The 126,578-nt window shown below is 51.8% G+C and overlaps 2 protein-coding genes across 3 annotated transcripts; one reads left to right on the top strand and one right to left on the bottom strand.

The window, feature by feature from the left end:
- Positions 1–5,175: 5,175 nt before the first annotated feature.
- SH3TC2 (SH3 domain and tetratricopeptide repeats 2) lies at positions 5,176–23,883 on the top strand. 2 transcript variants are annotated; one of them, XM_071443604.1, is made up of 18 exons: positions 5,176–5,249; positions 6,008–6,127; positions 7,712–7,816; positions 8,578–8,705; positions 9,108–9,213; positions 9,505–9,648; positions 9,749–9,950; positions 10,432–10,505; positions 11,238–11,433; positions 12,395–12,531; positions 13,331–13,372; positions 13,613–15,313; positions 15,711–15,891; positions 17,284–17,434; positions 17,896–18,018; positions 18,455–18,605; positions 19,779–19,975; positions 20,551–23,883. In XM_071443604.1, the coding sequence occupies exons 1-18, from the start codon at positions 5,195–5,197 to the stop codon at positions 20,740–20,742; spliced, it is 4,005 nt and encodes a 1,334-aa protein (XP_071299705.1). In that variant the 5' UTR covers positions 5,176–5,194; the 3' UTR covers positions 20,743–23,883. The 2 variants fall into 2 exon arrangements, with proteins under 2 accessions (XP_071299705.1, XP_071299704.1); XM_071443603.1 differs by lacking the exon at positions 5,176–5,249 and having other exon boundaries at positions 5,864–6,127.
- A 16,408-nt stretch (positions 23,884–40,291) lies between these two features.
- Positions 40,292–65,911, bottom strand: ADRB2 (adrenoceptor beta 2). The gene is made up of 2 exons (XM_071443602.1): positions 64,445–65,911; positions 40,292–42,893 (listed from the first exon to the last, which is right to left on the bottom strand). Exons 1-2 carry the CDS (start codon positions 65,616–65,618, stop codon positions 42,859–42,861), a joined length of 1,209 nt encoding a protein of 402 aa, XP_071299703.1. The 5' UTR covers positions 65,619–65,911; the 3' UTR covers positions 40,292–42,858.
- Positions 65,912–126,578: the final 60,667 nt, after the last annotated feature.

Raw genomic sequence — 126,578 nt, 5'->3', positions numbered from 1 at the left:
GTGTCCTCAGCCACGCATGAACCCCCATTCCCCAGTGCCCCAGCTGCCCAAAAATCTGTGAAAATGCTGTCCCCAGGCCAGCCAGCCTTGGGGATGGAGGGACACGAGGCAGGTTCTCCAGGTGAGCAGCCCGAGGGGTCCTGGATTCCTGGAGAACCCGGAGGGGGCAGGTGCTTATCGCTGCTCTGTGCCATTAGCACAGGGTGACAGCAAAAGCAAAGCTCTGGAATGAGGAAATGTCCCTGAGGAATTGTCCCCTGTGCTCCTGCCAGTGTCCCAGCCCTCCCCCAGTGGGATTTCAGAGGGAGGGAAGGAAAGCTCTGCTCCATCTCACACCAAAGTGGGTGCCAGAGGATCAAACCATGAACCAAGAGTTCCTTTGGCCTCAAACAAAACCTTTCATCTTTTTCTGTTTGCTTTTTCCTCCAGCGAAGCCGGCTCTGGGCTGACTTCCTTTGCTTTCAGCTTCAGTGTGGAATAACAAGCTGAAAAGCCACGAGGCTTCGTTTTTGAACCTGCCAAGGAATGGCCGACTTCAGAAGGAGCAGAAACGTCGGGAATGCTCGATGTTAACTGTTTCATGGCTTCCACATCGGGAATGCTCGATGTTAACTGTTTCATGATTTCCACATCGGGAATGCTCGGTGTTAACTGTTTCATGGCTTCCACATCGGGAATGTTCGGTGTTAACTGTTCCGGGAAAGCTCGGTGTTAACTGTTTCATCCCTTCGACATCGGGAAATCTCGGTGTTAACTATTTCATGATTTCCACACCGGGAATGCTCGGTGTTAACTGTTTCATCCCTTCGACATCGGGAAATCTCGGTGTTAACTGTTTCGTGATTTCCACATCGGGAATGCTCGGTGTTATCTGTTTCGGGAATGCTCGGTGTTATCTGTTTCATGATTTCCACACCGGGAAATCTCGGTGTTAACTGTTTCGTGATTTCCACATCGGGAAATCTCCGTGTTATCTGTTTCGGGAATGCTCGGTGTTATCTGTTTCATGATTTCCACATCGGGAATGCTCGGTGTTCACTGTTTCATCGTTACCACATCGGGAAAGCTCGTTAACTGTTAACTGTTTACTGTTTTCATCGCTTCCAAGAGGAAAAACCTCCCCGCGATTCCCCTGCCGCGGACTTTAGCACCAATACTGCTGGGTCCACAGATCTCTTGTTCTGTGCGCCCGTATTTGCATTTTGCCAGGGGGGTCGGAGCTGGGATTCCCTCGGGAATGCCTCTCCCGGGATTCTGCTGCCGCACAGCCCCAAGGACGGCGGGCAGGACACAGGTGAGGCCGGGAGAGGCTGCTCGTGCCAGGGAGAGGAGATCCCTGCGCTTGGCACGGGCACACGGTGCCCATGGAGCCTCCCTGGAATTGTTTCCTGCCCAGCCGGGCGAAGGAGGCGCCTGGGAATAGCGGGAGCCGCAGTTTCTAACCCAGCCCTGGGTAACTCATTGACCTCTGCTGGGAAGCGGAGGTTCCCAGGATGATAAGGAGCTCTTGGAAGGAATTCCTCCCCTCGTGTGAGGGAGTGGCAGCGCCGGGCGCGCTCGCAAACACGTCCGGCAGCACAGCCGCGTTCCCCGGGCTCGGAGAGGCTGGAATTGGATGCGGGAGCTCTCGAGAGGCTGGAATTGGATGCGGGAGCTCTCCGGGAGGGAAGCGGAGCTGGGAGCAGGTCAGTGGAGCCACTGTGTGTCCCCGGGGCTGTCCCCTGCCCTTCGGCCCAGATGGGCAAAGTCAGCTGGGAGCTGGTGCAGGTGGCTGGAGAGATCCAGAGCCTCTGGAATTCCCGGCTGGAGAGATTCAGCACCTCTGGGATTCCCAGCTGGATCCAGAGCCTCTGGAATTCCCGGCTGGAGAGATCCAGAGCCTCTGGAATTCCCGGCTGGATCCAGAGCCTCTGGAATTCCAGGCTGGAGAGATCCAGAGCCTATAGAATTCCTGGCTGGATCCAGAGCCTCTGGAATCCCAGGCTGGAGAGATTCAGCACATCTGGAATCCCAGGCTGGAGAGATCCAGAGCCTCTGGAATTCCAGGCTGGATCCAGCCCCTCTGGAATTCCCGGCTGGAGAGATCCAGAGCCTCTGGAATTCCCGGCTGGATCCAGAGCCTCTGGAATTCCTGGCTGGAGCAATCCAGGGCCTCAGGAATTCCAGGCTTGATCCAGCCCCTCTGGGATTCTCGGCTGTAGAGATTCGGCACCACTGGAATTCTAGGCTGGAGAGATCCAGAGTTTCTGGAATTCCAGGCTGGAGCGATCCAGGGCCTCAGGAATCCCAGGCTGGAGCGTGGAGTGCGGGGCTTTGGCGCTGCCTGGGTCAGGGGCTCAGGGATGGGCACGGAGGGAGGGACAGGAGGGTTCGGGTGCTTTGGGAACTGACGGGAGGAATGGGTCTGAGAAAGGGGGTTTGGTGCCAGGGCTGGTGTCAGCCCTGCAGAGCTCTGGGGTTTGGGGCAGCTCTGTCCCCGAGCCGAGGGTGCCTGCACAGCCACTCTCACTCCATTCCATGCCCAGGGCAGGGAAAAGTGGCTGGCACTGGGGTTGCAGAGGGAGAAGAGACCCTGGAGAGCGGGCACAGGCAGAGAACCCCCTCTGGAACAGGCTGAGATCCCAGGAAATATTCCAAACTTATCCCTGGCTTTTCCAGGGAGGCCAGGCTGCAGCAGCAGCAGCAATGGGGGCTCTCCAGGGGAGATCCAGGGTTTGTTGGGAAGCAGAAGGGTAGGAGTGGAGTGAGAGGTTTTCAGCTTGCTGGCCAAAAGGCAAATTCCAGCTCAGGTCAAACAGGAGGTGACACCTTTGCTTGTACAGGGATGGGTTTGGTTGCTAAGTTGTCGAGGTAGACTTAAAAACAAAAAGACATTTCACAATCACAAAGGAAGACATTTGTGTTTAAAATATTAAAATATTAATATTAAAATATTAACCCTCCCATTTTGTTGCTTAAAAAAAAATCCCCTGTGTAGAAGAAATTGATGCTAATTGGTGAGCAGGAACTGCTAAAAGCAAGAATCTTCTGAGGAAAGCAAAAAGCTTTGTTTAAAAACACTGCCCTGCCTGAGCTCTGAGCACTTGGACAGCACGGGCCCAAAGCAGTAACACCTCTTGTGTAAAGGTGTGCCTGAATCCAGCACAGAATTCCAGCTGTGTGCCCTGAGCACAGGCAGGCTGCATTCCCCCTCTGGTTCCTGCACCTGGCTCAGCTGGGGCAGGATTTTAGCTTTGGAGCTGCCCAGGGTTGGTGGGCAGGGCCCAGGCTCTGCCTTTGCCCCAGGGGAGCAGGGATGGCCTGGCCCAGCACGGCCCTTCCTGCAGCCCCACAGCTCTGGGTGCAAAGCCCTGGGGCTCAGCAGGAGGATGAGGGGATGCTCCTCCTCCAGACAAGGCTGGCATTTGGGGATCTGGATGAGGAATCCCCACTCCTGCAGCCTGCTCTGACAGGGTACCCGAGCACCTCTGAGTGCAGCCCTCCCTGCAGAGCTTTGGTTTCCCTTCCCTTTGGTGTGGAAGTTGCCAGCTCCATGCCAGCTGGGTTCCATCCTGCCATTCCCACAGCCAGGTGCTCCTCAGGCCGTGCTTTAGGGGCACTGCAGTTGTGCCAGGTGTGGGAGTCTGTCTGCAGAGAAATTCCCTCTCTGGGTCATGGAATCAGGCAGATCACCAGGTCTGGGTTAAAAGAGACTTTAAAATTTATCTCTGCTCATGGACAGGAACACCTTCCACTGCACCAGTGCGCTCACAGCCTCATCCAGCCTGGCCTAATTCCCTCCTATAATAATTAATGTAATAATTTATCCCTGGATTAATTTTTCCCTCCTCTGGAGAAGTCCAAGGCACTGCCATGGCTTGGGATGCAGCCTGGGAGAGCCAGCAATGCTCCTGGAGCACCCCCAGCACACAAATCCCTGCAGTGGTGGCTCTGCCTGGTTGCTGCAGTAAAAACCCATCCCTAAAACCCCTCCCAACCTGCAAGTTCTCTCCCTAAACCCTTTTGGGTTTTATTTTGCAGGGGCTGTGTTGCTGCTGCCCAAAGATGCTCTGCAGACCCCCAACAGCTCAGTGAGCCCTCCCAGCCAGCCCAAATCCCGACCCTGAGGGCTGGGGAAGCTCTGAGGATGTGAGTGAGGAGGGAATGAGGCTCACCCTCATCCTGGGATGCCCAAGGGATCCTGCAGGGCAGCCAGCCCCTTCCTGCTGCTGCTGCTGGAGCTGGGGTTTGCACAGCACTGTCCCCGGGGTGCCCACAGTGCCTGGGCTGCAGAACTCACCTGGCTGTGGGTGGCAGAGATGCCCGTGGTGCTGCCAGCTGCCCCCAGGGTGACTCAGGAGAAGCATCAGGCAGGAAGGAGGAGCAGGATCACAGCCAGACCCACATGGAGGACGCTGGATGGGCCCCAGCTGGACGTCCCCAAAGGTGAGGGAGCAGCTCTGCCTCTGGAAATGGGGGAGATCAGCTGGGAGCTGGGGCAGGCTCGGCAGAGTGAGAGGAGGAATGGCAGGAATGTGCCACGTGGGATGGGCACTGCCCTCCTGGAGCAGAGTGCAGGGAAGGAGGCTCAGAGGGCCCTTGTGGCTCTGCACAGCTCCTGGCAGGAGGGGACAGCCGGGGGCTGCTCCAGGCAGCAGGGACAGGAGGAGGGGAAATGGTCCCGAATTGCACCAGGGGTGGACATCAGGGAGAATTCATCCACAGAAAGGCTTGGCAAGCACTGGCACAGCCCATCCAGGACATGCTGGAGTCCCCATTTGAAGGACATAGATGTGGCACTTAGGGACATAGTTTAGTGGTGCCCTTGGCACTCTTAGCTGTGTGGCCAGACCTAAAGGCCTTTCCAAAGCTAACTGATGCCATAAAGGCCTCTCCAAAGCCACTGCTGCCCTAAAGGCCTCTCCAAAGCTAACTGATGCCCTTAAAGGCCCTCCCAAAGCTACTGCTGCCCTAAAGGCCTTCCCAAAGCCACTGCTACCCTAAAGGCCTTCCCAAAGCTGGCTGCTGCAGTGCCTCCCTCCTGTGCCCTCCCCTGAGCCCGTGCCCGCCGCCCCCGCGGTGGCAGTGCCCTCTCAAAGGGGACATTGTGCATTGTGGCCGTGCCCAGCCGTGGTGCCGGGCGGGCAGCGAGCAGCCCTGCCCCTGCAGCCCTGTGCCAGCCCTGTGCCAGCCCTGTGCTGCTGTCACTGCACACATGGGCTGCTGCCTGGGGACCCCCTGGCACCAGGAGCTGGCGCTGGGATGCACAGGTAAGGTGCCCGTGGGGCTGCAGGGCTCCTGCCATGGGCTGGGAGCCTTGGGGACACCCTGGCACTGGGCACTGGCCCCTCTGGCCGCCTGCCTTTCCTCTGGGATGGCTCCTGGTGCTTTCTCCTCTTGGATTGGGGCATGTAGGGAGTGAGGCAGGATGTTTTGGCCAGGGAGGGGACAGGGTGACTCTGGGGCTGGTTTATTCCCATGCTGTTGGTGTTTCCCCTCCCTGCCCAGAGCCCTCCAAGCACAGCCCGTGGGTGCTGGCATCCCCCAGGGCACCATTCCTGTCCCAGGGTGTCCCAGTGAGCTGGAGGAGGGACATGGCTCAGGGCCAGCCAGGGCCAGAAGGTGCCCTGAGCACCCAGCCCTGGAGCCAGGAGTGCAGCCCTGAGTGCTGGGACCTGGCTGGGGCTGGAGCTGTTTGCTGCCCACTGGTGCAAAATATTTTGGCACTGAGGAGGTCAGTGAGTCACTGGCACGGCTGGGAACAACTCCCCAGCTGCAGTTTCAATTGGTCTCTTGAAAAAAAAAGCTCCCAGTTCCCTTTCTGAGCCGGGCTCAAATGAAAATAAACACTGAACCCGTGAGAGCAACCAGAGTGAGCCCTGGGGACTCATGGACGGGCTCTGTCCTGCTGCTGGCAGAGGTGGCACGAGCAGTGTCCCACCTGCCACCTCCTGTGGCACATCCCAGGGACACCTCTGGGGCTGGGGGAATCCTGTCAGGGATGCAGACACCTCTGCCCCCCCTCCAGGTGAAGAGTGTGAGTCCTGCTGGCCCCGGCCTCCCGAGCTCCTGCCCCACGGGGACCGCCTGCACCGCCGGGGACAATGGGACACGGCACCAGGGACACAGCCCCAGGACATGGCAACAGGTACCCAAACACAGGGCATGGCACCAGGGATCCAGCCACAGGGAATGGCATCAGGAACCTAACCACAGGGCATGGCATCAGGGACACAGCCCCAGGACATGGCAACAGGTACCCAAACACAGGGCATGGCATCAGGGACACAGCCCCAGGGAATGGCATCAGGAACCTAACCACAGGGAATGGCACCAGGGACACAGCCCCAGGACATGGCATCAGGGAGACATCCCCAGGGCATGGCATCAGGGACACATCCCCATCCCCAGGGAATGGCATCAGGGACACATCCCCATCCCCATCCCCAGGACATGGCATCAGGGACCCATCCCCATCCCCAGGGAATGGCACTAGGGACCCATCTCCATCCTGAAGGAATGGCATCAGGGACCCATCTTCAGGGAATGCCATCCCCATCCCCAGGACATGGCATCAGGGAGACATCCCCAGGGCATGGCATCAGGGACCCATCCCCATCCCCAGGGCATGGCATCAGGGATCCATCCCCATCCCCATCCCAAGGGAATGGCACCATGTACCCACCCCCAGGCCCTGCCAGGCTCTGTGGGCACAGAGAGGGGAGGAGGGCAGCCAGGAGTGGAGCAATGGCAGGAGCCAGCTCAGATTTAGTTCTGCCTCTTCCTGCCTTCACTTCCCCTTCTCCATTTCTTCATGTGGAGCTGCCACATTAAATGTTAAGACTTTGTTCAATGTAGACTCTTTTCTTTCAAAGCAAAACTTATTCATGGCCTGTCCAACCTTGGGCTGTTCTTTTCTACTTGCTAGCTCTACATGAGAATTCTATTTCTTTAAATAAGAATTCTATTTCTGCATGCAAATATCAATTTATTTGAGTGGCTGGCAAAGCTGGCTCAGTGAAAGTTCTGGTCAAAGAAGTGACTTAATAAAGCTGCTGCACATTCCAGCTGCACATCTCCAGGTACATGTTTATCTTAAAAATCCTGTCTGATTGCTGACAAAAAATTGGGGTTTAATCTGGTTATCCCTCTATTGCCAATGCAGCTGTGGAAGAGCAGGGCTGGAGTTGTGTGTGCCTCAGCTTTCATTAACATAATTAGCAGCTCAAGTTGCAGGCTCTGAATCCTTTATGGCAATAGCTGATGATGTGTGGAGCAGGGAGAAAGCTGCTTGGATTTTGGATACCCTGCAGAGCAGGCAGGGGAGAAAATCTCATTTTGATTTTCAAATTTTTGAACAAAGAGTTTTGCAAGGCCTTGGCTCTCCTGTGCTGGGCAGTTGAGGTTTCCTCCAAAACAACATCTCTGTTGGGGATTCACCTTTTTAACAGATCTGCTCATCTGAGGGCCTGGCCAGGAGAAAGGAGGGAAATCCCCTCATCCAGAGCCACTGCAGCACTGGAAAAAAAGCCCAACATCAAGGGAATGATGGAGTCAGACCCCATCACTCCCATGGATCTCTCCAACCTTGAGCATGACTTGAGGGTGGTCCCAGAGTCACACAGTCCCCACAGATGTGCAGGGCTGTGCTCTAGGAGCTCTCAGCTGAGGCAGGACATGCCAGAGCTCTGCCCAGCATTTCCCAGCAGCTCTGCTGTTCCCTCCTCTCCAGGTAAGGCTGGGCTGGCAGAGAGGAGCAGCCCCGCTGCCGAGGCAGGACACGGCTCCCCAGAGCCCCCGCTGGTGCTGCTGCCTCTCAGGGACACCTTTCCCCCAGGTAAGGAGCTCCTGGGGCACCTCACAGATTTCCTGGCTCCTGCAGTGCCTGGGGTCTCACCTTGGTGCCTGAGGGATGAGGATGGGCTGGGCTTGTGCTGTGTGATGTGAAAACCCAGGGCACCACAAGGGAATACTGCTCTGGCTGCTCTGGGGTGCCCTGACTTTGACCCTCATTCATGGAGAAAGTTTCCCAGACTTCAAGACAGACTGGAATCCACAAAAGTGTGAAATAGGTTATAGAGAGCAGTGTAGGTGTATCACTGGGTGAGAAATTGAGGTTTTGGGATTTTTAGTGTGTTGTGGATGGAAGAAAGATGGAGGCCACAGGGTGTTGTCCTGGGTTTCTTCTTCATGCTTCTTCTTCCTTCTTCTCCATGGGTTTGGGTGGCATTTTGTAATTGGGCAGAAAAGTCTGCACTGGGGGCTCTGTGGGATCAGTCATTGGGTTAAAAGGGAAAATAATCCGGGTGTCAGTTCTTAATTGGATAGTTTAGTTTTAAAAGACCTTGTAACGAGAGATTGTTGGCCATTTTGTACCTTCTAATGAAAAGTTGCAGAACTCACAGCAGTGAGACTGTTTTACAGATAAGAAACAATAAATACCTGAGTCCCAACATAAACTACTGTCTGAAGTGCCTTCAACCAGCCCCAGAGCAAGCCACAGCTGGAGGCTCTGGTGGCCCTGGCAGGGTGTCAGGGGTGGCTCTGGGTGGCACAGAGCTCCTCCTCCCCTTCCCTTCTCTTCTTTTCCCTTCCAAGAGCTCTCTCTCTCCTTCTCCGTGGAGAGCCGCTCCTGCGGGCGCCGCAATGCCCAGCTCCAGGAGGCTGCCAGGAGGAGGCTGTGGGCTCTGGAGAGTGATGACAGAAGTGTCTGTGCCCTGTTCAAGGTACAAACCCCGTGCCAGCATGCTGGCATGCTCCTGGAATGGTGGGAGGTGTGCTGGGCTGCCAAACCCAGCTGAGGAGTTCCTCCAAGGCCACTGCAGGGGACTCTGGAGGGGACTGGGATGATGGGGAAGATGAACTTGATGGCAAGGGAGGGGCAAAGCTGAGCCTTGTGTTGTTTTGGGGGATCTGAGCCTAAATATCCAGGAATTCCTAGGGCTGGGATCACCAAATCCATGTCCCTGCTGGAGTGGACAGCTCTGGACAGGCACAGAGTTCTCAGGCTGGGTTTTATACAAACAAATCCCAGCTACAGAGAAGATGCCTGGACTGAACTCTCCTTGCCTGCTGGATTTCACAGCTCCAGGAGTGTCCCTTGATGCTGCTCTGTCTCCCCTGTGCAGGAGCTCTCAGCCAGGCTGGTCTGCACCCAGGCACACGAGGATCGCTTCCTCCTCACCTTCAAAACCCCAGAGGAAGTCTGGAAGTTTTCCACCTATCTGACTTTAGGTAATGTTTCCAAGGTCTAAACAGACAGTGTGAGGAGGGTTTTTGGAGAAGGCATTGTCTGACACTACAGAACTGTAATGTTCAGGGTGGACAGTGGGAAATGAATTAGAAAACTTTGCAATCTGTTGTTTATGAAATCTCTGTTTGGATCAGGGAGAATCAGGAGGATTCCCTTTGGGAAATTTTGGAGACAAAATTAGAAACTTTTGCCTGACATTTGGAAATCCCCAAGACCCTTCCTGCTGCCCAGAGAAGGAGGTGCTGATCCTGGTGCCCCTCTTGGCTTCTCAGGGTACGTGGGGACCTGCCTGGAGCAGCTGCTCCTTGCCCAGGAGTTCTGGCTGGACTGTGCCCTGGTGGAGGACACAGAGCTCAGGGTCACCGTGGATGAGGAGCACCTGGCCACCATCTACATGGACCTGCTCCTCCAGGAAGGTGTGATGGGAATGCACGTGGGGGAATTCCTGAAAATGCCCAGCAGGGCTGGGCTGGAGCCCCTGGTGCACTGATGCCACCTCTGACTCTCTCTCTGCAGGGAACTTTTTCTGCAAGGCAGTGCCTGGGGTCTGCAAGCTGGAGCAGGAGGGAGAGGAGGGTCTGCAGCTCTGCAGGAATGAGCTGGTCCATGTGAAGAGTGCTGGACAGGATTCCAGATGGGAAGGAATATCCCTGAAGACGGGGCAGCGAGGTGTGGTGCCTGTGACTGCTCTGGAGCCAATAGCTCACCCCTTTTACCAGTAAGTGCTGAATGAAAGGGCTCAAACCAGGATTCTTTCCTGATCCTGGTGCATGACTGGCACCAAGGCTGGCTGGGAAACTCCTCTTGCCTCTGGCAAAGGGCAAGAGCCTCACAATTCTGTGAGGATATTTCCAGGAGGATCCACATCAGGCATAAAGACTGGAATTAATGCATTCTCTGTGAATGGGACCCAGCAAGGACATGCTCCTACTTCAGATGTGGTTTTTGTAAGGTATTGATTGAGGTCATACATGAGGTTATCTCTGATTAACAGGTGAAGAAGTGGCAGAAAAAATTCAGGCAATGCCAGCCAAAGTGAGGCTTCCCACTGGTCACCTGGCTGAGCCTTTCACTTGGAGAAACCTTCCTTAAAGATGGCAAATTTATCCTGCTCCTCCCCTGTGGTGTGACACCATCCCTGGGCTGGCCTGAGCTCAGCAGTGCTCACCAGGACCACTGAGGTCCCCTTTGCCTTGCAGGTGGTTCCTGAGGAATTATGCTGTGAGCTTTGGCCTCTCCCAGGAGATCAGTGGGACGAACTCTCGGGCCATTGGTGAGTGGCACCTGTGCACTGTCCCAGGCTGGGCACAAAACCTGGGTTTGGCCACGAATGGCCACAAACCCATCTGTTCTTCTGGGACTGACCCCACCACAGGGGCTCTGAGGGAATGCTGCATCTCTGGGCCCTCTGGAATGCAGCTCAGCACTTGCCAACCCCGTTCTGAGGAGCACAGAGAGCAGAGAGCTGCTGGTGACACCCTCCTGCCACCGGCTTTTCCCTGTCCCACTGCAATTTTATGTTTCTTTTCATTCTTTCAGGGGTGAGGTTTCAAATCAAGAGGTTCCCACCTTGTGCTCACATGAAACCTGTGCCCTCCACCCAGCCCTTAACCCCAGTCCAGTCCAGTTCAGAGCAAGCTGGACACAGGAGGTCCCTGCAGCTCTGACTTTGTCATGTAGGGATGGGCATTTGCACTATCCAGGATTTCACTCCTGGCAGAATTGAGACAGGGCAGTGTCTCTGAAAATCCATATTTCCAGTCACCTTCCAGGCTGCAGCTCACAGAGGTGTGGAGTTTATCCATCCTTCTTTTATTTTGCATTGTAACCCACTTCTCAAGGAGAAAAGGCAGAGAGCTGGGTCCAAGATCACAATAAATCTTAGGGGAGAGAGGGGCAGCCCTCTCCAGCTGGAATCATGGCCACTCTCTGCCCAGACCTTTTCCAGTGAGGAGGTTTTAGCAGGGATCCCACTGAGATTCCCTTTTTTGCCTTGGTTTCCCAGTCAGAGGCAGGTGCATCGCCACCAAGGACCACAGAGGAGCAGCGTGGGATGAGCTGAGCTTCTCCAAAGGAGATCCCATAGAAATCATTGGATTCTTCATCCCTGGGCTGCCCTGGTTTGTGGGCAAATCCCTCAGCACCAGGAGCATCGGCTTTGTTCTCACCCGACACGTAAACCCCGAGGCTTGCGAACCTCTGTGAGTTTATTTAAATTAAATTCTGGAGAAAAGGGAAGGGAGGCTCCAAATCCTACCTCAAGGCTGTGTGAGAGCCTAGGGCAGGTGATTTCCCTTGCAGGACCTTCACAGAAGGTGGGTTTGAGGTGTGAGCAGAAGCTTTGTCCAGGCTCTACTGCAGCCCAAACACAAAAATTGCATTTCACCTGCCTCAGGTGATTCTTGGAGAGGAACAGATCCAACCCTGGGCTAATTTCTGCAAGGTGGCTTCCCAGTTTGTCCTAGAAATGTTCAGTTTGTAGCTCTGAGGGGCTGGGAGCCTGGCAAGGGTGGGGAGAGCATTCCCTGCCCAGGAAACAAATCCTGCTCTCCTTCCTCCTGCCCTGGGTGTGGAGGCAGAAGGGCCACTGGCACAGAGCAGAATTCCACACCCTCCCAAGGACCCAGGGAGAGCTGTCCAGGGAGGGAGGGAGGGAGGGTGGTAAATCCCACCCTGACTCAGCAGCTGTCTCTGTTGGTGGCTTCCATGTGATGTCCATCCCAAAAGGCTTCTCCAAGGGTGAGGGTGGGAGGACAAGGTTTTAACCGAGGTCTGCTGGGCTTTCCCCTCTCAGAGTCACTCCAGGTGAGTTGTAGCACTTTTCTCTGACACTCCAGAAGGGACAGAGCAGATCAGGTGGTGTCCTGTGGCTTCTGGATTCCAAACCAGACCAATAAGTCCTTTTCTCTGGTGCCTTTCTGTTCCTTCATGGAGAACCTGGATGGGGAAGGTGTCCAGAATCCTGTGTTCATCTGCAACACAAATTCTGTGGTGGGAGGAAGAGAAGGCATGGGAAAACTTCCCATCCCATCCCATCCCATCCCATCCCATCCCATCCCATCCCATCCCACCCCATCCCATCCCATCCCACCCCACCCCACAGGCCAGCTGCAGTGTCAGGGGCTGGGCACATGCTGATTCTTTTCTCCTGCCCCACCCCAGGGGTAAGAGCTTTGTGTTTCTGAGTGAAGAGGAGAAGTCCCCAGTGCTGCACATCCCATGCAATGGTGACGAGGAGCACTTTGCCACCCTCCTGGGGGACCTGGCACACACTGACATCACCTCTGTGTACAGGCTGGGTGAGTGTCCCCTCCCCTCATATCCCAGTCCCTGCATCCCCAGGGAGAGCTGGGCAGGGCCTGGGGAGCCCCAAGACCATGGGGATGCAGCAGAGGCAACTTCTGGGGTGGAGGCAGCACAAACCTGTGTGAGGTGGTGTTCACAGGGGTCCCAGGAGCAGGGAAGAGATGAGGATCTGACTCCATGTTTCAGAAGGCTGATTTATTATTTTATTATATATATATTACATTAAAACTAGACTAAAAGAATAGAAGAAAGGATTTCATCAGAAGGCTTGAAGGAAAGGAAAAAGAATGGAATGAGAATAAAATCTTGTGAGTGACCAGAGAGTCTGAGAATGCTGGGCTGTGATTGGCCATTAATTAGAAACAACCACAAGAGACCAATCCCAGATGCACCTGCTGCATTCCACAGCAGCAGATAACCATTGTTTGCATTTCGTTTCTGAGGCCTCTTGGCTTCTCAGGAGCAAAATCCTAAAGAAAGGATTTTTCATAAAATGTGCCTGTGACACCTGTGCTCAGCCTGGTGATGGAGGCTGGAGGTGTCCTCAGGAGGTGACCCTGCCATGCTGGAGTCTGTAGGGCCCTTCTCTGCTGCCAGGGCAGCTCCTGAGCTGGGATTCACCCTGGCAGGTGCTGCTCTCCACTGAGCTTGGCCTGCAGGACCAGGGTCGGGGTTTCTGGGGGTTCTCACTTTCTCTGTTCTGGCTGGGTGGCTTTGGGACTTCAGCTGATTTCTTCACATTGACACTGACCAAGGATTTGGGGTTTATTTTCTGTTTGTCTCTTTGTACAGCTGGGTTTGAACCCACAGCTGCATTCCCACAAGTGCCACCAGGTGAGTAGGAGGAGGCTTTGGTGATGGCTTCTGAGGGTGAATTTGGACAGGAGGAAACATCAGAGAATGGTTTGAGTTGGGAAAAACCTTAAAGGTCATCCTGCCATGGTTAGGGACACCTTCCACTATCCCAGGTTTCTCCAAGCCCTGTCCAACCGGCCCTTGGACAATTCCAGGGGTGGGGCAGCCACAGGGAAGAATTTCTTCCTGATCCCACTGTGGTTTCCCTGTCCCTTCCAGAGGCTGCTCTCCATGGCAGTAAAGAAATCCTCCAGTCCTGGGAGGAGATCAATGACTGGGCTACCAGCAGCACCTCAGAGCTGTCCAGCCCAGGCAGTGAAACAGCCCCTGCCACACTGGAAGATGTTCTCCTGGAGAAGCTGGATGACTTGGATTATCCCAAATTCTTCATTGACCTCAACGCCAGCCACATGGAGGATGCTGATGTCTTTGACCCCATATTGACCTTCCTCAACCAAGACAGTTTCGTGCCCAGTTTTCAAAGCTTTTATGATCTCAGCTTTTCCTTTCTCCACTCCACTTTTTATGGTTTCTCTGATGAGGATGAACTGGTCCTGTACCTCGAGACTTCCCGGAACTGGGCCAAGAGGACTCGTTCACTTTGGGCTCACGTCAGGCTCTGTTTCCTCTTGGGTAAGCTCTGCATCAAAAAGCTCAAGCTCTCCCAGGCCCGGGTGTACTTTGAGGAAGCCATGAGTGTCCTGGACAGGGGCTTTGGGGACCTGCCCCTGCTGGCAGCGCTGCACGGGAGCCTCGCCTCCATCTACCTGAAGCAGAACATGAAGCACAAGTTTTCCTCCCTGCTGGGGAAGACGGTGACCCTGCTCGTGTGCCTGCCTGGCCGCTCCTTCAGCTCGGAGAACGAGCTGGAGCTCCTCACCTACATCCTGAGGGAATCCATCGCTGTGGGCAACGCCCCGCTGGAGGCTCGGATCTGCTTCCTCATTGTCAAGCTCTTCCTGCAGCTGGGCAGGACCGAGGAGGTGCTGCCCTTTTTGGAGCATCTCCAGTGCCTCAGCAGCACCTGGCTCAGCCCAGGCAGCCGTGCTGGGCCCCTGGATGCCACTGCCACCCTGGGCTACCTCTACGACAAGAAGTGCCTGCCGAACATCGCGCTGGCCTCCGTCAGGTCCTTCGCTCCCAGCAGCGCCAAGGGCACGCCGACCCCCATCTGGAGAGCCGGCTTCATCCTCCAAAACGCTTCCAAGCTCCTGGGGAGGCAGCAGCTGGACAGGAGCAGCATCCCAGCAGTGGCTTGTATGTACCTCAGGCAGGCTCTGCAGTTCTGCTGCGAGAGCAGGGCCGTGCCCATGCAGAGGACGCTCTGCGCCATCCTGTCCAGGACGTACCTCCAGCACGGCCTGCTGGATGGAGCCATTCCTTACGCAGCCAGGGCTGCAGCTCTGGCCAGATTGCTGGGGGAGGAGGAGGCCTTTGAGTCCTCGCTGTGCCTGGCCTGGCTGTACGTGCTGCAGCGGCGGCCGGGCCCGGCGGGGCAGCTCCTGCGGCGGCTGCGGCGCTGCCTGCGGGGCGCGGCCTGCGAGACCCCGCACGGCGCCGTGCACAACCTGCTGGCCATGGCCCTCACCGCCCAGGGCCGCCTCCAGGAGGCTGCAGAGAACTTCCTGAGGGCCCTGCACAAGGCCAAGGAGGCGGGCAGCTGCAGGAACCAGGCCGTGGCCCTGGCTAACCTGGGCCAGCTGAGCCTGTCGTGTGGGGCGGCCCAGCTGGCCGAGCTGTACCTGCTGTGGGCAGTGCGGCTCTACAGCGAGCTCCAGGGCCACCGAGAGATGGACACGGAGCTGGCACAGGTGCTGCTGTGGCTGGCACAGGCCATGGTGGACAGGCAGAGGCTGGAAGATGCCAAACTGTGCTATGAGCTGGCGCTGGGGTTTGCCCTGAAGTGGCAGAACCTGAGGAGTGAGTATAGAGGGAAGCCAGGCAGCGTTTGACCCCATCAGGTCCCCATTGCTGCTGTCCCCTGAGCTGTCCTTGTCCTTTTCCCTGTGCCACACAGGTCAGCTGTCCCCTGAGCTGTCCTTCTCCCTTTCCCTGTGCCACACAGCTCAGCTGTCCCCTGAGCTGTCCTTCTCCCTTTCCCTGTGCCACACAGCTCAGCTGTCCCCTGAGCTGTCCTTCTCCCTTTCCCTGTGCCACACAGGTCAGCTGTCCCCTGAGCTGTCCCCTGAGCTGTCCTTCTCCTTTTCCCTGTGCCACACAGGTCAGCTGTCCCCATTGCTGTCCTTCTCCCTTTCCCTGTGCCACACAGGTCAGCTGTCCCCTGAGCTGTCCTTCTCCCTTTCCCTGTGCCACACAGGTCAGCTGCACGTCACGGAGCGTCTGTGCCATTTCTACAGCAGAGTGTGCCCCGAGCTGCAGGCCTGCATCACCTACCACGAGCACCGGGCATCCCTGGCACGGCAGCTGCAGGACAGGGAGCTGGAGGCCAGTGCCAGGCAGGCCCTCAGCCAGCTCTACCAGGCTCTGGGCACACCTGAGTGAGTGCCTGGGCTGTGGGATGCTGCCAGAGTGTGCTGGCTTTCCTGGGGTGTCCCTCGAGCAGGGTGGTGGTGGCTCCATCTGCCCCACAGCTCTGGTTCTGGGATTTATGAGCTGTCACTGTGCTCTGAGAGGGAGCAGCTCAATGTCAACCAGAGCTGGGCAAACGTTGTCCCAGACAGAGCTGGAGTGTGGCCAAACACAGTTTTCCAGGACACATCCAGGCTTCAGCAGAGTGACAGGGAATTCGTTGCTTCCTTTGGAAGCTTATCCCAGTGATTAATCACCACTCCCCAGCAAGAACGGGCTCCTTATCTGCTCTTTGAGTAAGTCTGGATTCAGCCTCCAGCTGCCAAGGCTGCCCTTCCCACATCTGCTGGGATATTGTCCCCAGCGAGGGACTAAAGACCCACAGGAGGTGCTTAAAACCAGTATCAGCTCACCTTTAATCCCTGCCTAACACTGTGTGGGACTGGGAGAGGGACAGGAGAGGAGAGGAGAGGAGAGGAGAGGAGAGGAGAGGAGAGGAGAGGAGAGGAGAGGAGAGGAGAGGAGAGGAGACTGGGACAGGCCACAGACCTTGAAGGCAATCAGATCAAAGAGTGCAGAGCCAGTTCCCAGTCCCAGAAGGACAAATGGGCAGGGCTGTCCCCAGCTGGGATGTTCACCTCCCAGCCAGGTCAGGGTGAGTGCAGGGGGAAGGCATGCAGGGAGCAGATGCCTGTCATGTGAACGGTGCTATTTAGGATCACAAAGCACCCCATTGCCTGGGCTCCCAGGACAGCTGGGGCCTGCCTGCCAGCAGGAGAGACACCAAGCAAACAAAGTGCCCTGGACACTGCTGGCTCTCCCTTCCCCACAGCTGAGTCCATGCCCAGCCCTCTGGCTCATCCCACTGCCTGGCCCTGTGTCCTCCAGTGACCAGGGGCTGGAAAAGGGGCTTGGACATGTAGCCAGAGATCTCACAAGGGACAAACACCAGGCAGAGGTGTGGGTTTGGGTGCCAGGTGCTGTCTGGGACATGTAGGTACAAGCATTCCCTGCCTGTGCTCCCATGTGGAGCTGGGAGTGACTTTGGGACTTGGTTTAGGGAGGCAGATTGGGTTTGGAGGTGACCTGGATGAAGCTCTCTTCATCACCCAGGGGTGAGGAGCAGCGTGAGTGGGACCACTGGTGTCCTGAATTGTCCTAAGGTGGCCAAATGCCCATTAAACCTGAGCACCAAAGCGTGGAGACATCCATGATCCTTTTGTCAGAGGTGACCATGTCCTTCTGCCCCCAGCCTTTGGTAACTCCAGGAGGAGAGGGCAGGGGGTCAGTGCCATGGGGAGGTGGCCTGGGGACAGCTCTGTGACCCCTCTGAGGTGGCTTTTTGCCTGTTGCCATCACAGGGCTTTGAGACAATCCCTGGACTGCACCAAGCAAAGCCTGAGGATCTTCATCGACCTCCAGGAGGCTGTGAAGGCAGCAGAGGCCTGGCTGCAGGCAGGAAAACTCTATTATCTCCTGCAGGAGGATGAGCTGGTGGAAATGTACTTCCAGGTACGGGGGAGGTGGCTGGAGCTGTGCCTTGCATTCTCATCACAGCCTTTTGGGGCTGGGAAACGTGGAAGGGAAAGTTGTGAGCACTGTAAACCTGCTGCTGGAAGGAGGAGCTCTTGCCTTGCCCTCAGGCACTGAATTTCCTCTCTTTCTTTCCATCCACCGAGTTTAGAGGATTTGGGGGTGAAAAGAAGTGAGTTCATTGAGTCAGAAAGTGATGTGGCAGTGCCAAAAGGAGCTGGAGGTGCCAAGTGAGCAGTTCCCATTGAAATATCCATAAATAAGGGACAAGTGCCAGGGAAGTCCTTGGAGTTGAAGACTTCTGGCACCTCTCCATCTCCAGCATTATTTTATCAGCTGAGCTGCAAAGTGGAAGAGCAGCTCCTAAAATTTGAGGTTTATTACATCACACCAATGTCTCTGCCTTTCCAAATGTCACTCCAGCCCCTTTTTCCTTCCAGGCAGCCATCCAGACTGCTCTGAAAGGGGACAACTTCTCCTTGGCCATGGAGCTTTATGAGAAAGCAGGTGACACCTTCTTCAATGGCAGCCGGAACAGGGCCCGGGCTGTGGAGTTTTACAGGGTATGGAGCCCCCTGAGCATTCTATCCCTGTGTCCCCACTGTGGTGGCTGGGAGGGCTCTGCCTCAAGGATGGAGGGTGCAGAGGGATGGGGTCATCCCAAGGGTGCCAGAGTGGGAGGCTTGGAGCACAGATTTGCAAAAAAACCCCCCAAAATGATTTGGGATTGGGAATGGGCTCCTTCCATTACAAATCCTGGTGGTGTTAGGTGTGGGCTGGTCACTCCTGGGTACACCCAGTCAGAATTCCCAGCACCCAAGGAAGGGCAGGGATCAGACTTTGAGAGCCACTGGGATTTAAAACTCATTTTCAAGGAACTAAAACCTAAACCTGCAGTGCCCATCCCCTGCTTTGGTCCCTGGCCTGCTGCTCTGTCACCCCTCTCAGGCAGTGCTGACCCTCCAGGAACATCCTGAGCTCACCATTCTGTCTCCTTAGGGAGGAGCTGTGCCCTTGGCCAGGAAACTCAAGGCCACCCAGACAGAGCTGAGGCTGTTCAACAAACTGGCAGAGCTGCAGATCAGCCTGCAGGGCTACGAGAAGGCTCTGGAGTTTGCCACGCTGGCAGCCAGGCTCAGCCTCAGGGTTGGTGAGTGATTTACACCCAAAAGTAACTGGCAGTTACTGGGAGTTACTGGGCAGTGGGTGATTTATTGGGAGAGCCACTGAATCTTGTGGATGAGAACAAGATCCATGTGAAAAGGGGATTTCCTGCTTTCCTAACACTGCTGGACCTGCTCTTACCCAAAGTCATGACAGCTTTTTGAGGCCACTTCCTCTTTTTTCAGCTGTGTGATAGCAGAGGGTTTGTGTTACCCCAGAGCACAGGAAGTCTGGTGAAAGCACAGGACTCAGCAGTTCCTCCCTGCCCTGCTTCTGCTGAAAACCTCACCCCTTCCCATTACAGAAATAGTTTGGATGGGCAAAATGCCAGCTTAAATGTCTGGGATGGGACCAGTCTTGTACCAGCCCCTTCCAGCACCCAAGAAAATCCCCTGGCTGGATGATACTCCTGGGCCAAGCTGTCCAGCTGTGGCATCAACCACCCTGCCCATGGCTCTGTTTTCTCTCAGAGGTATCCATGCCCCCAGGATACCTGCTGAGAAAATGCATCCAGAGTGGCTCAGCAGGGCTGGGGGTGGATTGAGCTGGATCAGCAACTTTTCCTGGAGATCCATGGCAGGAGCTGGTTAATTCCACACACCTTTTTCCAAATCCATGGTTAATCCATGGTTAATTCCATCCCTCTCTTTCCCAGGGGATCAGCTGCAGGAGCTGGTTGATCTCACCTCTCTCTTTTCCAGGAGATCCATGGCAGGAGCAGGTTGATTCCACCCACCTCTCTTCCAGGAGATCCATGGAAGGGTCTGGTTAATTCCACATACCTTCTTCCAGATCCATGGCAGGAGCTGGTTGATCCCACTTCTCTTTCCCAGGGGATCAGATCCCATCCTTCTCTTTCCCAGGGGATCAGCTGCAGGAGCTGGCTGATCCCATCTCTCTCTTTCCCAGGGGATCAGCTGCAGGAGCTGGCTGATCCCATCTCTCTCTTTCCCAGGGGATCAGCTGCAGGAGCTGGTTGATCCCATCTCTCTTTCAGCTGCAGGAGCTGGTTGATCCCATCCCTCTCTTTCCCAGGGGATCAGCTGCAGGAGCTGGTTGATCCCATCTCTCTTTCCCAGGGGATCAGCTGCAGGAGCTGGCTGATCCCATCTCTCTTTCAGCTGCAGGAGCTGGTTGATCCCATCTCTCTCTTTCCCAGGGGATCAGCTGCAGGAGCTGGTTGCCTTCCACCGCCTGGCCACAGCCTATGACTTGCTGCACATGCACGAGATGGCCGAGGATTGCTACCTGAAGACCCTGGCCATGCGTCCCCCCGTGCTGCAGAGCTCAGCAGAGGCCCTGTACTACTGCAAGGTCTACTGGCACCTGGGCAACCTGGCCCTGCACAAGCTGAAGGTAAGAGAGGAGCCCTCCCGTGGTGCTGTGCCTTGGATGGAGAGCTGAGGGTGGAGGTCACATCTGCTTTTGAAGAGGAGAAGAGAATTTGGAAAGAAGTGCTGGCACTGAGCACCATTCCAGTGAAATCAGGTGTCCCTGGGTCCTGCTGGACCCCCAGGCTCTGCTCCAGCTCCCTCCTGCCCTGTGAGCTCCAGGGAAGTGTTGTTATGGGGCACGACACAGCACAAAGTACCACGACCCCATCAGAAGGGTGCAAGAGAGATTTATTACAGCAACGTGTTGCTTTTATACTTTTTCAAGATATTTACATTCATCCAACAGACACATTCACTGCCCATTGGTTATAGGAACGAAACAAAGTTCTCAGTGGGTGACCAAGGAGCCACATCATTCTGTGAGCCAGCTAGAGTCTGTATCTCTTAACTTTCTCTCCTTCATCACATCTCCATGGTGACAACCTTGGTGTCTTCCTCAGGAGAGATATGGGGCTTTCCTTGGCTCACAAGAACAGAACAGAATGTCTTTCCTACAGTGAAGCCCCTTCCTAACTCCTGTTCTGTGTTTTCTCTCAGGATGAACAGGATGCAGCCTCCTACTTCCTGCTGGCCCTGGCTGCAGCCATGGAGCTGGGAGATGAGGAGCTGCAGGCCCTGCTCCGTGCCAAGCTGGGTGCCATCCCCGGAGCCCCAGGGGGACCTGAGGGCACCCCAGGCTGTGCCACTGACCGGCCCCGGTGGCTGAGCCAAGGTGGCCATGTGGTGTGACCCGTGTGCCAGCCTGGGGACACCAGTGGAGCCATCCAACAGCACCCTGCAAGGTCTGTCTGCCCACCAGGACCGGCCCAGCAGGCTCCTGCACCACGTCCTGAGGGGCTGGAAGGGTTTGGGCTCCTCCTGCCAAGCACTTGGGGCCCTGCCCTTGTTTTCCAGGAGCAGGGCTGTGCCCAGAGCAGAGGTGGCACAGCCAGGGCAGCAGTGCTGGAGCTGGGGGTGCAGCAGGGCTGAGCTCCTGGGGGGTTCAGGGGTGCCCTGCCCAGGATGAGGATTGGGGGGTGCTGCCATGTGCCCGTCCCCACAGCTGCCCCACACCTTGGAGCAGCTCAGCCTGACCCAAATGTGTTTGGAATAGCAACTCCTTTATTTACACCTGGTTTTTATCCTCATCTTCTCCACGAGGTTTGTGGTGACATCTCTACCAAGCCCCTCTCCTGTAAAAAGCACCACCAAAGCTTTTGGCAGTGAGGGACAGAATTAGGGAAGAGAGGAGGAATAAAGGGGCTGGTCCAGCCTCATCTGGGGGCAGAAAAAAACTGCTCAGGGGGAGGCAGAGCCCACCCTGACCCCAGCCAACCTCCGGGTCTGGAGCAGGAGCACAGGAACGGGGAGATGCTGGAGTCCCCATCCCTGGAGGTGCCAGAATGTGGATGTGGCATTTGGGGACACGGGGTAGTGCTGGGGAACGGTCGGGCTCGATGACCTTGGAGGGATTTCCCGACCTTGGAGGGATTTCCCCACGCGAGCTGTTCTCCGGGCACGGGAGGATGCAGAGCTCTGCTGCTCAGCCCGGCTCAGCCAGCAGAGAGCAATCAATGCCCATTTTTGCAGCGGGAGCGGCTCCCTCGCAAAGCCCGAGCCCGGCTCTGGAGCACAGGGAGCAAGGAGAGCTTTTCCCAGCTGATCTCTTTGCTTTGGCAACCAGCGGCCATCTGGGCTTCACAGCCAGACCCCGCTCCCAGTTCCTCCAGCTCCCTGCCCGTGCTGCCCCGCTCAGATTGTTAAATGCAGAATATTTGTTTCCTCCCTCCCTGCTCTCTACAAACACCGAGTTCAGCTTCCTCCTGCAGTCCCTCCGAGGCGTTTGTCACCGGGGCAATGGTTGTTTTCCTCCTGTTTACCGAGCATCGCTGCAGTGCTGCCGGGCAGCCTCACACCCAGCCCGGAGCAGGGGAATCTCCATCCTGGGTGAGATCCAGCCGGCTCAAGGCTCCCAAAAACCTCCCTGCCCACCCCACCTGATGGGCTGCCTGACTTCAGTGCAGCTGCTTGGTGCTCACCATGCCAGGGCAGGATGTTTTCTGCAGTTTTTCAGTCAGTTCTCCTTTTTCTTTTGGTCTAGATGGTCTGTAAGGACCATTCCAACTCCTCAGCATCCTCTGGATCTTTTCACACACAGGGAAAAGCAGGGTGTCACACTTTTGTGCCAGGAGGAAGATGGACAGTTGGAAATCAGAGTGTGAAGAGGAGCTGGGATGGCTCTGGAAGCCCTAAGGGCTTTGTATAAAGGGACAGTTGGAAATCAGAGTGTGGAGAGGAGCTGGGATGGCTCTGGAAGCCCTAAGGGCTTTGTTTAAAGGGACAGTTGGAAATCAGAGTGTGGAGAGGAGCTGGGATGGCTCTGGAAGCCCTAAGGGCTTTGTTTAAACACTCAAGCTCAGTGTCTGAGCTGGCCTGACTCAGCTGAGCTCCAGGAATCAAACAGAGACTCTGGAGCTGCTTTGGAACCAAATGTGTCCTTCTTAAATCACAACAAAACAAAATTGTGGTGCCTGTGGGGAGAAAAAGTCTTCCTCCTTGGGAGCATCCTGTAAAATTCATTTTCCCTGTCCCTCACCTGCCTGCCTGCTCCCACCTGCAGTGATGAGCAGGATGAGAGCTCAGGGGGACCAGGGCTCATTAAAATTCACAATACAGTGAAATTAAAAGCTGTTGTTCATGTGCACCAAGTCCTGGGTCCGTGCCCAAGGAAAGATGAGGATATTCCATCCCTCCAGCCACCAGTTTCGTGGGCAGAGAATTTGGGGACTTTGTGCCAGAGCAGGTCACCGGGTGGTGGCTCAGCTCCTGCAGCTCCTGTCCTCCTCCAGCCTGGGGCATTCTGTGGGACACTGCAGGAGGGATGCAGAGCCCGGCCAGGGCTGTGCTGCTGCTCCAGTAGAAGGCTCTGGCAAGAGAAGGAATGTGGGAACACAGGAATTACCCTGCAGAAAGCACCGACCACCAGCGCCCTGCCCCGACACCGCAGAAATAGGGGAAAGGGAAGGGATGGATCAAATCTCCTCTGACACCAGCGGGGCCGTGGCTCGTGACTCCTGCCCCAGCCACATGTGACTGCCTGTTCCATGCCCAGGCCAGGAGTTTTCCTTCCTCCCTGCAGCCAGACAGGCTGGAAATAGGCCTGGAGGGAGCCACGTGCAGCAGCACGAGCTGCACAGAGCAGCACCTTCCCTCCCAGTGCTTCCAGAGGGTGCTGGGAGCTGCAGGGACACCCCTGCTTTGGATTTGGTGCCCCAATCCTTCCCCAGTTTGGCCTTGCAGCACTCCCAGTCCTGGCACTGTGATCCCCTGTTTGTTTGATGCCTCAGGGGGCCATTTAAGGCCTGGAGTAACCAGGGGCTGGATTTCTCTCCCATATGTTCATTCTTGGACAGTGGAAATACCACGACAGGAATAATTCTTGCATCATCTGAGCTCTGCTGTGAGCCTCCCGTGGAATGGGGAGAAAGGAAATGCTGATAAATGGAAATGCAGATATGGACAGAGGGCTGGATTTATTTGGATTTTCGTGGAAATGACTCGTTTCTGCAGAAATACAGCACCCAACAATAACAGCTGCTATCAGCAGACATTTTTTCATCATTCCTTCGTGGCACACTGGTGCAAACTGGGCTGGATGAGAGACCTGGAGTGGAGGAGCAGCGAGGCTGAGGCAGAGATAAACCCTGAGCTCAGCTTATCTCAGAGGTGGCTGCTCCTCTCTGGGCAGCATCTCCTGCTGTTGCCTGGCTCAGTAATGAGGAGTTGGTAAACACCAGCTGTTCTGCTAAGCAGAGCTGGGGGGAGTGTGTAAACTGGGTAATTTAGATTAAAAATCATTTATTTGCACAGCAACCTGCTTGTTCAGTGATAATTGGGCTCATAAATATGTATGGGGGAGGAGGAGCAGGGGCTGAGGCTGAGCCAGAGCCAGGAGTCACCAACTGTGGCTGCAGGGGCTTGAATAAACTCTCCATCTGTGCACTGGGGGGTGTTGGGATGGAAACACCTGGAACAGGCCTGGAATTCCTGCAGTGCTGCTGGGCCTGCCCTGAGAGCTCACCCTGTCCTGGGGGAGGGCAGAAGGGGCAGAGCAGCAGCAGGGAAGTGCCTCTGGATGGGGAATAGAGAGGCCAGATGTAAAAATAATGCCCAGCAGGGGTTTGAAACTCCTTGTGCTGAGGTGGCATCAGGCAGGGGGCACTCCTGGAGCTGCCACCTCTGCTGGCACTGCCCACAGCCACCTCAGTGTCCCTGGCACTCCCCACCTGGGATGGGCATCCCCAGGGAGAAATCCCTGTGGGCATGGAGAGGGCAGGGAGAGCAAAGTGGTAAAATGGGGCAGAAAACACAACCCAAGCATCCAACTGGTGAAACCCCAGTGCCAGGGACACGTGGATGTGGCTCTGGTGGGTGCCAGGGGAGGGGGACAGCTCCCTGCTCCTGCCTTGTCCTGGCTTAGGAGGTGCCAGGGGGAAATGGGGGTCCCTGGGAAGCTGCTCAGAGCCCCTGTGGGCTGTGCCAAGAGTGACAGCTCCTCACAGAGCGAAACAGGCAGAAAAGAGGCAGGAAAAAGGCAGGAAGCAGGTGGGAAACTGGCAGGAAATAGGCAGGAAAACTGGGAGGAAAGAGGCAGAAAAAATGGCAAGAAAAAGGCAGGAAAACTGGCAGGAAAGAGGGAGGAAAGAGGCAGGAAAACTGTGAGAAAACTGTCAGGAAAAGTGGGAGGAAACAAGTGGGAAACAAGTAGGAAATAGGCAGGAAACAGCTAGGAAAACTGGGAGGAAAGAGGCAGAAAAGAGGCAGGAAAACTGGCAGGAAAGAGAGAGGAAATAGGCAGGAAGACTGGCAGGAAAGAGGAGGGAAAAAGGCAGGGAAGAGGCAGGAAAACTGGGAAGAAACTGGCAGGAAAACTGGCAGGAAATAGGCAGGAAAGCTGGGAGGAAAGAGGTAGAAAAGAGGCAGGAAAGCTGTCCAGAAACTGGCAGGAAAGCTGGGAGAAAAACTGGCAGGAAATAGGCAAGAAAAGGGCAGGAAATAGGCAGGAAAAAGGCAGGAAAGAGGCAGGAAAGCTGGGAGGAAAGCTGGGAGGAAAGAGGCAGGAAAACTGTCAAGAAACTGGGAGGAAAACTGGGAGGAAAACTGGGAGGAAAACTGGCCTAGGAGTCTGTTCTCCCCACAGCACTGGGGCCAAGTGTAGGAAGCAGCACAAGTGCCAGCAATTCCTGTCACACTGCAGGAGAGGGAGGGAAATGATAAAGTCTCCACATTTGGCCGTGGAGACTCTTGGAATGCAGTCCAGGAACGAGGATGAATTCACAGAAATGAGCTCCTGAGCAGCAGATGGGTTTTGAGGAAGGAAGAATAAATCCTTACATAACCAAACTCCCCCTGTGCTCTGGTTTATGGGCTGCTTGTTTTCTTTTGCTGTTTTGTTTGGGTTTTTTCCTTTCTTTTGCACCTGCTCTGACCGTGGCACTGGTGCCACACAAGAGCATAAACCCACATTGGTTATAAATTCTATATCTGCAGGATTTATGGGCTGGTTGTGGGGTTTAATCCTCCCTGGAACACCCTCAGCTCCTTGCAGCTGATTGTTTAATGGCAGCACGATTTTTTCTTCCCCTGTCTGAGATTTAAGCCAGGCTTGATCCCAAAGTATTCCTACAATATAAATCAGGTTAAAAAAACCCTTCCTCCAGTGCTTTGGGAAGGATTTCATGAATTCCTACATGACTCCAGAGCATCAGGAGTCTCTCCCAGATTTCCCTGACCCATCCAGCTGGGTTTTGCCATTTTTATCTCATGGTGTGGCAGAAGGATGAGCTGTGAGCTCTGTGCTGGCTGTGCTGGGGCAGAGCACTGAGGGACAGGGATTGGCACCCAAGGGAAGCCAAACCTGGCACCTTCAGAGCCATCTCTGTGCCCTGTACAACAGCTATTTTGGGAGTTATTTGGTACCCCAGAAGATTTGGGGGGTGCCTTTTCTCAGTCCTTTCTTCCTGCATCACCTGGACTCCTCCTTACAGATCCTCTGCTGGCCTTGACAGATTTTCTCCTGAAATCTTCTTGCTGCTGTTTTGATAAACTCCCAGCCATGAGCTGCCTTGTTCTCAAATCCTTTCCAAACCTGCCCTAAAAACTGACACAAACTACTTTTGTGGTGCCTCCCTCTTCTCCCTCTGGATTCACCTCCAGCTGGAAATCTCTTGATCTTCTTGTATTTCCACCTGGAAGGATACAACAGCCTAAGGAGCACTGAGGAAATTCTCTGTTGGGCACTCTGCAAACCCTAATGGAGCTCTGGTGATTTATTTTTTGGCAGGCTGTGGAATTCAGCAGGTGATGCCACAGCAGCTGAAAATTCCACCCAGTTCTTGCCCTGCTCACTCTTTATTTGGGGTGGCCGAGGTGCTGCCAACACCCTCTGACCCAAACCCATGTGAATGCAGGGGTGCAGGGCGTGGGTGCGAGAGAAACTCGGGGCTAATGAACAACAGCTCGTTAACATTTCCTGCTCTCCGGGCTGAAGGTCTGAACCCGAGCATCCTCCCAGGCACCGCAGCTCGGAGCATTCCCAGCCCGTCCCTGCCAAACCGCAGCTGCCGTTCCTGTGGGATTGAGGGAAACGAGCCCCGTCCTTTTCCGTGCCCTCAAACAAGGGCGAGAGGCTTGGCTGAGAGAAAAAAATAAACGCGAACCACGGTGGGGACGTGGATGCCACGGGAGTGCCTGTCCTCCCCTCCCCAGCAAGAGGAATGGTGGGTTTGTCTTTCCAAACAAGCTGTGGGTCTGCCGGTGGATAAAACCAGCACTGGGAGATAAAAGAAACAGTGGGAAGGATTCCACTGATTGATGAATGGAAAAAGAGATTTGCTTTTACAAATAAGCGTTAGGTTTGCTGATAAACGAAATTAGACATTGAGAGATGAAAGGAACAATGAAGAAGAAAAACCCCTAAACTCTGTAAGAATTAAAAATGAAAAGGGAGGGTTGTACATTAGTCAGGATTTGAGGAGGAGATCTCCACCACCGGGCAGCGAAGAAGGGGTTGATGGACAGAATTTGGGAGGGGTTAAAGGGTTAAAAGGGAAAAACCTCCATTGTGAGGAGTTAAAGGGTTAAAAGGGAAAAACCTCCATTGTGAGGAGTTAAAGGGTTAAAAGGGAAAAACCTCCATTGTGAGGGGTTAAAGGGTTAAAAGGGAAAAACCTCCATTGTGAGGGGTTAAAGGGTTAAAAAGGGAAAAACCTCCATTGTGAGGGGGCTCAGCACATGGTGTGTGGGGGGAATCTTTTGCTCCCAGCGCTGTAACCTTTTTTTCTTTATACAGTCTTCTGCTGTATTTTCGATAAGGTTTAATAAACCTTCCTAAACTCTGAAAAGTGAGGAGCATTTGTCACCCTGGGCATCCCGGGAGGGGCAGCCCAGGCTGCTCAGCTCGCTGGAGCCGGTCCCTGCTGCCAGCGCCTCCAACGGAGCCTGCCCGAGAGAAACGCAGCCAGGGTGGGCAGGGGTTACCATGGCAAGGAGCTGCTCCCGGTCCCTGCATCCCTTCCAGCCCGAGCTGGAGCCTGCAGAAATCACTGAGCTGCTGCACACCCAGGCACACACCAGCTGAACCTGTTAATTCAGCTTCAGTTACACAGCAATCTCATGTTTATTAAAAAAAAAAAAAAATCTGATATTCAATGACTGCCCAGGAGACAGGGATTGATTTCCTGCTCGTTAGACAATTTTATTATTATTATTATTATTATTATTATTATTATTATTATTATTATTATTATTATTATTATTATTATTATTATTATTATTCTGCATCGTTGGGTTGAGTTTCACCTACAAAAAGTGATGAAACCCAAAGGGACGAACATGAGATGCCTGTAACTTAATTTATGTGGAAGAGCTTTATTAGCTCCAAGCCTGGAACATTCCAGGAGAGTTTTAGCCACATCCCCCTCAAAACGGTTTCAAAAGGCCTCGTCTCAGTGCCCTGAGGAGGGACACGCTCCCAGAAAAGCAGCATCTCCTCCCACCCCTCCTTCCAGCAGTGCCTACTTGGGAATGCAGGAGAACCCAGGTGGTTCAAGAATTTTGAGGCTCTTTGGGCGATTCTCACTTCCCAGGTGCTCCCATCCCAGTGTCTGTCACCACATCCCCTCCCAAACGCTGTCAGGGAAACGCCACACTCGGTGTCCCTGTCCCTCCCTGCGGTGTCACAGCCTCATCACGTCTCATTAGTTAATGAGAGCACAGAGGAAGAAGCCGGAGCAGCCCCGGAGAAGGTGAGAAAATGTTCAGGAGCTGAGGCAGCAGCGCCAGAGGTGCTGCCCTGGGTGGCAGCCGCGCCTGGGGCAGCTCGTCCCTGTCACCGGGGATCAGCAGGGAGGGACCAGAGGTGGCTGCTGGTGACATTCCGGGACAGCTCCGGTGCGAAAAGCAACGGGAAAAACCACTCAGCGCAATGGGAAAGTGCGGCGGTGTGAATGAAACCAAAATAACAGAGACAGTATCTCAGGGGAACGAGAGAAAAGAGAAAATGCACATTTTTGCTTCCAGCAGGCCTAAGGAAGGGAACATCCCCAGAGCCCCTGTGCCCTCTGCATTCCCGGGTGATTCCCGACTTTTCCAACCCTGGGGATGCTGCCTGAAGTGCTGGGTGCCCAGGGCAGCATTCCCAGGTTATTCCTGGTTTTTCCAGCCCTGGGATTCCTGCAGGCTGGGTGCTGGGTGCCCAGGGCAGCATCCCCAGGTGATTCCTGGCTTTTCCAGCCCTGGGGATGCTGCCCGAGGTGCTGGGTGCCCAGGGCAGCATTCCCAGGTGATTCCTGGCTTTTCCAGCCCTGGGGATGCTGCCCTGGTCTGTGATTCCTTCAGGTGGATGCCCAGGGCAGCATTCCCAGGTGATTCCTGGCTTTTCCAGCCCTGGGATTCCTGCAGGCTGGGTGCTGGGTGCCCAGGGCAGCATTCCCAGGTGATTCCTGGCTTTTCCAGCCCTGGGATTCCTGCAGGCTGGGTGCTGGGTGCCCAGGGCAGCATCCCCAGGTGATTCCCAGTTTTTCCAGCCCTGGGGATGCTGCCCTGGTCTGTGATTCCTGCAGGTGGATGCCCAGGGCAGCATTCCCAGGTGATTCCCGGTTTTCCCAGCCCTGGGGATGCTGCTAGCCCGAGGTGCTGTGATTCCTGCTGCCTGCTCTGCCCTCTTTTTGCCCAGGGCTCGAATCCTTCCTTTTATTTATTTGCCAAACCCAGCATTTCCCAATCTCTGCACACAACACAACCAGAGAGCAAAGCCCCAGCTCTGGGCCCCCCCAGCACTGGAGGGGAACACGAGGAAATCTGAATTTCCTCTGCCCAAAGCAGCTGGAAAAGTGGAAGATTTGAATTTCCAGCAGTGCTCTCCTCCTGCAGCCCCACCAGGGGCAGGGAAGAAAGGCAGAAGAGACTCGTCCATGGCAAATTCCCAGGATTTGCTTTTCCAGGTTGATTTTTAAAACCCCTCTGCTGGTTATTTACTGCTGAGCTCTACATTTAGGGAGTATATTGTACCTGACTCATTTTATGGCCTGCCTTGCCTTTTATCTTGCCTGGCTATTAATTTAACCCAGCAAATCTCTGTGTTTGTCAGCTCTGATTCCTGGGGTACCACAGGACTTTGTTTGGGAATTGATTTGTGCTTCCTGATGCTTCAATAAAGCCATTTGGAATAAACACAGCTCTTCATTTCCCTGGCAGTACGTGGGGAACAGGCACAAAAATAGACATTTATTTCACAAGTGGAGCAAGGGGAGGGCAACAGGGACGGGGTTGCCTCTAAATAAGGTGAAGATTGCAGGGCAAACGAACCTGGATTTATCCAGCAGGACCTGCTGGGTACAATATTCTGATTTTTTGCTGTCTGCTGTGCCCAGGGAAGGAGTTCTGGTTCTCACTTGTCCTGGTATTTCCCACACCAGGGAAGGGCAGAGGGAGGCTCGATCAGGAATCCAGGGAAAACCAGACAGAACTGGGAATGGGGTTGGTCCCTCACCTTTGGAGAGATCCCAGACTCCCTGCTGCTTCTCCCCACTGCACGAATCCCAGTTTTCCATGTCCTTTCTCTCCATTCCTTTCTCCCACCTGATTTCTCACCAGTCAGGAGCCCTCAGTGTGGCAGGAGAGGACAGGAGGGGTTAATTTGAATTCCTTTTTTTAATTTTTTTTTTTTGCCAGCAATTTTCCCTCTGTGTTATCCTGCAGGATGCCAAGGCTGCAGCTTGGAGAGCTCCTCATTCCCACCCTGCCCACGTTTTCAGGGGGCTGGGGGAGGTTTGGCCAGGCTGGAAGGGACCTGAACCATCCTAAACTTCCACCAAAATGAGAGGGGAAATTTTATCATGAAGCCAAAGAGAAGCTGAGCAGAGAAAGGAACTGAAGTGGCTGCTTTACCAAAATGCTTCATTTTTCTCTGAAATTAATTAGCTGAACCCTGACAAAACCTGTTATTAAAAGAGCACCCTTGTCTTTTTAATCATCTGAGCTGTTTATAAAGTGCAGCCAGAGGCTGGAAATCAAACCCTCTCCTCCAGCTCTTTTGTTCATCTCTATCTGGGGGGGAAAATTCATTAAAATATTACTGGCAGCCCTGAGCCAACGGCAACAGGCATCTCAAAAAGTCCTGTAATGAACAACTCTGTCAAATGGCCAAATAAAAGGGAAAATAGGACAGCAAACAACAACTTGGGCAGTTGGCTGCCAGCGGGGGCTGCAATTAGGAGCTGTGTGATTCACACCCCACACTCGCCCACCACTGCTCTTTAGAGGATGATTCAAGGATTGCATCACTCCAATTCCCTGGGACCTTCCTTTTGGCACTGGAAAAAAGGCAAGGAGGCAGCTGGGCTGCTCTAAAGCTGCAAGTGCGACTGAAAATGGAGAAGTGAAGTTGAGCTGCTCCTTGCACGGTCCCAGGACAGCTCAGAGTTCTGGATGGGGTGGGCAGGGGCCCAGGGGAGGGGGCTGAGGGATGGGGGGAGCATCCCCTGGTCCTGGGTGAGGAGGCACCAGGGTCAGGGGGATGGAGCAGCTCTGCTGGGAGGAGAGGCTGGGATTGTTCAGCTGGGCAGGAGAAGCTTTGGGGTGACACAGTCGTGGCCTCGCAGGGCCTGAAGGGGCTCCAGGACATATGGAGAGAGAGGATTTACAGGGCATGGAGGGACAGGACACAGGGAATGGCTCCCAGTGCCAGAGGGCAGGGTTAGGTGGGACATTGGGAGGAATTCCTCCCTGTGAGGGTGGGGAGGGGCTGGGATGGAATTCCCAGAGAAGCTGTGGCTGCTCCATCCCTTGCAGTGTCCAAGGATGGGGCTTGGAGCCACCTGGGACAGTGGGAGGTGTCCCTGCCATGGCAGGGGTGGCACTGAGTGATCTCTAAGGTCCCTCCCAGCCCGTCCCAGCCAGGGACCCTCTGGTGCTGTGGTCTCTGTTATCAGCAGCCCTGAACCTGGGGGTTGTGCCCTGTGCCACCTCAGGGCCCCACACCTACCCAGAAGTGCCTCCTTCACATTTCCAGGGCATTTCTCCAAAGCTGCCACACTGTGGGGACCCTTTTCTGGTGGACCAGGTCCTGTGTCACCCTGCACGTGGTGCCATGGCAGGAGTGGGCACTGCACCAATATTCACCTCTCTGCAAGCACAGGCTGCTGCTGGGACTCACTCCAGATGATTCCCATCGATCCAGCCCCGTAAATGACTCAAGCCAATGTTCTCCAAACCTGTGCTTAACAGGAAAACTTGATTGGATTTGCTGCTGGAGATTGGCTTGGTTTCAGTTACATTCCTGGGGTTATTTTCCTTTTCTTCTGTGGAACAGGTGTGGTTACACAAGTGAGGAATTTCCCCTGTGGGCTTTGCATGGAGCCCTGCAGCTCTGAAGGACTCACACCCTGTGTGACCACGCAGCTGGGGCACCACTGCCACCTCCAGGTCCCCACAGCCACCACGGGCAGAGCAGCTCCTGCAGCTCCTGCAACTCCTGCACTCCATGCACCCCCTGCATCTCCTGCAGCTCCTGCACCCCTGTAGCTCCTGCAGCTCCTGCACCCCTGCAGCTCCTGCAGCTCCTGCACTCCATGCACCCCCTGCAGTTCCTGCAGCTCCTGCAGCTCCTGCAGCTCCTGCAGCTCCTGCACTCCATGCACCCCCTGCAGCTCCTGCAGCTCCTGCTCCCCTGCAGTTCCTGCAGTCTGGGCTGGCCCTGCCCAGGAAGGCCAGGCTGGAGCAGAGGGGACAGGACAAGTCCAGTGAAAGCAGAGGATCCCATCCATCCATCATCCATCCATCATCCACCCATCATCCATCATCCATCATCCATCCATCATCCATCCATCCATCATCCATCCATCCATCATCCATCCATCATCCATCCATCCATCCATCCATCATCCATCCATCATCCATCCATCATCCATCCATCCATCCATCCATCCATCCATCCATCATCCATCCATCATCCATCCATCCATCCATCCATCCATCCATCCATCCATCATCCATCCATCCATCCATCCATCCATCATCCATCCATCCATCCATCCATCATCCATCCATCCATCCATCCATCATCCATCCATCCATCATCCATCCCTCATCCATCCATCCATCCATCCATCCATCCATCCATCCATCCATCCATCCATCATCCATCCATCATCCATCATCCATCCATCCATCCATCCATCCATCCATCCATCCACCATCCATCCATCCATCCATCCACTGCCCATCACCCTGCACCTCACATTTACTGTTAAATAAAGATCTCTACTACTGCCTCTGGGTTTGTTTGCACCTTAATTAGGGCAGAGAAACCTCTCTAATCATTTTAATGACCACATTTTGGCAGTGGGGAGCCAGAGCCTGCCCCAGCCCTGAGCTCTGTGCCTGGGCTCCCAGCTGGGAGCTGTGGGCATGGAGATGTTCCTGCTCTCCAGTCCCTGTGCCTGAGACAAGCTGCACAAATCAAACTGCCCTGCAGGTCCAGGGTTGCATCTGGTTGGGCTGAAAGAGGTGAAATCCATTTTGGGATCTCTCTCAGTGGTGTCACTCTGCTGCCAGGATTTTAAGGGCACCTGTCAGGGATATTTTGGGAAGCAGAGGCTCCTGCCTGCTGCCCCTGTGCACAGAATTCCAGTCAAACGAGGTCTGCAGGAGCAGAGCTCAGGGGAAGCTGTGGTTTAGTGGGAAGCCAGGATGAGAAAGGGGTTTCTGAGCCCCCTGCCATACACAGGGCCAGCCTGGGCTCTGGGTTGGGCTTTGGCCTCTTCTGTGCAATTTCCACCGCTGTGGGGTCACCTGCAGCTTTTCCCAGCCCCAGGGACAGGGAGGGCTTTTCCCAGGGATCTGCCAGGCTGGGAAGGGAAAGGAGCTCAACATCTGCCCCTCACACAGTGAACAGCTCCTGGGTGCTGTGGGGTTTGAGTGCTGGGCAAGGCAGAACGTCCCCACACAAGCTCTCACCTGAGCATTCGAGTTTCAGGGGTGGCTTTGGTGTGGAACCCACGGAGAGGCTGAAACCCCTGCACGGCCTGGGGTGTCCAGCCTGGCTCTGCCCCCTGCCCCAGGACAGGGCTGCCCACCCACAGGAGCTTTTTTTGGAACAAACTCCTATTTTACCACCTTAATTAGGCCACAATTCCCCTGATTTTTGATTGGCAGCGCCTAAACCGACCACAGGCACCTTGCCATGGGCAGCTGGGCTTTGGCTCCACGACTGGCTTGGATCCTGCTCAGGGAAACGTGGGAAAACCACTCAGCAGAGGGGCAGAGTGTGCTAAAGCAGAAACCACAGCAGAAGGTGCAGCAGCAGGAGGAATCCTGGAGCTGCAGCAGGAGCCTGCTGTGATTTCTGCGTGCACTGAGCTCCTGGGGAGGGATGTGGGTGTGCTCTGCTGTGCAATGAGCAAACCTGGCAGCCAGGAACACGTTTGCAGGATTATGTTGCAATTAATGTGATTTAATGTGATTTCATGTCAGAGCCTCCTTATTGTTCTTGTCCCACTCTCTCCCTACAAGGCTTTATCAGACTGAAACTTTCTCTTCAGGAATCACAGGATTATGGGATGGGTTGGGTTAGGAGGGACTTTAGGAACCATCTCATTCCAAGGGCAGGGACACCTTTCTCTTCACTTTTTATTATCCCAGTTTATTCCAACCTGGCCTTGGGCACCCAGGGATTCCCTGGGTGGGAATGATCACTTCCATTGGTTTCATTTATTTATGGCAGGATTGAAAGAACTGTTATTCACTCCCAAATGCAGGAAATGATCCTCTTGCTTGTAAACTCTCTGCATCAGCAGAAGCATTGGATGCTGCTGAAGGCTGCAGCAATCACCAAAAGCCAGGAATCCATCTCCCACTGGGATTTATCCCTGTGCCCGGGCAGGGAATGCACACACAGCTCTCTGCAAGGAGATTTCCCGCTCAGAACTCCTGGTGATTTTCCATGGTTTGGTTGAAACCCCTGAGGATGGAGGGAACTGGGGAGAGCAGGGGTGTTGGCGTGGGTGGAGCTGCCCAGGTGCAGGTAAAGGTGACAGGCCAGGTGTGAGGGACACTTCTGTCATCAGAGACACCTGGCCAGGGCAGGAGGGAGCCAGGGCACTGCCCTGGGGGGGGTCAGTCCTGAAAAGGAGATTAAATGGAATTTAATGGAATTAAAATGGAAAATCAACCCTGCAGTGAGCCTGGAGTGAATTCCAGCTGCAGGTGAGTCAGGCTCTTTATCTGCCCTCGAAAAATCCCCTGAGAAGGGCCCTGGGAGGTCTTGGGAGAGGATTCCAGGGAAAAGCAGAGCTTTGGGGTCTCTGGAGAGCCTGGCTGTGCGTGAGCCCTGCAGGGGCTGGAGCAATGTGGGATTTACAGCATTTAAATGAGGAGGGAGAGCCAGTTTGGATTCAAGAAGCACCCCCAAAAAACAGGCAGAAGGAACATTTTCCAGGCACAAAGCCCCCATCTCAGAGTCTTTCTGCTCCAGAAGAAAAGCCAGGCAATAAATACTGGGGGAAAAAAAATATGAATAATAAATGTCATTATTGTCCCCAGTGCTGCCAGCTGTGAGCATCCAGCTCTGGACCTGCTCCATCCCACCCAGCCTGGCCTTGGGCAGTGCCAGGGATGCAGGGGCAGCCCCAGCTGCTCTGGGCACCTGTGCCAGGGCCTCACACCCTCCCAGGGAAGGATTTCCTCCCTAACATTGGGGAATCCTAATCCTAAAAGAATTTAACCTAAATTTCCCAAGGGCTCCAGCTTGGCCCTTCACTTCCCCAGCTGGGCAGAGTTTGTGGCTGAGCAAATCCCAGCCCTCTCTTGTGCCTTTGGGGCTCCTTAATCCTCCCTGCCCTCAAGCAGCTCCAAAAATAGCTCTGAGCTCCCTCCAAGGGCAGCCTCAACAGCAGGTGATGCCCTGGAGGGGCTGCCTGGAGCCCTCTGGAATTTCTGTGCTGTTTTCCCAGCAGGAGCACCTGGGATGCAGCAGAGAATGGGCTGGAGGTGGCAGCATGGGAGAGCAAGGAGGGGTTCCCCCTCTCCCACCTGTCCTGCCAAAATCCTGCCAAAATCTTGTCAAAATCTTGTCAAAATCTTGCCAAAATCCTGTCAAAATCCTGCCAAAATCTTGTTAAAATCCTGCCAAAATCCTGTCAAAATCTTGTCAAAATCTTGCCAAAATCCTGACAAATCCTGTCAAAATCCTGCCAAAATTCTGCCAAAATCTTGTCAAAATCCTGCCAAAATTTTGTCCAAATCCTGCCAAAATCTTGCCAAAATCTTGTCAAAATCCCAACAAAATCCCAACAAAATCCTGACCAAATCCTGACCAAATCCTGACCAAATCTGCCCTGTTCCCAGCTGTCCATGGGATGTGGGATGTCTGTGGCTGGACCCCAGCCTGGATTCTTCCCCTCTTTACCAAAACCATCAAATTTTGCCCAAGGACCAGCAGGGAACTCCCACCTGCAGCCACAGCATGGAAGTGCCACTCCACCCTGCTTAGCCACAACTTGGGGATCAAAGAGCCTGACTCCATCACATCCATCTCTTTTCTCAGGGAAAAATTAAAAAAAAAATTCATTTCTGATTACACTTTTTTGGGGGAGGCTTCTTAAACACAGAAAATTTAATTTTGGATTGACGCATTCATTTCGCTTTGCTTTGGGTGATAAAAGTGGAAAATTTAATTTCCTCTTTGTTTGCTCTGTCCTGGAATGCACTCATGGAGATGATGCCCAGGGTGTCCTCATTTCTCTCTTTTCTCCCTCACCCCCCTCTTTGCTGTTTAAAACCCATCAAAATCACAGAACTTCTGCAGCTGAGGAGGGTGGAAGGAAGTGGAGCAATGCTGGGTCAGTGCACTGCCCTCACCTCTGGAAAAGGGAACAAAGCCACCCTGGAGCTGGGCCTTCTTTGTTTTCTAGAAAGAAACATCTGAGATGATTTTTCAAAGCTGACAAACAGAGCCTTCCCCCACATCTGCTGGCTGTGGAATTCCTTTCTGGCTCCACAATATTTTCTGATGTTTCTTGCAAGGCTTCAAACCCCAATGCCCAGCCTGGCCTTGGGCACTTCCAGGGATGCAGGGGCAGCCCCAGCTGCTCTGGGCACCTGTGCCAGGGCCTGCCCACCCTGCCAGCTGTGGGGATGTTGGATATCCCAATACCCAGCCTCAGCTTCCCCTCTTTCCTGAACCCATCCCTGTCTGTCTGTCCCTGGTGAAGAACCGTCCTTTCCTTTGCTCCTCATTCCCTGAACCAGGGATCCCTCTGGGCGCTGCTGCTGCCTCTGGGCTGTCCCCTCTGACTGTTTTCATCCTCCTGCCTATCCCTTCTGGACCATTTAGGCCCTGAGCTCCAGGACCAGCCCCTTTCCCACGTGGCTTCTGTGACACCTGGGGCCACCTGGAGCTCCCTGCTCTGTGGCCTGGTTGCCACTGCAAGCACAGCTCGTGGTCACCTGCGTCTCTGGATGCCCACCCAGCCTTTCCATTGGCTTGGGCAGCCTTGGGAGGAAGATTAACCCTAAAAGCAGGTGCAGGCTGCAGGCAGAGGCTGCAGGAAGCAGTTAATGGTTAACAGCACTGGGTAATTCCCAGCTTTTCCCCTTTCCAGCCACGAGCAGCTCTGGGTGCAGCATGGATGAAGCAGCTGGGTGTTTATAATGTCCAGATTTATTTTGATGGGATTTTTTGTGCTTTAATGACCATCATTTCCATTTTTGTAATGCTCCTTCTTCCTGTTTTTTGTTTCCTGCTGTCAGGTGACAGCCTGGGCTGCCGCATTTCGATTTCATCAGGAATTTCACTGACACAGAAAGCAAAGCAGAGCAGCCCCCATCACACCCAAGACAAAACCTCCGGACTGTGCAATCCAAAGGTTCCTTCCCATTTCCATGGAGACCAATCCAGAGCATCTGGGAACTCAACATTCTCCTCTAGCAATCAAAATGATGGTAAATCACCAGCCTGGAATGGTTTAATCCAACATTTGCTGGGATTTGTGCCTTTTGAATGGAAATAAATGTGAATTCAGCTTGTGCCCCAGGAAGGAAAAACCTCAGGAATGATATTGGGGTTAAGGCAGCAGGGAAAGGGATAAAACATCCAGAAGGGAAATAAGGAAAGAAGGGAAAGGGATAAAACATCCAGAAGGGAAATAAGGAAAGAAGGGAAAGGGATAAAACATCCAGAAGGGAAATAAGGAAGGCAGGGAAAGCGATGAAACATCCAGAAGGGAAGTAAGGAAGGGAAAGGGATAAAACATCCAGAAGGGAAATAAGGAAAGCAGGGAAAGGGATAAAACATCCAGAAGGGAAATAAGGAAATCGGGGAAAGGGATAAAACATCCAGAAGGGAAATAAAGAAATCAGGGAAAGGAATAAAACATCCAGAAGGGAAATAGGGAAGGCAGGGAAAGCACCTGCTGCTTATTTTAGAGCAGGATTTTCAGAGGATGCCAGGAGGTGAAGGGCCATCCCAAAGGGACGTGGCTGTGCCTGGGGTGGCTGTGGCTCCTTGAGGGCACAGCCCCTCCATCCTCCTCCATCCTCCAGCAAAATCCACACCCAGAGGCCACAGGGCACCACAGGAAGGCACCTCACAGGGATGACCTCAAAAAGTGCAGAATTCACAAGAGAAGCCCCTGCTTGCTCTGCAGGCTCTGCAGTTTGCCGGGCAGCCCCAAACCCAGCCAGGTGTGGGGTTTAGCCCCAAATCCATCCAGGTGTGGGGTTTAGCCCCAAATCCATCCAGGTGTGGGGTTTAGCCCCAAACCCAGCCAGGTGTGGGGTTTAGCCCCAAATCCATCCAGATGTGGGGTTCAGCCCCAAACCCAGCCAGGTGTGGGGTTTTTAGGAACCCGTTTGCATCTGGAAGAGATGGGGCTGCCAGAGGTGACGGCGCCAGAGCCTCGAGGAACAAACGGGACAGGAAAGGAGAGCCAGGAGTGGATCTGTGGGTGGAAAAGGGGGCGCTGGATTCCTGGGAGGATTAAAGTGCCTCGTAAAAGAGCCTCATTCAGGCAGCAAGCGCTGACATCCCGGCTTAACAACGCTCTTTAGAGGCCGTTTGAGAAAGATTTAAAACTGCCGTAATTCATGTCCATGGCTCGGACCATGAAAGGATGAAGAGAGGGTTTATTGCAGCCATCTCCTCACAGCCCTTTGCTCGCAGGGTTTAGGAACTTCGGGAAGGTGTCTGGACACTGCTGGGCTGTCTGGGCTTGTGTGGGCTCTTGGCAAACGAGGCTCACACTGCTCCAGTCCCAAAACACAGGGCTGAGCCCAGAGCCCTGCAAATGCAGGTGGGAAGGTTGGGAGATGGAGAAAATCCCTCCTGGGGGAAATCCATCCTGGAGGAAAATACACCCTGAGGGAAAATCCATCCTGGGGAAAATCCATCCTGGGGGAAATCCATCCTGGGGAAAATCCATCCTGGGGGAAAATCCATCCTGGGGGAAATCCACCCTGGAGGAAAATCCATAATGGAAGAAATCCATCCTGGAGGAAAATCTGTCCTGGGGGAAAATCCATCCTGGAGGAAATCCCTCCTGTGGAAATCCACCCTGAGGGAAATCCATCCTGGAGGAAAATCCATCCTGGGGGAAAATCCATCCTGGGGGAAATCCATTCTGGGGGAAATTCACCCTGGGGGAAAATCCACCCTGGAGGAAAAATCCATCCTGGAGGAAAATTCATCCTGAGGAAAACCACCCTGGGGGAATCCACCCTGAGGGAAATCCATCCTGGAGGAAAATCCATTCTGGGAGAAATCCATCCCTGCCTGCAGGGGTTGGGCAAGGCTCTGAGGTGGGTGGGTGGCACACAAGGGGACTTTGGGAATGTCCACAGACACCAGGGATGAGCATTTTAGCAGGGGGTGGCTCCACAGGCACCTGTGCAGCTTTTCAGGCCGTTCTGTGAGAAAATTCCCAAACTCTCCTTTTCAGGCTGTCCTGGGATAAAATTCCCAAATTCTCCTTTTCAGGCTGTCCTGAGATAAAATTCCCAAATTCTCCTTTCAGGTTGTCCTGGGATAAAATTCCCAATTTCTCCTGGCAGTGCTGCCTGCAGCTCCTGCCAGGGCAGTGTGAAACCCCAGGGTGCTGCTGCCTGGAGCATCTTTATGGATTAGGGCTCTCCAGGTTCTCCACTGGTTTTAATTGGGATGATTAATTGTCTCATCATTAATTCAGTTGGAAATGTGTCATTTTGATGATTTCCTTGTTTGGGGACCGATTTTTTCCCCTGGCGAACGCTCCTGGGGAGCTGCAACGCTGTCACTGCCACCCTGCCCTGGCTCAGCCAGGAGAACTGCAGGGATGGGGAGGAGGAATTAAGGAGCTGATCTGGAGATTTAAAGGAGATTTGGGTGAAGAACCAGCCCAGGGGACAGCACAGGGCCGCAGCACTGCAGGTTCCTCTGCTGCCATCCTGTGAAAAAGCCTTGGCATGCTCAGCACCTTCATCGCCCTCTTTTCTCCTCCTGGTTTTGTGTGGTGCCTCCTCCTCCTGCAGCCCCACCCCAGGGCCCTGCTGCTGCTCAGCCTGGTCCCACAGCCCATTTTTACCTGCAGTTATTGGCACCCATCACCCCCCAGCATCAGGAATCCCTGCAGGGCTCTGCCCTGGCGCACTCTGTGCTCGAGTCCCCTGCTTTTCCTGACTGCATCCAGCCCCTCGCAAACTGCCCTGGCATTCCTGTGTTCCCACCATCCAGGGGCAGCTGGGAAAAAGAAGAGTGGGAAGAGCAGCGCTTTCCATTCTTTATTGGTGGAGGAATTTGTTCAGTGACAGGAGCAGAGCTGGGACCCTCCCCGTGGTGCTGCAGCTGCACCCAGAGCTCCCCAGGGCAGCTCCCCATGCAGGGCTGCAGCTCCAGCCCCTGGCTGGGCTTCCCAGGCAGGGCAGGGCTCAGTTCCCCACACGTTCCCAGTACATCCCCACAGCAATGCTGGAGCATCCCCACTGCCAGAGCTGAGCTGGGCTTTGCTGGGCTGAGCACTTGTCCTTGCCAGGGATTGCTCCCCACAGGATGGTTTGGGTTGGGAGGGACATTAAAGATCATTTCATTCATTAAAGATCATTCAATTCATTAAAGATCATTTAATTCCCACCCCTGCCATGGGCAGGGACCCCTTCCACTATTCCAGGTGGCTCCAAGCCCTGTCCAGCCTGGCCTTGGGCACTGCCAGGGATCCAGGGCCAGGGATGGGAGCTCCTTTTCAGCTCTTACAGAACCACAGAATGGGTTTGCTTGGGAAGAACCTCAAGGAGCACCAAGTCCAAACACCTCCCACAGCAGGACCTTCAGCAGGAGGTGGCTCCTGGAGTGCTGGGAGGTGTCCCTGTGTCCTGCCCCTCTGCTCAGGGCCCTCACACAGGCCTGGCTCTTGTGGGGAGGGGGCTCCTTTAGCAGCTTCACATCAAGCAGCGAGACAATAAATAAATAAATAGGATTGCACTGAAGGGAAAGGTTCTGCAGCTGGAAGCCCGAGGGGGAAGGTCTGAGATGGGGCTCCCACAGTTCAGTACCAGCTCAGTGACCACAGAGCTGCAGCTGGGCCACCACCTGTCAGTCCAAGGTGCACGTTTTTATGGTTTCCAGCCAGTTTTTCCTGCTGTTTTCTGCCTGAGGCTGTAAGTCCTTCCATCTCTTCCTCTGTTTAATGAGTTTTCCACAATCCAGAATCAGGAGCTCGGTGTGCTCCTTCCCACAGCTGCAGGAGAGGGATGGATGCTGTGCCATGGATGTTGTGCCATGGATGTTGTGCCATGGATGCTCTGCCATGGATGTTTTGCCATGGATGCTGTTCCATGGATGCTCTGCCATGGATGTGCCATGGATATTGTTCCATGGATGTTCTGCCATGGATGTTGTGCCATGGATGTTCTGCCATGGATGTTGTGCCATGGATGTTGTGCCATAGATGCTGTGCCATGGATGCTGTTCTGTGGATGTTGTGCCATGGATGCTCTGCCATGGATGTTTTGCCATGGATGTGCCATGGATGTTGTGCCATGGATGTGCCATGGATGTGCCATGGATGTTTTGCCATGGATGCTGTTCCATAGATGCTGTGCCATGGATGTGCCATGGATGTTCTGCCATGGATGTGCCATGGATGTTTTGCCATGGATGTTTTGCCATGGATGTTCTGCCATGGATGTGCCATGGATGTTGTGCCATGGATGTTGTGCCATGGATGTTGTTCCATGGATGTTGTTCCATGGATGTTCTGCCATGGATGTTTTGCCATGGATGTTGTGCCATGGATGTTTTGCCATGGATGCTGTTCTGTGGATGTTGTGCCATGGATGCTCTGCCATGGATGTGCCATGGATGTGCCATGGATGTTTTGCCATGGATGCTGTGCCATGGATGTGCCATGGATGTTGTGCCATGGATGTTGTGCCATGGATGTTCTGCCATGGATGTGCCATGGATGTTTTGCCATGGATGTTTTGTCATGGATGTTCTGCCATGGATGCTGTGCCATGGATGTTTTGCCATGGATGTTCTGCCATGGATGTTCTGCCATGGATGTTGTGCCATGGATGTTTTGCCATGGATGTTCTGCCATTTCTGAGCCTCAGGTGGGAAATCCTGGCTCCCATGGGTGGCTGGTCCTGCTGAAATGTGACTTCCTGCAGGGAAAGGATTGCCAGGTCCCAGCCTTCCCAAGGCAGGACAGTTGAGATTTTTGTGAAGCAAGGAGAGAACAAAGGCCCCATTCCTGCCCTGTGCCAATCCTCCTGCTCCTTGGTGACTGTCAGGGCCATCCATGCTCTTAGAGGAGAAGAGGTAGACAGAGAAGACACCAGAAGGAGAAACAAGCACAGAATAAATCAAAGGAATCCTCCACGCTGCTGTCTCTTGGTCTTGGACAGATTCCTGTTGCAGCTGGATCCCCACCCAGCAGGGGACAGGCTGCCATCACCTGCTGGGCTCCTGACCTGGCCCTGAGACCTGGCTGTGCCTCCTCCAGTCCAGCTGGAGCCCACACTGGGCCTGGTGCTCCCTTCTGGAAAGGCTTTTCCAAGGGGAAAAACCCCTCAGCACGTTTGCCATGGTCTGGACACCCCCTCCTTCAGTTCCCGTGGCTTCCCGGTGTCCTCCAAGGCTCTCAGAGCCTCTCCTGGTCCCTTGGTGGTCCTTGCCCAGCTTCTCCTGGCGGTGCTGCGTGGTGGGGTGGGATGAGGACCTTGCCAAGGCAGTCACTTCCCACAGCATCCCCTGGCTCAGGGAGGAGAGGCTGTGCTCCCACTCCATCTCTGCAGAGCCCTCACAGCTCAGGGTGGTGAGCAACAGAGGTTGGTTCAGCTCTCCACCATTCCTGGGCATCCAGGGATCTCTGTGGGGGGACAAAGAGAAAGGAAAACAGTGTTAATTTAGCACAGAGAGGTTGGGAAAGAGGAGGGATTTGGATGCCAAAGCCGGGAGACAGAGATTAAACCTCTTTCCTCGATTGTGGAGATAGGAAATGACTGACAAGCCAGATGAAAAAATGGGAAATTAATTCAGAGATAGAGAAAGGAACAAGTACAGAATATGCCAGTGTTTTTATTTTCTGGAAGTGATATTTTTTAATAAGGACATGTAAAAGATTATCATCTGTGTGTGTAGGAGAAGAAAACAGCTTTAAAGCCAAAATGGGTCTGCAGAGAGGTAAAAAAAAACCCCATATCTGTTCTTTGGGAACACAATGCCTCTCTTGGAAGAATTCTGGGTATCCAAACTGGAGTTGTATTTCTTGTGCAAATCAAGGATGAAGTTGCAACGTGACAGGGATGATTTGCACCAGTTTCCCTTGCCAGCATCTCTTAAGAAACATTGTTTGTACTCCATCTGCCCTGCAAATTGTGTTCACCCCTCCTTTTTTCCTTCCTTGCTCCCTTCTTCCCCTCCTTCTTCGTTCCCAACCAGTGCCAGGGCCTCCCCATCCCCTCAGGGAAGAATTTACTCCCAATATCCCACCTCTGTTGATTTGAAGCCATTCCCCCTTGTCCCGTCCCTACAATTCCCGAGGAAAACCGGAAATTTTGCAGATTATGAGCTCTTCAGGAAATCCCTGTGTGAAATAATCCCAGCTCTGCAATTCCAGCAATTTCCACAGGCAGCATCCCCTCAGGGCACCAAGGAGCAGCAGCCCCCAGCCATGCAGGATGGGCGAGGGCAGCTGTGCCTTTGGGCACCGTGCAATGCTGAGCACGCTGGAGTTTCTCCAGAACAAATCTGGAAATTCAGGGTGAAGCTCCTCTGCCCTTTTTCATCAGCTGGGAGCCCGAGGCCTCTTCTGCAGCAATCCTATAGATGGTGCCTGTCAGCTTCCAAGGAAACCTGAACCTTCCCCACAGCTCCCAGGGCAGAGCCACTGGTGGCATTCAAGTGGGGAGGAAAAGGGGACGCTCCAAAATAATTCCATTTTTTGTGCTCAGGAAATGGAGCCACAGAGCTCAGCAAGGTTCTGTCTCCAGCTCTGCATCCCTCACCACTGGGGTGGTTTAATTAATTGCTGCTGTTGTAATTAGGGAGTTTTGCTCATTATGATGGTGCTGCTCATCACCCCCATCCCTCCAGGAGCTCAGATCCTGGTTTGGCTTTGCCCAGGAAAACAAAGGAAGTTGATGATCCTGGATATCTCACCACAAGGTGGTCACAATAATGGCTCTGTGGTGCTCCAAATGCAGGCCACACAGTCTGATAGGAGTTCTGGAATGTTCTGCCCAGGAAGGTGAATGGAGTCCCCATCCCTGGGTGTGTTTAACAAAGCCTGGATGTGGCACTGGGTGCCAGGGTTCAGTTGAGGGGTTGGGGCTGGGTTGGACTGGATGAGCTTGAAGGTCTCTTCCAACCCAGTGATTCTGTGAATTCTGTGATTCTGTGTGATCCTGTGTGATTTTGTGAGATTCTCTGAATTCTGTGTGTGATTCTGTGAATTCTGTGATTGTGTGTGATTCTGTGAATTCTGTGTGATTCTGTGAATTCTGTGATTGTGTGTGATTCTATTCATTCTGTGTGATTCTGTGAATTCTGTGAATTCTGTGATTCCGTGTGATTTTGTGAATTCTGTGAATTCTGTGATTGTGTGTGATTCTATTAATTCTGTGAATTCTGTGATTGTGTGATTCTGTGATTGTGTGTGATTCTGTGACTGTGTGTCATTCTGTGATTCTGTGAATTCTGTGATTGTGTGTGATTCTATTAATTCTGTGAATTCTGTGATTGTGTGATTCTGTGATTGTGTGTGATTCTGTAAATTCTGTGAGATTCTGTGACTGTGTGTCATTCTGTGATTCTGTGAATTCTGTGATTGTGTGTGATTCTGTGAATTCTGTGAGATTCTGTGACTGTGTGTGATTCTGTGACTATGTGTGATTCTGTGATTCTGTGAATTCTGTGATTGTGTGTGATTCTATTAATTCTGTGTGATTCTGTGAATCCTGTGAATTCTGTGAATTCTGTGATTGTGTGTGATTCTGTGAATTCTGTGAGATTCTGTGACTGTGTGTGATTCTGTGACTATGTGTGATTCTGTGAATTCTGTGAGATTCTGTGAATTCTGTGTCATTCTATGAATTCTGTGAATCAGTTCCAGCCAAACCCATGGAACAGCTCTGCCATCAGCTCTGCCCCCCAGAGCAAGCCCTGCCTTGCTGCTGAGTCCCAGGGCACGCTGAGCCCGAGCTCCTTTGCAGTAAATCAGCAGCAGGGCTCTGCAATGAAGGAACCAAACTCCTTTGCAGTAAATCAGCAGCAGAACCCTGAAATAAAGGAATCAAACTCCCTTCTGCAATTCCAGCGCGGCGCCGACGTCAGCGCAGCCCTCCCGGATTTATCCTTGTGTCTCTGAGAGAGGATTTAGCCCTCCCTGATTTATTCCCCTGTAAAAGTGAGGTGCAGGGGGAGGGGGTGTGCAGCAGGCCCTGATGGAAGGCAGGGCTGCCCAAATGGTGGCAAAACCCCAAGAATTTTTATTTATGGGCTCCTCTGTGCAGAGGGAGCAGGGCTGGGAGATGGCAGCTGGAATAAACAGCACAGCCCTTCTCCCAAACATCTGCCTCGTAAAAGCACAAAATCAGATGTTGTCCTGGAATGCTGCTGGCTGCTCCCAGTGACACGGACAGAGCACAGCTCGCCTGACCCCTTCCAACATTTCCTCTGCCCTGGGAGCTGAATTCCTCAAGGTTCACAAGGCAAACCTTAATACTCAAACCAGAAGTTGGCTGAGGAAACCTTGCAGCCTTCTGGTAATGAGCAGTGCCTGGACACCTGTGGGAATCCTGGATTCAGCAGGATGGATCAGCCACACCCCACCAAGCCAGGGGTGCACAGCCTTGTTAACAGCTTCCCAGCTGGAATCCTCTCCTTTCCATTGCCTTATTTTGGTTCAGGACACTCCTAGGAGAGGTGGAAGCCCGGTGATGATGTTATTGGTCATTAGTCCTAATTAATCCCAGGCTCAAGGACAGCCATTGCACAGGGTGAGGAGCTGATGGGAAAGTCAGAATTCCCTTTCCAGTCAATGGGAATGGATTGCTGCCCACAGAGTCACGGCAGGAGCTTGAAATGGCTCCCAGGGGACATTTCCCAAGGGGTCAAGGAGAGGATGAAGAGGAAAACAAATTCTCTGTGGGTTGTCTTAGTGCTTTGCACTAAGTGGTTTTGCAAATCAGCAGGAACAGCAGTGACAGGACACAGGGAATGGCTTCAGACTGACAGAGAGCGGGGTTAGATGGGATGTTGGGAAGAAATCCTTCCCTTGAGGGTGGGCAGGCCCTGGCACAGGGTGCCCAGAGCAGCTGGGGCTGCCCCTGCATTCCTGGCAGTGCCCAAGGCCAGGCTGGATGAGACTTGGAACAACCTGGGACAGTGGAAGGTGTCCCTGCCATGGAACGAGATGATTTTTGAGGTCCCTTCCAACCCAGACCATTCTGAGAATCTCTGATTCCATCAATGTTATATTTGCTTCACTCCATTTGAGCCCTGTACCCTGTGGAATCTCCACAGGAGCTGGATGTCCACGGACATGGAGCTCCCTGCAAGGCAGCTGAGCAGCTCCTCCCCAAGCAATCCAGGGATCCAGGGTGGAATGAGGGCAGAGCAAGACAGAATTTCCTGCTCCAGCCCTCCAGGAACCAGGAAAATCTGCCAGCCTTGCCCTGCACCGTCTGCACCTCCACGGGGCTCTCACAACCCAGCCAAGCCTGGCACAGCCCTCTCCAGACTGTCCCCCCTTTCCTTTCCTGCCTCTCCAAGCTTTCCCTGGAAACTCCTGCTATCTTATCCTGTTTCTGCAACCTGTCATCCCCCATGTGCCAGCAGCTCCTCCTGGAACATTTAAACAGCATCTGCTGCAAGTGCAGAGCGTGAGAGGAACCCCAGGGCTCAGCAACAGGAGAGGAACCATCAGGTGAAAGAAAAACCTGTGAATGCCTGATAGAAAGCCAAGGTGCAGCATAAAAAACAACCCCAGAGTGTCCCAGTCCCAGATTCAGTCTGGTTTATGATCACTTTTGTCTAGGAAAGGAAAAATTCCAGCTCATCCTTCCAGTTTGCTGTGCCAAGCCCAGCACAGCCCAGCTGAGCTCTTGGTCCAGCAGCCACAAAGCCAGACTGGGACATAAATTCCCAATTCTTAGCACATGTCCAGCTTTCCCCACGAGCCAGCCCAAACTCACTCCACGTATCTGCTGCTGCCTGTGGCATCAAACTTCTCTGGAGGTCCAAGTCCTCTGTGCCCTTCATGCCCACCTGAAGGGTCTCCCAGCACTGGGATATCACTCAAATCCACCTGAGGGAAGATCCCTGGCTCCCACACTGGTGCAGCTCCATTCCTAAACCCCAAACCTGGATTTTCATCTCCTTTGCTGAGGAATAGTGTCCCCATCAAGTGATGGGTTTGAAGGACTCCCTTTTTCCAGGCAGAGGATCATCCAAGCACCTCTGGAAAGCAGCCAGGGCGGGAACAGCTGCAAAGCAACAGGCTTTTAAAGGCTCTGTTATCCCATTTCCCTCTCCTTCCCTTGTCCCAGCTTTTCTGAGGGGTTTTTTCTTCTTTGTTCAGTTCTGGGGAAGTGGAAGGACGCTGCTTGCTTTGGGTCCTGTGGGGTTTGTGAATCATTTAACAGAATGAATGTTGTTCCCAGCAGAGGGACAAGGGACCAGGGATAGAACCATGGAATGACTGGGGCTGGAAGGGACCTTGAAACCATCCAGTGCCACCCCTGCCATGGCAGGGACACCTCCCACTGGCCCAGGGGCTCCAGACCCTGTCCCTGGGCACTGCCAGGGATGGGGCACCCTCACAGGGAAGGGTTTAATCCCAATGTCCCCCCTAAACCAATGCAGGCAACACTGCCCCTTGCTTTGTGGCACTGTCATTTCCTTTCCTTGGTGTGATGCCAGCAGAGTGTAGATGTGTCCCTAAGCCTGGCTTACACCCAATTTCCTCTGCAGGTATTCCAGCGAACACAGGACTTAAACCCAAGCCAAACAAGTTAACAATGAGCAGAACAACCTTCTCCCTGGAGGAGCAACAGGTCCCCTCCTCCCCCTGCCTTGGGCTGCACACAAAGGAAATCTGGGATGGAATTTGGAATTCTCCACCTGCCTTTGGGCTGCTCACAAAGGAAAATCTGGGAAGGAATTTGGAATTCTCCACCTGCCTTTGGGCTCCTCACAAAGGAAATCTGGGAAGGAATTTGGAATTCTCCACCTGCCTTGGGCTGCTCACAAAGGAAGATCTGGGATGGAATTTGGAATTCTCCACCTGCCTTTGGGCTGCTCACAAAGGGAGATCTGGGATGGAATTTGGAATTCTCCACCTGCCTTTGGGCTCCTCACAAAGGAAATCTGGGAAGGAATTTGGAATTCTCCACCTGCCTTGGGCTGCTCACAAAGGAAGACATGGGATGGAATTTGGAATTCTCTACCTGCCTTTGAGCTGCACACAAAGGAAGACCTGAGATGGAATTTTCAATTCTCCACCTGCCTTTGAGCTGCACACAAAGGAAGACCTGAGATGGAATTTTCAATTCTCTCCTCCATCTGCCTTGACTCCACGCAAAGGAAGACCTGGGATGGAATTTGGAATTCTCCACCTGCCCTTGGGCTCCTCACAAAGGAAGATCTGCGATGGAATTTGGAATTCTCTCCTCCATCTTCCTTTGGGCTGCTCACAAAGGAAATCTGGGATGGAATTTGGAATGCTCTACCTGCCTTTGGGCTCCTCACAAAGGAAGACCTGGAATGGAATTTTCAATTCTCCACTTGCCTTTGAGCTGCACACAAAGGAAGATTTGAGATGGAATTTTGAATTCTCTCCTCCATCTGCCTTGACTCCACACAAAGGAAATCTGGGATGGAATTTTGAATTCTCCACCTGCCTTTGGGCTGCACACAAAGGAAGATCTGGGGTGGGATTTGGAATTCTCCATCTGCCTTGACTCCACACAAAGGAAGATCCGGGGTGGGATTTCATCTCCCTCCTGCCACAATCCAAGCACAAAGCTCTGCCAAGCTGCTCTCCCTGGCCCTGCTGGGGCAGGGGGTTCTGGTGGGATGCTGGGATGGTCCCCAGGGTTCTCTCCCCATTCCTGCAGCCCTGGGGAACCCAGAGGCAGGAGCACTGCTGTGTGCCAAGCTCAGGAGGCCATGGAATGCCAAAAGCATGGAGACACCACCAAATCCTCCCAAGAAAACAACAAACATTGATCCTCCAGGTGGGAGAGAGCCAGGGATCTGACAGAAATGGGATTATCAGCAGGTGCCTGTGAATGCCTGGAGGGGATCCACACCAGAAACATCCCACATTGTAAGAAAGCAGCGTTTGTGAACATTTGGATTAAAAATCCTTCCCCGGGCCTGGCGTCATCGCTCGTGGAATCCAGCCCTGAACTCTGATTTCCTCTGACTGCCCCAAGGAGTTCCTGGAAAACTTGTAAATGGACTTGGGGTGGTCAGCTTGATTGTTTTATGCAAAATACCTCAGTGTCAGGGGGAAATGCAGAAGGATTTTTATTCTAGGAAATCCAACAGTGCCTGGGGAATGAGTGCTCAGCCCAGGGTTTGCTTCCTAGCACAGAATCCAGGGATATCCTCTCCACCTGCTCATGCCGCTGTCTCCCACCTGGGGACAAGGAGGAAAATCTTCTGTTGCAGCCTGAGCAGCGTGTCCTGACTCTCAGGAATTCCCTGCCCAGGGTGGAGCATCCATCAGCTCTCCCTCCATCCCCTCCTCATGGAACTTCAGCAATCCAAACACATTCATTTCAGCCTGCAGGAGTGGCAATTCCTGCAGTTCCTGGAAATTCCTGGCAATTCCTAGCAATTCCTGGCAATTCCTGCAATTCCTGGCAATTCCTGCAATTCCTGCAATTCCTGGCAATTCCAACTCATGGTTCAATCACCAGATTTTGGAGGATGCTGCTCCTGAGGAGTTTTGTGGATCTTCCATCCCATTAAATCAGTGACAAGCAGGTCAGGAATGCCCAATTACAGGGGCAGGGAGAGGGACAGAGCCCCAGCTGGCCTCTTGTGCAACACATCCCCACTAACAATTTCCAAAGCTGCTGCAGAGCTCAAACCCCATTCCCAAAATCCCCTCAGGCAATGGCTCACTTGGAAGTAGCTGCTACTGAGAGAAAATCCCAATTTTCCTCTGATCCTTCTCACCCACATCAAAGGGTGGAGCACAGGAGCTGTGCCAAGGCCTGGCAAACACTGCCAGGGCTGAACCTGTGTGGGAAAGGCTCCATCCAGCACGGCTGGGCTCACCCCAAGCTTTGCTTTGGTTTGGGTTCACCCCAAGCTTTGGTTTGGTTTGGTTGGGCTCACACCAAGTTTTGGTTTGGTTTGGTTGGGTTCACACCAAGTTTTGCTTTGGTTTGGTTGGGTTCACCCCAAGCTTTGCTTTGGTTTGGCTGGACTCACCCCAAGCTTTGCTTTGGTTTGGCTGGACTCACCCCAAGCTTTGCTTTGGTTTGGCTGGACTCACCCCAAGCTTTGCTTTGGTTTGGTTGGGCTCACCCCAGGCTTTGGTTTAGTTTGGCTCACCCCAAGCTTTGGTTTGGCTGGGCTCACCCCAAGCTTTGGTTTGGTTTGGCTGGGCTCACCCCAAGCTTTGGTTTGGTTTGGTTGGGTTCACACCAAGTTTTGGTTTGGTTTGATTGGGCTCACCCCAAGCTTTGGTTTGGTTTGATTGGGCTCACCCCAAGCTTTGGTTTGGTTTGGCTCACCCCAAGCTTTGGTTTGCTTTGGCTGGGCTCACCCCAAGCTTTGTTTCAGCACAGCCCAGCTGGGCTGGCAGAGGGTGCTGATGCTATCACAGGCAGACACAACACCCAGCAGCCAGGCAGGGCCAGGCACCCAGGGCTGTTTACCCATCACACCTGGGCAAACACTGCCTGTTTTCACAGCCCAGCTCCCAGCACCAGGGCTGGGCTCTCTGCTCTGCTCCCTGGCAAGCCCCTGCTGCAGGGACTGAGCAAATGGTTGGCATCTATCAGGGAGATATAAAAAGATTTCCCTGTGGGGTGGAGCTGGTGATCTCATGGTTCCAGTCATGGTGACCTGCTGCACTTGATGGATGCAGCCCTTGCTCTGTGCCCCTGGCAGCAACATCACTGCTGGAGCCTGGGCTTGCCTTGTCCCCTTCTGAAAAATGAGTATTTTATGATTGGTATTGTTAAATAATATGAAAATAATAATAATAATAATAATAATAATAATAATAATAATAATAATAATAATAATAATAATAATAATAATAATGTTGTGAAATGTTATATGTAATAATAATAATAATAATAATGTGAAATGTTATATGTGTTGTGTCATAAAGTTATTATTAAAATGAAGTGAATATCAAAATGAATATTATACGTGTTGTGTTAGAAAGTGATGCTGTATTAATTCTCCTAACTAGTGTGTTAAATATAGTTTTAGATTACAACAAAATGTTAAAATAGAAACTATGCTCTGTAGGAGACTTTTCTAAAGAAAGGACTCGCAGGTACTACTCACTACTCGTGAGGTAGCAGCCACAGGACACCTGAATATTTCAGAGAAAGGGAATTTATTGCCCCATTATCAGGAGAAATGAGCTTCTTCCCACCTTGTTCTGCAGGACGATGCTGTCAGGATTCAGAGGAAGAAGCTGACCCTGCCCAGACAGAATCCTGTGCTTGAATGGAATTTATGCATCATGGATGAGGTGTATGAATATGCAACAGGTTATTGTTTTTAAGGGTTAATCCTCTGTTAACGTGGGTCCTTTTTCAGGCTTATTTTACCCAGAAAGAGGTACCCAGACTGTCTGTAACTCCTTGTTTCTATTGTCTCATATTGTCCTAATTCAAATTGTCCAAATTATTCCTATTCTAATGGTATTCCTATTTTTATAACCATTTTATTGCTATTAAACTTTAAAATTCTTAAAAACAATTTAATTGGCGTTTTTCACGCCCCCTTTCCAGGGCAAGCCCCAGCTCTCAGCAGAGCAGCAGGGCCAGTCCCTCCTCCTGACCCCAGAGATGGGGCTGGCAATGACACAGACACTCCTTGCAGGAGGAAGAGTGCAGCAATGTGCCAAAATGGCAGGGGCGGGATGCTAAGGGCACACAAGGTTTTCATTTTGCTCGTTCATTTACTGTAATTTCCCTCCCGTTTAGGGAGGTTGAGAAGCCCAGCAGTCACCCGAAACCTCATTTGGAAATGGGTGGTCCCAAGGTTTGTGTAGGAATGGGAGGAGAGTTCGAGGGGCTCGCTACAGCCCTCCGAGGGTCTGATATGGGAGATTTTTTAGGCGTGTTTTATTTTAAATCAGCTTCATAGTTACGACAGCACCGAAATCTGAGGGACCCCAGAGCTGGGGGAATCCTCTGGTTCCTCCACACCTGGCCCTGTGCTCACTGCAAAGGCAGGAGGGCAGAGCAGGGCTCAGGATCACGTAAAGTGGCCAAAAAACCCCCTGTGCTGTGCAATGAGAGTGGTTTCTGTGCACAGAGATCAGCAAGAGGGGTGTGGGAATAACTGAACTTCCCATAAATTACTGGGAGCCAAACTTGAGTGAGCTCCATGTAAGGAAGATGAAAGGAGGAGCGGGTGGGATTTATTCAGCTCCACGCATTTATTCAGCTCCATTACTCTCACCTCCAAAACCAGTCCAGCAGCCCTGTAATCCCTCAGCAGCTCATCTCCAGATTGTCTCTATTATTAACAACAAAGGGCTCGTTATTCCCATCACCATCCTTTGAAGGAGCCGTGGATGGGGGTGAGGATTCCTGTGGGGAAAGCAGGGTGGAGCAGGAGACACAGATGGAGGAGGTGATGTCCCTCTGCCTTGGCAGGGGCAGGAGACACAGATTTAGGAAATTATGTCCCTCTGGTTTGTCCTGGACTCTTTTATCCGGGGAAGAAGTGGACACCCCTCCCTTCTGCAAAGACACAGCCTGAAAATCTTCCAGGCCACTTCTGAGCAGGATAAACCATCCCTGGGTCTGCGCTGGAGCAGAGAATCCTTTCAGAAACCCACAAGTTTCTCTTATTAATTGTAACAAAAAAGAATTGGAACTCCTGGCTAAACCCACAGGGATTTATTTCCTCGAGCAAAGCCCCAGAGGACCTGGCTTGGCTGTTCCTGGAATTACCACTTGTACAGAAATTGCCATTATCAGCCTGGGACCTGGCTTGGCTGTTCCTGGAATTACCATTTGTACAGAAATTGCCGTTTTCAGCCCCATTTGCATTGATGCAATGCACCCTCAGATGAATCACCCAGGGGAGGGGAAAGAGGAAAGCTCCTGCAAACACAACCTGGTCCATCAGGGAGGAGGAGGAGAATTCAGCAGGTACTGAAGGTTCATGGAACAAGCTGGCAGGGGCTGCAGACACTTTTAAAGACTGAAAAAATACAGCATAAAATGGATTTCTACTTCTGTCAGGCAAGGATTGCACGTTGGGAGGGAAGGATTTTAGGGGTCCAGCTCTGAGTCCCATACCCTCTGTGATCTGGAAGATCTCATTGTCTCACACCCACCTCAAAAGTGGCAAAGGTAGAGAAGGGGTTCCTCCTAAAAATACAATATAAAATGGTTTTCTATTGCTGCCAGGCAAGGATTACATGTTTGGAGTGAAGGATTGTGTCTGATCCAGCTTTGAGTCCCATACCCTCTGTGATCTGGAAGATCTCAGTGTCTCATAGCCATCCCCAAAAGCAGCAAAGGAAGAGAAGGGTTTTATCCTAAAATAATACAACATAAAATGGTTTTCTACTATTGCATGGCAAGAGTTGCACGTTTGGAGTGAAGGATTTGGGGGTCCAGTTCTGAGTCTCATCCCCTCTGTGATCTGGATGGTGGCAGCTGTCTCACAGCCACCCCAAAAGCAGCAAAGGAAGAGAAGGGTTTCATCCTAAAAAATACAACATAAAATGGATTTCTGCTGCTGCCAGGCATGGGTTGCATGGCAGGTCCTGGCAGGGGGCAGAGGCAGGTCCTGGCAGGTGCAGTGGCAGGTGGCACTGAGCTGGCCTGTGAGTCACCAGGGCACAGACTGGTTTCTAATCTGGGCCCTGCTGTTTGTCACCATGAGCAGGGTGACACCTTCACGCTGCCTTTCTCTTTTCCTGCCACTGACAAGGCTCAGACAGGGCTGAGGAAGTTTTGAGGAGTCACACCCAGGGCCTGGAGGGACATTTTGGCCTTTCCAAGTGCTGTGTGTGTCTCTAACAGCACAATCTCTGCCTGGGGACTGCACAGCCCAGGCAGCTCCTTCTCAGGGTGGCCATGGCCCCTGGACAGACATCCCCATGCTCCAAGGGCTCCTGTTAGTGGTGGCACCCAAAGGATCCTCACTTAGCATGGCTTTTTCTCTAAAACTTAATTTTCCTTGCAGTAATTTGTGGGCTGGGTAAGGAATAGAACAAACACCTGAAAAATTCAACAATGCATGTTGCAAATCATCTGAATTTTGCAATGCCTAATCAAGGTAGTCTTTTTTTCAGGGGAAGGAAAACCTATTCCATTATTAACAAAGGATCTCTCTCAGAAGTGTCCCGTTGAAAAATGGACATTTGGACCATGGTTTGCATCCCTAATACAGCCAGGGTCCCTCCCAGGCCCCCAGCCCGTGGGTTCCCACCTTCCCGTGGGAAGTCTGGAATTCCCTGGGGCACAGTGAGCTGGGGGTCCCTCCATTCATCCCCTGGGGCTGCCCATGGATCAGCCACCTCAGCAAGTGACAGTGACAGTGACAGTGACACTCGTGCTCCCAGGGAAACAGCAGGGCCACAGCCCTGGTCACACAGGAAATCTGCATGGTGGACATACCAACAGAGGTGACAATGCTGGCCTGTCCCTTCCCAACACACCACAGCTCCTGGCTGGCTTTGTGGAGACCTCAGGATGACAAACAAAGAGCAAATTAAGACCAGCAAAACTCCTGGGAGTGATGGTGATGCCAAAGCCCAGCAGCATCCCAGGGACCCAACCCCTTCCCACAGCCCTTCCATGGGGAAAAAAACCATTTCCCCTTCAACTCTCCTGGCTGGCAATGTGCTCAGAGGCTGAGCTGGATTCTCTGAGAGGTCCTTCCCAGCCTCAGTGGCTCTGTGATTCCCCATTCCCACCTCCTTATCCCCGAGGCCAGCAGGGACAGGGCGGCTGTCCTGGTTTGTCTCCATACCTGTCACACACTCACCCCAAAGGCATCCCTGGCTCCAGCATGACAGGAACGCCTGCCCCACGCCCTCCCAGCCATGCCTTGGCAGGCAGCAGGGCAGCCCTGAGAAGGAAGCAAAGCTACTGCTCATTCCAGAGGCAGCCATCATCCCCCAGGGCTCCGGGAGCACACAGGGGACGTGGCAGGGCACAGGCACCAGCCAGGCTGCCTGCCTGAAATGCAGATCCTGGACAGAAACACAGATCCTGGACAGAAACACAGACCCACAGAAACACAGATCCTGAACTGAAACACAGATCCTGGACAGAAACACAGATCCTGAACTGAAACACAGATCCACAGAAACACAGATCCTGAACTGAAACACAGATCCTGGACAGAAACACAGACCCACAGAAACACAGATCCTGGACAGAAACACAGATCCTGAACTGAAACACAGATCCTGGACAGAAACACAGATCCTGAACTGAAACACAGATCCTGGACAGAAACACAGACCCACAGAAACACAGATCCTGGACAGAAACACAGATCCTGAACTGAAACACAGATCCACAGAAACACAGATCCATAGAAATGCAGATCCTGGACAGAAACACAGATCCTGGGCAGAAACACAGATCCTGAACTGAAACACAGATCCTGGACAGAAACACAGATCCTGAACTGAAACACAGATCCTGAACTGAAACACAGATCCTGGACAGAAACACAGATCCTGAACTGAAACACAGACCCACAGAAACACAGATCCTGGGCAGAAACACAGATCCTGGACAGAAACACAGATCCTGGGCAGAAACACAGAACCTGAACTGAAACACAGATCCTGAACTGAAACACAGATCCTGGACAGAAACACAGATCCTGGGCAGAAACACAGATCCTGAACTGAAACACAGATCCTGAACAGAAACACAGATCCACAGAAACACAGATCCTGGACAGAAACACAGATCCTGCCCTGAAATGCAGATCCTGCACTGAAATGCAGATCCTGAACAGAAACACAGATCCCGCCCTGAAATGTGGATCCTGCCATGGAGCACAGATCCTGTTCTGAAACACAGATCCTATACTGAAATGCAGGTCCTGCCCTGAAATGCAGATCCTGCCCTTAAACACAGATCCTGCCCTGAAATGCAGATCCTGAACAGAAACACAGATCCTGCCCTGAAATGCAGATCCTGCCCTGAAATGCAGGTCCTGCTCTCACAGCATTTCCCAGCCCTGCTTCCTCTTCTGCAATCCATTCCTTCCCTCTCCCTCCCTTTCAGGGGATCCAGCCTCCTGAGTTTCCTGCTGGTGCTTGAGTCATTTTCCCTCCTAGGACTGATTTCTCATCTCTAATTGTTTCTCCATCTTTTTACACTCTCCTTGGGCTGTAGTTTACTTTGTCTCTCTATTTGGTTGCATCCATCTTTCCACGTAACAATTCTCCATCGATTCCTTCTCTTCCCACCACCAGTCTGTGCTGGATTTATGACTTTCATGGCAGAGCTGATAGGAGCCTCGTTGGACATCCAAACCTGTCCTAAAAGAGTTCTCTATAACTATTTATATAGTTAGATATAACTATATAACTTATAACTATAACTTATATAACTTATAACTTAAGTTAAAATAAGATAACTTATTATCTTAAGTTATTATTAAGATAATAACTTAATTACCTTAAAGCCAGTCCTTATTTCCCCTGAGGATGGCAGCAGCCCCTCCTGGCTCTGATCCCCCAGGAATGCCAAGGGAAAGGCCTTAGGGAGCCACACAGGCAGAGCCTGGGGCTCACAAACACAATCCCCCTGGTTTTAGGGATCTCCCAGCCCTAAAAACATCCCCCAGTGGCTCAGGGAGGCCCAGGCTCTGCAGCCTCAGCCCAGGCCTGCGAAATGCATAAACAGCAAATGGCCTCTGGGGAGGCCCTGCCAAGTCCTTTCTCCCTCATGTAAATATTTTTTCCTCTCAAGTGTATGCGAGTGTGAAAAACCTCTCCTTAATCCTCTTTTTTTTTTTCTGCTTGGCTGAAGGAAATGCTTGTTCATCCCTGGGTGGGAACAGCTTCATCTTGATATCTTGCAGCTGAAGCAAGAACCACGCTGCTGAAAACATTTCTTATCACCCCCAAAGCCACAGTGGAATCAGATAAATGGTGCCTGTCAGGACTTGACCTCCTTGGTGGCTGTTGGATGCAGGTCCCATGGGACAGCACAGTGTGAGGCAGCCTTGAAGACTTCAGAAGCAGTGCAAAACATCCCTGGGGTTTCAGGATTCCAGAGTCTGAGAGTCCCACTCCGTTGCGTTTGACACGTGAGTGGAAATGTGTGGCTTTTTCTTTCTGAGAAAAACTGGAGACCTAAATAAGTTTCTTGCAGTCTGGCCCTCAGATGAAATGTCTCAGTGGGAGCTGTGTGTGTTTTCTGATGGTGGTGGTGAGAGGAAGTGTGTCTGCACACAGCAGAGCTGGTGGCAGCCCCAAAATATCTGTGGGGGAACTGGGTCAGTTCGCAGGGGAATCTGTTCTCACTTCTCAGAGCTTTCCTCCCTCTCCATTGCCCTCACCTGCTGGGGAAGGCTGGGATCAGGCTGCCACCCTCTGCTCCAGCCCTCTGAGCTGAGCTCTGCCTCACGAGGATCAGGACTTGTTGCTGATGGTGGTTTTTGGGAGGAGCAGTGTCAGCAGCACAGCCAGCCCTGCGATGCTGAGATAAACCTGAACCAGCCTGGCCTGGGGCTGAGGCCTCAGCAGAGCCCAAATCCTGCCCTGAGCCCTGCCTTGACCCCAGAGGGGCTCATGAGCTCCTTCAGAGAGCCAAGCCAGGCTCAGAGCTGCCTTCAGATGCACCAGCAGCTCTACAGACAGAAAAATCCCTTTGGGACAGCTCGGAGGCAAGGGGAGCTCTGAGAGCAGGGAAAGCACAGCCCCAGGGAGCAGGGAAAGCACAGCCCCAGGGGGATTGTGTCTGTGAGCCCCAGGCTCTGCCAGTGGGGCTCCCCAAGGCCTTTCCTGTGGCATTCCTGGGGGGATCAGGGCCAGGAGGGGCTGCTGGCATCCTCAGGGGCAGTAAGGGCTGGCTTTAAGCACCTTTTAAGCCCAAGCACCTTTCCAGGTGAAATGTTCCCTGTCAGGAATGTCCTGTTGTAACAGGGATGGGGAAAGGTGGGTGGCAGCTCCTGCTCCCCCACGGATGCTGAAGGCCTGAGTGATTTTTTCCTCCTGCAGTCAGCCATGGCTGGGGCTCTCCATCCCTTGAAAGCACAAATTATTGTAATTTGGCAGGAAGTGCCTGCTGCAATCTCCCTGTCTGAGCTGCACAACAATTCCCTGCTGCTGTTTCTGGAAAGGAGAAGCCTCAAAATGTGCAGGGCACAGTGTCCTCTGCTGCCAAGGCTTCAATCCGTGGCACAGAGGACACAAAATCCTCATCATTGCACCATTCTGGGCTGGCATCCTGCTTTGCATCACTCCTGCTCTTTCCTCACCCCCGCCTGCAGCAGGAGGGGCAGCAGGACACCGGGTAACAGAGACCAGGAGGGAGGTTGGGACCTCTCCAGACAAACACCTCCAGGAGCTTTTCCCAGATGAGGCAACCTGGGGCAGGCAGGGCTGCTGCTGCCACCCCCTTGCTGCAGGACAGGTCACCCCCTCACCTTCCCCCAGCCCAAATTCCAAACCCCCACAGCTGGGGAGGCTGCAGCTCCCTCCCAGCCCCGGGGGATGCTGGCACTGGTGGCAGCAACAGAGCATTAAACCCTGCCAGCTGCTGGGAGTGCTGCCACAGGGGCACAGGAGGGCTGCCAGCCCAAACAGGGAAGCAGGTGGGTTTCTAAACCCCTGTCTGCAGATCCTGGTGGGAGGGGGAAAACCAGAGAGTGCTGAGCATCCACGGCCTCCTCCCCTGCCAGGGCTCAGAGCACTGGAATAATAAATAATAAATAATAAATAAAATAGCAAATAAATAAAATTAAAATTAAAATTAAAATTAAAATTAAAATTAAAATTTAAGTTTAAATTTAAATTAAAAAAAATGAATAAATAATGAATAATGAATAATGAATAACAAATAACAAATAATAAATAAATAACAAATAACAAGTAACAAATAATAAGTAATAAGTAATAAATAATAAGTAATAAATAATAAGTAATAAATAATAAATAAATGATAACTTATAAATAATAAATAACAAATAATAAATAATAAACGATAAATAATAAATAATAATAAATTAAGGAAGTTTTTGTCCACACTGTGTTTCCTCCCTGCTCCTGGAGGTGTTGGTTTTCTTTAATCAGCCCTGAAGGATTCACTAGGAAAATGCTGGGAAATATGGGAGAAATTGGCTTTAAGCAAGGACACTTGACTACAGCATAAATCCCATAAATCCTCTTTATTTCAACACGTCAGTCAGTAGGACCTGCAGTAAATACTTGGAGTTTTGAACATAGAGATCTTCATCTCTGTACTTATCTGGCACAGCAAACCCTTTACATTTCCTTGTTTATGTTCAGCTCTAAGTATTGCTGTATATAGATAATGGATACACACACACAGACCTGTACGTGCACTTGTGCAAAAATGTCCTTACCAAGGACAGGAAACAAGTGAATATTTCCCAATCCACTCTCCCTGGCACTGGAAATACTGCACAGAAATCCAGCTGGGTGCTCCTGCCATAGGGAAAATGGCAAAACTGAAGTTGCATGCATGGAGAAGCAGCAAATACACTTTTTTTCATGATGGAGAAAGTTAAAAAAAAAATCTCAGTGGCCCCTTAAATTCTGTGCTTCAGCACCTTTACACACAACAATTCCAGCTGCCAGATCCAGGGGAATGGGGTTTTCCACACTCCTAATCTCTGGTCCATTTTCAAACATTTGGGGGCATTTAGGAACTGAAATCTCTGCCCTCCCTCTCTGCTGTGCTGGGCCCTCACCTTCAGCTGAGCCCCAGGGTGGGGTCTGTGGGAAATAGTAAAGATAAGCTCATTATAAGTGAGTTTTTACCATATTTAATTGTCTCAGCCATGCAATGAGGCTGATGCTGCATTGAAAGCTCAAAGAATGTGAAAACAAACTCCAAACACAGAGTCCAGCTCCACAGGTGAGGCTGGGGCAGGCACAGCCCTGACAGTGCAAGATGCACCTGTGGGCAGTGCTGGACTGCAGGAATTGCTGAACAATTTGGGATTTGAGGCACTTTGGGAACAGCCACTCCTAAAAAGGCACTCGAGCCACACTTCCAGGCGCCTTTTGCCTCCTCCCTGTTCACTTCCACATCTCCCCAGGGCCACAGCGAGCAGCATTTCCAGCCCTGGCTGCCCAGGCAGGCTCACGAGGGGAAGGATTGGTGCAACCCAGCAGCTTTCTGTGCTGGGGATGATGGAGCAAGGACAGCCCTGCTGTGCAAACTGCAGCTCCCCAGTCCCAGGCAGCAGCCACAGCCAGGCCAGGCTTTTGTAACAACACCCAAGCTGTGTTTGTGATGTTCACCCCACCAAGACTTTAAAAACAAAAACAATCTGCTTGGCCAAGGTGGATAGAAGCAGTGAATGCAGGGCCAGGCTCCAGCTGGCTGCACAGCAGCACCTGGGGGTTGTGTCCCCTCTGTCCCCTCCTCTGTGGCAGTGGCACGAGGTACAGCCAGCAGCACAGTGTTTGCTTCAGCCTGCTCTGTTTGCTGGGAGAATTTAATGTTTGTCACTGATTTCCCTCCAATGAAGTCACCAACGTGTGTTTTATCAGATGTGTTTAACCTGAGCCAACTCTGCCAGTGTAAAATCCTAAAATCCAATTTAAACAGCAACTCCTGACTCCAATGCTCCATTTTTTAATATGTCTATAAAACTTTTTAATATAAAATATTTTAACAGGGTTTAGTTGTTTTTTTCCCCAACCATGGAAAGATTTGGCTTTGGTAGTGCCATAATATTTTTTCCTCCACTATTTCTCTCTTTTGATTCCAGCTGCCCCCAGAACTGCACAGTTTATATTTCACCAGTTTTACTAATGTTGCCTTATAGGAAAGAAAGCAGTTCTTCAACACCCAGACTCCAGGGCAAGCTTGAGGTTTCCTGGCAGTGCAGCTGAGCTTTGCAGCACCGAGTTCATTTGTCCAGTGCGAACAGCCCAAAATTCCCTGTCCCTTCCACAGCCACGTGCTCTGGGTGCTGTTGTGCTTCTGCAAATAATCACTTGCTCATCTCTCAGCTTTGGCTACCCACAGCCACAATATTTGAAGTAAGAAGAGGAAGCCAAAAAAAAAAAAAGAGAACAATTATTTGGACAACAAACCCTGCTCCGCCAGCGCTACCGAAATGCAAATAATCCATCATGGTGAAAACACAAACCACAACAGAGATGTGGGCATGGGAATTCCCTGTGCCACAGGGCCCTGCCTCAAACTGGGGAGACTGGAGCCTGCTGGGGGCTGGCCTGAGCCCAGCACTGTGGGACACCTCACCCCTCTGTGCCCTCTCAAACCCACGGTGCCCTGGGCATGGCAGAGCAGCAGGGACTGGCAGCAGATCAAGTGACAGAGGAGATAAAGCAAGGCAGAGATATTGATCTCTGCAATCAAGAGGTTAATGCTCATTTCCCCTGAATGCTGGTTAATAATCACAGCCTGCAAGGAGCTAAATTGCATCTGCAGCCCCTGGGTGAGTGCCTGCACTGAGTGAGTGCCTACACTGAGTGTATTCCTACACTGTGTTACCTGCACTGAGTGTATTCCTACACTGAGTGCCTGCACTGAGTGTATTCCTACACTGAGTGTATTCCTACACTGAGTGTATTCCTACATTGAGTGTATTCCTACACTGAGTGAGTGCCTACACTGAGTGAGTGCCTACACTGAGTGAGTGCCTACACTGAGTGTATTCCTACACTGTGTTACCTACACTGAGTGTATTCCTACACTGAGTGTGCACCTACACCGAGTGTGTACCTTCACCGAGTGTGATCCTACACTTTGTTCCTACACTGAGTGTGCACCTACACCGAGTGTGTACCTGCACCACCTCCCCACCCCTGCACATCCTCTGAGCTCTCTCTCAGTGCCAGTGGAGCATGGAGTGAGCAGTGCCCGACTGCCAGCCCCTCTCCATCCCTTCCAGCCCCTCTCCTGCCCTTCCAGCCCCTCTCCATCCCTTCCAGCCTCTCTCCATCCCTTCCAGCCCCTCTCCTGCCCTCCTCCTGTCCGTGCTTATCCGCGGGGCTGCCCCGCGGCCTCTCACGCCACAAAGTGTCACCGTGTCACCCTTCCTTGGCACTCCGAGCGCCTGGGGCACTGCTGGCACCGCTCCCCGGGCAGCAGGTGAGGGCAGGGCGGGCAGAGGGCGAGGGAAGGGCTCCGGGCACATTCCCTGTCCCTGCTGCGCTGCTGGGCTGCGCAGGGGACAAGAGGAGCCCAGGCAGCCACGGGGCTTGGGGAGCACAGGGCTCCTGGAGCTGCTCCTCCTCCCCAGGCAGGATCAGCAGCACTTTGGGACAGAGCAAAAGGAGCAGCAGGAGTTCCCAGAGCGCTGCGTTCTGCCCCGAGAGCTCGAGCAGTTTGTGGCCACACCTGGAGCAGCAATGTCCCCTCCCGGCCGGGGGATTCCCTCCAGCCCTGCCGGCACCAGCGCTCGGGGCGAGTGCTCAGAGCAGCCAAGGGACTGCCGGGGTGTCGGCACCAGAAACCCCGCTCCAGAAACCCCGCTCCAGAAACCCCGCTCCAGCCCCGCTCCAGCCCCGGCTCCTCCGGGACGGGCACGGCTGCCCCAAAGCCGCTCTGCCTCCCCCTGCACCGGGACTCAGCCCCGGGTGGCCACTCGGCACCCACACAGGGCTCCCGGGCACCCAGCGAGCCCCGCACCCCAAAACTGACCACGACAACGACAATGCCACCAACAGCCCCGTGGTGCGGAGCGAGCACATGGAAATGCGGAGGGTCCGCACACCCGAGCATCCCCGAGCATCCCCCGCACACCGCGGCACGAGAGGTCCCGGGAGCAGCTTTTCCTACCCCTTTCCCGAGAATTCCTGAAAGAACCCGGCACTGCACACCCTGCCGGCCGCGGGTCCAGCGTGTCACACCGGGGTGAGCCCCCAGCCCAAATCGCTGCTCCTCTCCAGCCTGGGACTGTTCTGTCCTATCCTATCCTATCCTATCCTATCCTATCCTATCCTATCCTATCCTATCCTATCCTATCCTATCCCTATCCTATCCTATCCTATCCTATCCCTATCCTGTCCTGTCCTGTCCTGTCCTATCCTATCCTATCCTGTCCTGTCCTGTCCTGTCCTGTCCTATCCTATCCCAAGGGACCTGCAGCCGTGCCGCGGTCGGAGCGGCGTTTCCAGGGTGCCACGGAAAACCCGGACCCCGTCCCGTGCCACCTCCCCCGGCTCGCTGTCATCTGAGACTCGCAGTTAAACAAACCGGGCGCTTTACGAGCTTTTGGCTGGGCTGTGACTGTAGCCGGGTGTCACTCGACTTCCCAGTGCCACATTCCTGAGTCCCACAGTCACAGGCTCACATTCTAGGCAGACGCTCCGTTTATTTCTATCGTTTTTTTTTTTTTTTTCCCTACAGAAAGTCCCGTAGCACTTGGCAGAACAAAACCCCAGAGAGCATTCACAGTTTCTGGGCTGTGATCAAACTGTCCCAGAGCCGGCAGCCCCGAGCCCGCCCCGCTGCCTGCATCCCTTCCCCGCCGCTTTGTCGCAGATCAAATTCAGGGGTTTTGCCATCTCCGCAAAGTGCCCCGGGCTGGACAATCGTGCCGCCCCCGCCCCAGGTGCCCTCCTGGCCAGGAGGGCTCCCAGAGCCACCAGCGGGGCGGTGACAAGGCACCGGCAGCTGTCCCACCGGGGCAGGGGCGTCCAGCCCCGCTCCCGGCTCCCAGCAAGGTCGTTCAGTCCCAGGTCACTTCAGTCCCGGCCACGGCCAGAAAGTCCCTCTGGGGACGAGCATTCTGCACAGCCTGGCATCCCCCACCCCCTGAGGGACCCCGGGGTGGTGCCCCAAAACCAGGGGAGCTGCCAGCAGCCTCTCTGCCCTGCCAGGGCCAGCCCCGCTTGGCAGAGCCTGAGTTTGGGGTTTCTCGCAGCTGTTAGGTTTTAATCGCTCTCTAGAAAAGAATCACTATTCCTATGAAAAGAGGGCGATTTTCCTTGCAAAGGCTCCTCCGCGCAAGCCCCGCCCGAGCCCCCAGCACCCTCCCCGGTGGGCACAGTACCTTTGCCGTGCAAAAAGTCCTCGGGGCGAGGGAAGGAGCCCTCCTCGCAGAGCAGCTGGCAGGTTTTATCCGGGGCCAGGGGGTAGCCGTTGTCCTCCTCGTTGTAGTCGCTCCTGCCGTTGCTGTTGGAGTAGCCGTTGGCGTACATCTTGAGGGCGGACCTGCGCAGGCACAGCAGCTCCTGGAAGGCGTACCTGAAGTCGGGGCTCCGGCAGTAGATCAGGGGGTTGAAGGCAGAGTTGACGTAGCCCAGCCAGTTCAAGAGGATGTACAGGTACTTGGGAATGATGTTGTCCTGGATGACGTGCACGATGTTGACGATGAAGAAGGGCAGCCAGCACAGCGTGAAGGTGCCCATGATGATGCCCAGGGTTTTGAGGGCCTTGTGCTCCTTCAAGAAGAACTTGGAGGAACGGCGGTGCCCGGCTCCCCCTTTCTGCTCCTGCTCCTTGTTCTGGGTGTGAAACCTCCCCTCGCTCCTGTCTATCTTCTGCAGCTGCTTCTTGGCCACCTGGAAGACCCTGGCGTACACGAAGACCATGACGACGAGGGGCAGGTAGAAGGAGATGATGGAGGAGGCGATGGCGTAGGCTTGGTTGGTGAAGAAGTCGCAGCACATCTCGTCCTGGTAGCAGCGGATGGCATCCTCATGGTCTGCCCGGTACCAGTGCATCTGGATGGGCAGGAAGGACGTCAGGCCCGACACCACCCACACCACCAGGATGACCACACGTGCCTTGCCCTTGGTCAGCAGGCTCTGGTACTTGAACGGGGAGGTGATGGCGAAGTAGCGGTCCACGGCAATCACACACAGCGTCTCGATGCTGGCCGTGACGCACAGCACGTCCAGAGAGGTCCAGAACTCGCACCAGAAGTTCCCAAACTTCCACATCTCCATGATGATGTGGCAGGCGCCAAAGGGCACCACGGCCAGCCCCATGACCAGGTCGGCACAGGCCAGCGAGGTGATGAAGTAGTTGGTGACGGTCTGCAGGCGCTGGAAGCGGGCGATGGCCGTGATCACCAGCACGTTGCCGAAGACGATGGCCAGCACGATCAGCGACATCAGGATGCCCATGCCCACCATCCACACGTCCCGCGACACCGTGGGGTCGGCGGCGCTCTGGTTGGCGCTGGCGTTGCCCCCGGGCAGCTCCGTACCCGCCTCGGCCATGGCCCGGCGACAGCCCCGGGGCGGCGGGGGAGGCTCGGCTCGGCTCAGGGCTCCGCTCGGGGCTCCGCTCGGGGCTCCGCTCGGGGCTCCGCTCAGGGCTCCGCTCGGGGCTCCGCTCGGGGCTCCGCGGCCGCGGCGCCGCTCCGGGAGCCGCACATGCGGCACAGCTGCGGGACAGGCGCGGGGCCGCTCGGCTGTGGCACCGGGCACCGCTCCGCTCCCGGCCCGGCCGTGTCCCAGCCGGTGTCCCTGCCGTGTCCCTGCCGTGTCCCGGCCGTGTCCCAGCCCGTGTCCCAGCCCGTTAGGCGCCGCGGAGCTTTTTAAGTGACAGCAGCCCGTGACATCAGCCCGCCGCAGCCAATGGCGGCCGGCACCGCACCCCGACCCCCCCGCACCCCGCGGCCACCCCCGCCTGCCCCACGCGTGTCCCCGCCCCGTGCGCTGCATCCCCGCCGTGTCCCCGCAGCCGCTCCGGGTGCGCTCCCCTTCCTGGCGGTGCTCTCCTGTCCCCCGCCCCAGGGTGACAGGAGATCATCGCCCTGTGCGCTCCCCTTCCTCTCGGCGTTCTCCTGTCCCCTGCCCCAGGGTGACAGGAGATCATCGCCCTGTGCGCTCCCCTTCCTCTCGGTGTTCTCCTGTCCCCCGCCCCAGGGTGACAGGAGATCACCCTGTGTGCTCCTTTCACTGCCGTGTCCCTGCAGCCGCTCCGTGTGTGCTCTCCTCCCTCGCGGGGCTCTCCTGTCCCCCGCCCCAGGGTATCCCCATAGCTGCTCCATGTGTGCTCCTCTTCCCCGGCTCCAGAGTGACAGGAGATCACCCTCAGTGCTCCTTTCACTGCCGTGTCCCCGCAGCCCGCTCCGTGTGTGCTCCCCTTCCTCCTGTCCCCCGCCCCAGGGTGTCCCCGCAGCCGCTCCGGGTGCGCTCCCCTTCCTCTCCGTGCTCTCTTGTCCCCGGCCCCAGGGTGACTCTGTGAGCTCCTTTCACTGCCGTGTCCCCGCAGCCGCTCCGTGTGTGCCCCTGTTCCTCGCGGTGCTCTCCTGTCCCCGGCTCCAGAGTGTCCCCGTGTGCTCTTTCCCCGCCCTGTCCCCGTGCCTCCTGCCCGCAGCGTCACCGATGTCCCCACGCCCCCGCCCCGAGGTGTCCCCAGCCCACCCGTGCCCCCCGTGTGCTCCCCAGCACGCACAGCACCAGGAGAATCCCGAGGACTCTGGGACTGCTGGCACTGAGGACCCCCGGCACCCCATTGTGGTTGGTGGCACCCTGTGACAGGATGTCACCCAGGTCCCCCTCCCTGCCAGTCCCCAGCTCGGTGCTCTGGCTGCACCCCAAGCGTGGGGGGCATCCAAGTGGAGCAGCCACAGAAATCTCAGAGCTGGTCAAGGGTAGAGACACCCCTTAACTGTCCTGGGGGCACTGACCAGGCAGGGAGTGACCACTGGACACTGTGGCCAGCCAGGCATATGGTCAGAGGCAGACACTATCACAAGCATTCCCCTCCAAAACAAACAAATTGGCTAAATAAGGGCTAAGGAATCCTGGAAACTTCCTCTCAGCCTGGCAGGAGATAACCCAGCCTCTGGAGTTTCATTTCTGCCGTCCCTCTGAAGCAGCACTGCTCTCCAGACACATCTCTCACTGCTGGCCCTGGCTGCTTTAGAGGTGACAGGTGAAAGCTGTGGTTCTACAACTGCCCTGTGCCACAGAAAGGCAGAAAATAAAGAATTCTTTTCACCCAGATTACCCCAGTGCCACCAGCAGCAGCTGCAGGCCGGTCCTGGCTGGATGCAGCTCTGTGGCCCTCCCATGGCACAGGCAGTGCCAGACTCCTGCCTTTGTCAGCAATTAAACACTTATCAATGGTGAATCTTATCTGAAACTCATCAGCTCTTGGCCTCTGATGCATTTTCATGTTTCTGCCTCATTTTTCCTGCAGTTCTGGGGTGCCAGGGCCAGGTTCCCCAATTTTTGCTGCCTTTGCCCCACTGCCCCACACCACGGCCTGCTGGGTGCCCATGCCATGCCCCAGCTGTGCTGGGGATATTTATTTATGGGGAAAGGAGGAAGTTTTGTGGTTTAGAGCAGAGGGGCAGATGAGGTACTGGAATCAGGAAATGAGATTAAAGGCAGTTAGGAAGTGTCTGTCCTGCCCTGAACCAGCGGCTTCCCTGCCCTTCCCACACTCCACCTCTGCATCCACACACTTCAGAGGCTTAAAAATGAAGAGACAAGGAGCATAAGGTCCAGAAGTCACCCCCACAATCAGAAATTGTGGGAACTACACCTCATCCTCAGCTCCCTGTTCCTCCTTTTTGGGTAAGAGCTGATGTGACAGCCCCAGGAAGCACTTGAGGTGTCAGGTAGTGACCATGTGGGTTTGCTGGGCTGTTCCTGAGTGTTCTGCCTCCAAATCCAAGCATTCCTAAAGAATGAAGTCCCCTATCCTGATAAAGATACAGGTGTTCATCCTACAGATGTTCAGCCTTGCAGGCAGCACTGGGCCCTGGCAGGAGCCAAAGCAGATTTGGGGATGTGGTGAGAGAGACACAAAGGCTTTGACAAACTCTTGTTTAAAAGGGGAGTTCTCTGCTTTGCAACCAGTGTTTTAGCCAAGGCAGCCCTGTCTCTGCCAATCCCCCTCCAGAGGCAGCTCAGGGCTCTGTAAATCTGTGCCCAGGCTGCAGGGATCAGTTTCCAGCCCAGTTTCCAGCTCCATATTTTGAGTTTGTTGTGCTCTGTTCAAAGAAATCTCTGCCTGGGCTTTGGTGAAGAGGCTGTGCTGGAGGAAGCAGGGCAAGGCTGCTTTTTGTTCCTTGGCTTTCTCCCTTGGTTCCCTCCTTGGCAATCTTTGCTCACCTTTTAGGGTGGGCACAGGGCTTGAAATGGTTTTTGTCTTTGGCTCCACAGCTGTGGCCCTCACTGAGTTGGACACAGGTTCAGAAAAAAGGCAGGAATTTGCCTGACATAAATAAATAAATTCCATCACCCCAAGTCCCACTGGCTTTTGAGATTTGCATGACCTTACCTGTGCTTTTGAGTAATTATTAGATTTCCATCAGGTTCAAGGCTTCATATTGGAACAAATACAACACCAAACCTCAGAGATGTTATGAACACAGTTCAGTTTGAATTTTTTGGGGGGAGAGAGCCCCAAAATGCCTCCTTCTGGGTTCCTTGGACTTCAGGGTGTCAGAACCAGACAGATCTCACTTGTTTCATGGCCCACTGGCCCTGGTGCTTTGTCATCACGCTGATCTTTTCCCTTTTCCTAATTGGATGTGTTCTCCCTCCTCACTGAGTGACATTTGAAGAGCAGCCTGTGGGATCAATGAGAAAGCAGGGCTGGCAGAGAGAAATAATCACTTTTATCAGCCCAACTGACATAATTGGAATAAGCAGCCGGGCTTTGGGCATGGAAGGCTTTCCTGAGGACTGTGAGGAGCTGCAGGCTGTGTGCCTGCCCAGATGTTTGCCACAAACTGGGATGGAGTGGCCTGCCCACATCTGGCTCTTTTATCTACAGCCTATCATAACTGCTATAATTACCACATTCATGTTACTGCTCTCCAATCACTCACAGTCAGTACATTACAGTTTAAGCTAGAAGTTGTGTTTCAGTTTTCTTGCAGTGGAAAATTCGGAGACCTTTTTTCTACTTGCAACATTGGCAGTCCTGTTTGCCTGTGCTATCTTTCTGCTTGGTGAAAACATCTTCTTGCTTGAGGTGGGTTTATCTTTTGCTCAAAGTCACAAAAACTTTTTCTAGCTATCATACTTTTTGCTTCTTTGGTTATCCAGTAAGACTGGCTCAGCAATTCTTTTCTTTTATATGAAAGCTTGCTTCTATCTCTATTCTTTCTTCATAATCTACACTTGAAAACCTTTCTGCTAAATATACACATCTGTGAGACTTTCTTGTCAGACTTTCATCTTTCCTAACATCCACCTTTTAACCCCTGCAGTGCCAGGAGGGAAGTAATTGCTGTGTTTCAGAGCAGACCAAGAGAAAGGAAAACGCTGGACAGGAGGGGCGAGCCTGGTGCAGAGTGAGGCCTTGTGTGGAACCCGGCCCTGCTGGAGCAGCTGAGCACCAGGGATTCATTGTCTCTGGGCCAAATACCGAGCTGCTCAGCCACCAGTCAGCGCTGCTGGGGATGCAGGTGACAGAGCGACACAAAGGACACAAAGCGAGGGCAGCAGAGGAAACCGGGGGCGGGGAGAGCAGGGCAGTGACAGCCGCAGATTAAAGATGCTTATCACGGCCTTTTCTTCCCCTGCTGCTTTCCCCACAGCTGAGCTTGGCCTCCAGAGCACAGGAGATCTCTGTCTCCAAGCCACCCCTGCCTCCCTCGGGGCTGGTCCCTGCCAGTGCCCCCTGAGCCCTGCTGGTGCCAGCAGTGCCCCTGTGCCAGCAGTGTCCCTGTGCTGAGCCCTGCTGGTGCCAGCAGTGTCCCTGTGCCAGCAGTGTCCCTGTGCTGAGCCCTGCTGGTGCCAGCAGTGTCCCTGTGCCAGCAGTGTCCCTGTGCTGAGCCCTGTGGTGCCAGCAGTGCCCCTGTGCCAGCAGTGTCCCTGTGCTGAGCCCTGTGGTGCCAGCAGTGCCCCTGTGCCAGCAGTGCCCCTGTGCCAGCAGTGCCCCTTGTGCTGAGCCCTGATGGTCCCTGCCAGTGCCCCCTGAGCCCTTATGGTGCCAGCAGTGTCCCCTGAGCCCTGATGGTGCCTACCAGTGTCCCCTGTGCTGAGCCCTGATGGTGCCAGCAGTGTCCCCTTGTCCTGAGCCCTGCTGGTGCCAGCAGTGTCCCTGCCAGTGCCCCCTGAGCCCTCCTGGTGCCAGCAGTGTCCCTGTGCTGAGCCCTGCTGGTCCCTGTCAGTGTCCCCTGTGCTGAGCCCTCCTGGTGCCAGCAGTGTCCCCTTGTCCTGAGCCCTGCTGGTGCCAGCAGTGTCCCCTTGTCCTGAGCCCTGCTGGTGCCAGCAGTGTCCCCTTGTCCTGAGCCCTGCTGGTGCCAGCAGTGTCCCCTGTGCTGAGCCCTGCCGGTGCCAGCAGTGTCCCCTGTGCTGTCCCCACATCTGCTCTCCTGGCAGGCTCTGAGCCTGCCCAAGGGGGATTTGCACACTTGGGGGGTTTTGGGGTGCTTTCTGCTCCATCATGCCACCCAGCAGCTCAGAGGGGACCCCAGCCAGGTGCAGGGGGGTCACCTTAATGCAGCCATGGATTCCCAGCAGCCTGGGCTGGAGCTGCACACTGGCTGGTGGTGTGAGGCCAAGGCTGATTCCAAGACAAATGCACCAAATTGAAAGGTCCTTCTGATTTAAAACCTTTTCACTGCCTTTCTGAGCTGCCCAGACAATTCTCAGTGCCACTGAGCAGGAGGCAAATGATGTGGCACCTCCCGTGGTGTACAGCTCTGACTCCCATAAATAATGGCCATGGATAGAGGAGATCTCCCATGAAAACAGCACAGGGACCTGTGCCCTCTCCCCCTGCCCGTCCAGCAGGATCTGCTGTGCCCCAGGTGAGTCCTGGAGCTGAGGACACAGGCAGGTCCCTGTGTGCAGGGAGGACAGATTCCCACCTCACTCCTAATTTTAGAAGGCTGCTCCAGGAGCTGGTAGGAAAAGGAACTCCATGTGCTGGAATATGTGCAGAGTCCAAGAGGAAATTTGGTTTTTCCTGAGAGCTTTCTTATCAAATCTGCCTGGTATCAAACCCAAAATAGCTGAGTGGCTGCTGAGCTTTGCCTCAGCTCCAAGGGGATGGATTGAGGAGGAATTGCTGCAGGGTGGGATGGCCACAGTGGGATGTTCTTCATCTGGGGCAAACCCAAGAGGCTTTAATTTGCTTTAATCACCTTTTCCTCCTGGATCCCACGGACCTTTGCAGCCATTGTGCCCACAATTTTCTGTTTTCCCTCACTGAAACACAATCAACAATTCCTTATTTCTCCAGCAATATTAAGAGGACATTCACTGGTGTCTGTTCTTTTGGAGCAGCTCCACAAGATAGTCCTAAAAAGTTTGGGTTTCAAAATGTTTGGGTTTCTCTGTGGCTACAGCACAAGGAGTCCCATCCTTTCCCTAAAGACCCTGCTGGAAAAATAAAATAACAATTCAAAAGTTGCTTAGGTTAATTGTTAGAACTCTTTGTAAAGCCTCAGCCTGTTCCATTGTAGCCACATTTCTCTTCACAAAGAAAAGCAAGGCAGAACTTCCCAAGGATATTTCTGGTATTCACATGCTCTGAACTTCAGAGAAAGAAAAACCAATTTTTTATTTCATTTACTGTTTCTGTGTTGTTCACAAGTAGAATGCATTGTAGAAGATCATTGTTTACTTGAAGAGAATTGGTAATTAGATTCTGGTATGAGTGTTTTGATTTATTGACCACCTGAATCCAGGTGTGTGTGTTGAGACTGTCAGCTGAATCACCACATTCTGTGCAGTTGTGTGCTTGTGCAGATTCGGTTTAGATTCAGTTGTTAGGAAAATTAATCCACAAACACCAGAGGTTTATGTCCAAGAAGGACACAGAGGAGTCCTTTCTGGCTTTATTGGAATAAAGGCAGAGGCCATGGGGCATTCCCTTGGAATCCCTTGAATTTTTGGAGGACACAGCCTCCTTTTTATCCCAATTTCCAGCCACATTTCCCTTCTCCCTTTCCCCATTTCTGAGGTACTTGAGAGGTTCAGACTTCCCAGAACACCTGATACCAGAGATTCCCCTCTAATGTACAACCCTTCCTTTTCATTTTTTCATTCTTACAGAATTTAGGGGTTTTTCTTTCCCATTGTTTCTTTCATCTCTCAATGTCTATTTTCATTTATCAGCAAACCTAACGTTTATTTGTAAAAGCAAATCTCTTTTTCCATTCATCAATCAGTGGAATCCTTCCCATTGATTCTGTTATATCCCAGTGCTGGTTTTATCCACCAGCAGACCCAGAGCTGGTTTGCAAAGACAAATCCACTATTCCTCTCGTAATATAGTATAGAATAATACAGTATAATAAATATATATATATATAATATATCGTGATAAATATTTATATATATAATTATATCTATAATTTATATATATAATTATATATATAATTTATATATAATTATATCTATAATTTATATATATATAATTTATATATTTATATATATATATAATTTTTATATATATATATAAAATTAGCCTTCTGATAAGATAGAGTCCTCTTTGTCATTCCTCCCCGTCGTCGGGGCTGCCCTGCTTTTACTGCATTCCATCTCTGATCCCTGTGTTTCACCCAGACCCTGGACAGTTCCAGCAGGAATTGTCGCAGGGATTCCCCTCTGAGCACAGAAGGGAATGGATGCCCTGAAAGGAACTCACTGGCTGAATTCTGCAAGATCTGGGGAGTGGAGGATCCTTAATGAAGTGACCGGGCTTGAGGAGAAACACACAGAGAATTCTGCACGAAACCACCCACAGGCCACCAAAGACAGGTGTTTAATCAGCTACCATCAAATAATTTGCTTAATTGTGGGCCGAGTCCGGTGGCGAGAAGGGTGGGAAGCACGAAGCTGCCCGGGTGAGGTGAAAACAGGCACAATTCTCCCTCTGCTCGCTTCCCTCTCAGCCTGGCCGTGGTGGGAACCCCATTAAACCATTCCCTTCCTTGGGGAATTCCGCACCCCACTCCCAGCTCACTTCTCGCATCCCACCTCTTCCACTCCATTCTCATTTTCTCACTCAGGAACCGAAGGCAGAGCAGCCCCTGGAAGCGAAAGGGAGGAATTTGGAAGGAATTAGAGACGGCGCTTCTCGGTCGCTTTAGATGATGTGATTTATTTTTCTTATCTTCTGCACAGGCAGGAAGGGTGAGCTCGGCTCACATCTTCACCACGCGGCTCAGAAAGTCACAAGACACCTCATTACAAGATTTTTAAAGTATTTATTTATTATTTATTAGTATTTAACTAATGAAACACTGCTAACAAGTATATCTATGCTTTTGACTCAATCTTTAGCTATTTCAATTTACGGACTCATGCTGCAGTGTGAGCTTTCTTAGCTAATCATGTTATGACACACAAACTTACAGTGCTGTACTCCACTCTGGAGGAAGCGGGAATTTTTGTTTGTCACCTGTTTGTAAATCCCTTATCTTTTGAGGAAACAAGGACAGATTCTTGGTTTTGCCTCCTAATCTTCTACTTAGCTTATGTGCCTCTGCTTTAAGCTATAAATCCACATTCTCGCTTCTAGCACCTCAGTTTGGAGGCTTTTTCTAAGGTTTCAGATCAAATCCTGTGTTTAATTCTAAGCTTTGGCTTCCAGGCCCGAAGTTCTGAGACTTCTCTGCATTTCAGATTCCAGCACCACCCGGGCTCCTTCCCCACCTCTGGAATGTGAGACAAACCCAGTTTAATTCCTTAAACAAACCCTGTTTAACTCCTTAAACAAACCTTATTTAACTCCTTAAACAAAGCCTGCTGAGCTCCTCAAACAAACCTTATTTAACTCCTTAAACAATGGCAGTAATTGCTTTTGGATGGGCCATTGTGTGCAGCACCCACCTCGGAGATGGTATCTGCGAGCGGGGCTTTGTGTGGCACCGAGATTTTACAGCACCAGATTTCATCTCTGACGAGTGTTTGCATTTGCTGCGCCACGCTAATTGCGTGATTTTAATCTGGGCTTGATTTTATTTTAATTTTTTTTCTGGACGTTGCCAGCCCTGAGGGAAATGGTGTGAGGCTGTCTCGTGCTAAAATTAGCCCTGGCAAGCTCAAATTCGCCCCTTCCGCCAGCTCCCGGCAGAAGATTTGGGATAAAGAACGGCTCCAAGTCTGACCAGAGAACCTGCAATTCCCACCTCTCCCACTCCCCTTTTCCTTGGAGGCACAGATCCCGCGTTTTTAGAACTTTGTGTCCTCCACAATTCCTCCCCATTCCCCGGAGAACAGGAATTTTCTCCCTCAGTTCACCAGAACGTATCAAAAGCTCAGCTTTTCGCCTTAAAAATCCACCCTGGTGCCTCTCTGAGGACTTTTTGGTTGCATCCCTGGAGATGCTGCTGCAGAAGAGAAATTCTCCAGGAACCAACCCTTGTGCCTGCAGTTTTCTCTCAGAGCCGCCTGTGGCCGTCTCTGAGTCCAAGAAATCCCTGAGAGAAGTTTTATCCTTTACATTTCCAGTTCTAGGAATATTAAAAAAAAAAAAAAAAAATTAAAAAAAAATTAAAAAAAAAATCTCTTGGGTCCTCCTGCAGCTGAGCTGCTCCCCAGGGCAGGGCAGAAGGCCAGGCCAGGTAAACCAAGATAATAATGAAGATTTGAGTGGCTGAGGTGAGCACAACACCGTGCTGGCTCCCTGCCTTCTCCCCAGAATGAAAGAAATTCGTGCAACTTTCCTGCTGTGCCCGTTAAATATTCCTGCAGGGAGCTGAGCCCTGCCCAGCCATTGATTCCCCACCTCAAAGGTCAAAGCCATTTGGTTTCATAATCACTTGTGTAACCCCCTGGTGCAAGTGGGAGGTTGGGAAAGGTGTCCTGGAGGAGCAGGTGGAGCAAGGAGGGAGATGCTGCATTGCCCAGATGCAGGGCTGGGTGGAAATGTGGATCTGGGGTGGGATTGTGGGAGGGGAAAAGGCAGAAATGCCTCTGTGATGCCTTGGGAAGGCTGAGCCAGAGCAGAGGCTGGACAGAGCTAAAGAATAAAGCAGGGATTTATTCAAAGCATCTCCTCCATGGATGCACCTTGGGCAGCACCAGAGCCCAGCCAGGGCTGCACCCAAGATGAACCAAAATGGCCCCAAAATGCACGGCCGGGCACGGGCTCTGTCCCTGGGATCAGTTCTGCTCCATTTGCACCTTGCAGTTCATTGTCCCATTCCAGCTTTAGCCCCTGCAGTCCCATCCTTGTTTTTCTCTCTCCAGCCCACGGGGTTTGTGCTCCTGGGGCTGTTTTTGATGAATTCTGAGCTGTCCCAGTTCCATTTGGAGAGGCAGCAGTGGGATGTGTGAGCAGGGTGGGTACCTCCCTGTGCACCCCAGTGGCTCCATTCCTGCAGCATTAGCCAGGAGAAGATGGGACAGGACCCTGGGGGCTTCCCAGGGCACCCAGGGCAGGGTTGTGTCTCTTCAGCAGCTGCTGCTGTGGTTCTCAAGGCTCAGGTGTGGTCCAGCAGCAGCACTCCATCCTGGAGGTGACAGCACAGGGACAGGGAGCAGGAATTTTTGTCTGCCACCTGTTTATAAATCCCTTGTTTCTCGAGGAAACAAGGACAGATCCTTGGTCTTGTCTCATGAACTGCTCTTGCGGTGCTGAAAGAGATTGAGGAGGTGACAGCAACACAATGTCCCCATTAGGGCTGGGGGGACATCTTGTGGGTGACACTGGGCCCAAAGCAGGGCAGGAGCTGTCAGCAGCAAGAACTGATGGGAGCACCAGGCTTTGTCCCACAAAAACCAGAGGTGACTGCAGGGGAGGAGCTCCTGTCCTTGTCATTTGAGAGCAGCTCACTCCTTTGGTTTCCACAGCATCTTAAATTGCTTCCTGAGGGCCCGGCTGAGGTGAGGATCTGCAGGGGTTTTACAGGCACAGGAGGGGCAGATCCAGTGTCTGATGCCAGGCAGTGCATCCCAGACTTTTCCTCTGGGAAAGAGCCTTGGTCCTGTCCAGGCTGAGAGTTCCAGGGTGGCTGTAGCTGACAGACCCTGGTAAGGAACATTTTGCAGGAAGGTTTGCATTCCCTTTCCCTGGAAATCTCAGCTCATTCCTATTGCATGAGTTCAGGCAGCTGCCGAGTTCAAGTGGGTGCAGTTTTAAAAGGGAAAATCCTGCTCGAAGCCCAGAGTAAATAATTACGGATACAACAATATGAAAAATAATTATAAGGCTTTAAATAAGCTCAACTAAAATAAACAGCACCCCTCTCCTTTACCTGCTGGCAGCCTGAGCCCAGCACTCCCAGCCATGGATATGGATGGATTTTGGAGCAGGTAAAGGAGCTTGGAGGGGCTGCATCTCTCTGGAATCTGGTGCCAAGGGTAACAAGGAGCCCGTGGGGCTGGCCCCAGCACTGCCACCACCGTGCCTTCCTTCCCCCCAGGGATTTAAAGCTCATTAATTACCCAATCCTCACAGTCTGGGTTTTTGTTGGTGTTGCACATGAAGGCAATGGGAGAAGTGGGAGACCCCAGTTCACAGGAATTTGGCTCTGGGGGGAGGAATTCCAGCGTCTGGCAGACCCAGCCCTCAGCTGTTTGATGTTTCTCTGGAGATAAAATCTTTCCAAATTTGTGCAGGGCCTGGAGCTGGGGGATTCAAATGCTGTCAGTGCCACGAGGGAGGGCAAGAAATAAAATATCCCTGCTTGGAGCCTTCTGTGAGACACCACCAAAATGGGGCAGGAACTTGGTTCTGAGCCTTCCAGCGAGCACAGGGAACAGCTCTGGAGTGCAGGAGGGACCTGAGATCCATGCCCTGTGCCCCTGGGTATCCCTTCCACAGGAAATGTCCCTTGAATCCCCAGATTCCTGCTCCTGAGCCACCAGCAGTGCCATCAGAGGTGCTGTGGATGCACAGGGCAGGGAAAGGCCTGGAAGGCACCACTGCCGTCCTTTCTGCAGCTGAAAAATGGGGAAATCCTGGGGCTCTCCCTTCTAGGCAGGGCATTCCCAAATGCCCTGGACTTTCCTGGTTTATTCATCCACTTTTGCACATTTTAATTCTTTAACGTCAGCAAATCTGTGCCTACCTGCACCCAGACTCACAAACCACTCCTTGGCACCCTGCACCTCCCTCTGCTCCAGGCTCACAAGAGTTGGGAGATGCTGATTAAAACCCCTTTTGTTCCTGTAGCTCAGGAGGGCAGAGAAATAAAAAGGGCAGCCTAAAGGGCCCTTTCCTGGAAGAAGACACGAGATCTGAGAAAATCAGTGAACATTTGTTTTATTATTGCAGAGCTGCAGGGCTTGGATCTGAGGGGACAATGGGTGCTGAGCAGCCCAGGCTGGAGCAGCTGCTGTGCTCCTCATGAACCTCCTCTGTTCCCCAGGGAAAACCTCTGAGCCTGGACATGACTCAGAACTGCTGTGGGAAGGAAAATTTGAATGCACTGGAAAAGATTTTTTTATTATCCCTGCAGTGCTTCAGGAGAGAAAGGAAAATTTGCCTTAGAATGGAGCAGAGACTGCACTGAGTCCCTGTTGGAGCTTTGCTGACAACTGGCTCTGGAGCATTGTAATTAACTTTAAACCACGTTAATGAGGTAGGAAAAACAAAGGGCAAAGAAATGAAGTGGCTGCTGCAAAAATGTTTTCACCTGCCTCCAAGAGAGGAGCAGCTCTTTCCCTATTGTTTTGGAGGGGATTCCTCCCTCTCAGATTAAAGGTTCATTTTCCAGCACACCAGGATAGGATGTGTGAGCTCCCAGAGAGGTGAGGATAAATGTTCCCATGGATGCAGGCAGAGGAAAAGGTGGAATGAGAGGGAAGAAGCAATGTGCAATTAGAGGGAATTTTTGCAGTATTGACAAGGCAGCGCTGCCCAATAATTAATTTAGGCAGCACCTGGAATGAGAGGACATTGAAACTTGTGTTTGCCTGTTCCTGGTATTCCATGGGGATGAACCCTGTGTTCCCCCGTGGAAAGGTGATTCCTCTCAGCTCCTGTTACAGATTTTACAGCTTCCTGTCAGGAGCAGAGCAGGAGCCTTGCAGGGATCCCAGAAATCCCCATCCAGAGGGGCTGGGCTTGGCTCTGGGCTCAGGAAAATTCCATGGGGTAAAATCCAGCCCATCCTCCTGGGTTTGCACCCTGCACTCCATCCCCAGGGCCATCAGCTGGCACTGCCCCAAGCAGGGAATTGTCTTCATATCTGACCATGTAGGGAATGAAGGTCCAGAGTCCCAAGGAGTTTTAATAGGAAAACAACACAAAATCCACATCGTGCATCCTGGGAAGGGAAATCCCTGTCCTGCATCCAGGGACAGTTTGCATTTGTGACCACTGGGAAGAGCTCAGGGCTGCTCTGTGCACTGAGAAGTTGCTCCTTTTGTTTTTGCTCCTTTTCTTTTTGCTCCTTTTCTTTTTGCCCCTTTTATTTTACATCCTGCAGCATTTCAGAGTTACAGCTCAGAGAACTCCTGGAAATCCTAACTGGGATCTGAACTTACAGGTAGTGAGGAAAATAATGCATTAAAAAAAGGTATGGAAAGGAACTTTTGGATGTGTCTCTGCTTTTCCTAAGGAGACAAAGCACTTAATGGGAAAGAAAAACGAAACTAGATATGATAGGGGTGATATCTCTTCCTGTTTGCCACAATAAAAACAAAATCAATGGGTTTCTAAGGGCCAGGAGGAATATTTAATAACCTGAAAGGTAAATCCATAAAAACTGGGGATTTCTGACTTTAAGCACAGAATTTAAACTGTAGCACTTAGATAAATCTTTATGGGCAAAATAAAAACCAGTTTTGTTTTCTATATATAGGCAAGATTGAGAAGGCATTTACTGATTCCTGGTCATGATAAGACTGACAAATACAAGATTTGTCAGTGTCCACTGAAAGATTTTTAGTGTCCAAAACTTAATTAAAAGGAGGTGGAAATAACTCTGTGGGGGAAAAAACCCAAACAAATAACCACAGACAAAAAAGACTTTTCCTCCTGTTCCAGGTGTGCAGAACACCTGGGAAAAGTTTCCCCACTGTCCATGGAGGTAAAAGTTTGGTCAGTGTTATAAAAATGTCCCTGACTCTTTCTTTATGTCCCTTCTTTCTGCTGTTTTCTGGAATTCTCCTTTTTCTTTCCAACTGAAGGCTGATCAGAAGAAGACAAGACAAGACTTGGTAACCTTTCAGATGATAAAAAAAAAAATAAATTAAAATGTCAGTCCAGTGTCAAGGAGCTTTTCACATCAAATTCCTGCTTTTCCAGACTGAGGAAGGTGGGAATGGGGATCAGGGTTAATAAAGCTCAAACCAAAAGGAGCTGCTGGAAGTTTCCTCCTCTCTCATTTGGTGGTGCCAGCTGTGAATAAGAATGGAATTAGGAGCTCCACGTGCAGGATGGATGTTCCACTGATGGTACAGCACATCATCCATGCTTTATTCCCTTTTTTTTTCCACGTCTCCTCCATCCTGAACATCTTCAATTCATCTGGAGACGCCTGGAACGTGCGGGAAACTCTGGGATTTGTACAGCACGTTTGGCCAAGCCCCTGGACAGCATCAGCCTCATCCCAGAGTTTTTGGGAGCCCCCCAGCCTGGTGCAGAAAGGCTGAGGAGTCTTTCTGACGCAAACAGAGCCTCTCACCACGGAAAGAAGACCAAAGGGAATTTCTGGCACAATCCAGAGTGAGACATAATTTTGTGATGACCTCTCCCAGCTCCGTCCCTTTGCTTGGCACCAGGTTCAGAGTCTGACACATGAATTTAAATTTCTATCCATCTACAGCACTTAAAGACCAAAAAAATTCTCCAGGTCCTGGTCCTCGCTGCTCCCTGCAGAAGCAGAGGAACGGAATCAATACAATCTTTTTAATCCAAGGGAAGATGAAATATGGGAAGGTGAAATATGGAAGATGAAATGTGCCCAGGGGCAGGCAGGAAATCAGCAGCAGAGCAATTCCCATTTCCCAGATTCTCTCTGCGTGCTCTGCCAGGTTTTCTCCCACTGCCACAGGACCTGGAGCAGTGAGGAAATTCCATCCCAACTCCAACCTCTCCCAGCTGCAGCTCTGCCCTGTTGGTTCACTCGGTTTCCCAGGAAATAAAGCTCTGGAATTCAGCAGCAGCTGCCCTTCAATGACAAGCAGAGCTCCCTCAGCAGCACACGAGGGCTTTGCTGGGGTTTCCATTTATTTTCTCCAGCTTCATCCAGGATGGGACAGGAAGGATCTCCTGGAGTCACCTGGAAGGGAGCAGCAGCAGGGGACTCATTGGGAGCAGTTGCTGCAAAGAGCTGCAGGGAATTTGTGTCCCCTAAAGAGCTCTGGTGTCAGAGGGAGCGTTGGGAAAGCCTCAGCAAAGAGGGGTTGGTTTGTCTTGGAAGAACCTCAGGGAATCACACGGGGAGCTGGAAGTGAGGGAGTGGTGGAAATGACCCCATCCAGCTTTCGGCAGGATCCCTGTGGAATCTGTCGCTCCTCCAGCTTCCCTGGACAAACCCTGAAGTGCAAAGGCCTGCCTCCATCCCTGTTACATTAATCAGAGTGTTTCCTGATGAAAAATGATGGAATTCCACCAAAACCAGAGCAGAGTCAGGCACGGGGATGCAGCTCTAATGCTGACCCGTGTGTTCTGTACGCTCACTTTCACCTGCTCAGACAGGGACAACAAAAATGTGTGGAGGGGTAGAATGTAAGGAAATAAAGCTGGTGCAGAAGGCAGTCTCACACCTGAGGAGCTGCAGCTGCACCAATCCCCAAAGATTAGCACCAGGCCTGCCCTTAACAGGCCACAGATGTGTCCAGTAAGATTAGCACCAGGCCTGCCCTTAACAGGCCACAGCTGTGTCCAGCAAGAAGAAGAGTGCTACAAAAGAGTGGGGTTAGCTGGGTGAGAGGAGAGAGATGGAGTTTGTTGGTTGTGTTGTGAAGGACTGCACATGAGAAATCACCAAGAAAGTATGGGAGCTTTGCAATAAAATGACAGCAAAAATGTCTTTAAAAGTCCCTTAAGTGCTCCCAAATCTTCAGAGGGTCAGAAATGTGCATCAAACCTGATCTAGAAGCAGGAAACTTCACAGAGGGACTTGAGAAAGTTTGCAAAGCTTTGGGATAGGGGGTTTGGAACATCCTAGTCTGTCCTTGGCTTGACCTGTTGGCTTGACCTTTTCTTGAGAGCTTTTCCTGCCAGGACCCATCACAGTTTGTACCCAGGAGAGCCCAGATCCAGCCCTGGAATGTCCCTGGAGGGCTCTGCAGCTGCAGGCCAGCACAGAGAGCGTCTGACACCTCCGAGCCCCAGCCCAGCCTTATCAGCCTCTTCACCCAGATGACTCAAAGGAAATACCAGCAGCCTTTGAAGCTCTGGAGCAGGCAGGGAAGCGCTGCCAGCTGGGCACAGCTCCAATCCCAGCAGGAAAAAAGCAGGAGCGCAGCTCCGTGCCCAGGGTGAAGCTTTTCCAGGCATTATCCCAGGAATTCGAGCTGGTTTGCTGTGGAAACCCAGGGCACCACAGGGAATATTCCTCTGTCTGCTCTGGGGTGCCCTGGCCCCCAGGGCAGCACTGACTTTGACCCTCATTCAAGGAGAAAGGTTCCCAGACTTCAAGACAGACTGGAATCCACAAAAGTGTGAAATAGGTTATAGAGAGCAGTGCAGGTGTATCACTGGGTGAGAAATTGAGGTTTTGGGATTTTTAGTGTGTTGTGGATGGAAGAAAGATGGAGGGCACAGGGTGTTGTCCTGGGTGTCTTCTTCATGCTTCTTCTTCCTTCTTCTCCATGGGTTTGGGTGGCATTTTGTAATTGGGCAGAAAAGTCTGCATTGGGGGCTCTTTGGAATCAGTCATTGGGTTAAAAGGGAAAATAATCTGGGTGTCAGTTCTTAATTGGATGGTTTAGTCTTAAAGACCTTGGAACAAGAGATTGTGGCCATTTTGTGCCTTCTAATGAAAAGCTGCAGAGCTCACAGCAGTGAGACTGTTTCACTGATGAGAAATAACAAACACCTGAATCCAAGCATGAAATATCATCTCAAGTGCATTCAATCCAGCCCAGAGAAACCCAGAAATGGGACCCCCACAACTGGGACGCCCCCAGTTTGCTGCTCTCAGGGCAGGCCAGCAGGGTCTGGCTGTGTTTTCTGGGATTCCAGGTTTGTCCACAGCCTGCTGACATCAGGAATCCATCGTGCCATGGGCTGATCCCACAGGGAAACCTGCAGCCATTCATCATCCCAGCCTCCTGCCTTATCAACACCCTGCCCAGGTGGGGAGTGAGCAGGGCAGTGTTTGGGAGTGGGTTGTGTCACAGCAGGGCCACTGCTGGAACAGCCCCAGAACACTCCACTGCCACGTCCCCAGTGTGCCTGTGGACTTGGAAAAGTCAGGAAGAAATTCCTTCACATTATGAGAGGGAATGGTGGATTTGTCTTTGCAAACCAGCTGTGGGGCTGCTGGTGGATAAAACCAGCACTGGGATATAAAAGAATCAATGGGAAGGATTCCACTGATTGATGAATGGAAAAAGAGATTTGCTTTTACAAATAAACTTTAGGTTTGCTGATAAATGAAATTAGACATTGAGAGATGAAAGAAACAATGGAGAAGAAAACCCCCTAAAATTCCATAAGAATTAAAAATTAAAAGGGAGGGTTATGCATTAGAGGGGAATCTTTGGTATCGGGAATTTCAGGAAGTCTGAACCTCTCAAGTACCTCAGAAATGGGGAAAGGGAGAAGGGAAATGTGGCTGGAAATTGGGATAAAAAGGAGGCTGCATCCTCCAAAAATGTGAGAGGCCCCAGAGGAAATGCCCCATGGCCTCTCCCTTGATTGGAATAAAGTAAAAAGACTCCTCTGTGTCCTTTTTGGACATAAACCTCTGGTGTTTGTGGATTAATTTTCCTAACAACATCTTTAAAGCAGAAACTTCTGTAGATCCTGGAGACCAAGTAATGCAGGGATGAAGTAGAATTTTTTTTAATTTCAAATGGGTTTGGGCAGTATCCAGCGGGTTTTGGCATTAAAGGGAGAATGAACAGAAATAAATATTCATCCTGGCAGAGTCTTCTGGATTAGATCTGAATTAGAACTCATTAATTAGAATTAGAACATGACATTTTTGTGTGTTGGCATGAAATGATGCCAAGGCTGTGCCACCACATGTGTGCTGCCAGCACTCAGGCTGATATTCCTGACCAGAGCTGGTCACCCACAGCACAAACATCTGGATTCACAGCCCAAACCTGCAATTTCCCATCAATTCCTGGGTTTTTTTTTCTTTTTCCCCAGCATCCACAGGCTCAGCAGCACCAGCACTGCATCCCCTGGAGCTGGAGCCTGGCATGGCCCCACTGCTCTGCACTCCTGAGCTTCAGCCTCTGGCACCAGCTCAATGCAGATTTCTGCAGTTCCCTCAGGCACTGGGAGGTCACAATTGTGTCACCCCAAAGCTTCTCCTGTCCAGGTGAGCATTCCCAGCTCTGCCAGCCTTTCCTCCCAGCAGAGCTGCCCCAGCCCTCTGGGCATCCTGAACTTGCTCCAGTCCAGGAAGCCACAGCAGAGGAATCCATCAGACACGAGCAGCTCACAAGTGATGTTTGCACCATCAGCCATGATGCTCTGGACAGAAAATATTTGCCCAACTAGGGTTCCTCTCAGAACAATATTTGCCTAACTAGGCCTCTCAGGACCCAGGAAAAAAAAAAACAAAAACAAAAAAACCCAACCAAACAAAAAACCCCAATAAAATAAAATAAATAAATAAAATAATAATAATAAAAAAGTAAAATAACATAAAGTAAAATAAAATAAATTTTTAAAAATAAAATAATAAAATTTTAAAAATAAAATAAAAAATAAAATAAAAAATAAATAAAATAAAAAAAAAAAAATAAAAAAATAAAATAAAAATTAAAATAAAAATTAAAATAAAAAATAAATAAAATAATAATAATAAAAAAGTAAAATAACATAAAGTAAAATAAAATAAATTTTTAAAAATAAAATAATAAAAATTTTAAAAATAAAATTAAAAAAAAATAAAAATAAATAAATAAATAAAATAAAATAAAAAATAAATAAAAAATAAAATAATAAAATAAAAATTAAAATAAAAAAATAAATAAAATAAAATAAAAAACAAATAAATGGCATTACCAGCAGTGAACCAAGGTGGAAATTGCAGACATTTTATTATTACAGTGCTCTGAGTGTCAGTGCAGACAGCAAATCCACATTTCCTCACTACTCACTGCCATCCTGCCCCTGCTGTGTGTTCCACGAGGTTTTTACCGAGTCCATCAGTGCCCAAGTTCATCTCCAAGCAAAACCTGCAGCCCTAAAGGATGCAGAAGCTCCTGCAGGGCTGGAGCTGCAGCGTGAAGGGTGTGAACAGTGGCAGCAGCTCCGTGGCAGCAGCTCCCCGTGTTTGCAGCTCCTCGGTGTGAATGAGCTGCATGGAAACCTCTCACGAGGCTCTTTGTTCCCAGGGCAGACTCTTGTTTTCATTAGAACATCTTGGACAGAATCAGATTTTTGATTTTCCATTGATCAAAATCGTGTTCTGCTGCTCCAGACAGCTGCAGGCCCATCCTGGTGTGGCCCAGCAGAGGCTGTCCCTGCTCCAGGGGATCCTGGGCAAGGGACAAACAGCAGCTGGAGGAAATGTCCTGGGCCAGCATCACAAGTCAGGCCATTCCCATGAACAAGATTAGGCAGAGCTGTTCCATTTTCATTTTGTGTTTCTCTTGCTCTGTTTTGGCTGGGGAAGCAGGACAGAAAAGGAGAGGGGATTCCAAGCCCAAAATAACTGAGCAGCCACTTTTTCAGGTTCTGGCCGGGGGCCAGGGTTGGTAAGGGAGGTTCCTCACTGTGGCTTCAATTCATCTTTAGACAAGGGACAGAGGCAAAGCAGCTGAAGGTTTATGTGGATCTCACAGATGAGCGTTGCTATCACCACTTTTATCTTCTCCTGAGGGAAACCAGGTGGAAATTGAGGGATAAATCAAAGCTCAGCACAGGCTGAGTCTTTCCCTGAGCTTCACTGCAAGTTCAGGGATGTTGGGACACTCAGGAATTCAGAGGCCACTGCAGCCCATGTGGAATTTTGACCCTGGGAGCTGCAGGATCAGGAACAGAGCATCAGGAGCAGGGACCCCCTGAGCTGCTGTGCTGTGTCCTGAAGACACCTGAAGTAACTTCTGGATAAGGACAAGCTAAAAAAGGACAACAATTTCATGAAATAAATGCAATTTTGGGGTGTTTGAAGAGGTTAGAGACCCTTCAGCCTCCCCCTGCACATCCCAGAGCTGTCACAGATCCGTGCTGGCAGCTCTGGTTTATTCCCTGAGGAATGGGGGCAGGTTTGCCCTGGGGAGCTCTCTGGTTATCAGTTTCCATCACTCAACACCGTGGGTTGTGCTCTGGGTGGTTCAGGACAGAGCCTGCTCCCCCTCCAGCCCCAGTGACCCCAGCACCGTCTCTTCCTAGACCAAATTCCCAGGCATTGCTCTCCTCTTCCTCCGTGCCCACACTGTGAGAGAACAGAGCTTTGCTGTTGTGCTGAGGACACAGAATTCAAGGCAAAAATAGGAGAGGGAAAATCCAGCCTTTATTTTTCTTCTCAGGAGCAAGTGCCAGCAGATGGGGGCACTCCACAGACCCACCCTGTTATGGGGACAGCAGCTGGACACAGAGTGCAGCCAGCAGTGCCCACAGGAGAGCTGGGGATCAGGCCCTCCGTGCCTCCAGGGATTTCACCCCTTTTCCCATCCCCATGGCACAGGAGACTTTGAGAAAGGAATGGCAAGTGGAAATCAGCTCCAGCTGAGCTGGAAAACACCACAGCACCCATCCAGGCAGGCAGCAGCTTCCTAGACAGTTCCAGGGACCAAGCTGGCACTGCTTACAGGAGTAAATGAATCAGAAAATGACTGCGCCTTCCAGGGAGGACAATAAAGATAAAATCAGGATTTGAGGCTGTTTGGCTTTTCGTGAAGTTCAGGAGAAGGAAGGGTTCGAGGCAAACACGTCCAATCAGTGTTGGAGATCTTTCCATGGCTGTTTTGTGCAACCAAAGGTCTGTGCCTGACCAGGAGTTTCAAGGAATGAAGGATTCCTGTGGTGAAGGCTGAGTGGAAATTTAGCTGCGTTTTATGGACTTGAACATCATTTTTGTTTTTCAAACAACTGGGACAAGGGCAGAGGCTCCGATGGAAGCAGCTCAGGCCTGGGCTCTTGCCAAGTCAGTGGTGGATTCTGAGTGTTTGACTCAGGGTTGAACAGCTCAGGAAATCTCATTTCGAGCTTGTTCCACAGCCCTGAGCTGCTCCCACTTAGGAATTATTTCCTGACATTCAGCTGACACTTTCCTTCAATTAGTCATTCCATTTCTCTTAACGATCCCCCTAATTGCTTTCCTTTCCTTGTTGGTGTGTGACCCCCTCCTTCTGTTTGCAGTGTCCTATTAGTCACTGCCTAATTTGTGCCACTTCCATTTCCCTTCATGTCTCAGCAGCTTGAGCCTTCCCGTTTATTTCCATTTACTCCCAATTATTGTGTTTCTCTGGCCTTCTCCTCACTGGTGCCTCAAAGGTCTCACAGAACCTTCCAGTGCCTGCCCTGTCTCTTATCCCGCTGTCAGCACAGGCTCAGTGACACCCAAAAGTGACCCTTTCCAAAATTCCAGAATCATTTAGGTTGGAAATGCCTTCCCAGCCCATCAAATCCAACCTGTGCCCCATCCCCACCTTGTCACAAGCCCAGAGCACCGAGTGCCACCTCCAGGGATGGGGATCCAACCCTCCCTGGGCAGTGCCAGTGCCTGAGCCCCCTTTCCATGGGGAAATTCCTGCTGTGCCCACCCTGAGCCCCCTTTCCATGGGGAAATTCCTGCTGGTGCCCACCCTGAGCCTGCCCTGAGCCCCCTTTCCATGGGGAAATTCCTGTTGTGCCCACCCTGAGCCTGCCCTGGCCCAGCCTGAGGCCGTTCCCTCTCATCCTGGATGCCCACCTGGCTGTCCCCTCCTGTCAGGAGCTGTGCAGAGCCACAGGGGCCCCCCTGAGCCTCCTTTTCTCTGTTGTGCTCATCCACAGCCTTGGATAAGGACATCTCAGGTGCTCCCAAGGCCATTCCCATGCTCTGTTTTGGGTAAGAAATGAGAGCTCTTGCCCTGGGTGATGCCAGCCAGGGATGTCCCAGGTGCCAGGGCAGCCACCTCAGCTGGGCAGTTTTGCTTTCAGCCTCTCGCCCAGCATGGCAGGGAAGTGAAGTGTGATGGTTTCCAAAGGGATCCTGCCTGCCTGAGCCACTCCCAGCTGGTTCTCACAGGTCTCAGTCACAGAATCAGCTCCTGCTGCCCTGCAGTCACTGCTGGAGCTGATCTCAGCTAATCCCCAAGCCCAGCTCCACCCAGATACCAGTGCACAGCCTTTTCCTCTGTGCTCACACCTGGACTGGTTTCTGCCAGGCTGGATTTAGCTTGGATGGGGAGTCCTTGCTCTTGCTTTTGATGTTTCACACATGAGGACTTCAGACTAGAAGAATTTCACCCTGGCAGCTGGCAAGGAGGTGTCACTGCTGGGGGGATTTGCTTAAATGTGAATCTGGTACCAGCCTTGGCACCAGGCACAGCCAGCCTCTCCTGGGGGACAGCAGGAACCCAAACTCCCTTTAGGAGCTGGTTTTGAGCCAGGGCTGAGGCACAGGCAGGGTTTTTGCAGGGACATCCTTTCCCAGGCTCTCTCCTTCACCCCACTCCTGCTTTGCTGTGTTCTCCCTCAATCCCATAATAATTTCCCTCCAAAGTCCAGTCCCATTTACAGACACATGTCCAGGAATATTTAGCTAAGACCTCTACAACCTTTTCCTCTGAGCAGATGCTGCTTCAGGAACATTAATCTGCTTTTTTCTTTTCTTGTCACTCCCCTTGAGCTCTGCCTTCCTCCCTCACTGAGCAAAGTGTGCAAGTGCAGCCACCCCGTGTGAAAACCCACAGATTCCCTGAAGAAAATTACCTTTATTCCCTCCACTCCACCCAGATCTGCTCCATGGGCAAAGCTGCAGGAGAACAGAGGTGTGAGAGAGAGGTGGGAAGCACATGGGCAAATAAATTCCTTGGCTGCTGCTCATATTCTGCTCCTTTAGATTTTATTTTTTTTAAAGAATCACCTCTGAAGCGTGTGAAAGAGGGAGTGTTCCCATCAGAGGAGCTGCAGAGTGTTCTCACATTTACTCACACCTCTGAGTCACGAGCAATCCAAACTGGGCTCATTTCAGGGCTTGCCACCTCCCCTGGGGAAGCTGCAGCTCAGAGCCTGGACCCCAAATCCTCATTCTGCTGCTCTGGGGGATAAATTGGGCTGGGCAGAGGAGGCTGCACTCGAGGCTGGCCTTTCAGCCCCTGCACAACCCTTTTTTGGACACTAATACTTTGATATACATTTATTTTGTGATGCCCAAAGCTGCACAGAGCAGGAGGCAGAGCCAGCCCCACACTGTCACAGCACTGGGGGACACAACCCCAGCTGCAGGTGGTGAATCCCAGCAGAGGAGGAGGCTCCATCAGCCCCAAACCACACAAAGGTGGGCATGGGGCTGGGAACAGCCCTGTCACAGACTCATTTCATGAAAAATCCTTGCCTTAGGGTTTTTTCTCCTGAGAAGCTGAGAGGCCTCATTAGAAATGAAATATAAACATTGATTATCTGCTGCTGTGGAATGGAACAGGTGCATCTGGGATTGCTCTCATGTGGTTGTTTTTAATTAATGGCCAATCACAGCCCAGCTGGCCCAGACTCTCTGGTCAGTCACAAGATTTCATTATCATTCCTTTCTATTCCTTGCTGGCCTTCTGATGAAATCCTTTATTCTATTCTATTAGTATAGTTTTAATATTTCGATATGATATGATATTATATGAATAATAAAATAATAAATCAGCCTTCTGAATCATGGAGTCAAGATTCTCATCTCTTCCCTCGTCCTGGGACCCCTGTGAACACCTCACAGCCCCATTTCCCACTGCTCCCCCAGCCCAAAGGGAGGATTTAGGAGCCCCAGGGCACCAGGACAAGTCCCAGCATCCCAGCTGCTCCTCAGCTGATATCCCACGTGTGGCAAACTGCAGGGCCATGGCAAAAAGGGCAGGCTCCACCTCTGCTTGGCTCCTCTGCTGGCTGGTTCCTGGAATCCCAGAATCCTGGCATGGTTTGGGTTGTAAGGGTCCTTAAAGATCAGCTCCTTCCAGCCCCCATCATGGGTGCCTTCCACTGGAGCAGGTTGCTCCAAGGCCTGCCTGAAAACCCCACAGCAGCTCCTGAGTGCTGCTCTGCAGGCGCACATTTTAATAAAATTAATAATTGATGCCACCATTTAGAAACTTTTCATTGCAGTTTTCCATGTGAGTGCCCTTGAGACTTCTGAGAATAATGGCAGCAGTTTAAATTTACTCATTTGTGAACATGAGTCAGACTTTTATTTATTTATTTATTTTTAATATTTACCAAACTCTGGACTCTCAATTTCTCTGTCAACAAACTCCTTCTTCAAGAGAAGCTTTCCAACTCTTCCCCTCCAAAAAATCAAAAAATTCTTCTCTAAATTCAGCTCCAGCCACGGCACAGGCTGGCTGTAAGCTGGAGTTTTCTGGGGTGCATCAGCAGCCTGGGAACTTGGAATTTTCATGAGTTTGGGTGTCACTACAAGACATGAAATAACACGACCTGGACACGCTGCTGTTTTCAAGGTAAAAAGGGAAGTTCATTTTCTGACTCCAACATTTATAGATTTCTAAAAGTGACAGTGCATTGGAAGGTGGCAGTGCCACCTCTCCAATGGCACTGGACAAAACAACACTCCATTAAATTTCTCTTTTTCCATAAAACAATGCAAAACAAGAAGTTACTTACAGAAAGTGTGTAAGTTCATTACAAGAATGTAAACTTCAGAAGGCTTAGAAAATCTTAAAAAATCAAGGTGCTAAATCCTGACATGGAGGTGATGTAGAGGACAAAGGTCACCTTTTAGGGTGGTCTGATGTCCCACCAGACAGGTGATGTGTTGTGTTTGGAGACACAGCTCTGAGTGTGAGAAGTGTTTGAGAGACACAGCTCTGAGTGTGAGAAGTGTTTGGAGACACAGCTCTGAGTGTGAGAAGTGTTTGGAGACACAGCTCTGAGTGTGAGAAGTGTTTGAGGGACACAGCTCTGAGTGTGAGAAGTGTTTGAGGGACACAGCTCTGAGTGTGAGAAGTGTTTGGAGACACAGCTCTGAGTGTGAGATGTGCTTGGAGACACAGCTCTGAGTGTGAGAAGTGTTTGAGGGACACAGCTCTGAGTGTGAGATGTGCTTGGAGACACAGCTCTGAGTGTGAGATGTGCTTGGAGACAGCTCTGAGTGTGAGATGTGCTTGGAGACAGCTCTGAGTGTGAGAAGTGTTTGAGAGACACAGCTCTGAGTGTGAGAAATGTTTGGAGACACAGCTCTGAGTGTGAGAAGTGTTTGAGGGACACAGCTCTGAGTGTGAGAAGTGTTTGGAGACACAGCTCTGAGTGTGAGATGTGCTTGGAGACACAGCTCTGAGTGTGAGAAGTGTTTGAGAGACACAGCTCTGAGTGTGAGAAGTGTTTGGAGACAGCTCTGAGTGTGAGAAGTGTTTGAGGGACACAGCTCTGAGTGTGAGAAGTGTTTGGAGACACAGCTCTGAGTGTGAGATGTGCTTGGAGACAGCTCTGAGTGTGAGATGTGCTTGGAGACAGCTCTGAGTGTGAGAAGTGTTTGGAGACACAGCTCTGAGTGTGAGAAATGTTTGAGAGACACAGCTCTGAGTGTGAGAAGTGTTTGGAGACACAGCTCTGAGTGTGAGAAGTGTTTGGAGACACAGCTCTGAGTGTGAGAAATGTTTGGAGACACAGCTCTGAGTGTGAGAAGTGTTTGAGGGACACAGCTCTGAGTGTGAGAAATGTTTGGAGACACAGCTCTGAGTGTGAGAAGTGTTTGAGGGACACAGCTCTGAGTGTGAGAAGTGTTTGGAGACACAGCTCTGAGTGTGAGAAGTGTTTGAGGGACACAGCTCTGAGTGTGAGAAGTGTTTGGAGACACAGCTCTGAGTGTGAGAAATGTTTGAGGGACACAGCTCTGAGTGTGAGATGTGCTTGGAGACACAGCTCTGAGTGTGAGAAGTGTTTGAGGGACACAGCTCTGAGTGTGAGAAGTGTTTGGAGACACAGCTCTGAGTGTGAGAAGTGTTTGAGGGACACAGCTCTGAGTGTGAGAAGTGTTTGGAGACACAGCTCTGAGTGTGAGAAATGTTTGAGGGACAGCTCTGAGTGTGAGATGTGCTTGGAGACACAGCTCTGAGTGTGAGAAGTGTTTGGAGACACAGCTCTGAGTGTGAGAAATGTTTGGAGACACAGCTCTGAGTGTGAGATGTGCTTGGAGACACAGCTCTGAGTGTGAGAAGTGTTTAGAGACACAGCTCTGAGTGTGAGAAGTGTTTGGAGACACAGCTCTGAGTGTGAGAAATGTTTGAGAGACACAGCTCTGAGTGTGAGAAGTGTTTGAGAGACACAGCTCTGAGTGTGAGAAGTGTTTGAGGGACACAGCTCTGAGTGTGAGAAGTGTTTGGAGACACAGCTCTGAGTCTTTCTCCTCCCTCTGTCTCTGAGGCGCTCGATTGGCAGGGCTGGCTCAGGTTTGGAGCAGAACACGATGAAGCAGCTTCTCTTTTATTTTAAATTTCCCTTCATCGCAGCGCTGGCTCCCAGCCCGAGCAGCAACAAGGGCCGGGCGTGGCTCGGGGCTTTGAAGTCGCGAGGAATCCCGGTGACTTTGTTTTCTTCCCTTTGGTGTTCTCCTTTGTTTTCTTTCCTCTGGTGCTCTCCTGGGCTGCCTGGCGTCTGCAGTGCCCTTCACCCCGCAGGGCTGGAGAGCTGCCTGCATTCCTGGAATGGGATGGACATTCCATCTCCCTCCGCTCTGCTGCATCCTCAGCCCCGGGACCTGCCCTTCCCAAATCCCTGCTGCTTCTGGCAGGGTCCAAGGGGATTCAGGGTGAGCTGCCTCATTTCTCCCTCTGTTCCTCCAGATGTTCCTATCTTGGCTCTTCCGCTGAGCATGTTGTTCATCTAATCCTGGTTTTGCTCTTTCTCTTCTTCCTTAGAGGTCCTTGCAGTCCTTTTCCTGGAGAATTCTCCCTCTGGCTCGTATTCCCTCTTCTTCCCAACATATTCCCTCTTCTTCCCAACATATTCCCTCTTCCTCCACTTTCCAATCCTTCCCCAGCAGCTTCCCACGTGCACTGTCCTCCCACCAGCCTCTGCCAGTTTGTGTGGGTGGGAAAAACCCCCCAAATCCAAGCTGGGAATCCCTCTGCATTGTTGGGAGGATTTCTGGAACCCTCCTTTCCCTCTGTCCCGAGGGATCAGGCCTCTCCTTCTCCCAGCAAATGGGATGCTCAACAGGGTCATCACTTCTCATCATGCCAGGAGCCAAAATTCTCCTCTTTGCCTCTCCTGATTATTTGATAGCCAGGCAGCTGATAACAACTCTGGGAACATTGGGCTCCAGGGAGAAGTTTGTGTCACTCCCAGGTACTTCACAAACAAATTATCAGGATGTATTTCCCCTGCTTCACCTCCCTGCATTTTTCTGGGGGTATTTGTGGGATAGAGGCCTTAAAACGAAGCTTTCCTCCTTGGTAGCCTCTGGAATTGGAAGGAAGCAGAGTCTCCCAAATATTTCTGCTTACCCCTGCCTATTTTCCTTTGAAACAAGCCCTCTCCTCTCCCTGGGCAGGGGCTATAATTATCCCTGAGTTGCTGGAGGAATGTCCACATCCAGGGAAGGTGTCCACAGCTCCTGCCCCACTTGACCTCTGCAGTGAGTTCAGCCATGAGAAGGCACAAAAGAACAGGAGTTTTGTGATGCTTTTTCCTGGGGAAATGGGGATGTTTCATAAGCCCTCTGACACTGCTGGAAATGATCTTTTGACATCAGCAAGCAGCAGAGGACTGAATCATAACTCCAAGGGTACAAACCAGGCACACACAGCTCTTTTCCAGGCTCTCCCATTGTTGTTATTCCACATGGCCCTGGCACTGGAGCTGCAGCCCCTCATGGGGAGTCACCAACTCTGCCCAGCTCCAAATCCACACCAGCCTGGCAGAAAACACCTTGATTTTCCCTTGCACAGCTCATGAATTTCATCCAAATGAAGCAGCAGGGATAATTGGGAAGACGTCTCCCGCCCGTTTTCCAGAATTTCTCCCCCCTTGTGGCATCAGAGCAGCCCCATCTCATTCCCTGAGCAGCCTTTTCCCAGCAGAGCCCCTCTGCTCTCCCTCTGGAGGAGGGAACCAGTGAGCACCAGGGAATAAAGGCCACCGAGGGCCACCTGGGTTGCTCCCACACCCCACCATTCTTTAGGAGTTCTTGTTCTGCCAGACAAGAGCTCCCTGCTGTGCCACAGAGCATTTCCCAAAGCCCATTAGAATTGATAGAAAAGCTCCTGGTGCTTTGGATAGGCTTGGCAGGAAGCCTTATTAGATGGGATTTCAAGTGAATCCTTGACATTTTGCTGTGTGTCTGACTCTCCAGGCAAGCTCCTTTCTGAATCTCACACTCCTAAATCCTGAACCTTTGTATTTCTGGGACAGGAGAAAAAAATAAAAAGGAATACTGAGGATTAGATTGTAATATGTGTCTAAAGCAAGCCAGGGGAGGGTAGCAGGAAGGGAATTATCCTGCTGCAACAGCTCTGACACTGAGCTCCAAGGACCTGCACAGTGTTTCCTATCCTAAATCCTTCCTTGTTCTTCCAGGAGCTGCACAAACCAGGAGCTCCAGTTAAATACTCAGACAGGCTTTTCTGACAGCCTCAGGAGCCTTTCCTGACAGTTTTACCTCCTGCACTGAATTAACTCCCTTCAAAGCTGTGGGGATTCAGCAAAAGCCTTGGAAGTGCACTGGTAGTTCCAGAAAGTTCCTGAAGAGCCAAGCCCTTGCTGACTTCTCTGAATCCATCATGGATGTCCCAGAAATGCCTTCAGACCAAAATCTCATTTCTGATCACCCAAGGCATGAATTATTTCATTCCTGAGCCTGGGTATGTGGATTTGGTGTAAATGCATTTTCTCCCCACAGCAATCCTGGGGTGCAACCCTACTTTAAGCTGGCAGAAGCTCCTTTGGCACCAGGCTCTTCCCAGGGCAAAGGAAATTCAAAATGCAAGGAAGGGAAGAAAAATCCCCATGAAAAGCGTAAGGGCTGTGCCAGGGGTTGTGCCAGGGGCTGCCAGGAGCACACAAAGAGTCTCAGTTTCTCCACGGGGATGTTCCTTTGTGGGCAGCTCCCCTTGGTGCCAGGACACCTCTGTTCCCTGGTCAGGAAGTGCTGGTTGGAATCCCAGGACTTGGAGGCATCTGAACTTGCCCAAAAGTTACAAACGAGGGCATGGCTCTGAATAAACACCAAAAGTTACAAACGGGGGCATGTCCCTGAATGAACATCAAAAGTTACAAACGAGGGCATGTCCCTGAATGAACAGCCCCTTCCCAGGAGTTTCTCCTGCTGTTGGATCTTGTCCCTGTGCCTGGCGCTCCAGGACATCCTCCAAAAGTTTGGGGTTGCTCCAAGCAGGAGGGGGAACATTGAAACAGCCAAATATCCCTACAGGAAATCTGTGTTCATCCAGTATGGCCATGACCCAAAGGGGCTTGTGTGACAGAGCCAAAACGTGACAGATTTTCCTGATTTCAGGTCTCCACCTTCATCCCTGTGCTGAGTGCAGCACGATGCACACACTGGGAATGTGAATTCTGTCCCTGCAGGCTCTCAAAGCACCTCAGTGGGGCTGTTGAATAACTTCTAATCTGTTTTTCAGGCAGAATTTCTGTAACCTGACCCACTTTTCCCTGCCAACACCTCCCGGTGGCTCTGGTGACAAGAGGAGGGCAATGGCCCCCGGATCCTTTGGGATGGTGATGGCACTCAGATCCTTTAGGATCTGCCTCTCCAGGCTCTCAAAGCACCTCAGTGGGGCTGTTGAATAACTTTAATCTGTTTTTCAGGCAGAATTTCTGTGATCTGACCCACAGCTTTCCCTGCCAACACCTCCCAGTGGCTCTGGTGATGGGAGGAGGGCGATGGCCCCCGGATCCTTTGGGATGGCGATGGCCCCCGGATCCTTTGGGATCTGCCTCTCCAGGCTCTGATTCCATTACAAACCTGGCCTGTGGCACAGCACCCTCTGCTCCTGCCCTGCCTGGGCACTGGAGGGGATTCAGTCCCTGGGTCAGCTCAGGAGCAGCTCCTGCCTGGCAGGGGCTGGAGGGCAGAGCTGCTCCCAGAGCACCACGGGGCTGGCACTGCCAGGACAGGAACAGGCTCTGAATCACTGCAGAAAGGACAAAACACCGCTGCTGGCAGGCAGGACAGAACGGAAACTTGGCTTTTCAAACATTTGCTGAAGGTTCAGGCCGTGTGGTTATGGTGTTAATGAAGGGATGCAGGCACAAATTGGGTGAAAGTCAATTAACGCCCACTAAAAGGTGATGTTATCCTAAAGACCCCTGGGAAATGGCTTTGTTTGTACAATATTAAATAATAATACATGGGCTATCCAGCCACTGCCAGCTCAGGATCCTGCAGCCAGCTCATTATCCCCTCAAAGAGAATTTAATATTCCTCTTTCCCCTTTTCCTGATGGGAACAGTGAAGCAAAGCCAGGGGAAATGACTTGCTTGGTGTTATCCAGTTGCCCTGCCCTAGTTCCCTGTGTCCTGGCAAGAGCCAAGGAGAAATGACCTGAAAAGGAGACTCAAAACTTTCAACTTCACCTTTTGTTTTTGCACACCAGTTAACCAGAGATAACCTGAGCTCACATCTGATATCTGTATATCCACTGGGAACTGTTGGCAGGGAAAATGGTGGGCATACATAAATTGTGCAGGGAAAAAATTTAAATTCATTAAATAAACTCAGGTGCTTTGAGAGCCTGCAGAGACAGAGTTCACATTGCCAGTGTCTACATCATGCTGCACTCAGCACAGGGATGAAGGTGGAGACCTGAAATCAGGAAAATCTGTCACATTTGTTTACCATAAAAGCCATGATTCTGAAAGAAATGCTCGAGGTTTAACAACCATGTCAAAACCTGAGGAGAAACTCTGGGTTTCAGAGTTTTGACCCGAGCAATGAAGAGTTTCCTCCCCAAATGTCCCTTTCCATGGGATCCCCATCAGTGTGTAATGATGGAGCTGAGCTGGGCACAGAGCTCTGGGTATAACTTGGATTTCTGCCCATGAAAACTCTGATTTAGGGAGGGAAAAACAAATTGAAAACAAATCAGCTCAGATTTCTGCCCATGAAAACTCTGATTTAGGGAGGGGAGAGGGTGTTGGATGCTCCTGGGTGTTGGAAAATCTGGAGAACTTCCAAAGAGCAGCTGAGGTGCCACCACCCGTCTTTTCCCCTCAGCAGAGATTGCTCCTGGATGGTGCCTTTGCTTTGTTGCTCCCTATTTTCATTTCTTCCTTATGCTGCTTTTCCCACTGCAATCCCATTTTCCAGCTCCTTGGAATGCTCCTGCCACCTTTGTGGAGAATGTTGGGAAAGGTTGAGTCTTCCTGTTTACAAGCAGAGAAAATCCCTTCCTGGCCAGCCCCTGTTGCACCTCCTGGGCACTGCAATCAACATTCCTAATTGTTTTTCCAGGCAGAAATGTAAAGACAACATTTTTCCTACTGCTGAAGGCATGAAAGGCAGGATGCAGAATATGAAAACACGTTTGGAATTCTTCCACTGCTTCTAGCATAAATCCTCCATCTGTGTTCATCACCACGTGCAGGGGCACTTTTGTCCTGCTTTTCCCAGGCTTTTTCCAGGCTTTTTTCCCTAATCCTATTCATGGAGCAGAGACAAATAAATAAATTAACAGCTGCCCCTTCCTGCAGGGAAAATGGAGCTGGTGATGGATGCAGCTTGTTCTGGCAGCCCCATCCCACAAAGCTTCTCCCAGTTTCCATTACCAGTGAAGGAAAAAGATCCTCACGAAGGAATTTTGTGGCTGGTTGCTTTTCCTTGGCTCTCCCTGGGCATCCAAAGGAGCCATCATGAGTTTGGCACCTATTGCTTTGCTCTGCAGAGTGCCAGAGGTGTTGGAGAGGGCTGAACATGCCAAACTCTGAGCAGAATGTGCAGTTCCTGTGCAAAACCCTCCTGCAGAGCTCTGCCAACCATCCCAACCCTGGCCTTCTGCCCCAGACTCATCCCTGCCCTGTTCAGACCCTTCTGAGGAAGGGATGGTGATGATGAAGAGGCACCAAAGTCAATTTGGCACCGATTTCCTGGGATCCCAGGGGTCCCTGGGGTTATCACCAGGGTGTTATCACCCTGATGTTATTCACCATGGTGAATTCCACGTCAGAGGTTCTCCATGTGCATCCCTGGGCTGCTCCAGGACTCCCTGAAGCCAAACAAACTTGGGGTGCAGAGGCTGTGCATGTTCCTGAAAGAAACACTCAAGGTTTAAAAAACATGTCCAAATCTGAGGAGAACCCATGGAAATGTTACAAAACAGGAGCAGCTGTCCATGCACCAGAGGTCTGGGGCTGCATCCCTTCCTTCCAGCCCTTGTGCTTGGAAAGGTGTCCCTGGATCCTTTGGGACTTTATTATCCCCCACACACAGCCCTTATCTCAGTTTATCCCATCAAATCCTCCCAAGGGAAGCCAGCTCCCAGTGGGAAAGGTGGCTCAGAACCTTTATTTACAGCTCCTCTCTGGTTTTTGGAGCACCCACTCAGAAACTCCTCATTTATTCAGAGAACTGAGCAGAATCTGAATTCCATCCCCCTCTGGTCACATCTGCCCTGGGGTATTTTCCTTCCAGTGCAACTGCTGAATTGTTTCCAAGAATTTTGCACCTGGCTCAGCCACCCATTTTCCTTTGCTAACCAGCTCTCTGCTGATTAAACAATCTATTGTGGCTCATAGGGATTTTTTGTTTATTTTTTAAATAAATTGAATGCTGGTGAAGGAATAGAAAGAGTTTCAACAGCACCACACCCTCCCACACTGCAAAAACCCAACAGCACAGGCAGGGCTGGATATCAGCTGCTCAAATTAAGGAATGGTCAGGATTGGGCAATTTCTTCCCAAAAAATGGGGAAAAGGGAATGAACAGAGCTCAGCAGGGATTTGGAGGAGATGGGCTGGCTGTTCCCACTGGGATGGGAGAGAGAAGGAGGAGCTGCTGCTGTGCTCTGTCCCTACAGCACCGCTGGGAACAGCCAGTTTGCTTTTCCAAACTCAGCCAGGCTCCTTCCCCCTCGTAGAAGCAGCTGAACAAGGTCCCTGCCTCCTCTCTGGTGGAGGATCTCATCCAAAATGATGCAACTCGAGAGGAAAAAACATCATTTATGGAGGCAAATGAAGGACTAATTCCCCTAATTCGGGATGTGAAGAGCAGAGTGTTCTGAGTCCCACAGATCCCAGAGATGAGCAGCAGCCCATGAAGGTGTCAGCACAGTCTCCACACAAACACAGCTCTGCACTTTGGCAACAGGAACAGCTTTAAAACCTCTTTTTTTTTGGCTGGTAATGAATCTCCTGGGGAGGATAACTATGTAAAGATTTGCTTTGGTTCTCATGAAAGGGAAGGAGGTTTAGGCTGGCTTGGGATGCTCCTGGGGATGTTCAGGCTCTGCAGCCCCTCTCCAAGAGGTGGCTCAGGAGGAGGGAGTGCCCTGGGCAGGGCTCAGCCCTTCCAGCACTGGATGTCCCCTGCAAAAAGGGCTGGAGTTGGTCCCCAGAACTGAGCCCAAACCCCATTCCACCTGTGAGCAAAGAAACTCCCACATTTGGAATTAGCAAAGCTGCCCCTGGCTCAAGATGAGTTCCCCCAGTCTTTGCTGTTTGTACATTTTAAATACAATTCTGCATATTGCCACTAATTAAAAAAAAAAAATCAGCCAGGCTGCTTTCATCAAAATCATTTTGGAGAAGAAATTTTGATTCTCAATTAGTCAGGAAAATACAGGGTGTATGAAAATTTAAATGCTGATGGGGAAAATTAATGCTCCTAGCTGATTGCAGGCATCAAATTAGAGCCTACTTATTATTTTTTGTTGTGGTATCCAAAAATTTCAGGGGTGAAAGACAGATAAATTTACAGATAGAAAAGTTCTCCCAGTAACAGGCTGGCAAACTGGTTTGACAGACTGGGTCTGGGCTCTGGCCACTGGTGATGCCACTTTCCAGCAGGTTTTCCACTGGCAACCAGCAGCATTGCAATGCCAAGAGGACTTAAAAATCTGATTTTCTCCCAGCTCATCCTCACTGGGATGTGTCCCCTGCCATGGGAATGTGCCACTAAGTTGAGTTTAAGCCAGAATGAATTTTGCTGCTGCCTCAACGTCCATAAGAGACTTTTTAGTACCTTGGGAGCCATTCCACCTTCAGCCTCTGGAAACCTCTGCAAAGCACCCTCAGCAAAGCTTGGAGAGTCCTCCCTTCAAAGCAATAATGACATCACAAATATTTTGCTGCTTTGTTTATTTTGATGCAGCCGAGGTTTGTTGGAGAGCACTCAGTGATGCCTCAAAATAGCCATCATTAAAGGCTTCACCAGCGGCTTTCCCAGGCGTTTTCCAGCAGTCAGGCATCCAAAATGCAGGTGTGAAACGTTTTATTGCTGCCTGAAACAGGCCATAAAAGTTCCCTGCTCCTCCTGGGGCAGGAGGTGCTGCCAGGGCTGCCGAGGTCATTCCAGGCTGAGGCAGGAGGAACGAGGTGTGGATGCTCCCCACCCTCTGGGGCAGTCAGGGACTTTTTAAAGTATTAAAAATTCTTTTAAATGACAATTTTATGAGTGAAGAAGGGGGATGGTCTTGGTGAGAAGCTCCTGCTGAGAGAACACTGTGAACTGCCTGATGTGACTCACAGGATTCCCACAGGGAAGAGCCCACAGGATTCCCACAGGGAAGAGCCCTCTGCTTGCCAGTTTTACATTTTCCTTGCTCTTTCCTTGCTCCTTGCTTACCTTGGGAATGCCACCAGGATTTTGCTATGGTTTTGTTGTGTTTTCTACTCACCTGAGCAGTAATTTTTCTCTCGCAGTTGATGGCAGTGCTGTCACAGCTTCAGCCTCTTTCAAACCCTGAGGAAGCAGCACTGGGAGCCTTGGTGGGCTCCACAAACCATTCTGCCCCTCCAAGCAGAGGTACATCAACATTTGCCCTTTCCAAATGCTGAGATCACCAGGACTGGCCAAATCTGAGTTCCTCTCTCCTGCCAGCTCCGGGGTTTGATCCCCATCCCACACTTTATGTGTCTCTGGGTGTCTCCAGCATCCCTTTGTGTCCTTTTTGGGGACAGGCACTGCTTTTGCCCAGCCCTGAAGCAGAAGAGTGGCCCATGGGCCTGCCCTGCTGGACAGATGGAGGTGTCAGCTGGCTCCCTCCTGCCCCAAAACATTGACTTTTTTGCCACTCCCCTGCCCAATGTCCTCCTCAGGCACAGCTTCCACAGCCAGGCAAACAGACCTTGCCCTGGGCTACCTTCCAACACAAAGATGAGATGCTTTTCTCTGACTGGTTTGTTTGAGATGTAGGAACCAGTTCCACAGTGGGACTGGGCCCAGCTTGGCCCCGTTCCCATCTCCTCATAAATCACAGGCTGGGAGTGCTGGTGAAGCCCTGCTGTAAAAACCCACTAGCCCAGGGACATTTCTCTGTCCCACCACCTCCACCCTCCTCTTTGGAGTCATGGCCACTCCAGGAACCTACAGATGATTTTTTGGCATCCCCTGTTGCACCCAGATAGGACAGCACCCACCCTGTGCTCCAGCACGGTGAATGAAGGAGCCTTAACCCAGACAGAAGCTGGAGGTGCTTCCAAGTCTCCAAAATGCTCCCAAATATTTCCTTGCAGCCTCACTGCAGCATCCTGGGACACCTCCCCTGTAGCAGCAGCAGTGTGACTTTTCCTGGAAGGAGGAGGGTTGGATAAATTCATGCAGAACCCAAAACAAAGGAAATGCAAGATTATTCCATAAGGACAGCAAGAATGTGGTCCTGACAGTGTGAGATGCAACCCAGGGAAGAGATGAGCTGGAGAGAAGAAGTGTTGGAAGTATTCCAAGGAGTATTTGAAAGGTCCTGGCCTTTTTCCTGTTTTTGAATCCCTTCCCCTTCCTCCCCCAGGTGAAGGTCCCCAGGCTGCCAGCACCCAGGTCCCCTGCACAGGTCTGTGCCTGTGCAGCACTCGAGGGAAAGTTATTTTTAGGATCATTTTTCAACAGATGATGGAAACTCTTCTGTCACTTGCACAAACAGAAAATCATCCTGGCCAATGCCCAGAGGTTTCTGGCTGCTTTTGAACTCTGTGCTCACCAGCAGCCCCTGGAGCTGCAGTGTCTCTTTGAGCTGGTGACTCCTTCAAAAGAGGCAGCAGGAGAGGAGGGAATTTCACTGAAAATGAAAGTGCAGGAGAATTTAACTGAAAATGAAAGTCTCAGGGCTCTGCTGGGAAATGCAAGACAGAAGGTGGGAAGACAGAAGGACAAGAACCAAGAAGGGTGAGCATTCCCTCCACACTCCTCCTTCAAGGAGGATGAAGATGATGAGGGCAGAGGAGAAGCTCTGCCACATTCCAGGGAATCTGGGAGGTATTTCTGGATCACAGACACCCTGAGCCCTGCACCAAATGCGTCAGGTCTGCTGGATGTGTTGTGAGAACACGGTGACGTTTGTTCTTTTCACTTTCCCCAGAGTTTATTTGCAGAGGTTTGGCCTTACAAGTCCATTTAAGACAGGCTCATTGAGAAATTATGCTCAAGTATTTATTCACACTGATAACTCAGAGCATTTGGCTCCAAGCCTAACAACACACTTGTTGGGAATTAATTCCGTGATAATCTTTATCAGTTTGTGGTAGACACAGCCATAAACCTCCTCTGTGGATACATTAATAACTGGAGAGCTGGTGAGGCATTAAATCAACCTCAAAAAGCTGTTTATTGTGTGTATCCTCCCCTGCAGGATGGCTTACCCAGCCTGGGCAAAAAAACCTCTGGAAAAGAGAGTTGGGAATGGGGAATTTGAGGCTTCTGATGCAAAAGCAGCTCAGGCAAGAGTGAGGGCAGAGTGTGCAGCATTCAGGGGCTCATCCCTGGAAATGAACTGCAGCAGCTCCTTGTGCAGCACACAGGGAAATGTTCTTCCCTCTTCCCACACCGCGGGCTCCCAATGGGGATCCTAAATCCAGAATAAACGCCCCCCTTTAGTTCCCTCTCAAAGCCAGGAGGCCAAGAGGCTTCTCCATGAGTGTTGACTTTACCCCTGCATTCCTCAAGCCTTGGAATTTGTTCTGGGCAAATCCCAGCACTTTTGGGGTGGGATGGGAGTCAAACTGAGCCCCTTGTGCTGCTTGGTGCTCCCAGTGGAGCAGGACAAGGAGTGTCTCCTCCTTTTCCAAAGCAGGACACGTTGTCCTAGGGAATCAAATCCATGCTGCTGCTTCTGATCAAGCAAATTAGGAAGCCAATTATTTTAATGACTTTGCCCCCCCCCCTTTATTTATTTAATTGATTTGTTTTTCAGGACACCAAGAACTTACATAACAATTATGTGGGGCCAGGATGGGTTTGTTTCCTAAGGAGGTTGTTTATCCTAAGGGTTCCCAACTTGTCAACAGGAATCCAATTCCTGTGGTGAATAAAGAGGGAAATCCTGGCATCTTGGAATATTTCACCCAGCTCAAATCAAACACCTCTGGTAATAATACCATGGGAGAAAGGCAAATTGAACAAAACTGCTGGAAAAACCAGGATTTATTCCCTGTGTCCTTTCCTTTCCATCAGCACTTGGATCAGTTGTTTAGGGGAGAGGCTCATCCTTCCACAAGGCTTTGAGTTCAGTTCAGATGCATCAGGACCAGCCCTGTTTTATGTCATATATTTCTGATGGCACTCTTGGGATTTCTTTAAGGCTTGGGAACATTCACAGTGGAAGAAGAGGTATTGGCCCCTGATGCTTTTTGAAATCTATTTTTATCTTTTAGAACAAAATATGATATTATTAAATAGCATATTAACATGATAACATTTTAAAAAGCAGTATGAACAATACCAGCAATGCAATAATGAAGTCACCAAGAGAGTCATGTGAGTTTTGGCAGCTTCTCCCCAGAGAATTTTTCCCTAAAAAATCTGTTCAGCTTGGAGCCAAGGAAGTTTGTCAGGGATCTGTGGTCAGGTGGAAGCTGTACACGTTGTATCTGAGAATGTCAGCAGAAATATTTCATTATTCCATCTATTTTTGTTGATGTTGACAACAGTTGCCATCAATTGGGCAACATTTGCTGACCACTGAATGCAGGTGCTCTTTAGAGAGGCACTGGAAAAGATCTGGGCTGTTTCCAGAGACAATTTTTGGGCTCTCTTGGCAGATGCTGAGGGGTTTATTTAATGCCACATGCTATATATAAAATATAGAATAACTCATGCATAATCTAAGACTTTAAATAACTCAGGCCATACATATCTGTGTTATAATATATGGTATATATTCATTCTACTCACTGCTCACATTTAAAAATCACCAATTTAATGTTACTCAACCATTTTTCAAGTCCCTGAAGGTTTTTGCCTTTCTGCCAGACCTGTTGGGGTTGAGTTGGCTTTGAAAAATTTTTTCTTTCCAGCCTTTATCTTTAATAAACATCCAGAGCTATGAGGACAAATATCCATGGTGCATTCTCCTTCTTGGAATCACAGAATCCCAGACTGGCTTGGGTTGGAAAGGACCTTAAAGCTCTTCCTGTTCCAACCTTTTGCCATGGGCAGGGACATCTTTCACTGGACCAGTTTGTTCCAAGGCTGTCCTCGAATATTTACAACCCAAATCATTGTATGATTCCATTATTCTATTAAAAGTGAAAAAATAATCCTTTGGAACCAGCTCATTTTCCCTTTTCTTCCCAAATAAAAGCACTGGAGGGATCTGCATTGCAAGTGAGCATCTCCAGCTGTTAGAAATTTTTATATTTTTAATTAAAAATATTGGTTTTTATTAATTATGAGAAAAGTCACATTCATAATACTCTTGTCTTAACAGGGACAAATTCCTGCTCCTGGCAATCCTTGGTGGTTGTTGCCCACCACCTTGTGTCCAGGGTAAATTCATTCCCTGATTTTCATTCCAACAACAAAACATAACTCTGAGAGCAGTCCCTGCTGGAAGCCATTCATATTCCTGGAGCATTTGCATGAGGGAAATATGAAATATCTGCCCACATTAAAGCTGTCCCATGAATTAATGTCCCTTCTCCACTCCCCCTCTGCTGCAATTTCACACCCTGGGGCCGGGGAGTTTCCTCCCCCCAGAGTCCAGAGGGGAATTTCTGGCAAATCAGTGCCCTGGGAAAGCTGATAATGGGTGGCAAAGGGATCTGATCCTGTGGGATGGGCAGTGCCATGGGTCCCTTTTCCCTCTGTGGACCCTGAGGCAATGATGTGTTGTAATTAACTCATTCTCTGTGTGTTAATTACAACAATTAGAGGCACAGCTCTGAGCAGAGGCCAGCACTGGAACAAGAGAGGATGCTCAGACCCACAGGTCTAGAGAAAACCAAGGAATTATCCTCTTGTCCTAAAGCCTGAAATTCCTGGGAATTTATCCCCCTTATTCCAACTGCACTTTCTACCCATGGCAGCCTGGGTTGCCCTGCATATTTTGCATTCCTGCCAGGCTCCTCTCCTCACCCTGAGCTCTTCTGGATGGAAGCAGATCCAGACTCTGAGCAGCCCCAACTCTCTGAGCAGCCCCAATATCCCTGTTTAGGGCTGGGGAACTGGGAACCCGTGGGAACTGAGTCCTTCTCACAAAGGGCCTTCCTCAGCCAGAGGATGAGCATGGGGGAAGCAAAATGGACTTTGGAGGGATGTGCTTGAGACAGCAACCCTGATTATTAAAAATAGATTATTTCCCTAATCAGCATCCATTAATGGCAATGCTCATGGCATGATCTCCCTGGGTTTCCTTTCTCTCCTGACTTTTAGTTCTGTGGCCTGAACAGGGAGATTGGGCAGGTTCACCCTCATTTCTGGCCCATCCCCTTTTTGGCTCAAGCTTTGTGAGGACAACAAATCCAACAGTGAAAATGTTGATTAAATCACCCTATGAGATAATGCTTTTAAAGACTTAAAAATGCTTATACAACCACCCTGCTGAGATCAGTCTGAAGCCAAGACTCCTCCTCTCCTCCCTGGCTGAGGAGTCGGTGCCACGCTGGGATGTTCAGGCAGGTGAGATCCCATCTCCTGCTGCCACACCTGGAAAGGCTCTGGGCTGTGCCATGGGAGCAGGCTGCTGGCACTGCCAGGCAGTGATATCATGGTGCTGTCACCCACCACGCCCTGGAATTACACAGGGCTTCCATTCAACTCCTTTTGGCTCGAGGAAGAGAAAAGCTGCTTCCTGTCATCACCAGCTGTGAAGGTATGGGCTCCTGGGAGTAGCCCAGAATGCCAGCATGGGTCAGGTTGGAGGGGACCACCGTGGGTCACTGGTGCCACCTCCCTGCTCCTGCAGGGCCATCCCAGCCTGTGCTGGTGCCTGGGATTTCCTCCTGGAGTGCAGGGGCTTTGTTCCCCAAAGGTCACCCTATTTTCAGGAGGTCTGACCTCCTCTGATCATTCCAGTTTCTCCCTCCTCTGTGCTCTTAAACACTTCATCAGCAAGGAAGATTTTTTTCCTCCTTATTTGCAGCCCAGGAACAGAATTCTCCATGGCCTTTCCAACAAGGAGAGATACCATCCATCCTGGACAGACATCAAAAGGATGCCAGGCTGATTTAGGCTAATAAAGAGCATCATTGAGATAATAAGATTAAAGCTGACTTGTTCATGGTGTCCCTGCTGGAAACTGCTCCAGGACAGGGCTTCCATGTTGTGGAACCTTGAGAATTAGAGAGGAATTTTGCTGTAGCCCAAAAAGCATTGACCTGGTTGTGCAGCCCTCCCACACCCAGCACTTCAGAGGTTCCTTGGGAAGATCAGGACACTGAAGTGTTCCCTGCTCATTTTCCCATCCCTGGACAGAACCAGGCAGCAATCTCCAGCCAGTGGGAACATCGTGTTCATCTTGTCCCTGGAGAGATCCATAGGACACATTCCCAAGGGTGGGAGCTGGAACTGAGCTGGTGCTGAGGAAGAGAAGGGCACCACGTAGGTGAGTGTGACCAGTTCTCCTCCTCTGCTGGTCTGGTTTAGAATCATGGCATGAGCTGGGTCAGAAGGAACCTTAAGGATCATCTCATTCCACCCCTGCCATGGCAGGGACACCTTGCACTGTCCCAGGCTGCTCCAAGCTCTGTCCAGCCTGGCCTTGGGCACTGCCAGGGATGCAGGGGCAGCCCCAGCTGCTCTGGGCACCTGTGCCAGGGCCTGCCCACCCCGACAGGGAACAATTCCTTCCTGATATCCAATCTAAATCTATTAATTTTCAGTGTGAGGCTGTTCCCTGTGTCCTTTCTCTCTATTCTTGATGAAGTTCCCCCTCCAGCTCTCTGCAGCCCCTCCAGAAGGTGCTGCAAGGTCTCCACACCACCTTCTCCTCTCCAGGCTGAACATTCCCAGCTCTCCCAGCCCCTCCACAGGAGAGGTGCTCCTATCCCTTTATCAACTTTGTGGCCTCCTCTGGAATTGCTCCAGCAGCTCCATGTGCTCGTTCTGCTGGAATCAGCAGACCTGGGCCCAGTATTCCACATCCACTGGCAGTTTCCAGCTTCAGGACTTGCCCAGCTTCCTCCATTCTCCACCTCCTGCTGCACCATTTCCAAACCACCACAACCTCCTACGAGTTCAGCATGCCCAGAGTTAAATGAAGTCAGAACAGCAGAGGAAAAGATTCATTTATTCCAGGCTTTCTGTGGAATTGCTCTGGAATACACTCAGCAATCCAGGAAAAAGCAAAGCGCTCCTTTGGGAAGCAGTCTGGGAATGTGAGAGTCCCCTGGGAGGATGCAGACAGGCTCTGCTGCGGCTTTGAGGAGGCTGCTGGAGCCCTGGGAAGGACCACTCGGGGCTGTGGGGCTGGCAGTGCCCATCAGGGACACGTGGGGACTGTCCCCTGTCCCTGCAGGGGACACTGGCACAGCAGAGGGAGCGTGACAGGGCCTGCGCTGGGGCTGCCACAGGCCCTGCAGCCCCCCAGGCCTGGCAGGTGACCACAGGAAGCACCGAGCTCCTGAGCTCATTTCCACCAGCCCAGGGCTCCGTGAGGAGCAAAAATAACTCGGGAAAACAGAGCCAAAGCTGTGTTTGGAGTGCTTCAGTCACTCAGGGCCTGGTGCCTCCCTTCCGCCATGGCTCCTCCTGCCTCAGCAGCCACCTCTGGCACCTGGGATCGTTTCCATCACCCTGCTCCCTAAAAAGCAGCCACCACCCTCACTAATTCCCATAAATTCTGTTTCTCTCCTGCAAAAAGTGGGGTTTTGCAGCAAAGAACTGGAGGAATGCTCCTCACCTAAGTGCTGTCCCTGGTGTTATTCCTCCTGAGATCCCCATGGCATTTCCTACAGTCTGACTCTTTGAACAAGGAGCTTTCCCAGCCCATTTCCAAATAAAGCTGTGGGAACAGCCAATATTTCAGCTTGGTGGGTAAACAAAGAAAGCAGAGGAAAATTAATTAGCTGAGCCCAAGCAGAGCTGCATTTCCACCTCTGTTGTTTTGTAAAACAGCGGCGACAAAGAGGATGAACTAGACCAAAACCAAGAGATTTATTTTGTCTGGGGACCATTGGTTCTTCTTTTTAACATCTTTTCTAAAATATAGGTCACATTTCAAAAGGGAAAAACCAAGCACTGATTCTGAAAGATGAGGCTGAAAGGCTTCTTTCAAGCTGTCAAAATGAAAAACTTCAGCACATTTGGGGGAAGGGAAATCCTTGTGGGACACACAAACACACACACAAAACCTGACCCAAAAATGTGTAAATCATTTCCTTCTTCCATAAACAGCATTTTCCCCCAAATTTTCAATCTACTGAGGACAAAATTCCACAGATCTCCTTGGCAGCATTCCCCTGGATAAGGGCTAAATCTGAACAGAGGATTGATAGAAAGACAAGGAAATCCAGGGACAAAGATTCCATGCAAGAACAAGGCATGGAAGAACTGATGGCAGGAAACGAGTCTGCTTCCAAGTCAGGCACTACTGAACTCTGTGGCACAGCAAACATCCTTTGATCCAGCTTCAGGAGTCACTGATAAGCAGGGAGGGTTATTTCTCACTCTGAGTTTGATAAGAAATGTCCACATGCTCCCCCCAGAGGAATTAAAACACAAGAAACCCAAATCTGGCAGGGCTTAGTTCCACTCTGCTGTGCTTGGGGAAAAATGGAGCAATTGAGCTCAGTCTGTATGCAGCAGTTTATTAAGTTGTGCATAATTAATGAGCAGTGACGTGCTCCATGTGTTTTCTGAAGTGATTCCATTTCCTGGGGATGAACTCACAACTGACTGTGCATTGCTCCTTCTTCTGGCTCACATTAAATATGAAATATTCATGGAAATACCAACTTTGCAGGGTTCTTCACACTGAAGTGATGGTTTAGAGCTGAAGGACCCCACCACTATCCAAGAAATCTTTAAAAATGTGACTCAGCTCATGGTCCTCACTCAGGCTGAGGAAAACCTCGGATGTCCTCATTTCCCTCATGCCCAACATTCCCCAAACTTTCCTGCTTTCACAGTAACCATCCTGATTATCTTCTGGAAGGCAGATTTTATCAGAAATCCATCCAAGCTGGGGACAGCATTCCCAGCTGACAAATTCCCTTTTTCCAACCTCACAATTCTTGCAAACACAGCGGCTCCTTGGGAGAAGTGCCTTGAATATGATATAGAATGTAAGGGTTAGAAAAGAATAAATATTAGTGTGCAATGCACTGAGAGAAAAGCCTTGGTCTGACCACTTCCTCCAGCAAGAAGAGCAAACACAGCTCCTCAGGATGTGAAAACACATCCCCCAAAGATGTGAAAACACATCCTCCAAACATGTGAACACACATCCCCAGAGCTGTCAACACACATCCCCCCAAGATGTGAAAACCCATCCACCCAAGATGTGGCTGTGAAGGAGCTGTGCCCCTTTCAAGTCAACCTTGGTGTTCCAGAAGCCCTGAGGTGACTCAGGGTAAGCCCTCAGTGCCACCTTCTCCCATCACGCTCCCAGCACCTGGATTGGGCTCCTCAGTTGGGCCAGGCAGCTCTGGGGGATGCAGGAAACACCCTGAGGGCCAAGTGTTGGGGCCTGGAACAGTCCCACATGGGGGACATTTGCTCTCAGGTCCAAGCAAACTGGAAGCTCAGCGCTGCAGTGGGTTTGGAGCATTCCCACATTCCCACATCTTTGCCCCAAACCTGTGGTCCCAGTTCCTGCAGGGATGCCTGTAGGATCAGCAGCACCAGTTTGCTCCCTGTCAGACCTTTCACATCCAAGTCACTGTGCCAGTTTTTCCCACTGGGCTGGCCAGGGTTCAGCTGTTTGCACCTCTCATTCCTGGGCTATTTTTTATCCATCCAGGCTTTTTCCTCCAGCAGCCACGCTGCCAACCAGCAGAGATTTTGTGCCATGCCAGGTGAAGCTCCCAACTGCTCTCCCTGGGAACTGGTGGCTCTGGAGTGCTGGCCTCAGGAGGAGCCTGAGGCAGCCTCCACATCCCTCTGTGAGCCCTGATGAAATTAAAGAATAAAAGAAGTAGAACTAAAGAAATAATTCAAATGGCAAATGAAACACTCCCCTGGCACAGAGCTGTGGGAGGATCCCGATCCATCTCCATTGCTTCCTGCTTTTAAACATTCCCTCTGCTCCATCAAGCCACTGCAGGACCACAGCCAAAGTGACCTCCAAGGCTGTGGCCAGTGAGCTGTGCCCTCCTCAGCTGTCCCACAGTTGGCACAGAGGTTTTGGGTTTACACAGAAAAGAACTCACCAGCACCAGCAAGGGATGGTGCAGGGCACATTTCCCCCAAACTGGGTCAAAGAAGGTGTTTCCCCCTCCTGAATTCAGGACTGACCACCATGATGTGGAAATCTTTGTGGTTTTGCTGTCATTCCTGCCTTAAAAGGTGTCCTGTGGCCAGGAGAGATCAGTGCCAGGATGCCCAGACCCCACTGAGGCCAGGTGCAGTGTAGGGACAGGGCTGGATCAAACCCCAGTGCCAGAGCTCAGCTGCTCTTACAACCTTCCTGCTGCACAGCAGGGAAAGACAAGCTCAGCTCAATTATTCTCTGGACAATTAAACTCTGCAAAGGCACATCAAGGCTGTAGCACATCAAGGCAGAGCAGGTGGATTTGTTGCAGAGCTGAGAACAAATGTAGGGCACGTGAAGAGCAGGGTGAGAGTTAGAGGGATCTGAGAAGGTGATTATCAAAAACAGGGAAAAGAAGGAATTTCAGGAAGAATTTCTTCATGGAAAGGGTGGTCAGGCACTGGAAGGGGCTGCCCAGGAAGGTGGTGGAGGTGTCCAAGGAAGGGCTGGAGGTGGCACTCAGTGCTCTGGGCTGGTGAGAAGGTGGGCATTGGGCACAGCTTGGACTCAATGATCCTGGAGGGACTTTCCAACCTCAAGGATTCTGGGATTCTGGGATTCACCAGCCCTCACAGCAGCATCTTCCAGGGAGTGCAGGGATGCACTGGATGGGGAGAAGCAAACCCTGAGGGACCTGAGTCCAGAGAGAAGCTGCAGTGATGCTGTGGGTGAGGCTCCTCCTGCAATGGAGCCAGTCCAAAATTGCTTCAGCCTGGAAGGGCAGGGCAGGGCAGGGGGAACACTCTGAAATGGGAGCAGGGACTGGCAGCACATCCCTTCGTGGGGACAGAAACTCCCTTCCCCTCCCACAACAGCCCAGGGCTGCTGGGGAGGCTGTTGGGAAAGGATGTGACCTTTGGGAAAGCACATCCGAGCTGGGAAGCTTTATTATTCCACAGCAGCTACAGCCTGAAGGAAGATTAAGTTGTCCCAGGGACAAAGCTGAGCTCTGCAGTCTCGCTGCCAGTGCTTTGTCAGGGCAGGGTTGGATTTAATGAGGGCTGACGAATAGCGATGGAATCAAGGGGCCAAAACCATCTCTGAGTACAGCCTGCATCAGCCAAACGTGTCCCATCAGACAGATCTGGCACATCAGCCACTCCTGTGTCCCCCAGGTGGGATTCCTCCTTGGAATGGCTCTCCAGGGAGGGGACAGTTGGCTTAGAGAATTAAATGGGGATCACTGGGCTGTGCAGGACATGGATCCAGCTCATGGATCCCTTGGCTGAGAGCCTGGCGTGATTCAGGCATGGTCACACATCCCCTGAGCTGCATCCTGAGGGCCAGGGCCTTCCACACAAACTGGTGCTGGAAATCTGCTCCTTCCTGTGAGAAATGCTACTCACTTCCAAAAATTTAAAAGCTTTATCAAAACCTTATCAAAAATACAACAGAAGACTGAATAGAGAAATCTTTCCCACCATGTGCTCACCCACACAATGGAGGTTTCACCTTTTAACCCTTTAGCTCTCCCAAAGTTCTGTCCATGACCCCTTCTTCACTGCCCAGTGGTGGAGATCACTGCCTTAAATCTCAATTGGAGGTCAGCTGTTGCCATAGTAACAATCCCAGCCTCCCAAATGTCCCAAACCCAGGTCACCCCTGATAACAACACAAGGGGGGTAAAAAATAAATATAAATCTACAAAACTTCTCTTAACATATGTATATATATATATATACATATATATATATATACATATATATATAATAAAAATATATAATTTCTTTTATATATAAAATATAAAATATATTAAAATATAATTTATATATAAAATATATTATAAATATAAATATAAATATAAATATACATATAAATATAAATATAAATATACATATAACTATAACTATAACTATAACTATAACTATAACTATAAATATAAATATACATATAAATATAAATATAAATATACATATAAATAATATACATTTATATATAGATATATAATATGAATATGATATTTGCCTATTAATTGTGGGAGTCAGCCATGGCATTACTCATGTGTCACATTCCCCACCCCAGGTCTGGAGCTGCCATCTGCCACCTGCCCACCTCTGCAGTGCCACCACGTGTCCCTCTCCAGCAGGGCCATGGCTCAGCCCACCACAAACCAAGAATCCCCACGTTTGCTCTCTGTATTCATGCTCTGGAGTCTTGTTTTCTCTCCTTTTGTTTCCAGGATCCATTTGTGATGGCAGGGAAAAAAAATAGGGAAAAAGCAAACTCATTTTAATCTTCTTGGGATATTTCAGTCTTCCCACAACCACCTCCTGGCACCACCCTGGTGTCTGTGAGAGTGACCCGAGCTCTGCAGGGAAAGGAAGAGGACTCTGAAGCCTTCAAGAAGGAAGAAATCCTTCCCTGTGAGGGAGGGGAGGCCCTGAGAGCAGCTGTGGGTGCCCCTGGATCCCTGGAAGTGTCCAAGGCCAGGTTGGACACAGGGGCTTGGGGCGCCCTGAGGGATGGAAGGTGTCCCTGCCATGGCAGGAGTGGCACTGGATGAGCTTTGATGCCAAAATTCTAATTCTCTTTCGCTGCTCTTCCCCAATCAACCAAAATTAACCAGAATTCTCCCTGCAAGTGTTGGGCTCACTTCACCTCTGTCCCCATGTGCAGGAGAACCAGCTCCCCTCAGGAGAATTCCCTGCAAAACCCACTGGAAACAGCCCCATTTGGCCCTTTTCACTGGCAAAGCACCATCCTTGCCAGGCCAGGGGCACCAGAACAGTTTGATCTGCCCCAGTTCTGCCACACACCCTTCCCTCAGCCCCCTGCTCCCTGCTGAACCCCCCCAGGGCTCTCAGGAAAGCTCAGTTTGTTTTTGGGGTGCTTGCAGAGTTCACAGCCCTCACAGTGCCAGCCTCCCTGATGAAGATAAACAATTTCTGTGACACTTTCCTAATTATGGAGAAGAGTTTCCTAAAGGGGACTGAACTCTCTGCTCTGCACTGATGGGAAAAGGAATAACTGGCATAGTTGCAGCATTTTTCATGCTGGAAGATCCAAAATCCTGCTGTAAACACAAGCTGTGAGTGGGGATTGCTTTGCTCAGCACTGAAACACAACTTTGAAAGCGAAAAGGAGCAAGGCAAAGATTTTTTAGAGGGTTTAGATTGGGAATTGGGAGGTTTCATATAAAGGACATTATAGTTTGGGGGAGGAATCACAGATTTGAGGACAATTCAAGCAGGTTGTGGCCCAGTTCCTCTTATGGGAAATGCAGGGCAGTTGGATGAACACCCTGTTTAGGACCAGGATTTTTCCTCTCTGACAAACCATCAGAGCTCTTCCAAAATGGATCCAGCCTCGTTCTTCCCAAATCTCTCTGTAAATTCCTTGAGGATTAGAAACACAATCATTGGGAATGGCATTGCTCAGAAATGCTCTGCTTCAGGGAAATTTTCTTCTCCTTGTTCTTGGAAGAGGAGGTCAGAGCCAGCCAGGAGAGCCCCTGATTCTCAAAATTTCCCCATCTGTGCCACCTAAACCAGGCAAGAGCTGCCAACAGGCCCAGCCCAGGGAGGGATCTCAGTGCAGCTTTTTGGGGTGGGTTTTATAGGATTTGGGTTGCCTAGACCAGAGCTACAAATGCCAGCATCTGTCCCTTCCCCTCCAAGGATCAATATTGCCTGGCTGGCTCCCAGCATGTGGAATAAGGGCAAAAAGGACTCACTGCAGGTGCCACCTGTGGCCACAGCCCCTCGTCCCCGCCCTCCCTGTCTGTCCCTGCTGCACTCCCTGCTTGGGGACGTGGACAGTGACACACTGGGGGCAGCTGGGCCACTTCCCACCTGCTCTCAGACCAAGCTGGCATCACTGTGTGAGAAAAAGCAGAGGCAGCCAAGCTCCAAGTGGGAAGAAAAGGAAAACGCTGGCAAATGTTGACCTGTCCATCCTGAATGTCACTGCTCCTGCAGGTGACGTTCCTGTCCCCTGAGGGTGGCTCAGGGCAAATCCAGGAGGCTTTTCCTGTCCCACATTCCTGCTGGGGTGTCCACAAGCCCCTCCATGGAAGAGGAAGGGAAGCAGAGATGCCTCTTGCAGGACTCTTGTCCCCACCTCACCCATGGTGGCTGTCCCCTTGCCTGGACAGTGGCAGGGACCCCCTGCTCTGCTTGGGCTGTTTTTCCCAGCTCTATCCTGGAGTCTTGCTCTGGGTTGGAGCTGTTTTTCAGGGGAAAAGCATGAACAGAGCTCTGAGGGACACTCATGACTGTTTATTTGCCTCGTGCTCTTGCCTCCTTTCTTGGTCATGGTTGTAAGAAAAAAAATTTTTTCAAACTTTAATAGAAAAACAAATGAATGGTTTCCTCCAGCCACGCTCTGCTGGCCAGCAAGAGCAGCTGTCACCCACAAAGGCTGGGAATTGTGACTCTGAGAAGACTGGGAACAGGTCCCTGGCTTTGGAGAGAGGCTGGGATCAAACAGAAGGAATTTCACCTCCAGGGTGGCTGCACAGCCAGGAGTGCCATCTTCTGGTGCTCACCCCAGTGATGGGCACAATCACAGAATCCTACTGAGGTTGGAAAAGTTCTCCAAGGCCATCAAATCCAACCTGTACCCCATCCCCACCCTGTCCCCAGCCCAGAGCACTAAGTGCCACTTCCAGGGATGGGGATCCAACCCTCCCTGAGCAGTTCCAGTGCCTGAGCCTCCTTTCCATGGGGAAATTCCTGCTGTGCCCACCCTGAGCCTGCTCTGAGCCCCCTTTCCATGGGGAAATTCCTGCTGTGCCCACCCTGAGCCTGCCCTGAGCCCCCTTTCCATGGGGAAATTCCTGCTGTGCCCACCCTGAGCCTGCCCTGGCCCAGCCTGAGGCCGTTCCCCTCTCATCCTGGATGCCCACCTGGCTGTCCCCTCCTGTCAGGAGCTGTGCAGAGCCACAAGGGCCCCCCTGAGCCCCTTTTCTGCAGCCCAAAGATCCCACTCAGTGCAGAAGGAGGGACACACTCCAGGCAGTTCCTCTCCAGCCCCTCTCCTCCAGCTGCTTCCCTGCAGTCTCTCCTGCACTGCTGGATTTCCTGGCCCATGCCTGCAGGCTGTCAGCATTGAATGTCTTTTCTTTTGCCACCCCTGACCCTCTTTCCCTGGATCCCTGCTCCTGGCTCATCCTGGGAGAACAAGTTCTTCCTGGCTGTTCCTCCAGCCAGGAGCTGCAGGGAGCAAACTCTGGCCTGAGCTCTGTGCCTGAACCTTCTCCTCTGACAGATGTCCCCTGGCTGCTCCTTCCTGCTCACCTCTGGGGCCAGGAGCAGCTGTCCACTCCCTCACACGTACTGGGAGTGACTCCATGAAGAATGGAAAAACACCGGATCAGGAGCAGACAGCTGAGCTGGGGGGAAGTTTCCTCCCCACCTGCCTGGGATAAGCAAAAATACAAACCAAAAAGGTGTCCCTTGAGCTGCTGCTCTGGGATTTGGGGATATTTAACAGTGAAGTGGATGGAAAGGAGGAGCTTTGTGCAGGTCTGTGGGTGCTGATGGGGAAATGAGGCCAGGGCTGGATGAGGGAATGACAAAACAGCGGGACAGGGAGGCAGAGAACATCCCCAGCTTGGGCTGAGGCTCCAGTGGGGTCACCCTGGTCCTTCAACAGGGCTGTGTGTTCATCTGGCCCTAAATGTGCCTGGGAACAGCGTGGTGGGTCTGTGCCTGTGGGTGCATCCCAGCCCTGCTCCCCTGGCCCGTGCAGCATTTCAGCTGGGAGAGCTCTGCCTCTGTGGTGCTCTGCAGAGCAGTGAGCTCAGCCCAGGCTCCCCAGCTCCTGCAGAGTTCCAGAAGCCATTCAGGCCCCTCCATGCCTCCCTCCATTTACAGGATAACAACCTCAGTGCAGAACAACCCTGTGAGGGTGGGTTTCTGCAGGGCAGCCAGAGCTCGCAGTGCCAGCGCCCTCAGAACCTCAGGCTGCTCCACTGGAGCAATCTGGAGATGAAGACTGGAGATAGGGAAACGAGCTGCCAGGCCAGGATCCAGAAGGACATCTGAGAAATCAGGCAATTCTATTCCAAAGGCATAACTTTTTGTGTTCTCACAGCTACAAATATAGCTCCCAGAACAGGCTCTTCTCTGGCAGGGCTTGTCTATTTGGGTCATCAGAGTAGTAGCCAGGCAGAGGATAAAGATCTTTGCTATCAACCCTTTTAGCTAAGAAATGGAGTTTAAATGAACCTTTTATAGACAAACATCTGGAGAAGGGTGGATGGAGTGAAACTGTGCTGGGAATTCACTCCAGCACTTCAGCAATTCCCCTTCTCTCTCCAAACATTCACAGTTCTCTTGCTCTTCTTCAGAAGTTTCTCTTCTGAATTTCCCCAAAATTTTCTGAATGATTGCTCTGTAATAGGGCCATGAGGTTGATAAGGGGACTGGAGCACATTCCCTATGGAGACAGGCTGGAAAAGTTGGGGATATTCAGCCTGGAGAAGATTGTGTGGACACCCCTCAGCCCTTCCAGTACCTGAAGGGGTTCCAGAGAAGCTGGAGAAGGACAATTCATCAGGAGCTGGAGGAACAGGACAAGGGGAATGGCTTCACACTGAGAGAGGGGGAATTTAGGTTGGATATGTGGGAGAAATTCTTTACTGTGGCCTTGGGGAGGCACATCTGCTTAGGATTAACGGGATCTTTGTTGTTCGTCAAGCAATTTATCTTCCTGCTTTATTTCCTAGGTCCAGTGCAATGCAAGCTAAGCCAGGACTTGCACCAGGAGGTCCCTCAGCTGTCCAGACCCTCTGTTGTGACTTCCTTGTGCAGTACAAGCGCCTGTTTGCACTGAAATGTGCTGCTGCCTAAAACATCTAAATGCAGCCTTGGGATTGCACTCCTCCCCTGTTCATCTGTTTTCCCTTTAAACATCCCACGCATGAAACCCCCTCAGAGTGGAACCTTTTGTGAGCTCCCAGCCTGAAAAAGCTGCTCTGTGCATCTGAAGCCATTCCACCTTGTCCTGTCACTCCAGGCCCTTGGAAATAATCTCTCTCCATCCTCCCTATAGCTCCCTCACACCTCAGTGAAGTCACCCCAAAGCTGCTTTCCTCCAGGCTGAACAATCCCAGCTCTCCCAGGTCTCATCTCCAGTTTCATCTCAGGCCAATTTTAGGGCCAAAGCTTTCGATTTTGCCACCCTGAGGTCCTCTGAGCCAATTTAGTGGCAGTCCCTGTCTGTGGCTTGGCTCCTTCACCCTTTAGAGCTACAAAGCAAACTGTCCTTCCTTGGCCTTCAGCCCAAACTTTGTTGTCTTTCCAAGAGATTTTCAACTGTGTTTTCATTTATGGGCAGCTAGAATTTTCCCAGTGAAGATAAAGGGTTTTTTTTTGTCAGTGTCACATCTGTGGTTTGCTGTGAGGAATGTGTGAAAGTGCCCTTCTCAGCAACCTTTGTGGGTCCCAGAGATCTGCAGGCATCACCCTGAAAACTTCCTCTGCTGCATAAACAGAGCAGGAGGGACCACAACTGGAGGTGTCCCATGGAACTTCATGCCTTGCACTGAAAATCAAATGACAGCCAGGGTTTCTTCCCATGTTAAATCTGCAAAGTTGTGAATTGATTTAACACCCCATGGATGTCCAGGGAAATACTGTCAGCCCATCAAGCCAGCCTGGCCAGTCATTGAACCAAGGCTTGAACTGCTCACAGCACTTCTTCCTTTGGTCACTGCAATTTGGGACAGTTTCTTCATCTTTATGAATTGTAAAGAATATCCTGAAAAGTCCAATTTGGTGCCAGATGACCAATCTCATTTTGGGTTTCTATTTGAGTTGCCAGTGTGATTTCCTGAGATCTGGCTGTGCTTGGGCTGGATTTCATGTTTAACATGATGTTTGACATTAACAGATTCTTAAACCTTGCCAGCTCTTCACTGTTTATTTTCTTTTCCCCCCTTCTTGCCTCCCATTCCCTCATGGATGGAATTCCATGAGAACACCCTGCCTTCTCCACTTGGATTGTGGGAGTTTCTCACCTATCCCTCCATCATTGTGACCTCTCCTTTGAAGGCAGAACTATTCCTGGGGGAAAACCTTTTCCATGACGATGGATGTGACTGAGCCATGAAGCAGCACAGGGCAAAGGAACATCAGGAATTATTTTGATGTGTAAATAATGTACTTTTTAGGGTGTCCTAAGGTAAACAGGCAGGGTCTCTGTTACCCTTCTCACTATTGAAACATATCACTGTGGGATAATCAAGTTGTCCTAAATTTAATCTTTCCATTGCTGCCAGGTCAAGAGGAGCTCTTTAATCCCAGAGTCCTCAAGGAGCCAGGACTCTCTGGTTTATTCCTGCAGCATCCTGGAGGAATAAACACCCAGTGGTGGCTGTCCCTCTCTCAGACTGCTTTTCTGGAATGCCAGGACCCTGGGGGAACTGCAGACCTGCACAACATGTGCAGGCTGAGCACATCCATCCTTGCTCCACCTCCTCCTTCTTCCCAAACCTTTCCATGTGTGTCCAGACCTCGGAGGAGAAGCTGCTCTGAAGCCAGACCAAGCTGAGCCCCGTGGGGAGGCTCCTGAGGTGGGGAGCAGGAGAGGGAGCAGTGCTCCCAGAAGGTCACTGCCATTCCCAGGACACTTTGCTGACATTCCACCTCCTTGCTCTGTGGGAGCAGGGCAGGTTATTCCTTATGCAAGGAATATTTTGCTCTCCTTTTTCCATTTATCTGCCAAATAAAGCCCAAATCCCTTTCTCTACCTTTAATCACAGCATTTCGAGAGAATTTCCCAGTGAATACACACAGCCACTTATTGGCTCTGTCTCCTCCTCAGCTGGAGTTAATTCAGAGAATAATGGAGGAACTTTATCTATTAATTAAAAATAATGACTTTATGAACTGGCAGATGTGTTAAACTTCAAAAGACCTGCATTGAAGGGCAATAGGAACAGGCAATTTACAAGCTGGGATAATAAAGGAAATTGCCTTGGAATGGGTTTATCCTGCAAGATGAAATCCTCTCCAGCCATTAGAAACTGCCAAGGGAATTATTGTGGCTGGTAGTCCTCAGATTAACCACGTTTACCACCCTATTTCAGAGCTGTGGACACTTCTCTTGTACCAGGAAAAACTGGGAAAGGACATTTTCCCCTCGAAGGTAAATTCACAAAGAAGCCATTGCTGTGACTCCCATTTGTTTTCCTCCCAATTGCTTCCAGACTGTGCCTACTCATTTTGCAAACAGAAGGAGTCCAGCTGGATGTTTCATGCTCCTCACATCCCCAAGAGCAATAAAAGCTCTGCTACCTTTAATGTCACAGCAAAGAGCCAGCCAAGCCACACTTGGCTGCCCAGAGTGGTCACGAGTGGTGACACGGCTCCAGCAGAGCTCTGGAGATGCTCAAAACTTGGGAATGGGCACTAAATCCTGGAAAGATTTGTTTTAAGTATCTAAAAGAATTGGAGAACACCCAAAGCAGGGGCGTGAGGATGAGGAAGGGTCTGGAGGAGCAGCTGAGGGCACTGGGATTGTGCAGCTGGAGGAGGCTGAGGGGGTGTTATAATCTTATCACAGGGACTCCATGCTGTTGTCTCCTTATCACAAAAGTTCCAAACTTTCCTGGTGTTTCTCATGGGCATCTCCTCAGAGCACTGACTCCCCTTCACACAGCAGCCACTGACTCCCCTCTCAACAACCACCCCACTCTTTTATAGCACTCTTCTTCTCATTGCTTACAGCTGTGGCCTGGTAAAGTCAGGCCTGTTCCTAATCCTTGATAATTGCAACTCCTTAGGGGTAAGATTACTTTCTACACTATCTTTATTTTCTTATATTCTATCCCCCTACAGAGGGGAGACTCCTTGGGGGCTGCAGCTCCTCCTGAGGGGCAGCTCCCATCTCTGGGACAGGGACAGGAGCCAGGGAAGGGCTGGGGCTGGGCCAGGGGAGTTCAGGCTGGATTATGGGAAAGGTTTTTCCCCAGAGAGTGCTGGCACTGCCCAGGCTCCCCAGGGATGAGCACAGCCTGAGGCTGCCAGAGCTCCAGGAGGGCTTGGACAGCACTCCAGGGATCCCAGGGTGGGATTTTGGGGGGTCTGTGCAGGGACAGGGCTGGGCTGGGTGATCCTGTGGGTCCCTTCCAGCTCAGGATATTCTGTGATTCTCTGATTTTCAGATGGGTGACACAGACAAGCCCCAGAGCTGCCTGCAGCCCTCCAGGTGTCCTTCCCCCATGGGGGATAGAGAGGACACCCCCAAGGTTTGGGGTTTGGAGGGACAGCACAGCTGCACTGGGCAGAGCTCTCACTGCTCACTGCCTCTTGTTAAAACAGAAGCATTTGCACAGATTAGACAGCAAAACCACGGGGTGAGGTGATTTCTTCCCACTTCCAAGCACAAGGGGTGGCCAATATTGACTCCAGACTCGTCAGGGCTCCAGCAGTGGAGAGAAAAGTGCGGCCTGTGCTCTGGGGCCTGCACGGTGACAGCCTCAATGGCTGTGCCCCAGGCTGGTGGCTCTGAGGACACAGAGTGTGCCCAGCCCCTGGATGCTCTCAGAGCTGCCCCAAACATGTCCCAGGTGCCAGGGACCTGTCCTGGGTGCCCAGGGACCTGTCCTGGGTGCCCAGGTGTCCGTGTGGGAGCTGCTGCACACCTGTGAGGAGCTGCCTGGCAGTTCCTGGTGGTGTTCCTGGCTCTCCTCCTGCTTTCCAGCTGCCACTGAAATGAAAAGCAGCTAAAAATACCCAAATACTCTCCTGATAGCATTCTCCATAGAAGCAGGACAGGGATGCTCTGCAGGCATGAATGAGTTTGTATTTAGGTTGTGTTTGTTTGGGCAATGAGGGAAATCTGGATTTCTTGCCTCTGCAATGATGAGTTCAGGAAGCTCTTTGAGGATTTTTTTTCAGCTGGGGATGCATCAGGCATCCAAACAAATAAACATCAGAGCATGGAGAGCCCGGCCAGGCCCTGTCCCCACCCCGGCAGTGACACCAGGACAGCCCAGGAGCCTCCCAGCATGGTGGAGCAAGGTCTGACTGCTCAGGTCTGCATGTTCCACCCTCCTGACAGCTTTACAACACAAACTGCCTCCCATAAACGTGGGAGAGAACTCAGCTGGCGTTTGCTGCATCCTCTCCACCTCCTGCTCTCGTGATTTTAGGAGTGTGAGCTCACAGCAGGGAGGATTGAGCCTAGAATGGGAGCCAGCTCAGGAAAAGGCATCAGCATCTTTGCAAATCTGTCCAATTTGGGATCAGAGGAGTGGAAAGAAACCCTCAGGCACCTCCCACACCCCTACAGGAGGCACCTTTCCCCTGTCCTTAGAGAAATCTGTGTTTGTCTGGAGAGCTTTAGGCCAGGCTTAAAGGGGTTTTGTGCTGCACACCTGCGCTGGGCAGAGCTCACTGCTTCCAGCTGTGAAAGGAGGTGGAAATACCTGTGTGAAGGAAAAAAACCAGCTGGAATGGCCCCCAGGATTTGTGGCAGCTTCTCTACAGCATCTTTGCATCAGCCCTGCTGTGAAATCCATGCTCTCCACAAGGAAACCCCAGCCAAGCCCCCTGGCTGCTACAAACTCGTGTGGGTGATTTAGGTGTGATTTGGTGGGAGAATAAAGCAGATGCTCAAAGCATTTTGTTCTTCTGAGAGCAAAAATTTCTCACAAAGCCACAGATGTTGGGTGGAAAGAGGAGGTACAAGAATTCCTCCTCAGGAAAGCAGCAGTTCAAAATAGAAATGGGGGAGCCTTGCTCTTGAAAGTCCCACAGATTGTGTCAGGAAAAATCCCAAAGAAGATGGGGAAAATACAGATTGTGTCAGGAAAAATCCCAAAGAAGATGGGGAAAATACTTAAAAATCCCAAAGCAGATGGGGCAAATGTGGGTATCTGTCAGGGTCAGCCTCCCAACACCTTCCCACCAAGGCCTTGGTGCTGCCCCAGTGCAACCCAGTGGATCCAGTTGGGAAGTTTGTTTGTGTCCCTGCCTGGAGGAGGGGACAGCACCTTCAGGAATGGTCAGGGAATGGAAAGATATCAAATGCCCCCCCAAAAATAGCAGCTATTCCACAGCCCAGGGCTCGGAGGTCCTGTGTGGATAAAGCAGGAGGGAACAGCAGCATATGGTGAGGTGTCTGATGCCAAGTGGAATTTTTCCAGGCATGTTTGAGGACCTCAGGTTGAAGTGCTGCTCCCCAGGCCTCCCTCAGAGCCTATATTTAACCAGGCTGGATTTGCTGGCAGCCAGGGTGGGGTGGGCAGCACCCAGCACATCACCCCTCTCCCAGAAAAGGGGATTCTGGTGCAAAGGCAAGGAATGGCAGGAAAAAAGGAAAGCTCAAACATCCTTTCCTTCTTACAGAGGATATCACACCCCAGGCAGTGCAGGGAGCTTCAGGTGCCTCCAGCAGCCCTCCCAGACATCCCCAAGCCATTCCTTGGACAGTCTAAAATATTTTTTAGTTTCTTTGCCCTCGGAGCTCTTCCCCAGAGCAGGAATGCCTGGCTGCTCACCCAGCTCATCCCAGGAGCATCCCTGGGCTCCCAGCCCCATCCCAGCCCTGCAGGAAGATCCCTGCCTTCCCCCTGGCCTGCCAGGAGGCTTTGGGGTGTGTGCAGAGCCTGGGAAGGGCTGTCAGGATTGCCAGGCTTTGAGCACCATCTCCTGTCCTGCTGGCTCGGCTCCATGCAGGTGCTGGGGCAAACTCCGAGGAGCCGATTCCTCTGCTGGCCTCGGGCCATAAATCCCACAGCCATGGGGCCCATCCTGCTCTCCAGGCCTGCATAAAGAGCCTTTGGGGCTTCTGAACTCCTGAGCCTCTTCCCACAGAGGCTCTGTGAGGCCAGGGAGGGCAGGTGGAGCCCCAGGGCTCTGTCGGGAGCTGCTCTCTTCACCCAGCTCGGGAGTTTTCTCTTGTCTCTCCTCTGAAGGAGCTCTGAGCTGTTTTCCTTTCAGCTCTCCGGAGTGATCCAGTCCCCAGGAGCCCTGGCATGTTTGGCAGCAGTGAGAGCTTCAGCAGGGAGGCATTTTCCTGGAGCTAAAAGCTCCTGCCTGTAAGGGGACACTGGGCGCTGGCGGGGTCACTCTTGACGTCAATGGCACTCGTTGGCTCCTGGCCTGGGGGATATCGATGCACAGGCACCCCTTGCCCTCACTTCCCCCCTGCCTGGGAGCAGGAGGCACCTCCCTGCAGCCCATGTGCCACCTGCCACCACCCTGGGTCCTGCTCAGGGACATCCAGCTGGTGAATATTCCCAAATTCACATCCCTGCCCATCTCCACCACCACCACCAGGATCTGCCCCCAATAAAAGCGTCCCAAGGGCTCAGCTTTGGCCACTCTGATCAAACCCCACAGAGTTTGGGGGACTCTTTTCCCCCACCAACAGCAAATTCTGTCACTGGGGGTGCCCCCCAATGCCTGGCAGCAACGCCAGCACTGGAACCACAAAGCTACTGGGCACAGCTGGATGGGAGAGGGCACAGCTGGGTGGGAGAGGGCACAGCTGGGTGGGAGAGGGCACAGCTGGACTGGGAGGGGGCACAGCTGGACTGGGACAGGGCACATCTGGGTGGGAGAGGGCACAGCTGGACTGGGAGGGGGCACAGCTGGACTGGGAGGGGGAACAGCTGGATGGCAGAGGGCACAGCTGGGTGGGAGGGGGCACAGCTGGATGAGGGGCACAGCTGGATGAGGGGAACAGCTGGATGGGAAGCAGGGCTGGAGCTGGAGCTGGAGCTGGAGCTGGAGCTGGAGCTGGAGCTGAAGCAGAGCACGGGCAGGGTGCTGGGACAGCCCTGCTGAACATTTATTTTAGTGCTTCCCTCACTCCCTCAGGCAGAAAAGCTCATCCCATGGTGCTTTTACAGCATCACACCTTGCTGAGACGCTGAGTTCCCCTGCACTGGGTTTGTTTCCAGCCTCCCAAATTGGGAATAATGTTGCAATTGTCCCCACAGTTCTATGTGGTCTTCTACTCCTTTCTATAAATATTTTCCTGCTTTTCCAAGACTATGAAAGCTGGGACTGTTTGGTGATGTTTCAAGGGATCAGAGCTAAACATGTTGATAGGGGTGATGTGTGTTGGGAAGCACACATTCCCTGCAGAAGCCCACTCTAATCCTGGGGAAAACCACTTTGCAGCGCTATAAATGAAGCAAAATCTGTTGCTGTTTTTATTTTGAAAAGGAAAAAAAAAAATTACAGCTCACCCAGCAAATTATTTTGGGGAGTAATAATTGCATAATCAGGGCTAAAAGTGGATATTCTAAAAAGAAATGTGTGGGGTAATGTTGATCATTACTGGAAAAAAATAGCAGCACATGCTTGGGGAGCTCAAGCAGGGGAAAACAGAGAGCCCCCAAAATAGCAGCTATGAACCAGGTTATATTTTAAACCTCCTGGGAGGCAGAGCAGAGGGCCAGGAGCCAGAGCCACGTGGGATGGGCGCTCTGCAGGTCTGTGCTGAGCTCCCCACTCCCAGCAGCTCCCAGGAGCCCGGGCTGGCAGCAGATGTTGTCCCTGCCAGGGCTGCTGAGCCAGCAGAGCCCCTCTCTGTGCCCACTTTAGCCCTGTTTACCAGCAGGGAGCCAAGCAGGGTCAGCAGGATGGGACAGAGGACACCTGGCCTGAGACAGAGAAAGAAAGGGGAGAAATATGAGCCAGGGATTTTTCAGCCCCTCGTGATTTGGAAACACCACGTGGTTCTCAATGGCCCACTGGAAGTTATTCCCAATCCCCTCAGCAGGCAGAGGGGGAAATGAGGAGGAAGGGGCTCAGTTTTACTTCACTTTAAGGACCTAAAGCTCATCCTGTTCCACCCCTGCCATGGGCAGGGACATTTTGCACTGTCCCAGGTGCTCCAACCCAATCCAGCCTGCCCTCGGCACTGCCAGGGATGCAGGGGCAGCCCCAGCTGCTCTGGGCACCCTGTGCCAGGGCCTGCCCACCCTCACAGGGGGGAATTTATTCCCAATATTCCATCTAAACCCCACTCTCTGTCAGTTTGAATCCATTTCCCCCTGTCCTGTCACTCCAGGCTGAGCCCAGCTGTGCTGTGGGGGAATAAATTGCAGAACATTGGGCATCAAATTGCAGAACATTGGGCACCACCTGGAGCCAGCCCCGGTGCCAGGGAGGGTTTGGTGGCTGCACAGGGTGCCAGTTCTGTCCCTGGACACTGCACAGCCCCAGGGACGTGGTGACCCTCATTTCTGGGCCCAGCCACTCACCTGAGCAGTGAGCTGGAGCTGGCCACAGCTTCTGTGTCCTGGCCATGAAAGAAAAGCCTGGCTGTGTCCCTGTCCTTCCCTGAAAGCTGCTCTCAGAGGAGAGCATTCACAGCCCAGCAGGAGCAGTGCCAGCCCTGACCCTGGCACGGGCACAAGGAGCTCTCCCTGCCATGGATGGATGGATGGATGGAGGGAAAGGCAGCAGGAGCAAGGTGGAACTGCAGCCCCCAGAGCTGGTGGCACATGGCCAGCCCTGGTACACTGCCTGGTCTGTTCAGTGCCCTGCATGGGGCAGCCTGGTGAATGGGCACAGTCAGCCTGCTGCCCTGGCAGCTGGGCTGCCTCCTGGGCAGGACAGGGACAAACCCTGCCTGGCAGGACCCTCAGGAGACAGGGCTTGTTGGGAGAGTTGGGTAATCACAGGAGGCTCTGCCCATCTCCCCTGATCAAAGGCCCTTGCTCAGGCCCAGCTCTGGCTCACTCAGGAGCTGAATCCCTCTCTCATTTCACATTCAGGTGCTGCAATGAATTCATAATGGCAGGAATGAAATGCCAGCTTGTTTTCTGTGGGTCCAGCCTGGCTTGCCCTCACCCTGCTGTTTACACTGACTGTGCTGCACTCACCTGGGGCAGCTGAGCCCCTGGAAGGTAAAACAGCCCCAGCCAGGGCTGCCTGCCCCATTCCCCATTCCCATCCTCAGGTGAGCCCCTGGAAGGTAAAACAGCCCCAGCCAGGGCTGCCTGCCCCATTCCCCATTCCCATCCTCAGGTGAGCCCCTGGAAGGTAAAACAGCCCCAGCCAGGGCTGCCTGCCCCATTCCCCATTCCCTATTTTGATCTCAGGCCCTGGAAGGTAAAACAGCCCCAGCCAGGGCTGCCTGCCCCATTCCCCATTCCCCATTCTCAGCAGAGCCCCTGGAAGGTAAAACAGCCCCAGCCAGAGCTGCCTGCCCCATTCCCCATTCTCCATCCTCAGGTGAGCCCCTGGAAGGTAAAACAGCCCCAGCCAGGGCTGCCTGCCCCATTCCCTGGGCTGGCTCTGTGTGCTTGGCCCT

This window comes from Agelaius tricolor, unplaced genomic scaffold (genome assembly GCF_023055355.1).
Source record: "Agelaius tricolor isolate 1412-34295 unplaced genomic scaffold, bAgeTri1.0.p SCAF_18, whole genome shotgun sequence".
In the NCBI taxonomy this organism is placed as follows: Eukaryota; Metazoa; Chordata; class Aves; order Passeriformes; family Icteridae; genus Agelaius; species Agelaius tricolor.
Note: the sequence above shows the minus strand (reverse complement) of the source record. Positions and strands in the feature narration are given on the sequence as shown.

Bases quoted from the DNA above. Each gene is read 5' to 3' on its own strand.
- SH3TC2 (XM_071443603.1), top strand. From the start codon at position 5,869: ATGGACGGGCTCTGTCCTGCTGCTGGCAGAGGTGGCACGAGCAGTGTC. The intron at 15,314-15,710 runs GTGAGTATAGAG...TGTGCCACACAG, and splicing joins GAAGTGGCAGAACCTGAGGA to GTCAGCTGCACGTCACGGAG. The intron at 18,606-19,778 runs GTGAGTGATTTA...TCTCTTTCCCAG, and splicing joins CAGGCTCAGCCTCAGGGTTG to GGGATCAGCTGCAGGAGCTG.
- ADRB2 (XM_071443602.1), bottom strand. From the start codon at position 65,618: ATGGCCGAGGCGGGTACGGAGCTGCCCGGGGGCAACGCCAGCGCCAAC. The intron at 42,894-64,444 runs GTACTGTGCCCA...GTCCCCCCACAG, and splicing joins GGACTTTTTGCACGGCAAAG to AGATCCCTGGATGCCCAGGA.